Source organism: Electrophorus electricus, chromosome 14 (genome assembly GCF_041902795.1).
Source record: "Electrophorus electricus isolate QZ-2024a chromosome 14, ASM4190279v1, whole genome shotgun sequence".
Lineage (NCBI taxonomy): Eukaryota > Metazoa > Chordata > Actinopteri > Gymnotiformes > Gymnotidae > Electrophorus > Electrophorus electricus.
Genome location: NC_137510.1, coordinates 17,140,179 through 17,284,357, shown reverse-complemented (window position 1 = coordinate 17,284,357; position 144,179 = coordinate 17,140,179). Strand labels below are relative to the sequence as shown.

The window sequence follows — 144,179 nt, the reverse complement described above, 5'->3', positions numbered from 1 at the left end:
GGTGTTTTATGTTTACTTTGTAAATTTAAGTTTTGCTTTACAACTAGATTTTGGTATGACCATTTTGGTGAGACCTTGTTTATCTCATACCAAAATTGCCTCTCTTATTATTTGTATATCACCATTGATTTTGAGGGCAATAACACTTGAAGTAGAGGATACTGATATAGGGTGATATGCATATAGGATAGCATGCCAGTTCATCCCCTCTTGGTATCTCCAAATACTGCCCAATAACACCAGCCTGCTTTCTTTAGCACTGCATTTATAGATCATAATTTAATTTCATATTTGGAAAATCATGTATCATAAAGAACACTGCATAATAGGATAAAAGGTAAAGACAACAGGTAAATATTTATGCAGTGTATTTTCAACAGCAGGGGTCAGTATTGCTTTCTCAGGCAGGGCTCAGGCAGGATTCTTTTAATACCACAACTCATACAGAGTGGGCAAAGACATCCTAACAGGTCTACCATGGAAAAAAAAAACAGATTACAATAAACGTCAGAATGGCCACTCTGAGTCAACACACTGAGTTAAAGATGGCATTACTGCAATTAGACATCCTTTTATGAGAAACCAGAAAATTACCTATGATCACTTACACCGAAACAAACAGTTCCCAAATCCCCCTGACTGAGGCAGTGCAAACTTACTACAAGTCACTCTTCTCATGTAATTGTGTCTTCAGAGCGTCCTTCCCTTCAGTGTTGTTCAAGGGCACTGTGTTAGTAATTGGACAATGACAAAGTTTCAGTTGCTTTGGTTATGTACATTTGATTCAAAATGGAACAACGAATGTGGGTTTGTAGTGCAATATGTCAGATATAAGTTTAGGGTATTGAAATTAACAGTATATAAACTGAATCATATAGCTATAGAATTTATTTTTGCTTTACTCGCAGACCCTCATTTCAGACCATGAGAACAGTTGTTTCTTGGCCATCTGCATATGAGTGCATTGTTAGTTCACAAGAGAGCATACCAGAGCATACCAGAACCATATGTTTACTGTTGATCTTAGATGTAGAATTTGCATCTACTGATGCTGTTATCTCTTGACATGAGGACCAACAGAGTGCCATTGTGACATAACTGAACATTAAGAATAAATAACTCAGGAATAACCAGCTCTTTGTAGCATTGTTTAAAAACATTTGCAGTCAGGAAAAAACAGCTGTTTGCAGCATTGTTTAGAAACACTCTGGTGTGATTTGCAAAAGCAGTAGCAAACAACTTGGCCATAGAAGAGAGGATTACTGATGTGGAGACATGGAAAAGATCCCTTGTTGAACAATCTGATGACACTCTTGGAAGTAGGCATAGATGTGTCAAAGATTATCATAAAGCAAAGAATATACTAGTAACCTCAGAGGATTTTGCAAACCACTGGAAAACCTCATAATCAAAAAGGCCAGGTTACAAAGTCTAATGAACAGATGAGCTGAAGATTAACCTGCATCTGAGTGATAGAACAAGGAAGGTGTGAAGACAAAAGAAAGACATATTGCATTCTGCCTCCTCTGTGATGCACCATGTGCTTGCTTGCCTTTACTGATGATGTCACTACTATTGAAGGTGAGCTCATAAATTGAATAGCATCTTAACTTCTCAGCTCATAATCTCGAACTTCGATGGACAGTACTTATTTGTGCAACAGGCCAATGACCTGAAGCATGTGACCTAAAGCAGTTTTGTAGTTGTTCAGGGCAGAAAAGAGTTCTTGTTCTTGATTGTCTCAGTCAGTCACCTGACCTAAACACCACTGCACAGAGCTGGGCCCTGGCAGAGTGTCACCAGAAAATACATTCAGTGCCTGGGGACGTCTGTGGGACGCAGATGTCAAGTAGCCATTGACTGCAGTGTACTTGTAAGTCCTAAATCTTATTACAAGTCTTCTGAAATGGAAGCATGTGTGTAAAAGGGCTACATTTCCTGTATTGTTTGTTTATAATTTAGGCTAGAACTTTGAACTTAAACTTTATATGCAAAATTTGATTTCACATCCAGCATACTGGAGTACAGAACCAAAGCAAGAGATACTTCGTTACTTTCCATTACTTACTGGACTATGACTCTTTCAGTGCAGCTGAAACAGATTTAGTCATGCAGAGAATTGAAGGCTGTATTAGTGCTGTCTCCTCTAGGGCATGGGAGATCCCTGCCTGCTTGTGCTGTTAGAACTGTTGAAAGAGCACCATGGATCTCAGTGCACTCTCCCTTTTGTCACTGTTCTCTGCAAAGCACTCTGCCTCATAGACCTGCCCTAGCCAGCCAGATCTCTATTACTGGCAAGAGACAAGTACATGTGTGTGTGTGTGTGTGTGTGTGTGTGTGTGTGTGTGTGTGTGAGTGATTGTGTGTGTGTGTGTGTGTGTGTTTATTTCATCTGCATGTTGTCTTACAAGTTACTATGGCATAGTATGGAAAGAGTCTTTTTTTTCCCCCAACCAATGTACTAATTCTTTTAGGCAATGTACCCTATTCAGAAATGCAAATTGAATCAATCTGAGGCTGACTTTTAAGACTTTTCAAGTGGGATTTAATTAGAAGCTAGAGCCTGCAGTTTTTAATGAGAGAGGGGGTGGAGAGAGCACAGGGATGGGGGTGAAGGGGGGCATAGTTTTGATCTGGGGTCCTGCTAGAGAGGCACACCACACACACACACACACACACACACACACCAAATTACTTTGCACAACTGTGCTTGTGAAGACACTGACCTAAATATAATGTAGCTAGTCTAATCCTAAATCTTAAACACAGTTGTAGACCTAGAGTGACACCAAGCCCAAAGCATTGTTACACTGACCCTAACCCTAATGGTAACAACCCACTCCATAGCTGAACACAAGTGAATTGAACTAATACACAATTAGTGTTTTGTCTCCTAGAGTTTGCCCTACCAAGAATATTCCTAACTTCACACTCACACATATCTCACAAGCATTTTATTTCCACATTTGTAAGGTCACACACACACACACACACACACACACACACACACACACACACACACACACACACACACACACACACACAGTTTGCTAGGTGTATTTTGGTGTATTGATCAGTGTTTGTCTTGTTTCGTGGGTTTACATAATCTTGATTACATGTGAGTTTTGTATGAGCTGGTTTATGTCTTATTTTATCTAACATTTTCTCTCTCTCTCCCACTCTCTGTTTTGCTTTATCTATATAATTGTCTGTCTTGTTTTATATACATATAATTTTTGTCATACCAAAAAAATACTACTGCCTTAACTGCATATAAAGCAATACTTGAAATAAAATACATTGCTTCTTCTTAAAAGATTCTGTACATCCATGAGAATGGGATGTGTGTGTGTGTGTGTGTGTGTGTGAGAGAGAGAGAGAGAGAGAGAGAGAGAGAGAGAGAGAGAGAGAGAGAAAGTAGTCCAGTCTATCACTGTTATTAATAACACTGTTGGACCTAGCAGCCAATAAGTATGTCCAGCATGCCTTCAAACAGCTAGCATCTTCATGCCCTGTACTGTCCCTCTCTCAGGCTAGCCAGTTCATCCAGTGCCTCATAAAGCTTCTGAAATATAAAGGACTGGGGGGCAGGAGAGAGACAGACAGACAGAGAGAGTGAGAGAGAGAGAGAGAGAGAGAGAGAGAGAGAGAGAGAGAGAGAGAGAGAGAGTTGAGAGAGACAGACAGACATAGTCAAAACAGTCCCATCAGCCTGGATCCACAAACACTGCACAGTCATTTCATGATCGCACTCTTTTTCTCACGTCCTCTATTTTTCTTTCTTTCTGTTTTATAGCAAATCTGTCACTCAGTGACACTTCGCTGGCTCATTTCAATACTGTACATCCTTGTTATCTTAATTCAGTAATACCCCGCAAAAGAATAGTGCTTAATGAAAATAAATAAATAAACAAAATAATAAATAAATAAACAAATGGAGGAGATAAAAGGAATGGCAAAAAATTTGTGACAGTGAAGTGGCAAAGAAAATCATTTATATGACTCGTCATAGTTTTGCAGTGTTACTACAATTAATAGGGAGGAAGAGAGATCGGCCATACACATTTTGTGTTTTGTGTTGGATGGTGCTGGCTTATCTCTAGATAATCAAATAAAATTGTTATGAAACTTTGGCCAGCTATTAAAAAAGTAGATTGTAAAGCACTTCTCATTAATTTTGTTGGCTTATTATTGAGTCATATTTGGGTATGGCAAATTATTCACCATTTATTACATCACCAGACCAGAGATGCTGGGAATAGTTTTCACGTGGTTCTCTTGATAATATTTTTTAAGAGAAAGTGATTTGTATGAAGGTTTGTCAATATGTATTATATACCCATGTATTATATACCCAACAAAATGGTCTCTTATTCAATGGAATTTCAAGATGCTTTGTAAAAGATCAATATGACCATTTATCAACATCTGAATAATGATGTCGAGCTGTATGCTATAAGAAAACCACTGCAGCCATTTTTCATTCAAATGTAATTACTGAAGCCCCTCATGGCCTAGAGGCATTAATAGGGTAGTGAGAGAATCGACTGTACAGTAAGAGACACATTTCTATTGATCAGGACATGCTAGCTGATCACGACAGTCAGACAGACAGTCTGACCAACATACAGACACAAGTGATATTCTCCCTTAGTCTGGTGTGTCACTTTGTCTTTAAATATAAAGTCTCTCATTACCTGCAACCTGATTGGTTGGAAATAGAGGAGGGCAATGAGAGATGGGAGGGAGTGGTGAGGGAATGTACTGGTGGGAAGTGTATGATAAAATGGACACATACACAAGACAGTAGAACTAAGATGTAGACCCATGTGGTGAAGCACTGATGTGCATTCCATGAATAATATGCAGATATTTGTGTGTGTGTGTGTGTTGTGTGTGTGTGTGTGTGTGTGTGTGTGTGTGTGTGTGTGTGTGTGTGTGTGTGTGTGTGTGTGTGTGTATGCGTACGCAGTGGTAACGCCTGTAGTGAGTCTCCTTAACATCAAACAGCTGGAAGTAATAAAATATTTAGGATGCACTGGGAGTTTGTGAATACTAATCCCCCCCACCACCTAGTTGCTTGACCTCCACTCTCCCTATGCCCTTGTTCATGGAGGGGACATTACAGACTGCTAATCAGGGCCAAAGCCCTGGCAGGCTTATCTCACCGCAGGCGGGAGAGATGGTAGAGGCCACAGTGGCAGACCTGTATCAGCCAGCAGCTCTGCCCCCAGCCACGGCTGAGGACACAACATGCTGCTCATGCTCCAATGACCCTACACACGCCTGCACGCATGCACGCATGCACACTCACAAGAAGGTATGAAAACATCTCCCATCATTCCTGTCACCCGTGCAGGCAGCACGAGGGGCAAAGAGGAAACTACTTAAGATTCAAGGAAAAAGACAGAAAGAGAGAGAGAGTAAGAGAGAGTAAGATAGAGAGGGAGCGAGCAAGAGAGAGCGAGAGTACATAGCAGAACGAGAGGAGCCATTCAGTTTGTGAAATAAACATAACACGGGGGAGAAAACAGGCTGATGATTTATTAATCCTCCCCACTGCCTTTGATAATTCATTCCAGGAGACAGGATCCAATTTGAGCTAAGCAAAAAGCACCCTCCTAACCATCATCAAATAATAGGTAGAGCTGTCAGGTGTCAGCTCTGATGCCTGGCTGGCTGGGCTAAAGAAAAGCAAGCTTCTCCTCTCCTTCAGCTGCATCCAACCTGGCTAATTCATCATTTTGTTCAGACCTTTGAACAGCAGTTATTGCGAGCAGGAGCTCAGACAGCATATCATTAAAGCCAGTGCAGATGTTTATCTTCAAAGGAACATCCCCTCATGAAAAACTAGCAACAAGGAGATGATATTAGTGAAGCCGTTAGATTTGTCACGCATCGATTAAAATGAGGAGTCAGAGAGTAGGTTTTCTCCCTTCTCAGAAATGGAAGTGTGAATGCAATATTTTTATTCATTCTATAATAGTTTGTCACAATCAATAATGCCTAGCTGCATTTGGGCAAGGACTAACCTGATTGATATGTGCCTGATCTTACAACATATAGATCTTGAGCCATAGACTTAAGTGTACAAGGCATGTGGATGGACTGCAGGCTTATTTGATGACTAATTGCTCACAAGACTGATGTCACTATCGTGTCAAATCTGCAATTCTGACTCTCCCTCTGAACGTCAAGTTGGAAGGGCTTATGTAAGTTAAATGTGGGGTTGAAAGCAAGATTGACAAAAAGAGGTGGAGTGAGCAGGAGCAAGAAAAGGAGAGAGAGGGAGGGAGAGAGAGACAGACAGAGTGAGGGAGAGGGAAAGAGAGTGAAGGAGAGTGAAAGAGAGTGAGGGATAGAGACAGAAAGAGCAAGGGAGAAAGAAAGAAAGAGAGTGAGGGAGAGAGACAGGAAGAGTGCGAGAGATGGGGGGGAGGGGGGGACTGTGCAGCAGTGACGGATTTATGAGCAGGGTTGTGGGTTTGCTTAGCCCTGTCTCATTGTGGTCCATGCCTCTATAATCCACCATTCTCCCTGGGCTCCCATGTGTCTGGAGAGGCCTTTCCTCGCCTCTTCTCTTTCCCTTCCACTCTCCTTCCCTCCTTCCTTCTTTCCAGTCCCCCAGGAATCCAGACAGTGTGCAATTAAACATCCAGGGCACTGGAAAACCAACCCAGTTTCCTCTAACTGCCTACACCCCCAAATGCACATGTACACACACACACACACACATACACACACACACACATACACACACACACACACACACACACACACACTCTCCAAACGTTTGTTACATCTCGTACATTAGCATACATTTTCACAAACTGAAGCACATCAAGTCACTAGCCCCAGGTGCTTTCTACCTGATTGTGCTCCTGGTCTCAGACTGCCAGTGTCAGGATATGGTCATTTGGTATACAAGGATATACCAGTGTGAATACATATGACTCTGTAGTGATGATCAGGGTTATGCCCAACACTGTCATTTCATAACACTAAGTTTAAACTAGGTGATGCTGGCAAATGATATGACATCACAAAAACAAAAAAGATGTTTTCTCAGAGTTGTTTTCTGCAACAGTCAGCCATGTTTAAAAGACAAATGCATGAGTACACTCAGCTGGTCTCCAATATAGTAATAATAATTAGAATAAAAATATTTTCCAATATTTTTTTCCAATCTAATTATTGGGAATTGAGTCTTTCAATGCAATTATTCTGCCAATATTAATTTATTAAAATAACCTTATTTTTATGAAATTTATTCAAATTGGAGACCAAAATGAGTATTGCAGGATGATGAAGGACCCTTCTCACACTGGGCCCTGAATAGTTCTACAAGGGAAGGTTTCAATAGGTGAATACAATATTAGGACCTTAAAAGTCACTGTGAGAAAGGACATGCCAGCATTTCATTCAGAAAATGACTGCCTCCCCAATAACCTCCTGTGCTCCCCTCAACTTGAGAGCCAGAATGTAAAAAAGACAGTGACATACAAACAATACAGTACACAGACAGAAAGCAAGCCAGCCAATTCTGAGGTAAATGGAGAGACTAGTTGGTAATGGTTTGTGATGAAGTGAGAGATTGAACCTGTCTGTATAGCCACGGGGGCTGAACTGAGGGTGACACACAGAGAGTTCCAAAATGCCTCCTTGCGCTGTGCTGGAAAGGACAGGAGGCGGGGAAAGGAGGAGAGGAGAGGCAAAAGGAGAGCACCAGCCAAGGCTGGAGCCGGCAGGTCGGACTACGCTTTTGAGCTCTTCAGACCAGACGCTGTGAGCCTCGGCTCCTCAGACGAAACGCCCCTTCAAAACACTACACCCCACCCCCCCAACCCATCACAGCCTTCAGTCCTCTTAGGCAAGCAGGACAGCACAGAGAAGCAGGATGAGAGAGAGGAATGACAAACATGAGTGGAGGAGAGCCTTCACACTTCCTGACACTTACAAAGAGCATGGCAAAAAAGGTGTCACCACCATGGGGTCTGACAACTTTTTAAAAGAATTTGGCCACCACTTCCAAGCAGGCTGAGTCAGGGGGCAGACAGACAGAGAAAGAAAGAGGCAGAGAAAGGGGGGAGAGAGAGAGGGGAGTGTGCTTAAACAGTTCAAATGATACTTCCAACACTGAAGAATGTCTGACTGACTTCATCATTCTTAACAGCTCTTAACATTCTAACATTCTTAACATTCTTAATGTGCTGTATTGTATTACACACACTTACATACAGCTTCACCCCAACTCCCCCACCCCAGAGAAGAGCCCAGAGCACTTCTGGAACGCCTTACGTGTCCCTATTAAAAGTCTGGCATTAGGACAAGCTTTTCTCACTGTACTGTTTTGGGTTTTTTTTTGTACTGTTTTGTTGTTGCATTTCAGAGTTGGCAAAAGGAATCTTGAGTGCACAGGGGCCATGTGTCTGCCAGGTTATGACAGTAATGTCTCTCAATAACATTACTGAGGTATTTGTGGTCAGAAGAAAACAGGCACGCATGCAAGCAAGCACTCGGTGCTCAGACGTTAGTGAGGGTGTACAGCTCATTTACAGCAGCACATTTCTGATTCAGTGTCTGCAAGGATAGGGAACCAAGTGAGATAGACACAGGGAGCGAGAAAGTGAGAGACAGACAAAAAGAGAGAGAGACAGGAGAGACAAACACCAGAACCTAAAGAAATCATGGTGTGGGTGTTATTTTTTACTTTCACCCAGCCATTACTCTAAGGCCCGCCACCTCAGTGTTTGTGTATGTTGTGTGAGCAGACCGCGCCGGCTGGACCGAGGTGTGAGTATGTGCATGAGTGTGTGTGTGAAAAGGAGAACACATGAGTGAGACCAGCATGCCAGAGTCAGGCTGCCCTGCAGAGTGGTATAAAGCCCACATGTAAAATAATCCCAAGCCTGTAAAAGCAACCACTGCTGCATGTGTGGAGATAATTAGAAGAAACCCCCACCCTAATGCACACCCTAACCCACACCCACTTTATGCAGCTCCCCCCCCCACCCCACCCAAAGTCTCTCTCACTATGAGTCTCTTTTTCTCATTCAATCTATCTCTCTCTTGGTTGAGCTCTCTCTTTGTTCTCACTTTTTCAGTCAGTCTCTCTCTCTCTTCTCTCTCTGTCAATCACTCTCTCTCATGATGGGCAGAGGGCTTGGGTAAGGGCAGCTTTGGGCAAGTGCATGGCAGGAAGGGGAGAGACAGGGGGAGAAGTCTGAAGGGTGAGAAGTGATGGCAGTGAATGTGGTGAGACTGCGTGCTTATGATATGATGCAGGGATGTGGGTGGAGAGATGGACCCACTTCCACTGGAGGAGAGGAGAGGAGAGGCTAAAAAAAGTGTAGATACACAGTTCTGATTAGCAGGATATATAATTTTCAACACACACACAGCAGATGCATATACATTCTCTCTCTCTCTCTCTCTCTCTCTCTCTCTCTCTCTCTCTCTCTCTCTCTCTCTCTCTCTCACACACACACACACACACACACACGCGCCCATCCCCCTCAGCCTCTCATCACTGAGGCTTGGCAGCATCAGAGCAGAGTCAGCCCTGGGGACTGGCGAGAGTGCCAGCTGTGTGCCAAGTGTGCCTGTACCCTGCCCTCCTGCCTGATTTTAAGAGAACTGTGTCCCTATGACACACACACACAGGCCCAGGGCTGGAGTTAGTTGTGCATTAAACTGCTTATAGTAGCAAATGTCTTACAAGCATAATACACACATGGAGACATATGTGCATAGAGCATAGTTTACATATTTCAAAAGCATCTCTCTCTTAATCTCTCCCAGTTTCTTCCTGTCCAAACACACACACACACACACACACACACACACACACACACACACACACACTTGACATTCTCTTTGTCTAGCTGACTCCTTGACCACTATGTCATTTCTCTTAATATGCATCTTGGCGTCACAAGCCCCTTCTCAGGGAGCTGACGCTAATTGTAGTGTTCTCCTCTCCACCCAGGTTGGCATGCTTGCTGACCGTCGTCACTATCTGTGTTGCAGCAGCCACTGGGGCTGTTACGCCATCACTGGCCCCCAGCAACCTGTTCTGCACTGCAGATTTTGCACAATGAGATGCGCCACTTACCCACAGTGAGCAGCCACCACACGGGGCAGAATGAGTCATCAGCTCAGCTGACATGCAACTCCACAGGTCTGTGTTCAGGTTCATGCATGCACACTCTCTGCAGGCAGATTCGTATCCTGTTGCCACGCGTGTGCAAAGGGAAAAATGAGAATGTGCCACGTTAACGGCACACGTGACAGAAGACATGCCAGGACCTCGGCCCAGAGCTGGTGGTGGGAAATGAGGGGAAGCATACAGTGGGGCAAGGATGCTGGTCTCACGTGAGATGCAGCCTGCCTTCATGCCAGTGTGCCGCCCCCTCTGCATTTTTAATGGGAGCGATTGACTGTGTGATGCTGAAGCGCTAAATCTGCCTACTGGAGCGTGTAATGGTTGTGGCAGGGGGACATGCAAGAGCAGGAGGCTGGAAGGAGGAGGCATGGGATGCCAGGCCGCCCGTCTCCTCCCACAGGCGGGTCACACAGTAGCCACCAGGCTCCCCTGCCCTGGGGCTGGCTGGCTGAATGACTGGCTTGGTGACTGACTGGCGGGCTGGCTGGCTGGCTGGCTTTGTGTCAGTACTCTCTCCATCTCTATCTGAATCTTTGTCTCACTCTCGACTGTCTGTATGTCTGTTAACCTGTTTCTCTCTATCTCTCCTTCTTCCTCTCTTTCTCTTTTCCCCTTTGCCTTTATTTGGCTCTCTTTTCTACCTAAGCCTCTGCCTCCATCTTGTTCTTCATTTCTGAGAAGGTTCTGAACAGTTACTGACACCTAACTGTACAGAGAATGTTTCATGCTATACCGAGAGACTATTTTAAACAGAACCAGCAAATAAATAAATAAATAAATAAAATGGGAAAGTGGCAGCACTGATATTTTAAAGGAGAAAGTAGGGAATTCTTATCAGATCTTTAAGCAAAACAACTTGAAGTTTAGAAAGGAAAGACATTCAATTAAATGTCTCAGTCATTTATTTGATTCATTTACAAGCAATACTGTCCAACACACCAACCACTGATGCCTACTGTCATACACCATACACACACCATACACTCCCCACCTGCCAAAATGTGAAAGATAGATAAAATATCTATAGTAACCACATATGTGGAAATGAGCCTATATGAATAGACTGATTTTCTTTATATTAAATGATTTATGAACTTGTTTATATATTTTTGTCTACTTTTTTGTAAGTGCTTCTCTGAAGGGTTAGAAGTGCCTGACAGCACACCACTGAGTTTCACATAATGATTACCCTGACCTCTACTGCGTATCACTCACCAATCTTGTTGGTGTTGCACAGAACTACTTGACACTAAAGTAACTCCATAATGATGGTGCAGAAGGCATTGTTTGAGTTCACCATGGGGACTGAGGTTTAGTCATGTTCAGCATGTTAGGGCCAGAGCTGGAGGTACCAGAAACAGAGGAGGAGCATTCCAATAAAGTAGGTGCTTGAGTGTTTAATCTCCCCATTGGCTCTGGGTTTTATGTCAGGGACTGTCCATTGAAGTGACTCACCTCGACTCTCCTCTCCTCTCTGCTCAAAAGACACTGTTTTGCTGATCCACATCCCAAACTTAGTGCCGACTCACTAAGCGTATTCATGTAGTTTTCACTATGTTTGAAAATCATTTTATGTCTTTTACCAATGAATAGTTTAAATCACTCTATCTGCATCCAAAATGACCAACCATGACAAGGCTTTTTAAATAATTTTTTATAATAATAAAAAAAATTTTTTTATAGACACTGTGCCTGTATTTGGAGCCTAGAGCCCGTAGACTGGGCTTCAGGGAATTACCAGGCGCTGGGCTGTCTCTACTAATGCAGTTGTTGGCAGCACTAGTGAAAGCAAGGGCGACTCAGCCATGGAGTTGTAATCCAGACTAAATAAAAACTGGGCCTGTCCCTCAGCCCAGCTGCAGACCAATACTGTGTTCGCCCTGCCATTATTAACTCCAAACATCACTGCAGCACCCTATTAAATGTGCTGAGGGCTACAGGTGGGAATGCTAGTAATGTCTGGCCAACAATCCATTCCATATGCTTCCTGGCCCAGTCTGGGTGGCCACTGAACGTCTACCGTGCTAGAGAGTGTGTGCACGTGTCCGTGAGAGTGTGTGGGAGGTGAGACATCTGGGTGTAAGACAGGTGTACGTTGAAGCAATGCAGATACTATGGTTTCTCACCAGTCCAATGGCCTTCTACATGTTGTACATCTCTCCTTTCCTCTCCTCTCCTTTTCTACCACCTCCTCTTCACTTTTCTCCTCTCCGACCAGCTCCTCTCTTCCACTCTCCTCATCTCTCCTCTCCTCTCCTGTACTCTCCTCTCCTTCATGCGCTCTCCCTCCCATTACTGCAGATTCTCCAGATGCTCTGTGTGCTTCTAGCAAAGCTTAAAGGATCCGCCCCCCCCCCCCCCCACACACACACAGACATACACACACACGCACACAGATTCACACAAATGCATGTATACACACACAAACACACGTTATATATTTAATTGACATGACCTTGGAAGTTAAGTAGAATCACAGAATTAACCCAGCTTTAATAAGTATTTTCAGTGGAATAAATTGGCTGGTTTTTCAGGTAGTGTCTATGTAGTCTAGCTTAATGTTCATATTGTCTGGTCTAATGTCCATGTAGTCTGGTCTTAAGCCAAAATGAACATTTCCTGCTGGATGCACATCATTTTGCTGGCTGCACAGTTTCATTCATAATATCACACTGACTCATTCATCATATCATATTTGCCACCTCTTGTAGTCCTAGAAATTACTTTCCTAAAGTCTTCATTCTGATACATTGTACTGCTCTACACTTTGCTGCTTTTAAATGAATGTTAATAAATGTTTCTAACATATTGTGGTAATTGAGGCCGATTATCCCAAAAAGGAACAAAACTGACTAAATCAATATGTCATTTTCACCACTCCTTGCTACATTTACTTGAAGAGGGGCTATGTGTGTGTGTGTGGGGGGGGGGGGGGTGAGGGTGGTTGGGGGTAAGTGAGATGGGACGAGAGCTCTTTCTTTGAAATATGGGATGGGTCGTCTTCCTCTTCACACATTCCAGACAGGGACATATTGAGCTGATTAACAGCATTAACTACAATGGCAAGTTCCTGGTTTCTCTCTCTCTCTCTCTCTCTCTCTCTCTCTCTCTCTCTGTCTGCCAAATGAGCCTAAAGTGGAAAGCGGAGAAAATATTTGTTAAAGAAATCTGGGGACCTTGTTGTTTTTTGAAGAAAGAATGCAAAACAAGTCTGCTATCTTCTTGAATATAGCAGCAGTTTACTTTGTTCAACATCAAAACATTTTTAAAAACACACCTGAAGTTTTGCCAAAAGAACACAGTGAAAGAATTCCCTATTATAAAACCATTCCAGGTGTCCCTATTCAGATTTGGGTGTACATTCCTAACATAAATAAATACTGGTGTAGTGATCCTTCTCCCTTCTCTGTCTGGAGCTCCATCTATGACCAGACAGCACTGGTGGGAGGGTACAGCTAGCAGCAGTTGCTTTAGCACTGCAGTGAAAGGTTAAAGAGCCCATCTTTCATCTCCATGCATCATCCCCATATCTGCATAATTCATGGGCCTTTTACTGTAATCAAAAATTCTTATTTATTTGGGAGGCTGTGGAGAAGCCTGCTCTCCCCAGACTAACACTCTCTGGTGGCTGGCTTTCATTTTGCTGCACTGCAATATGGTTGTGCGTGTGGTTCAGAGGGGAAAAAGGCCTAAACACACACACACACACACACACACACACACACACACACACACACACCGCACATGCATACACTGCCGTCAAACACTCACACACACACACATACACACACACACACACACACACACACACACACACACACACACACACACACACACATAATTACCATTGCTCTCTTTCTCCCAGATATGTGGTCTGTCTCCCGTAGACCCCTCTCTTCACACTTTAGGCTGTGTGTGTCTGTCCTATAGAGGGAAGGGTCACACAAGGGCTTGCATGAGTGTGTCTGCTCTGGAAGCAGCTGTGTGGGCGTCCCAGCAATGGACTCCGCCTTCCACGAGTCTCAGTGGGGAACTGACACCTCCAGGCAGTCTGTCAGAGCTGTGCATGGATAGAGAGAGAGAGAGAGAGAGAGAGAGAGAGAGAGAGAGAGAGAGAGAGAGAGAGAGTGAGTGAGAAGTAATATAAACATAGAACAAATTACAGAGGCAATAGAATAAATGAGGACTCAAGATGAATTGGCCACATGCATCAAGAATTACAGAACAGTACATACTGTAATATGATGCAGACAAGATATAATCCAGAGAAGTAAGATGTTAGAGAGGGACCTCCAGGGGGAGATCATTAGAGGACTCATGGAGATAATGAAGTTAGAAGCAGAATTTAACAGAATGAAAGAGTTTATAGGGGGATTAGAGTGAAAAAGGAAGAGATGAGCGAGACCAATTAGTCAGTAACAGTAATTCATAATCACTGATCTGCACCTGCCAAACCAAAAGGGCTCTGGCACTACTCTCACTCAATCTCTTCTATCTCTCTCTTTCTCTCTCTCTCTCTCTCTCTCTCTCTCTCTCTCTCTCTCTCTCTCTCTTTATCTCTGTTTTTCTCTCTCACCTTCTCTTACACACAAATACAAGGGCACACACAAATATACACACATTCACATTTTAAAAAAGCACACACACACACACACACACACACACACACACACACACACACACACACACATACATACAGGCTGTCTTGTTGTGTTTATTTCTCTTGCCACTCTCTCTAATCTTAAGAGGCGGTGCCATTTGCATGCAAATCAACCATTACATAGGGGCATGGAGACACTGTGGCACTGCAATCAAGGACAAGGCAAATAAAGAAGACAAGAAAGAAAGAAAGAAAGAAAGAAAGAAAGAAAGAAAGAAAGAAAGAAAGAAAGAAAGAAAGAAAGAAAGAAAGAGAAAGAAAATGCATGGTAGAAAATGCAGATAGACTGTCTGCAAGGAATAAGCTTTTGTAAGGAAAAAAACTTTTGTTTAAATAATCTACTCACTCTTAGTCTGATATTCTCTGCTTCCTTCTCTCACCCAGCAGTCACCTTGCCAGCAACATCATTCACTTACTCCGCTTTTAATTTACTCACAAACTCACTTCATTACATTCATTAAGTGACTTAAGCTAAAGAAGCATATGGTAGTTCAAGCCCAGAATGTATATCCTACATTTCCCATTATGGTTAAATTGTTAAAAGGTTAAGCCAATGTACGTATCCATAATTTAGTATTTTAAGATGGTAAGAAGTCATATGTGTGCTGCAGCTATTAGATAGTATATGAATAAACAAAATGTTAAGAAATGAGAGTTGAAAATTGGCATGGGACAATGGGGGAGTGATCATCAGCACCGGTGTGCCTGGAAACATGCTATCAAAGCAGTCCAGAATCAGGGCAGTCTTGTCAGAACAGTCCAGTCAAGGCAGTCCAGAGTCAGATCAGTCTATAGTAAGAGCAGTCCAGAGTCAGGGAAGTCCAGAGACAGGGCAATCTAGTCTGAGGGCAGTCTAGAGACAGGGCAGTCTGAGTTTAGGACATCCCACTGAAGCCCCTCTTGCTCTGATTGAATGGAGGTGTTGAATTGGGAACGCAGCAGTGCTTATCAGCGGCCCATTTTTTATAATGTAGCTTGTTTCCTTTCTGCCTCCTCTCTGATTCCTGTTTGTTTGAAGTTTCAGTTCAGTTCTACAAGTTCTCCATTGCGCTCTCTCTCTCTCTCTCTCTCGCTCTCTCTCTCTCTCTCTCTCTCTCTCTCTCTCTCTCTCTCTCTCTCTCTCCCACTCTCTCTCTCTCATTTGTTTGAAGATTTGGAGGAGCTAGGTAGGTTATTTTCACTCAATGCTGAGAAACATGGAGGGAGCTCTCTGTAAGTCTGTTGATTGTGAGCTGTTTGAAGTCCTAAACGCGCCACGCTAAGATTCGCTCTCTGCTGCCGCTGTGAGAGCCTTTTGAAGCTGTGCTTGAGCGACACACACATTTTATACGTTACACTTCTCCAAAATGGGCAATTATTTTTCCCCCCTTCTATTTAGTGTGGCTGAGAATGTACTGAACGCTCCACCTCCAATGAAGGGGAAGCTAACTGCACCCGCACACTGCCTTTTGTAGGGTATCTGTGTGTGTGTATGTGTGTGTGTGTGTCTGTGTGTCTGTGCTGTGAGCCTCTGCACTGCACTTCATATGCTATGAAAAATGAAAGATCTGATCTGTGTGTTGCTCTTCGATTCACCTGCTGCTCATGCCCTTAATGAAAAACAGAAGCATACCCCAAAACCATCACCTTTGATTAATCCAAAATTACAATGACACCTGGAGTTTCAGAGATGTAATGTTTCCTTGGTGCTCATGACCTTCATGCCCCTCTTACTAGATTTGCCAGATTCCCCTGCACTGCATGACCAAATTTCATTTGGCTAGCTAAGTCTTTTTGTTTGCTAGAGTATTATGGTTATCTATTAAATATCATGCTTGTTATTATTTGGAGATATTTGTAGGATAGTTGGATCAGGTAATTAAACTGAAAGTGTGTCGTATAACCAAGAATATTTTCTCTATATTAATGAAAGTTCGTGACCATATCATGTGCATTATCTAATTGCAGGTCATTTTTGCACAATATTATCAGCACATTAGCCTTGATTTCTAAACTGCAATATCGCTTGCAAAGTAGTAGAATAAGATAATGGGACTTTATTTCAAATACATGCCAGTCTTTTCCCTTTCACACAGTCATGTTATGGCAATATTTTCTGTCTTCTTCTGTCTCTTGTTATATACAGCCAGTCAACTGACTCCCCCAAAATCAAATCTACATTCATCCTATCAAACCCTTATGCAGTTTTGTGGCTGGGACCCATCACTGTTAATGTGAGTGATCCTGTGCACTGTGGTGGTACAGGAGCAGCACCAGCCCTATGTGATCATTTGGAAGTAGACCATTTGGGAAATCCTGACTGTAAACAGTGAACAGCAGTATCCCGAGATTCAAGGTGACATAGCTGGATGCTACCTTCACAATATTTCTCTGCCACTCTTTTACAAACAGCAAGTATTCATCCATTTCTACATCACACAGTCAGCTGTTCTTTTGGAAGCACAGCCTCTCCTGCCTCCTGGCCAGAGGGCTGAGACTGGCTTCTGTTCTGTTGATACTAGCATAGACTGGGAGCACTCTTCCCCCAGCAGGAATGACTGAGACAGCAGATGGATAACAGAAGAGGGTGAGAGTGAAAAGTAGTCCATGGTTGTTGATTTGAAGAAACTGGGAAAAAGGCTCCAATTACCCCCAAGAGTGACATGAAACACACTGAAGTGGGTGGGATGGAGGAAGGGGTCTGTTGGGTGTAGGGTAGACTGAGAGAAAGTAAGGAAAAAAGTGAGTGCAGGAGGATGTGTGTACGATCAGTTTTAGAGATTGCCTGTCTACTCTTTGTGAGGTGTAATCATAAGTTACAACACACCGTCTTCACAGAATAGAATGATAGACTCTAGGCTCCTCTAGAGTCTTCCTGCTTTCTAGTTGCTATACCCCCTCTCTGTACACTCATGCAAAGTGCAATCTCACCTTTGGCAGGCCACTTATGGCCCTTATTTGTGTGAATAACAGAAGTAATAACTGGATGTAATTTAATGTTTTTCAATGGTATTATGCCATCCACATTCGCATGAAAAACCTAAAATTTGAGACCTGATTTTTAAATTCATAAAAAACTACAGTGTCTGTGATTGCGCACTGGAACATGGCTTAGGGAGTTTGCTATAGAGTGGGGCAGGGAGTGGAGAGTGAGCTATGGAGTGGGTTATAGAGTGGGCTAGATAGTGAGATAGGGAGTGGGCTAGGGGATGGAGAGTGGACTAGAGCATGGACTAGGGAGTGGGCTAAGGAGTGGAGTATGTGCTAGATTGTGGTCTAGAGAGTGGGGAGCAGTGTAGGAAGTGAGCTAGGGTATGGGGAGCAGGTTAGGAAGAGAAGTCTTTATATGCTCTCTGCCACTGGAGCCGACTGCTATCCTGGTCAATATGAAAATCAAAAAGCACAGTTATTAGTGTGCTCTTGCTTTGTCTCTGTCTTTCTCTCTCTCACCAATACAGACATATATGTCACTGCAAGAATAGTGCTCATTTTTATATCCCCTGCTTTATGGTTTATTTAAAAAGTAACAGTCCTTTTATAGCCCATTAAAAGGGACATAAAAGGCTGCACTGTAGCCTCATGCGGAATGTTTGAGAGTAGATGTCAGCCAGGCCAGTCTGGGCAGGATATGCTGGGTGAAGGGTTGTGACCTTACACACACACACACACACTCATCCATATTTGAATTGATATCTTACCATTAAAACATTCTGCTCCCTAGCGACTGCACGGTGAGGCGCTTTCTGCGTGACTGTGCATGTACTTTCTGCTGCACTCTGCAGCTCTTGTACTGGAGATCTACTGCCCTGCAGAGGTTAGTCCCAATGCACCCAGATCCTGTATTCAGGTGCTAGTGAAGACCTTGATTAACTGGATCAAGAGGGTTAGAGTAGGGCTGGAACTGAGCATGTAACTAATGCTGGTAGAGTTCCATGACCACAGATAGGTACCCCTGCTGTACTGATACTGAGAAGAACAGGCTGATTGTTGCTGAAATATATTTTGCAATCTATAAATGGATTTGAGATGTATATGTGTGCATCATGTGCATAGTTTGGATGCTGAATATCATTTACTTATGGTGACTTTACAAATGGTGACAGTCTACAGAGAGACAGAGACTGAGAGAAAGAGATCAAGGGAGACAGAAAGCGAAAGAGAGATGTCATTCCTGCGTTGGCATAGTATATAGAACTGGAGCATAATTGCATGCTTTAGTGTACTGAATAAGAGCTTATCTTCTGTAACATTAGCATGTCTTAGTGCTAAATATAGAGTGTATGTGAAGTGCTTTGAATGAGTGTGTGTGTGTTGGTTGAGTGTGTATGTAGATGGGGGTGTGCCAAGCAGAAGGTTGCAGGGAGCAGGAACAAGGCCCCTCACAGTCTTATTAGCATTAATGAGGGAGTTTGACTCGGCCAATTTACAGCAGTAATCTGATATTAGCTCCAGCCACGGGGGCCGAGTAGAGACCGCTGGCCTCCTGCACACACCACCCACTAACACACTCCTACATACACTACTCCTAGTAACACATGCCACTGCCACTAACACACTCTTACACACACTACACCTATTAACACATTCCTCGCACACCACTGGCAGTAGCACAGTTCTACAGATACTACTCCTACTGTCATACACCACCGCCAATAATGCACTCCTACACACACTAACTACATCTCCTAACACACTCATGTGGACACCACTGCCACTAACACACTCCTATACACACACTACTCTTACTAGCATACTCACACACATGCCACCCACTAATAATCATCCACACACACACACACACACACACACACACACCAGAAACCTGCATATTCCATCCCACACTAACAAACTACTGTGCACACTACCCACCAACACACTATGGCACACACCATCCTCACTAGCATAATCCTGCACAAACCACCCACTCACCCACTACTGCATCCCCCACACCCCACTAACAGACTCCTTCATAAACTTGAAGGATGCACTGGACCAAAGAATGGAGGCTAAGCAAAATTATGTCAAGTTTGCCCTACACAGAGTGTAAAGTATGTGTTTCTATTCTGGTTGTCAAATGTTTAGCTGGAGTAAAACATCAGCAAAAATCTTTCATTGTTCTGGCTGTTGAAATGTTAAGCCAAAGCTATTTCTAGCTTGCATTGTCATTGGTTAGTGTGTATCTAATTAGGAAAGAGGAACAAGTACAAGCTACATGTGTGTCTGTGTTTGTGTTTGTGTGAGTCTTTGTAAGTTTGCGCATCCTATCTCCCTGTCAGTGGCCAGAATATGCTTTTCTGCTTCTTGAGCAGACTGACTTACATAATGTAAGTTTGTGGTGAACACAGACACACACACATTCACAAACATGCTGCAGTCTCCACCTCATTGAGCCAGCCTCATTAAAAAACCCAAATACTCCGAACTGTGAGCCTCAGTTTTATTTCACTATTTTACTGCTGCTATGGGTCAAATACAATATACAATATGTGTGTGTGTGTGTGTGTGTGTGTGTGTGAGAGAGAGAGAGAGAGAGAGAGAGAGAGAGAGAGAGAGAGAGAGAGAGAGAGAGAGAAAGATACAGAAAGAGTCCTGTCTCTGTTATCAGATCTCTCACCTTCATGAAGGTCATGGTGTTCAGCTGCAACAAGACTGCTTTGAAAGAGCCAATGTTTTTTAAACTTCATACTTTTTAAAGTATTATAATAAAAAAAGTAAAATAAAACCCGAATGAATATGATTCATGTTATTAGCATCACAAAAATCTATTTCCTTTCAATGTATACCATATAGGAATGTGCTGAAGGCATTTTGTACAGCAGGATGATCAGTAAAAGCATCTTCTGTACACTTAAGGGGGTGTCTGTGGAGAGTGTGTGCGTGCGTGTGTGTGTGTGTGTGTGTGTGTGTGTGTGTGTGTGTGTGTGTGTAAAGGAGAAAGAGAGAGAATGTGCATGTGTGTGTGTATGTGTGTGTGTGTGTGTGTTTGCCAGTTCTTCTCCTTAAGGGTCCCTGAGAGGTAGCCCAGCTTCTTCTGCGAAGAGCTGTGAGTATTAACCTTTTCGCTCAAAGCTGTTAACTCTGGCTGCTTCACTCTCTACAGCCATCATCTACAATCAACTCATATTCAGCTAGCATGCCGCCATGCTCCAAATCTCCCGGGATTTACATTCTATCTAATACTACAGCCTAATAGGACCTGACTATAGGTCACTTATACTAATTGTGGATCAAGAACATAGCAGTTAATAAAATGACATGGTTGATGAAATAGCTTTCATTTAATTTGCATCAATTACACATGATCTGGCGCTCAAAGTAGAACAGAGTAGACATATACGTAATTACCATTTTTTGGTGAAGCACTAGTATTGTTTGTTGGCTAGTTCTAATCTCATTAAATTTACATTTAAAATGTGAATAAACTTATAAAGATTCCTTTGTTAATGATAATCTAAAGCAATACACAAGCCTTGTTGTTTTATTTCATTTATTTTATCATTTATTATTAGGTATGTACAGATTACTGCAGATTTATCTCTATCCATGTTTATTCTCACATCTAATTCGCCTCCACTGCCTCTTTCACTTTTTTTCTGTTTTGTGTGTCTGTGCATTTGTGTGTGTGTGTGTGTGTGCATTTGTGTCTGCGTGTATGTTTGTGTGTGTGCATGTGTGTTTGTGTGTCTCATTCTGTTCCTGTTTCCCCTCAGGATCTCATGTATAATGTATGTCCTCCCTCATGAATATGTTAATTTTGTAACATGGATAGAGAGGTGAGAGGGCTTCCCCTGTTCTATTCTTACATCGGCCCGATGAGAGAGGGAAAGAGAAAGGGAGAGGGGGAGTGCGGGTGAGAGCATTATGAAGAGAGGCTGAATAGGAAAGTGGAGAGTGTGAAGTGGTGAGAAGAAGAGAGATAGGTGTGTGAAAGGGTACAGGACTTTTTGATAGGAATAAATTGGAGAACACTGGTTGAGAGACAGCACAGAAACAAAAAAAAAGAATAAATATAAGAACTAAAAGAAAAAAAGAAATAGGCCCTAAATAAAATAATAGGATGGAATGCCTTGGTCCTGTCTGTGAAATGATAAATAAATGGTGAGGTTTGTGCCAGTCAGGAAGAGAAGACAAGAAGACAGAGGCAGAGATGAGTAAGGAGAGTGAGAGATTGCTTTGCTACTTACACACACACACACACACACACACACACGGGCAAACAAACACATATAAGTATATGGTTGCTAATTATTCATGTTAACTCAGAATGAGTGTACTGTAGTGCTGAACTATACAGTCTAGTGCATACCGCCAACAGTTATTGGAGAGGTAAGGTGAGATAACTGCTTCAGACATGACTCATATTTTCCATCCAGGTGATACAACACTGGTGGATACTACATGGAGTTATTTCAAAGCTTTATGGTGCCATAGATACACATGTTCTCAAATTGCTTCCAAATATTCCCAGATATTCTACTACCTGTCAGGCTGAAGAGAACTTATCACAGGGATAAATGTCTAAACACTGAAATAATAGCCAATCACATCCATTAGTATTTTAACATAAAATCCATAAAGGGAAGCATATGTACAGAATCCAAAGGACCCAAAATGTAAGGGGCTGAAGAATTTCTGAGCAAAATTAACTTGCTTCTCAAACCAGCCCATAGATAAATAATGACCGTGAGTCTGTTCAGATTGAAGATGGCACTGCATCTGCTATGGATCCATTATTAGAAACACGAAAAACATTATGCTTCAGACAACTTCACCCTAATTAAAACTTAATTTAAAAAGCAACTTAAAAAAACCAAATGATTCCAAAAAAAAACAAAACAAAACAAAACAAAACAAAAAATCCCCACAAACAAACACACCCATATTGCACAAGTAGTAGTAAATACAATTCCAAGTAGAGCCTGTCTGTGTGGAAAAGTTTAGTGTGTCATCACAAACAGAAACCCAAATGCAAGTTTAAGGTAGGGGGTGGCGTGAGGTTCTGGGGGGGAAAAAAAACAACAAAAAAACACGAACACGTGTAATAAATGTGTACACAGTCCATTCAAAACAGACAGTCATGTCTGACATGGTGGATGCTGCTCAAAGACCACGCATATGCGACACAGGGCGAGGGCCATAAGAAAATCATCCTGATGAGGCCTTTAAGGGAGAGTAAAAAAACAGTTTGGACAGTTCCAGAAAAATGGATCATACAGAGTAAAAAGTTACTGAATTGCTGAACATTCTTTCCCATATTAGATTTTAAATTCTCAAGCGTTACCTGTTGTTGCATGTCATCCACTACAATGGACATCTAACTCATGGCAGTTTATTACAAATTATGTTATATTTGCATATTACAAACAGAATCCACCCATAGGTCTGACCCTTGGCCACAGTGTAATAAGATGAATATCTTAATATTTTAAGATCAAAGTCTTTGATGCCCTTGAGTGTGTCATTGAGAGATTCAACGTGGAGGTACAAAATGATGCAGTCATTCATTTAATGTTAAAAACCTACTCAAACTGGGATGGGTATAGAACTTCTGATGTAAAGTCAAATCTTACCAATAGTTAATAAAAGAAAAAATTGCAAAATGAGTACACGTTTTATGCAGAGGCCCTTAAACAATATTTGTACATTAATATATCAAGAAAAACCAAGAAATATGAGTTCAGTATCAGGAGACAATAATAATAAAAACATGACCTCTGGGAAGAACCTTAATTTTTATCCTAAACATTTTTGTAATGCAGCTGTAAATCATTATTTATATTAAAATAAATTAAATGTGCTTTGTGAGGGTAGAAAAATGTAATTTTGTTATGCGGCAAATAATACACTACACGAAATTTGCTTAAATTTCCCCCAAATATTTAGTTTGGCTTTTTGAAGTTCCTGAAAATTATTTTTCATATCAATGATATGAACGTTTATTGCTTTGAATATTTCTTTTTACAAATATATATGTAAGGAAAAAAATATATATAAAAAGTGCACATATTTGTAATCTACAGTAACATGCATTGTTTTTCACTGTTACATATATATCACATTTCTGCATTCTAATCTGAACTAATCCAATTTTCAAGAAATTAGGTTTTTTACTCTTAAAAGGAGCCATCAATTTCTTTAATATAGTACTGTTCTTTATAAGCTGTATATTATTTTCAGGGTTAAAGGAAAAAAGAACATATTCTTCCTTTTTTATACTGTTAATGCATGATGTCCACTGCAGTGGGTAGGGAAGTATCTACATAAAAAAGAGCTACTGAAAAAAAAAACGTTTCAGTATAAAATTTAAGGAAACGCTCCTTAAAAATAAATGTGCTCTATTTTTATAATTCATACATGAAGTCAAGTTAACCATGTTTCAAAATATTATTTCTTAGAACACAGTTTACAACTTTTTGCAGTGGAAATCTTATCTTTATAATATGTAAGGACAAACATCACTTTCCATAGTGATAAATTCTAACTAATGAGTAACTATGAGTGTGGCCTGATACATTTCTACTTTTTTAATTCTACCCAGGTGGGCTTTGGAAGAATACATCTACCGGAGGCATTATTTCTTTGAAGTAACACTTACACATGGTTTTGGGCTACGCTCCTGTACCTAGAAATGTACTTAACCAACCCTGTACAGGCATGATTTCCACAGCAGCATGCCACACTCAGCACTGATTCAGTTCCAGGCTGACTTACAGTAAGGAGATTGCTGCATAATATGCATGTGCAATAATATGCATATGTAATAGCCTTAACTATGCTGGTGCATTTTGCCTTTTCTAAATTCCTATCAAGTATTATTTTGCATAATGTCTAGCAGGGAAAATAAGAGGTTTTGTGGATGAAAACATGTGGAATCAGTAATCGGCAGAGATAGGATTAGGGCAGTATTTGTGATACTCAAGCCCAAAACTGTTTGTAGGGAGCATATGGTCTTTAAAAAAAAAGAAAAAACATTGTGAAAGTTATTTTAAAATTGCTGAAATACTTTTACTTTTATTGTCACTTCACATACATGCTCATATTTGAAACATTTTTGGCTTTATCTTCAATATCTTTTCATCTGAACTGACATGACAATTTAGTTAGTAATTCTTAGTTGCAAGATACTTGGCTAGCAAAGTAGTTAGACATGCTGCATATTACACAAAATTTTAAACCCTCCAGGATGAGTGCCATCATATATGATAGTGCAGCCTTTTCTTTGTAAGAGTAAAAGTCCCTTTGCAGCCAGTGATCTTTGATGCCAAGTTCACATTTCTTTGTTGTGTTGTTCTGTCAGTAGGTGAGGTGCTATTCTACCACACACCTGTACAATAGGTTAAGGTTCTCTTAATCATGCAATGACAGGAGATCACTAAAATCTATTTTGACATTTCCTGTTGCAACAAATACTTCAGAAAGTGAAGGTGTTAGTGTGCTGTTGTGAAGATCATGTTTGTGTTCTTGAACTAGCCTCTCCAAACACAGACAAATAGAACACCTGCTCACATCATCTCCCTCTCTCTCTGTATCTCTTCTACACACAAACAATAAAATCTACACACAGTAGCCATCAAAAACCCTCTTAACAAAGAATAGAGAGAGAGAGAGAGAGAGAGAGAGAGAGAGAGAGAGAGAAAGAAATTAAAACCAGTGATCTTAACCAACTTCAAAAGCCCAATTGGATAATATAAAAATAATCTTTTCACTACATCAGAAATGGATGGAACTCCATATTTCTCTCTCTTCTTTCTTCTTTTTCCTTCCCACTGTCCATCATTGTTCACTTGTATTAGAGTTTGTGCATTGAGTGTATTGACGGTGTGTAGACACAGCAGATCTTTCCTCCCCCATCTTCATAGTTCAATCTGAAACGGCGTGTGTGAGTGTGGCGTAATTATTCGTCTCCTGGCACCCTCTGGGTGGTGCGAGAGCCAGGGGGTGGCTGATGAGTCAGCATCTGTCTCCTTGGTTGTGCAACACTGCAGAGAGCGAAGACGATTGAGAATTATACCTACAGAAAGAGAGAGAGAAAAAGAGACTCAAAGAGAAGTACAAAAGGCAGAGGAACATTAAGTGAAAAGAAAAGGTTTAAAGTTACAAAGCGATACAGTGAGAGGAGGTAAACGGGAGAAGAGTAGATTAAGGACAGTACATTAGCATACAGAGAAGAAGAGAACAAGAAAGCAAATGAAGAAAAACAAAATATATGCACATGCATACTTCTACAATCTCTCTCTGTTTCTCTCTCTCTCCCACTCACACACATAGCCCTCAGGCGAACATACACTACTCTAGGGCTATGTGTAGCTGAGGCAGCAGTTGAAGGTTGCCACTGGCCAGAGGGAATGAGAGTGTCCTGCAACACAGTCACAGAGATGCTAAAGCTCTAAAGACAAGCCATGACGGAGCACAAGGGACCATGTGTGTGTGTGTGTTGGGGGGCGGAGAGTGGGGGCTGTGACCTTCACCAGGAAACAGCTAGAAGGAATGATACCTTCAGGCAGACATGTGAGACTTGACAAAGTCACTCCCAGACAATTTACATCTAAGAGCATGCATGTAGCGATGTATACCGACGCAAACACACAAACACACAGACACAGACACACACACACACACACACACACACAAAGTACCTCATCCTTGCAGGTACATTTAATCTCCAGTTTTATATTTTTATATGGGTGTTAAATGTCTGTTTGCTCTTGACTACACCTATAACTAATGGTTACATAGTTGTCTATATACATGCTTCTCCAAATATTTAGAATTCAGTCTATGATATTACATACTTTGTGCTTTACAGTTAGGGAGACCTGTGGTATAATAGGATTGAATTGATGTTGGTATACTATGCTTTTATCACACTTCCAGGTTCATAATAGCTCATCAAAATCTACCTTTACTGAGGTGTTTCAGTATGCTTACTGTTATAAAGCTCAGATCTCAAGGCAGTCGCACGTCAGCGCTGAATGCAGTTGTTGTAAGTAAATATTTTTATCAGCTTTGAACTGAATATGAATATTGATATATTATTATGTGTGTTTTGTATTATATGAAGTATTGAATGTGTTAGGTCTTTTTGTCGAAGAGCTTGAGAGTGTCTAGTGGGACAGTACCCAAGAAAGCCCCTAATCATTGTGCTGTTAATTTGGTGTTGGAGAGAAGAGGCAGAGGTATAAGGGAGAGCAAGAGAGAGAGAGTGAGATAGAATAAGAGAGATAGTGAGAGAGAGATAAAGAGTGAGAAAGAGATGGAAAGAGAAAGAAAGAGAGATGTCGCTTGTCTTTACTGATTCCTGTGTAGAGAGGGATTTGCATACATTTTTAATCAAAGCAAATTAGATTATAAGCAAATTAAATTAAACTTCCTGCAACCCCCTGCCTGTGCCGTCACCAGCCCCCACTATTAAATGAGAGTCGCCAATAAGAAAAAAAATAAATAAATACTAAATATACTAATGAAATGCTAGCCTGTTGACTCCTAGAATGGGATTTATTCACAAGGGGATGTTCATTATTAGATAACAAAAATATATACTGGTGATCCTTGTAAAAACATTATGACTAAGTAGTGCCCAAACAGATAACCAGTGTCCAACCGCCTGTTTGTAGTAAGAATTTGAGATTGGCGATACGAACTATGCTATACTTGTTTTCCCCAGAGTAGCTTCTAATCACTGTCTTCTCCTAAAACTGGGCATCTTGAGCGGTTCCACAGTCATCTCTCACATCAGATTATTGTTTCTCTTTCTTTTGAATCTGTTTTCTGGGCTTGTGCAGGTGACAGGTGGAGAAACGCATGGGAGTGTGAGATAGTGTCCCATTTTTATGTGCAAAATGTCCTTCAGAAAATCCCTTACAAGCTTTGCAAATGTGAACAAGGTCTAAAAGTGCTTTGATGTGTGCTACAAAATGATGGGTGAGGGAAATTCGTGTACTCTAAGTCTCGCATCCAGCACTCTAGTACTGCATCCAGCCAAAGGTCACTGGCAGAATTCACATAAGCCTCTGATTGTAGAAATGCAAACATACCCAAGTATATTTAATACAGTAAACATTACTTTATCAAACATCAGTGGCATAATCATTCACCATTGTTCTATGGTGATTGAAATGCATTATTGAAGTGCTACTTGCCAAAATATTATTAATATATACACATATGTGTGTGTGTGTTTCAGTTTGCGTGCATCTCTGAAATATGAGATATTCATTTATGTATATGGATCTCTAGTCCCATATAGGGACCGCACAACACAAAGATCTTAGAGATCCATATACATAAATGAATATGTGCTCATATTTCAGAGATGCATGCAAACTGAAGCATATACACATCTCCTCCTATATGCCATACCACACCAACCTGATGGTGTAACACACACCCCTCCCCCATATGCACACTTAGGTGTAACACACACATTCCCACACAATAAAACACAGTAGGAATGCTTGACACAGCATGGTATTAACAGAACATATTTACACACCCAGCCCCTGACAACAATAAACTTCATCATAGCATATATAGTGGGCATGCATGATTTATTGTACATGAATACACTCAATGCAGGGAAGGTTACAGACACACACTTTCATGTGCAGACGCCGTGTCTGAACTGCCAGATCATATATTCTCAATTACACACACACACACACACACACACACACACACACACACACACACACACACACACACACACACACACACACACACACACACACACACACACACACAAAGGCACCTCCAGGCTTATTTGAGATGCAGCCTCTTGTGTAAGAGTAAATGATATTAAAAGTCAAATCTTAAATAAAGCAGGAGGCAGAATCTTCTTCTCTCCAATGTGACACTTCTGCAAGGCCACAAAATGCAGTTACATGCATATTACTTTCCACCTTTTTGTACCATTCCAAGAACACACACACATTTATCCATAAATGTTGATTGCATAACAAGCACAGAGCCAATTTCTTTAAAATGTTGTTAGGACACTGGGAGAATCCTGTCTGAGCTGCTGTATGTTCATTACAAAGAGGGTGTTGGCACTACGGTACCTGCCAGTGGGTACAGCCATGCCACCTGCAGGTTAAATCTGCCCACGGGCAACGCATCAATTATTCACTTAGCTCACAGACTCACACTAGTCTACCTCTGCCTCAGTCAAGATGGAGAGAGGGAGAAAGACATTTTTTTGGTGTCTATACATTTTCTGCAAATGGCGTCTTGCTTTCATTCACTTCTTTAATGAATGCTCTCTTGTATTCTCATAGTCCTTTCATGAGAGGACATGGCAATACAGCTGAGGAAGTACAAACTGTTAGGAGTCACTCTGTCCTCAGATTATGACACCAGGGATATGGGTCTAAATGCACAATTGTCAAACATTTTTTTGGTTATTTAGTGTCCAGCAATTGTGTACTTTACCTGAATTTTGTACAAGTTCATATGTAAATTTGTTGTGCATCTCTCATGTTGTGTCACATGTCAAAGATTGGTGACACTAGGAAGGTTGAGTCCACTCCATTGACAATATTTATCCTAATAATGATGCCACCACCTGAAACTGAGGCTTCATATGGGCTCCTTAGTAATGACACTCATATCCACAAAGAGCAAAAAATATTTGGTGAACATACACATGCTATAGAAGTCAACATAATGGTTCATCTGCATTTTAATGCTGGTTTAATGCAAGAATAATGCTAATCTTTTCCTTTAATTTTATTATAAAAGTCTCTAAAGTAAAAGGAGACAAAATACATTTTGAAAAGGAACTAATATTCCAGTGCCCACAACAGAAGTGGGCCACTTACGCAAAATGAAATCAGTAACATGTAAAGGACAGTAAACACTGCCTCTTTCACACGACGAGCTCATATTAGCGGATGACCTCACTGCATAATATAGGTAGACATTTTAACACAATGGTTTAAAAAATCATAATAGCCATGATTCTAATAACAAAATTAATTGGAAACAAAAGTTCTTTCACCAGTCCAAAGTAAAACTGTTATTTTCCCCAACGATGACATTTGGAAATGACCTGTAAGTAAGCTATTTGAAGAAAAGGAAAAGTGGCACAATAAACACAAAAGGTTCTGTTACAAATAGCTATATTATTAATTATTGAAAATTAACACGATAAAGGGATTAGCAGTTTAATTCATTTCTGAATAATCAGTTTGAATCTAATATCTGATATTTGATAATGTGATGAAATCCTCCTATTTCCTAAAAATTCTTCCTGGATTACAGTGCATAAGTTAGGGCTGTAAACGGAGGAATTATCTGATGAGTTTTGTTTTTTAGCCTTTTATGTCTAAGAATGTTTCTTTTGTCAAATGATGTTTTCAGGCCACATTGCCATCACCTTAATAATTTAGCAGGACAGTGAGCTTCTTCTTCATCCACCAGGAAGCGAAGCGAGTAGCCCTGACTGGGCTCACCTGCTGGCTGTTTAGATGGCGGCACTGGATCAGAAAAGGCAGGAAATTGGGGAGGTTCGCTCAGTGGTACAGACTCTCGACCAGTACATCAACCGCCTGACTGTGAGTCCCGAACAATGAACGACTTCCCCTGTTAACCCGCTGGTACCTGAAGGGATGAAGGGCTTGACTGCCTCTCCCGAGGCGTATGGAGGACTTGATTAAACCTATTTTGTGTTTATTTAGAATACGTTAGAAAATAAAGAACATATCTGTTCAACCTCTGTGCCGCCTATGTCACAAAAAGACTGATGTTTCTGTGCTTCAAAAAGACTGAATCAACATCTACTGGCATGTCCATTTATTGCACATAGTCTACTTACCCCTATACAGTACTTTGAAAATAACAATACATAATTTAATGTCTTTAGTGTCATGTGTTCTTAGCCAAAATTATGTAATTGTGAATTGGTTTGTCATTTCTCAACAGAATGACAGATCAAAACTTGAACCATCACCAAAGCCTAAATCTTTAGCCAGTGACACTGAAAGAAATTTCTTTTAATAAACAAGATATTGGTAAAGTAGTAAAAAAGTAGTAAAGAATCTGAATTCTTTGTTATGATTCCTATCTTTTGGTGGTCACCTTTAAATATCTAATTGAACATTCCATCCTGTTAAAAGGTTACATATATAGCATTTATTTCTTAGCAACAGCTTAGCAGATTTTGTGGTGTATTTCATCACCTATCTCTGGTAACTGTAGTTTTTCTTGTTTATCTTATTAAGTCATGTTAGTTAAACTCTAATTAAACGTAGTAAGCGTGTCTTCTTAGATGTCCTCAAATCATTTAATACTAATCACAAATCCACCTCACCTGCTTAATGGGCTTGGTATAACAATCTCTTCCTTTCTGTTTGACATTTCTTTTTCTCTGTCTTACAACTTCTGCTTTTGACATATGAACACATGACATGAACACACATACACATGCACACAAATACACTGTTCCTGACATACACACAAACACATGCGTGGCTTGTGCGAGTGAAGGCAGTGTGTCATGCAGTGGGGCAGGTGAGTGCCACAGCTGGACCTGCAGCCTGACTGAGTCACTAAAGCAGGTTGAGTCAAGGAGTGAAAGATCGAGAGGAAGAGAGAATGCTATAGTCACATAGAGAGGAAGAAAGAGAAGAGAGAGATAAAGAAAGAGAGAAAGAACTGCCTTGCAACCTCTGGCTTCATCTATATTTCATAGTACTCTCAATTAGTGTCAGTGTTTGGCTTGGCTGGGGTGGAGCTTAAGCCGTTTGCTGAGGGTCTGCCTTCAGTACCCCACCAGACACAACACAAGTAACACCAACACACATACACATGCAACACCAACACAACTACCACTCCAGGCTAAATAACACTCATGTAGTCTGATTAAAAAAACCCAAAACAACAAAAACAAAGGAAAACAGAGAGATTTGTCTGTTATATGGTTTATTAGTAAAACAAACCTATAAAAATCATATGGAGGAAAGTAAATAATTGTTTATAAGTTTAAATGACATATTCTAGCCCTATTTGTTCACATTTGAATACTGGTTGAAAAATGTCATCCAAAAACTGGAAACTGTTGGGCAGGAACAAGCATTTCTGGATGACATTTATAAACTAATTGTTCAGTCCTTACCAACATATATTAAAAACTTCACACTTTTTATAAATCCCTGGGTGCCTGAAAGAACAAAGGCTACCTGCCAACTCCCTGCTTTTTTCAATGGACATTAAAAGTTTAGAATCAGTCATCTATAATGAAGGTGGTTTAAAAGCTTTAAAACATTTTCTTGATGCACGACCCGAGAAGAACCCTCCCACAGATATTCTCTTAAGATTGTCGGAACTTGTGTTAACTCTGCTTCACCTTTGACTTCAAGTAGTACTCACAAATAAGTGGAGTTAGTTTCTCAATAAATCCAACAAAGAGGTTTGGATAAAAGGGCCCCATTTTAGTACCGATACTAATTCCTCTTACGTAGGTAAAGAGTGAACAACTGGACTTAATATTATGATTTAAGCATCTACTTTTAGTAATGCAAATGGGTTCCTCCTACTAGAAATTAAGAAGCTGTTTGCTTCCACAACTGATTAAGGACCTCTATCCGAAACATCCTTGGAAACCTTGTGTACTTTACTACAGTTTTGATTATCTTTACATCTTTTACTACAGTACAGTAGTTGCTTATCTGGAATCTGATTACCATTATGTGTATGTATATGTATACATAACTGTTTACCAATATCAGTAATATCCTCATATGTATAGACAATTATTAATTGCTGAATAAAATCTATGCTATTAAGGTACTCCTGCTACATTTTTTTATTATATACAGGGAGATTAGGGTAAAGATATAAAATAGGAAGAAAATAAAAGTGTTTAATTTGTAAACTACCAACTAACTTATGCCTTTTGTCACGGAACGCTTGCCTCCCGCGAGTCACGTGGTTTGGCCTGCCATGGCCAAAGGATCCTGGGAGGATCCTGTTTCGTAGCCACACCTGCACACACCTGCACACACCTGTATTGTGCTATTCTTTTTGTGTATTTAAATTCTTGGCATTGTATGCAACGTTGTTGGTTATTGTTGAATGTTACCGTGTGGCGTTTGTTGGTTGTAAATCATGTGAGTGCCGTTGTCTTTATGTTTCAATTAAATGTTCGTCCTTGTTGAAAAAGTCTGTGCGTCCTGCTCCACGCCCTTCGGTACAGAATAACGGACTGCTACAGGACGCTAGCTCCTGCGGCAAAAAACGCCCCGCGGAATGCTGCCTGGATCCTAGGAGATTGGGTAGAGGACCGCGACCGCTCTCCGTGTCTTCACCGGAGGTGGAGGGGAACACCCCCAGGAATTTCTTCGGGGGCCTGACGCTGTGGAGCCTGGGCTGAGGAGGACCGAGGGGCACAACAATGACCAGAAAGAGGGCGGTCCGGTGGAGGCAGTGGGATATCCTGAGTCCCTTCCCTTCAGCGGACTCGCCAGCGAGACTGGTGTTTGTGTGTGGGTGCCATTGTGTGTTTGTGTTTGTGCCTTGTGTTTTTATAGGCGCAACATCGTGGAAAGCCTACCGGACTGCCCTGAGAGAGGCAGGGAAGCTGCCTTTCTTCCTCTCGCTGCAAGGTATCCCTTGCTGGCGGCACCAGGCCCACCTGGTGGTGGGTGGGCACCCGGCTTGGCAGTGCTGTGTTTTGTATTTACATGTACAAGGTGCCAGGAGGTTCACATTCACTGGACGGACGCGTCAGGAGCCACATCCCTTGGGATGGGGTTCTGTCTCGGAATGATCGCCTCCCGCGAGTGACCGCCACGTGCAGTAGGAGGGTCTTGTTTGTTTAATGGTAAACACACCTGCACCTGCTTAGTGTTTTGTTTGTGTATTTAAATCCCTGTCAAAGTATGCAGGCTGTCGGTTATTGTCGTCGTTTACGTGTTTGTTCACATTGACAACCGTATGTATCTTCATGTTCACCTCTTGGAGTGTTATCCAAGATCACTGTTTATGTTGAGTGCCATTGTTTTTCGTTTTGTGTTAAACGTATGTCCACGTCACGGGAGTCTGTGCATCCTGCTACTCGCCCTGCGGCACTCGGGCACCATTACACCTATCTTTAATAAATGAAATCTGGGACATTACATTGAATGGAGGCTTCACTGGGATCAGGTTTCCTAGCCTTATTCTGAAATGTAGGTGTAATTAAGATGAAATATTTACCCAATAACATGATGGCAGAGAAGGTAAAATATTCAAGGGAAGCTATTTATAACTAAAAACTATTTTATTTAAACTAAAATCAAACAGTAACTTGGAGTAAAATGAAACCTTCAATTTATGTAGAACTTAAAGAGGAGCTCAAATTGTTGTTGTGAAGAAGCCTTGAAAGGAAGCCATGCCTTGTTGGTGGTAGGTGTCAGAAGACTGTCAAGTGCTTGGGGCACATCAATGTAAGAGGCAAGACTTTTTTCTTTATTGAAAAAGCTAACAGTTCTATGTTGGTGTAGGGAAAAAGTAAACCCTTCCAATATTCTTGCTGAAGTTTCATCTCTTTATGGGACATTTATGTTGATCTTTGTTGATGAACATACTGGGATGGTAAATGATATCCCCAGTAAGCTGGACTACTACAAGCTGAAAGAGAGATATACAAGCCCTCCTTAGTACATCCCAGCCATATAATGATTCCCCAGTTGTGCAGTAGGAAAGCTACTGAATAAGACAATGAAATGAAGCCCACCTCTAAGAGTAGTGGATAGCATTGACTATAAACATTTTAAGGTGTTTTGTCAACACCTGTGGGAGAAGAACCTTTGGACAGGCTTCACTCAGGGTGGAGGAGACCAATACTGGAAAATTTCAAAGGACTAGCTTTAGAAGTTGAGAGCTGTGCACCCACTGATTCAGAGGTCATGAGAAGTGCCTTGAAGCCCTTTTGGAAGGTGATAACATATTTTGCTCTACACTTAATGTGGCAACAAAAGGTGAAAAACTGGCAAAGGGTGGAGCAAGCATTAGTAAAGGTTGTTTGGTGGGGTGGCATTTCTATAGAAAATATGGATCACGTGCAGCTGGAGCAACTACTCAGAGGTACTTTTGCTTCTGGCCTGATGTTGAATCAGCTCCAACTGTGGGAGCGTAAATCCAAACCTCCAAATTTTTAAAAGTTGCTAAGTGAGATTATGAATATGAAGCTTCACAAGCTAGGCTAAGAATATCTGTACACTGAATTCAAGCCAGTTTGATCTTTAGTTGGTACCACCATAAGGGCATACTGAAAATAGTAGAAAGGCCACAAAGAATGACAAAGTCACTTTCATTAATACTGGCCATCATCAGGAAGTAGGTTGCAACAGAAATTAACAGCCAAGAAAGTTGCTGAAATTGATACCCTGTCAATGTGTCTGCTGTAGAGGCTGTTGTGCTGTTTGCTTTGTGGAACTGACACAATCCTTGAATAAGGAGATTCTAATAGCAGCTGTTGGTAATGCCAGGCCATGCTGTGAATGTCAACAAATTTCACTGTTATAGTCCAGAATGAGTCTCTCAAATATATTGCAATATCTGCAGGAACAGTAATAGACCACCTCTGTAACTCTGACCTAATCACTGACCTCATCATCTCTAGGAGTCTGTCAAGTCAGAACATAGTTGATCCATTATCTATTAGTTTCAGAGACTGACCAGTCCCCCAAGAGTTTCAGGCAAGACTGCATAAAAAGTTGTCAGAAAGTTGTCAAATTTTCTTTTTTTTCACTTCATGAGTAGGACTTGCAAGGGGAGTGGTTTGTCTCTCAGATCATTGGCCTATTTGTGAGTACTCAAGTCACCTTGTCAGGAAGCACCTCCAATTTCTCCTGGCAGATGGTATTTTTAAACAGTATTGCAGCTCTTATGCCTCTGCAGTAATAATTGCAAGAAAGCAGAAAGGAATGGTGTAGATGTGTATTGACTATTGCATATTGAACAGCAGACCATTCCCGATCTGTATACCATCCCACGCATTGATGATACTCCCACTTAGTGCCTTTATGGGACTAAGTGGTTCTCAGTGCTTGACTTGAGGAATATTACCAAATAGCCATGACAGAAGCCGATAGAGAAAACAGTTTTTATCTGTCCTGTGGTCTTTTATTAATTTGAAAGGATGCCTTGGGGCTTAACAGGAGTCTGCATGACTTTCCAAAGGCTTAAGGAAAAATCAGTCAGATACATGAATCTTCTTCAAGTTCTTGTCTACCTTGATGACCTAATAATCTTTGGATGGGCACTGGAGGAAAATGTGAAAAGCCATCTAAATATCCTGAATAGGGTAGATGAGGCCAGGCTGGAACCCTGTTTAGTTAAGTGTCATTTCTGCTAGCCAAAGGAAGTATGTGTGACACATTGTCTCAGCAGAGGGTGTTCCTACTGATCTGTTAAACAGTTATCACCTGACCTCTACCCATAAACCTTAAAAGATCGTTTTTAGGATTTTGTGGCTACAAAATAACAACCCACTTATGTATGTGCTGATGTCTGCTAAGATGAATGCTATAGGTCATCAGTGGCTTACAGCTTTCAGATAGTATTGCACAACATTCAGTATTGTTCTGGTAAGCATAATATCAATGCTGACTTATTGTCTTGGAATATAACCCCTGAAAGGTAAATTGGCGAGTGGTAGAGCATTCTCTCATCCGGTGTATGGTCCCTATACCAACAGGTCCTTGTCCAAGAAACTTGAGTGTATATCCAGATATGCAGATCAGTTGGGTGCACCGCCTCAACATATTTTGGATGTGTATGGTTTCACCACACATCTAGAATTGAGTCTTCTGGAGCAGCTGACCAAAGCTGATTTGATAAAGGCCTAAAAGGAAGATCCATTTATTGGAACAGCATGAAAAATGGCTAGAAGTTAATTCAAGGGGATTCAAAGGCTGAGGTTTTCCTTCCGAATCAAGTAGTCTAATACGTAAAGGGCTTCCCCACAGAGTTACAAAGAAACAATCCGAGTCTCATATTCGCCAGTTGGTATAATTTGCCCAGTACAGGGATCCTGTGCTGAATTCCATGCATGGTTGCTTAGGCCATCTGGGTGTAGAAGGGTCCACTAATGTTTTACATGAAAGGTTTTACTGGTCTAAAATGTCAGATGAGTACATAAAGAACTGCATAGTCTTTTTTGGTTGTGGAGCAAGTTATTGAAATTTCTTAGTGTCCCTAAAATAAATTGTTGGATTTTATTCCTTGAATTATTATATAATAATTATTATAAATCTTAGAAACAGGCTGGTTCCATCAGATGTCCTTCATCAGCTGTGTAAGCAACCAGTTTAAACTGGGTCCTCTTCCAACAAATTCAGAGGTACAGGACTACCTGTCCAAAACATCCTATCTAAAATATCCTGGAAACCTTGTACTTCACTAAAATGTTTAGGGGAAATCTGGAACGTTTTACACACACACACACACAAAAAAACAAAAAAACAAAAAACCTGTTGTAACATTGTAACAGTTTGTACACAGGCCACTGGAACTCAGACATGCCAGACAGTGTAGGTGCCCCATGACACTGCCACGTGCCCACCCCATGTATCTGAGGAGAAGAGGAGTACAACTAGAAGGCACAGCTAGCTGGGTGATGGTTCTTCTCAGGGACTCGTTAACTTGTGAGGAGGGACTGTGTTTTCATGTTACTGGAAGCCTCACACACGTCCTGCTGGCCCACCCTTGGCTTAAAGACTGGAGGGCAGTGAGTAATCTATCAGATCTTTGCCAACCTGCAAACCTGCTGAGAAGGTAAACCATTTTAACAGATCTGGAACAATAATCTCTGCTGTTAAGTCAGGTAGTGCCAAAGGTCAAGGCAGGAGCACACCTCTTCTTCTAGCTCTGCTATTCTCCACCTATGTACACACCTGGCTCCACCAGGTCATCTTCAAAATGGAAAGGTGAGTGCACACTCCCCTTATTCCTGTTTTCTCACTGAGCAAGTATAACTGGAGGAGAAGCACAAGGGCTCTGGGGCCAGGGCTGGTGGGAGTGTGTGTGTGTGTGCAGGGTCTGACTTTTGCACCTGTACTGTGACATGTCTTTCCAAACAGCCCCTGTTATCCCTACAGGCCTGGTCACAGATCAGAGAGGTAGCTGAATGGAGGCTGAGCAGAGCAGAGGTGACCTCTCGACCAGGAAGCGGGTTTTACAGGGGTAGGCAGGGCAGTGAGAGGCCTAAAGCAGAGGCCAGTTTGATAGGAGGGGGACTGAGCACTTGCTCCAGCACTGAGAGAAATTCATTATGATGATGGAATTGGTGATGGAGGAATGGAATTGTTCTACCTCTGGGAGCCACCCCCCACCCCCCACTATTGCTATTATCATCATCTTGGTCTCTCCATCCAACTCTGAGTTTCACCCCCTCCCATCTCATTCTTTTGCCTTCCTTTGCTCACTCTCACTCTGTCTTGTCTGGGCCACTTCTTGTTGCTGGTGCTGTGTGAGGGCCTAATGAGATGTCTCTCGCCTGAGTCTCGACCGTTTCTCCTGGCTTCGGCCAGTCGCGGCAGAGGAGTGCGCTGACACTCCGGGAATTACAAAGAACCCCAGCTGAAGCATAGGCTAGTATGTGTTTGTATGTGTATGTCATGGATATTCTGTAGGAGTGTGTGTATGTGCATGCTTGTGACAGGGGAATGTGTGAAAGTGTGTGAATACAGCATTTAAGAACACACACTGTCATGATGGATGGGTAGTTGCCTCCCAAAGGCCTGATATTTCATCTCATCCCATTCTATCTCTCTCTCTCTTTCTCTCTCTCTCTCTCTCTAGATCTCTCTCACTCATTCTCTCCCTCCCCATCCATCCCTGGTGAACATCAAACAGGACATTTCAACGTCTCTCCATTGGCAAAGTAAAAACAGCTATGCTTTCCCTCAGCCTACTTCTACTTTGCTCATATGTGGCTTTTTTCTATAATGTCTGGTATCTGTGGAGCAATTAAGCCATAGAATGCGTACGTGACAAGGGAAACTGGTCTGCTGGCTGTTGACAAGCCTGGTGTCTCTCTGTTAAGGTATAGTTCATTAACTACGGAGTGCTGCTTCGCTGGATATCTCCCGCTTTTAATCAGTAGCTGTCTTCTGAGGCTTCTTTAGTGTTAATCTGCTTTTCTGAGTATGTGTATGTACTCTGAAGTGATTAAGGTGGCAAGCTAGTCTGTGGAAAAAGACGAGAGAGAGAGAGAGAGCGAGAGAGAGAGAGAGAGAGCAAGCTTGTTAGCAAATACTGTGAAGCACTGGTGAAGTTACAGGGCTGAATGAGAGGGACTGCTTTCCCTCTCTCTGCGTGTCTCTAGAGGGCCATTGGTTCCAGGTGACAGACTTGCTGAGGGTCAGGGTAGACTGCACACTGGATAATGGACCTCAGTCACACACACACTGCCGGTACACACACATGCACACACACATGCTTACCACTCCAGGCCTCATTAACCACACCACCAGTGCCCCGAGTTCAGATACACACAAATATTCTCTTCGCTCTTTTTCTCTCCCTCCCTCCCGACCATGCACACACACACCCCCAAACACACTCAATCTCTCTTGGTCCCTAAACCTCACACCCTTCAGCTGTTTTGCTTTGCCCTCCTCCTTCCTTCTTTTTTTTTTCCACTCCTGCATGGTTTGTGGTATATTCCGAACCCAGACTGAATCCTAACCGGAGCTCCATTATCCTGCTTGTGGAAGCCAGTACCTTCTCTGTGCTGGCCTTCCACAGGCTTCAATCTAAAGGCAGGAGGAAGAGTGTTCTCTTTGATCCACACAGAGCAGATTAAGATCTCAGAGCCTGTGCCATCCCCACCCTCCCTCCAGCCATCCCTGGAGTCTGTTGCCACAACGCTATCTCCCATGATCCAGAACGTTCTTGTGCTTCTGCCATTAGCCCTGCTAACTAATTACTCTTTACTATCTGTCAGTAATTAAGAGTGCCAGTCAGAGTGCTTCAATTTAACAAGCCTGCATGTGTGTATGTTAGCTACAGAGATTTGCGGCCTGACGTGTTATCTTGAGATTAAAGACTGAAGCAAAGGAGGAGAGAGGGAGAGATTAAGGGGGAGGGGGTTGTGAACATGGGAACAACACCAAACAGCATTAACAACATATTCTCACCTTGTCTCACCACACAACAGCGATTTGTAGATGGGACTCACAGTGATGTGAGACCCATTCAATCATATCAGTAACCATTTAACAAGGGGAGAAAACATTCCATTGTACTTAAAGCTAACCATAAAAAATCTAATTAAAAATCAAATTGCAGTAAACCAGACAAGCAGCATACTTCAGCCAGTGAGGTGGTGGGAAGGGAGACAGAATAAGCCCTAAGCTCATGACCTGTGAAGGGGCTGGATCATCAAATTTGAAGGAGCTGGATAATCACATATGAAGGAGCTGGATTATCTCATGTGGAGGAATTGGGTCATCACATGAAAAGAAGTTGGGTCATCTGTGAAGGGGATGGACAATTACTTTTGAAAGGGTTATATCACCACAAGCTAAGGGGTTGGATCATCACCTGTAATGGGAGTTAGATCATCACCTGTGAAGAAGTTGGAGCTTCACCTTTAAAGGATCATCAGCTATGAAGGGGATGACTGAAGCCTTTTGTCCCATATTTGTATCTCAGTGCACTGCACCTAGTGATGCACACAGAACTATAACAATAGGGGCACATGAAATCTCATTCAGACTCCAGCTCTTGCAGTCTAATGAGGAACCTGGCCTAAATCTGCAGGACGACGAGCTGAGATTGTCTACTTTCCCCTACCTTTTTTTTATTCTTTACTGCACTTATGAGTCTGTGTTCAGTCTGTATTCCTCTCCACACTTTTGTTCTCTCTCTCTCTCTCTCTCTCTCTCTCTCTCTCTCTCTCTCTCTCTCTCTCTCTCTCTCTCAGCACTGGCAGAGTTGAGTCAATTAAAAGCATGCATCTCAGCCAGAGTGGGAGGAGGAGGCTCCCTAGGGGGCAGACAGTATGGCTGTGCAGAGAGGCACTCTCCCTCTGTGAAAACGCCTCAGATGGGACTATGACAGCTGTGACCAACCTACAGCTTCAGAGGCGATAACAAGCCTTATTAGACACTCACCACCCCACCCCCAAACTCTGTTTCTCTCTCACAAACACACTGCACCCCCCATGCCCACACACACACACACACACACACACACACACACACACACACACACACACACACACACACACACACACACACACACACACACACACACACACACTACCTGCACTGCATACACAGACCTAATTTCCAACAGACAGTCTGTCATACATCAGTGAAAAAGCTTAGAGCTACACATGGCTCCTAGGCTTAGCTGCATTCAATACTGTTATACAAAATACATGAACAACTATTAACCTTGCTTTATAATGCAGCAATCATGTTCATCTACTGCTCAAAATGCATACACATATACACACAGGCACATATGTAAATTAAAATACGAAAATAAATCACATCTCAGGTCTGTACAGTGTTAGCATTTTCTTTTCATTTATTTATCAGTCACCAAATGATGAGATACATTCTCTTAAAAAAGAAAGAAACAACAAAAGTGATATTCTTTTTTTCCAGTTTAAAAACTATAATACAATATTCTCAATATATAGATTTTTGTACAAAATAAAAACATAATGGAACTGTAAAGAAAAAGTGATCCCAGAAACACACGATAGGAAGGAGAGCATCAGGACACGCAGAGTTGGTCCTCACTTCCATACAATAACATAAGTCTGTTGTTATATATTAAATATTTAATATTACAGCTTACTATTTTGATATCAGCTTTGACATGTCTTGTTTTAAGCAGTGCATCTAATGAGTCAGTCAGAATGGCAGGGACTACAATGAGGAAACTGCCAAAGGATTGTAGTTAACAGGCAAAGCAGGGGACGCAGTGTGTGGCCTGACACATCAGATGACGAGGGCAAATATTAAATAATGACATCGAAAATTGTATGAAGGATCTCCCACTGCGTCAGATTAGCATCACAAAACCATCACAAAACCATGCGGGCAGTGGTGCGCTTATCTGAGCGCAAGGTTTGATGGAGTGAGCTATCCTTGACCTTCTGCCATAATGACGTGCCCCATTTCCCTCCCGCCTGTTTTATGGAGCAGAGCCATGCTTTAGGGGGAGTGGAGCATGGAGCTGTAGCTATAGAGACCACATGTGCACGCATGTGCACATACACGTGCACACACATGTGCAGGTGTACGCATGCACACACACACACACACACACACACACACACACACACAGATTTAGAGAATGATAAAGAAATGAGAGGACACATGGAAGAGGAAAGAGTCCTTTCACTGATCTAGCCACTACCATGAGCTGTTTAAGCCCCTGTTCAAGCCTTTTCCCCTTTTCTATATTTTCAGCTAGAGGAAGAAATTCAGACCAAAAAACAGGACCAGATATTAATACAATATTGGCTGACTGGTTTCTTTTTATCTTCCTCATTTGACTGACTTGCAGAGTCACAATAATCCAAAAAACCCACACAAGGTCAAATGTCTACCTGAAAGACAGATCTGCAAAAGGAAATGACATGGCGATACAATACAACACTTTCCACTTCAGTCACACACAAGAGAGACCACACTGCTCTTGCAAGAAACAGATCAGTTTTAGATTAAAAAGAATGGAAAGCTGAAAGCTTACTCTTTTTGTCACGTCACATTTTCTGTGTGCGTGTACGTGTTCTATTCTGGACAGACGGACAATGCTACTAACTCCCTGAGTGCGGGATGTCTATGTGTTAATCATTCCCATCACTCAACACTTGATGTGAGAGAGGGAGGAGATGCCTAGTTGTGTGTGTGTTGGGGGGGGGGATGTATTCAATCTGCAATAATGATGCATCACTGCAGCATCACTTTGGAGATTAAAAACAAGACACTGAATTTCAATCAAGCCACCGTTATAGGCCAATGAAGGATGATGGGCCGGTCTGGGCTGGCAGGGAGCTGCAGCTATCAGCGAGCAGAGGAGACAAACACACACACACATGCACAAAAAAAAGAGAGAGACAGAGAGAGAGAGAGAGAGAGAGAGAGACAGAGAGAGACAGAGAGAGAGAGAGAGAGACAGAGGCAAAGTATGAGAAAGAAAGAAAGAGAGACTGAAAAAGTGAGAGAAAGAATACCCATAGTAAATATGCCCATTAATGAAAACGTGACTACAAATTAAACTACCACAGGGTTCAAAGAAATATAACTAAATAATAAATTAATTTACTGAGAAACAAACATAGATTCTTTAAAGAATAAATGGTTAGTAAGTACAATAAGTTAAAGAAAACCAAACAGGGAAACTTCTAACTCTTAAAGAATTGCCTAATGAAAATAAAAGTTGTGGATGCTACTCAATCAGCTCATTAAGCAAGCTGAACAACCAACACACCCCTCCCTGAACAGAAAAATTTGTTCCTTTTTTTTCTGCTGGCACGCAGGCCCCCTGTGGGTGTGAGATTTCCCCATTTGTGCAGCAAACAACACGCCAGCCATAGCTCCTGCCGCCCGGGAGCCCGCTCCCCACAGAGAGAGTGAGATATGGATTTGTTTTACGCAGTTAAAGTGCTCGAGAGTTTCGTTTTGACTGGAGAAGAAGGCAATGTTGGGCAACACAGTCGAGATTGTCATCACGGTTCAGTCGGCAAGAGCAAAGGGGGATGACATTAAGCAGAGTTTTAAAAAGGTGTATGGGGGGCATACACATTTCAGAACAGCACACAGAGAGATGAACAGGCAGAGCAGTACAGAATGTGAAAAGGGAAACTAGGCATTTTGTCCTGGATTTTTGTCCTTAGTTGAGGAATGTGTGAATCAAGCACAGTGCATATCCCCCTGTAAGGAAGTGGCATGCCCCTGCTGGGAGCAGGCCCATAGGTAGTTTGGTCCCCGAGAAGGCTCACTGGAGGCCTGATGGTGCTTCAGCCTGGTACCCAGCTCTGGTTGCTGTGGCTCTGCTGTGGGCCTGTGATCCCCATGGTCACACCCACACCCATGCCCACGCCCACTCCGATGCCCATGCCCTGTGCTAGGGAGCAGTCAAAATTAAAGTCCATTTCCTCTCCTGAGTCCATGATGTCATGGAGGAGGATGGACTCTACATCACAGTCCAGGCTGCCATGGAAGATGTCCAGATCCAGGTCAGCCGGCAGCCGCTCATGGGGGTAGGGGTGATGGGGGTGGTTGTATCCTTGGTAGCTGCCCCCTCCTCCCCCCATGCCCTGAGCTTGATGGTATGGTCCATCAGCCATGGCCTGCTGGTGTGGGCCTGGATATGCGTTATGGCGTGGATGTGGGTGTGGGGCAGTGGCTAGGTGGCAGGAGTCCTGAGGGATACCCTGCAAGCCAGCAGGGTTCGGGGGCAGTGTGGTGGAGGCAGGAAGATGCGCGTGCACCGGGGGACTGTACAGGTACGGAGCTTTATGGCTATAAGGCTGCATGTGTCCAACACTGGGCTGAGCATGGACAGCTGGCCCATGAGGCTGAAGGCTCTGGCCAAGGTTGTGCCCCATACTGTGGTTGTGAGCGGGGTTGCTGGCCGTGTTCGGAGCAGAGATGTGGCTGTGTTGCTGGCTGTGACTGTGGGTGCCATTGTGGCTGTGAGCAGAGTTATGGTCGTGTGTGCCACTGTGGCCATGCCCAGAGTTGTGGCCGTGATGGTGGCCACGGGAGCCCACCCCGCCACTGGGCGGAACCATCAAGGCCTCGTGCTCTTGACCAAGCATCATGTCCTTGGCACAGTACTGGGGGCCACTGGTCAGCAGGGTCTGCAAGGCGTTTGTGCTCGAGTAGGTCTGCATGTTGCTGGAGAAGCTGGAGGTCTTGTCCTCCTGGATGGTCTGCAGGGGTGACTGGTGGTGCATCAAACCCACCCCCGGCTGGCCATACACCGGGCTGCAGTAGGAGCCCTGGGCCTTTGTCCCACTGCTGTAGTGGTAAGCCTGGCGCTTATGCCGTGGTGGCTGGTGAAGGTGATGGTGGTGATGGTAGCCTTCATCCAGGCTGATGGCTCCGGTGAGGTCTGTTAATTGTGGCAACTCGACAGGCGGGCAGTGTGTGGCAGGGGAGCGCGCGCTAGAAGGGCTGGGGTAGAGGCGTGGTGATGTGGAGCAGGACAACCTCCCCTCCTCTGGGTTCTCCGGCTCCCCTTCCGCCATAATAGGTGACAGGCGACCGCTCAGCGTCGAAGCTGCGGAACTGGCACGGGAGTGCATCTCGGCCCATGCCTCAAACTCCTCGCCGACGACTGAGGCTCCTGCCATGGACTTTCCTGTCGGGCTAGCCTGCTCTGGGGAGCCATGGAAACCCACCCGCGCTGCCGCACCCATCCCTGCTCTGCCAACAAGCTTCTTGCGGTTCACTCTGCCTTTGCTCTTCAGGTACTTGGTGCTATTGTCCATAGAGACGGCACGGCGCCGTGGAGCCTTCCCCACCTTGCCTCCTTCGGGGTTCAGCATCCACCAGGAGCTCTTTCCTGTGCCCTCGTTCTGCACGCGGATGAAGCGGGTATGGAGAGACAGGTTGTGACGGATAGAGTTCTGTAGATGAACAGAGGGAAAAAAAGAATACACACGGTCATATCTTTTGGGTCGTTTCAGGTTCTTCATTCATACTTCCCACATCAACTTTCAAAGAAGCAGTCATCCTGCACAAGTTTCAGCTCTAGGGTTCTTTCTAATGCAGCTGATAATGTAGGCCAAAAAATGGTATTGGTACAAATAAAAAATATTTGTAAAAGAATGCGTCATGTCTTCCAAACACTTGACATCAAAGGCTACAAAAATGTGCATCTCATAAATGTGTGGAGGGTAATCACTTCTGTGATTTAATAATCTGATGTATTCTGACTGATGAGACACTCTGCTCTGGTGTGTGATTTTTCAGAGGATGGGGGATCCCTCTCTTGGCCTGGTGTGGATTCTGGCTAATCCCTGGTTCAGTGCACTTGGCTTTGGCTGTGCTTGAAGCCTGTGCCAATCTGGCCCCTTGCCAGCCTCTTCTCTCAGTCTGAGAGAGGAAACGTATTGAGTGATTGAATCAGGAGTGAATGCCGATAATGGAGTCAGATGATTCTGCCTCCCACTTGATCCTGCCACATATTCCTTGTTTCCCCCTCTCTACCCTTGTGACCTGCATTCACCCCAAGAACCTTTCTTCATTCTCATTATTATGTCTTTACTACTTTATATCCACCACTGCTGTATCCAGTACCAAATTAAAATTAAAACATGCTAACATTGTTGCTTATATTATGTGAGACACATTGCCTATGTCTAGCTATTCATTTTCAAAGAACAACACACAATCCATAATTTCTTTAATTCAGGCATTATGAATTTCATTCAGTTTGCTCACATTTGTATATTACACAATTAATAACATTGTGAATTATTTTTTATTTCCTAAAACAAAAAAATCTTACAAATAATTTAAGACAATATGTTGTCACTGAAAGTCACCGCCCTATCTATCAGCATATATATGATCTACTAAGATGATGTTGACAAGCCCAAAAAAAAAAAGCATCTTCAGTCAGGTGATGGTAGAATGGCTCCTCAAGGTAGCACCTCCAATGTGAGGAGGGTAACCATAGCAACAGGATAAACGTGAAGACAAAATAAAGCAGGAATCTGATGTGGGGTTTGCATGGGAGGAGGGAAGAGAGCTGGAGGAGGGGGAGAGCTGCTTTTTGAAGCTGTAGCTGAACTCCCTACTGCCTTTCATCAAGCCACTGGGCCTGTGGTACGGCTTGCAGGGGATGCTCAGAACATCGGCCTCGAGAGGCTCAATAAAACATGGCACTTCCTAAATCACTATAGATCACAGCCTAAGACTTCATCTATTTTGTGCCAATAACGTTCGCATAAGTGTGCGTCCTGTTCTGTGGACCAATGTTCCATTTCATTGAAAGCACTGCTGTTACCCTTTTTTCCCCCATTTAAATTCTTAAATTCTTGACACAGACAGAGATCAGGACTCTTGATCTGGCCCTGTCACCTTTCTCATGTCCATCAGGCATGCTCTAAAATGTCTTGCTGCTTGTCTGAAAGGTCTTGAATTGGAGGATGAGTCAGGGGTATCTGGGCTGTGCATGGCCTTCACACCTCCAGAAACTGGCAATCATTACTAATCCCTGCTCCATTTCACATAATCACCCACAATCCGAGACTAATCCTAGCTGATTCATGGGCACTCCCAGCTGGGTGGATCCCACTGTAAGGGCAGAGATAGAGTTAATACATGCACAGAATCTTGTGGGGAAATGTCTGTAGTGTATAGAATGAATGATCTGGTGTTACTCTCATCTGGTTCGGAAAACAATATCGGAAGGAAACCACTGGGTGCCTAATTCATTTAAGTCTACTAAATGGTTTAATATATCTTATTCATCAGTTTTAATTGGTGTAGCAGGAGCTGAATTAGAAATAGCACTCAGTGTCTGTCCAAGGGCCTCCACAATCACTCCCCCCCCCCCCATCACCTTCGGAGCAGCTGTAGACCAAGCAGCTAACTATCAACGATGTTGCCTGCTCATATTAAACAGAATACAGAGTCTGTCTCAAAGGCCATAAAATCAGATCCCCCACCTCCTTTCCCACCATTAAACACTTCCAGACAATTTTAATTAACTACATGCACACACACAAACACACAAGCATGTGCACACACACACACACACACACACACACACACACACACACACACACACACACACACACACACACACACACACAAAACACAGCTCTGCTTACCCCAGAGGCTGACAATACAATCAAGTAAGCAGAAAACAAAGAATACAGCTCTTGCTCAACGGAAGAGAGTCTAACAGTTTTCCAGCAGTGGCCCATGTTTGAGCTCAGCTTTCGTTAGCATATGCAGGCCTAATAGTTCTTTTATTGTCCAATTTCCACCTCCACATCTCCTCACCCATCTTTATTGTCCCAAGATTAAGATCTTAAGACCTATGACCCTTCCACCTTACCTCCCAAGTCTGACAAATTTGCGCTTTTTTTCGTACACAGATGGCCTTCGCACTCTTTTCCAAGAGCATATATATATATATATATATATATATATATATATATATATATATATATATATATATATATATATAATTAAGAGTTTTGTAGCTGCCCATTATCAGAGAAGAGAATTTTCCTCTCCCAGTCCTTCTCTTATCCCTATTTTGTGCCCCCTATTCAAATCGATTCCCGCTTGATAGTACACTCCCATCCAGGTTCAAATTCAGAGAGGGAAAAACAATGCTGAGAATTGATTCAACCAATTTGACAAAGAATAGCAGTTTGTGGGGAACTCAAGGTCAGCGTGATAGTCCTTCAGAGAGCAGATTACACCATGACAATAAGAATGAGGACTGCTGTGTGAAAGGAAATCCAGGCTTCACTCAACCTACCTACATCCAACCAGAGCTGATGTAGCTCCTGCTGAGATGGGCCCCATCTACTCTGATGGACAGGATGAAGCTCCATGTCAGCTCTGTGATGGTGTCTGCTTCACAAGCCTGGTTGGGTGCCAGCTGCCCTTCTGCCACCCTTCCTGGATGGGAGTATGGTGGTTGGCTCTTGGGATAGGTGTAGTGACCCAAGAGCCATGGCTGAGTTGTGGTTCTGCAGACTGGCACGGGGCAGCTGTGTGGGGGAAGGGATGGGAATGTGGGGGCACATTTTGGGGCCCACTGTGAGAACCATCTGAGCAACACAATAGAGTTCCCTTCCACGAAGACCCACCCCCTTCAACTACCCCGCCGCCACAAACTCAAGAGGCTGCTCACAAGAGGGCCGAGGAAACAGGTCAAACTATTTAGGCCCAACTTGCTGGGTGCATAATCACAACGAAAAGAATTGCTTGACGAGAGTGAGACGGAACCGCGGAACAAAAGGAAGAAACCACTCAGCCAATTCAAATAACTTTACTACACAAAGGGTAGATGCTATACCCTGCCACACAGAGGAGCATCTGCCAGACAAGACCAGCATTCTTCAACCAGTCATTATTAAGCCATTTCAGGCAGGCAGCAGCCATTATATATATCGTCAATGGCTATCTCTTTATAAACTGCATTAATTTGATAAACACTGAATGTGTGTGTGTGTGTGTGTGTGTGTGTGTGTGTGTGTGTGTGCGCGTGTGTGTGCGTGTGTGTGTGCGTGTATTAGGGGGTGAGGGTAGCGTTAACTGAATTTATTGTGAAACGTTTTCTTTTAACGGCCAGAGGTGGGGAGTGGGGGGCGACTTAAAGCAAGAGGTTTTGTTCAGCACGGGAATGAGTTTTGTAAGCTAAGCCTGTCTCCAGGCTATTGATGGAAATTAGCGGCGGATAAATATTCGCATCCTGTGATTGATGTCACGGCTGGGCTTGTCCCTTTGAAGGGAAATAAAGAATGCGGAGGCGTGCAGATTAATGGAAATGGGGGGGGGGGGTGTTCACACAGTTCTCACAGGGAGGGGGATTCTGGCAAGAGGATCTGCTTAAAGCATAGAAATATAGAATCCAGCCCATGTAGTTAGCACAGTAACAGCAGACAAGAATTCTCTCCTAGGCTTACCTATAACATAACAAATAGGCAGAACAACAATGTAAAGCATGGTCTTAATGATAACTAAAGCATTTAATCACAGTTTTTTTTTTTAATAGACCAAATGTCGTCTGCCTATTAACTCACCATGACTGCACAGACAAGGGGGACAGAACTGAAAGTATGTATTAATGCTACATACAAACTCATCATTAGCCATTATCATGCAACTCGTAACATTTCTAGTGAGAGTGAAGTGCTGTTGCATTAACAGCAGAAAACAACGTGAAGATGCACAGGTCTGCCCCACATCTCTGTGGACAGAAGCAGAGTGAGCCACTCTACTGGGAGGGTAATGGGGCTGGTGGGTGATTCCTGCCTGGCTGTGTGCTAATTGCAGAGCCCAGGCTGTGCTTTCTACAGGCTGGGTGGATGACGGGTGGCTGGGTGTGGATGCTGGCCTTTGTGGGCTGGGAGTATAAAAATAGCAGCGCCAGATTAGGCGAGCATCTGAGGGCCAGACAGGGGATCGGAAAATCCGCAGCCCGGCACAAGAGTGGCCGTGCCTTACTGGTGGAAAGGGCCAGGAAACAGCCTGGGATCCTCACCTCTTCAAGCCCACTCCAAAGCTGATGGGAGCACGTCACGAGCACGGCACAGGGACAGCTTTTCCGACGCTGGCCTGCCAGATCACTGCAGACCTTTTCTCCACCCCCAGGGAGGATTCACACAACAGGTGCAGGAGTAGTGCACCTGTGGGAGCTTCTGATTGCTCCAACCAAACACACACACACACACACACACACACACACACACACACACACCTTCTCTGCAAACTCGACTCACATTTTCCACAGAGCTTGCCATATACTCTGTTAAGTCAGGCACGTTTCTGAACATGCTTTAACTGTTGGATTTTACAAGGTGGGGCTGTAAGCATTCATCTGTGCACAGGTCTGTGTGTGTGAGAGAGTAAAGTTGATCTATTTTAATAGCCCAAAGGCAGCATGCAGTGGATTTGATTATATTGCAACCTCCATCTGCCATATACAAAAAGACAGACAAGTAACAATGAGACAAATGCAGGCAGCGTTTTTTTTTTTCTTCTTTCTCATCATAATCTCATTCATAGTAATAAGAATCTCATTTCCCACATTCTAAAGGTCAGCGCACAACTCTGATCAGACTTTAATACAGATCATTCTCAGGGTTTAATTTAATTTCACCAGAGCAGGAAACTCATTCACAAGGCATGTGCTCAGCATGCAAAATTTATACAATCATCACTTTAATTGTTTCAGTTTCAGAGCTTGAGGAAACACTGTTGCAGCCAGGCACATGGACCTGCTTCACTGATGCACTGCAGTCATTCTCACAGACCCTTTCTAATATGTGCATCCAATTTATATTGATGATATTGTGATGGTGCCCTGGCTATTATCAGAATCAGCTGCCAATAAGTAAACAAATTTTGAATGTTCCGGAGCAGCACACAGGCATGCCCACACATGTATGCCATGACCAAGTCAAGTGAAGGTGAGCAGCAACCTCTTGCACCACACTCTAACACACATGAACACATGCGCCCGACACACTGAGTCCTCTTAGAACAGCACTACCAAGCGACCAGTTGCTAAGGAGACCCATGGGAAAGGGAGGGCTCTTGTTGCCATGGCAGCCAGTTTTCTCCCAGCCAACTATCCCTCCCCAAGGGAGTGACATGGGGGAGTTTACTGAAGTAAGGGGGGGGGGGGGGATGAGAGAGGTAGAAGAGAAAGAGAGAGAAAGGAGTAGGAAGGGGGGAGGAGCGAGAGGAAGAGAGAAGAGGTGTATAGAATAGAAGGATTGAGAGAACACAAGAAAGAGAGAGAGTAAGATAGAAAGTGAGAGAAGGAGAAAGAGAATCCTCTGGGGGGCAATGTAGCAAAAAATATTACGATACTGGAGAGATTTTCATGATACATGATGAACATTGTGATATTTAACATTGCTGGGGTTTAATAAGTTGTAAGCTGGAACAGACAACAATACTGCAGCCAAACAGCAGTGTCACATTAGTCTTTGGAATACTGTTTTCTACTATTTTATTAATTTTCTTTTTACAAAAGACTATTTAGATTTAAGGTGGAAATATCAAACTGTTGGTAAATCTGGTAAATTTTACTGCTATGCATCTTTAATTTGTAATGATGACATCATTTATAGAAAGCCCATAATCAATTTGGTGTTGATCACAGGTTCTCTACAACTGGTCTAAATTTCTTTTTTAATGAAATATTGGCTTGGTAAGTGTTCTGTACATAATGATATCTATGACATGCTCAGAAAGGTGCATTGTGATCTAATGTTACAATATTGATAGCAAATTTTCACATTGCCCACCCTAGGATCCTATTATCAGGGACTAGTTTTATTCAGAAACTTGTATCAAACACAGAAGTTTTCAGTGGAACACACACACACACAAACATACACACACACACGTCCCGGTACGTGTTCACCTCAGTCTACACACTGATCCCACTGATAAGCAGCCTGAGCTGATCTGCTCTCTGCAGTGTTCACAGAATTACTCTTGCTCTCCTTGTCTGTGGTTCTCATGGCTTAAGACTGTTGAACTGAAATGTAATGTGATACATTTTAGGAGAAGCAGTCTTATGGGGCTTGTACACTGATCACATGAAAACTGCCATTTCTCTCCTTCTCATTTTGACATTAATGGCTCTTTATCTCACACATTCCAATACTCCATAACCAGGGCCAAATCAGCTTGTAATGATAATGCCAGACCTTGCTGTTAAATCAAGGCACTTTGATCAAATCTCAGATTTTAAACAGTTAGTTTCAGAGTTAACTGAGGGTGCCAGGCAGATATGCAGGTGCAGACAGACATCGAAAGGGGAAGAGAGAGGGATTACCTTTATACAATCAGAAGGGAATTGGGAAAAAGAAGATGCCCAACCTCTCTTTTCCCAAAACAAAACAACTGAGTTAGAGTCTAGTGGAGGGAGTACACAAGAGAGAGAGAGGAAAGAGAAAGAGGGGGCAAAAGAGTGTGGGAGCAGTAAAATGGGGGCTGTCCGAGACAGAAGAGATGGAAGATGGGAAAGGAGAGAGGATGGATGCACCACACTCCAAAAGGGGCAACTGCCTTTCAGCTCCTCGATGGGAGCTAATAAAATATTAATGGGCACTGTGGCCACAGACTGCTGAGTCCAATGGCTTAAGTAAAACTCGGCCACTAATGAGAGGGAGCATGCATGGCTAATGGCCCCGTAGGAGCACCTGATGGGGAGGTAAAGGAAATTTGGATGGTGCTCTAAGAGGGTGTGAGATGAATGTTGGGGTATGCTCTGCCCTTTTACAATCTCTTGAAAACTTAATAACAGCAGCCCAAGTTCTTGCGGCAATCACACACTAGCCTGACCCTCGTTCTCCCGCCTCAGGGACTGTAGACATGAAGCCTCAATATGAAATAGGAGCATTGTTCCTGAGTCACCTCTGATTGCTTATCTCACAGTGACAATGACATTAGCTCTCTTGCACATTTCATGAAAGTTGATCTTGACGTTACATCAGTACAGAGATAAGAAAGTTTATGAAACTTTGGATGCTCTGTGCTTTAATGCCTAGGAAAGAACATAAAAGCATGTTAAAAGTACTTGCTTTTGGAAGCTCTGTAGCATATGACAGTAGGAGCAAACAATAAAGTTATGCAGACACTATGTAGAGCTAACAAACTGTCCTTGAAACATATCTTTAATTATGGAAAAGGCAACAGTGAGTTCAGTGAACACAATTGCTAAAAATAGTCTTAATTTCTTCACCTGGCAGTAAGATTTATCTGAGTCTGAATGCAGATACTAATTGGCTCACTTATCATAGGTGCACAATTTCATTTTAGGTGTTATTTAGGTGGTTTCTTGGGAATCAAGAAGGCTCTGTATCTAATTATTATTATTATTATTGTTATTATTATTTATAATCCATCCTGGCCAAAATATGTAGGTTTCACAGTACTTCATGGATTTCAATTAATCAATAAATGGTAGTTAATTAATAAATTGGTTAAAAATACATCCTACTAGACAATTCATTTAAAGGCTTTTGCATGTAATTTAGACTCTTGGGTAAATTTCTCTATTTTGAAAGAGGTGTTGTGGTACAAAATATGGTATTTATTATATGCATCATTCATGTGGCCCTGTCTAAATAAACACAGTTTTCTTTAGAGCCTGAAATGTGGTCCATATATTTAAAATAGAATACTTTATAAATATTGTGTATTTTTGACTTTAGCTAAGAACTTCAGATAATCTACCTGTCATCCACCTAAATGACACTGATGTAGGCTACTTGTGAATGAGATACAAAGGAGATACAAGATACGAGATACAAACGAATCACTTGTTGCTTGCTAGCTAATGCCAGCTATATTGAAATGTAACTAATGTTAGCTAGCTACTTATTTTAAACTTCTTATAAAGAGTTCACATAGTGCAATCACGATATTGTAGAACCTTATGAGCTATTCTAATCATATTTTATAGAGTGGCCTGTCACCTCTACACCTAATGTCTCTGGCTAAGCGCAGAGCACACATTTGTGGAGGTAAATGACATAACAGTTAAGATAAATGGATTCGTACCACAGTAAATCCTCAAACCCCTTAATTTATGTTATTGCAGTATTTTAAACAAGGACACACGTCCACAGCTTTAGCTATCCTACCACTTACCTCTGCAACTATCCAAGAATGATGTGAAAGTGGTCCAGTTTGCAAAGAAATGCAGGAGATACACATGCACTTCTCAATGTTGTTCATGGCTTGTTTGTAGAAGTGATCTAAGGCAGGTTACAGGAGGCCCAGAAGACTTTTAACACTGGGCCAGGTGATGTGGATGGACTGCTCTGGATCGTAGGCAGAAGCAGAGGAATGTGAGCTGTTCCATCTTCATGATGGCTCCCCATTAGCATACAGGCAGAGGGAGGATTAGGACATTGTGACGTATGACTGCAGGGCCCCCTGTGTCACCTTCCCAAACATACACTCACACACACACACACACACACAAACACACAAACGCGCACAAACACATACACAAACACATACACAAACACATACACAAATACAAACACCCTGTCTCTTTGGAGGAGTGGGCTGCCGTGACTTAAACCCCAACCTTCTGCCCTCCCCCGCAACCAACTGTTAGTGTAGGGGAGCAAGTCCAGTAGGGTAACTGGGCCCGAGCATGGGCAGAGAGGAAACAGGTGGGCCTGTGATCTCAACTACATCTTGGCTAAAACTGTACACTGCATGTTGAATGATCTCATCAAGTCTGCTGGGATACATGGAACACAGAAAGCCACAAAATATTGCACAAATGGGTCAAGGTGTATGCATATCTTAGAATTTTGACAGTGTGCTTGTTGTGAAATTGATGTCTAACGGTACAGGGTGTGCGTGCAATTGCGTGTGTGATGTCTCCTGGGTACGGGCTGCAATGTTTCCGCCTGAGTGATACTGTCAGTGGACATCACTCAGCCTGGCTATGTGACAGGGTGCGAGGATCATTAGTGCAGATGGACAGAGAGCAGAGAGGGAGCGAGACAGGGAGTGAGAGAGAGAGACAGAAAAAGAAAGAGGAGCAGGTTTGGAAAGGAAGCCAACTCTTCTTAATATCCGTCTTGAGAGCATTATACACACAGCAGTGCACTTTCCTCTCAGTCATGCAATCATCGCTCTCTCTCCTACTTCCATTATTTTCTTACCTCCACATCTCTCTCTTCATCTCCCCTCTCTTCATCCCTTTATCCTTTCATATATTGCCATCTCCAGCCTGTGCCAAAACACAACTTCCTGCAACTCTCCTCTTCTTTCTGTGTCTTGTGTTTTTTGAGGTTTCCATTTATCTGTCTCTCTCTGTCTTCTCTTCTTTGCCATAATTTGTCTTCTATCTCTCACTCCTCCATCAACCTTCTATGGTGCAGATATACACACCCAGTACCCCAAGCCCACCTCTTCATTTGCTCTTCTGCTATTTCTTCAGTGGCCTCTGTGATCCATTATTCTCTTGTGGTTTGTGTGTAGCATATCTGACATTTACAAACAAAACAGCAAACACTGTCTTATGTCAGCAGACTGGCAAGTGAATATGGAGGATCCCCATGTGGCCACTTCATAGGCATCAAATCCATTCAAAGCAAGAGCCTGTTTTCAGACACAGTTCAGGGCTTTTCCAAGACTTTTGTCTGGGGACGCAGTGAACAAGGTATTCTACATGTTCCAATGAAAGAACATAGAAAACTATTTTGCCAAGATTTTTAAAACAGATCTCTATGAACTTGCTTGATCCTTTCGAATGTAAAAGCCTGACATACGCATGGTCAGATAACAAGTGATCATAAAAGAGGTTTAAAGTGAACTAAATACTGCAGACGGGCGAGCATACTGTGTTTCAGTCTCGCCAGGATCATGTGACTTACCAGGTGCAACAGCAACACAAGGACAAGCAAGGGTGTGCCCCCCCCCCCCCCCCACATATCCACACTCAGACAAACTCTCTCACACACACACACACACACACACACACGCACTCACTAATACATACGTAAACATATATTCTCACTCAAACAAACTGAGACACGCACACACCACTTTTGGCGGACACTGTCAATTGTCTATGTCTCAGCTGTATTGTTCCTGGCTCATCAACACTCAGGAGATGAAGAGCCCACCTCCATCACCACTCACATGCTCCCTCTTATAGCTGTCCACCAATGATGTGTCAGATCCCACCCACCCAGCATCAGCCCTAACCTATTTCCTGCCCCCCATGCCAAGCTCCCTTGTACCGTATGCCATCTCATTTTCTCATTTCTCCTGCCAGCTCACTACAGGGTATGCCCTTCTCTCATAAACACTTAGGCGAACACACAAAGCACCCAAATAAATGAATGAGTTTACTATCTCAAGCCCATTCCAAATTTACACACCACTCCCCAAAACTCTCCATTGTGAATGATATTTTATCATCTCTTCCATGGTTGTCTGTCTAAATAACTCAGAAGGGCAGGAGAATTACTTCACTCCTTTCCACAGCCCTAAAACATTGCCCCAGCCACCTGTCTTTTGCTTAAATGAGAGGCCTTTTTTCAGAAAGTGTTATTGCATTCATCTAATTATTAATTTAGTCCGGAAGCGGAGCAATCTGGATGTCTAGTGAAAACGCATGCATCAGTCAGTGAGTGAACACTTAAGGGAAGGTTGCATGTAAGTTTGCAGTTGTAACTCTTTGCATGTGTGTGTGTGTGTGTGTGGGGGGGGGGGGGGTTAGGGTGTGGTGGGGGTGAGGTTGAGGGGAGGGGGAAGGTGCTCTAATGGACATACACTTGAGTTGAAGTGTGCCGAGTAGCTGAAGTGCAACTGAACTCTCTTTCCCTCCTCCCCCTTCCCTCACCCTCTGTCTCTCGCCACATCTCTCTTCCTTTCTTTCTCCTTGTTCAAAAAAACTCAAAAAACCCAGCATGGTGGGATCATTATGGCAGCTGCGGCCAGCACCCTGTTCTCCAGCCACATTCCCCTCCATGCAGAGTGGAGATCCAGGCCATGCAGCAGCATGGAGAGCAGGCCAGATGTTCTGACCTTTGTCAGGTGCTGGAAGCCAGAGAACAGCTGCAGGCTGTGGCCAGCCTCGGCCAGTCTGTGGACGGCCTCCACCAGCCACCACCATCCTATTGCTGGTCTTCATCAGCCTGCAGCACAGTCCTGCTCCAGCCCTCTGGACACTGCATGCTGCTCAACCCGGTCCACCAACATCCCAGATCAAGACATCAGCCACGGTGAGTCTCAGGGGCTGGGGGAGAGGGAGGGAGATGAAGGGGGAGAGGGAGAGAAAGTGCTGGAAATGTTGTGCTCCCTGTCAGGAGCTGTAAATGTGCCTGACTGAGAGCCGCTGTCCGTAAGCATCACTCCTGGGGAAAGGTGTTCACACAGCCAGACAGGAGCAGCGCTATGAGGGGCAGGGCTCAGAAGGTTCAACGCACTATACGGCACACAAAAGTGTGATAGAGACAGCATCTGAATTAGAAAGTGAAAGAAAGACAGAAAGAGAGTGTATGAGGGAGAGCAGGAGCAAGAGAGATGGATGCATGAGTCAGGGATTTATAGATTCTCAGAGTTTGCAGAGGATACGAATACTGAAAGAGACAGGGCAAAAAAGAGAGAAAAGAAGTCTGGGAAAAGTGTGAGGAAAGAAGACGAGGAGAGTAGAAGTAGAGGGAGGAGAAAAAGAATAAGTAGGGGAAGATGAACAGAGGGAGAGGCAGACCACACGAGTTCATGTGGGGCTATCTGCCGGCTCAGAATTCAGCGCTCACACGGATGGAATACTAAATACACAAGCTCTAGTCCTGACCTACTTTCATCAAACTGACACACAAATCCACTTAGGACTGCACTTCTCCACCACCAGAGTCATAGTCATCTCCCCCAAAAACCCAGGCATACTGACCTACTGCCGAGGCAACACACTCCTACCAAATAGTTACCCATTAAAACCTTAAGGAGCCGAACCTGTAAAATAAAGAAAGCTTCCATAGCGTTATCTCTCCTAAAGCCAAAAGCCATCCCACTCTCAAAGCCTCACACTGACTCCTATTATGTTCATAGGGTGCCCGTACCAAATACTGACCACATGCTACAGCCACAAACCACTAGTCCAGCTAAATATTCCTGCCCTAAAGCTATGTGTCCACTGTCAGCAACAGCAACACCAGGCCAGTTTCAGTGTGGAGGCTGACTGGACATTTCTCCCAGAAAAGTGGGTGTGCTGTTATTTGAGCAGAAAGTTTCAAATGTTGGTTGCACTGAAATCCATACACATAAAATATCATGTGGAAATTAATTATTTATAAAATCTAATAATAACAACTGGTTAGTAATTACTTTTATTTTAGTTAATATAGGGAGGTGATATTTATGTAGCTCTGACTGAAATTCATTTCCACTTAATGTGCTAAAATTTTAAAGGAAATGCTTACAATATAAATGTCACAGCAAGGCCCCCTCCTCCTAGACTCCTCCCTATGTTTGTGTGATGTTTGTTTGTGTGTGTGTGTGTGTGTGTGTGTGTGTGTGTCTGTGTGTTTGTGGCCGCACCACTCTCGTGCATCACACCTGTTCCTGGTTTTCCATTGTTAATGTATGCATTTAAGGTTCTGTGTTGTCAATAGCCTTTGTCAGTGTTTGACCAATGTGTGCTGGGCTGCAGCTCACCATAGTCATCGTTTGAGCCTGTTGTGTGCCTGCTTTGTTTCGTGTCGCTCATGTTCAGTGTTTTTCTTCTCGCGTTTTGGTTTTGTCTTGTGTTAATAAACATTTCGGTATCCTTAACGGCTCGTCTCCGTATCCTGCCTCGCCTCCCATCACAATAAATAGGGTCAAGAACTTTTACACATTTTCAGCATGAAATGGAGTAAGATTACTACAATTTTATCACATAGATGGAAGATGAAATAAGGAATGATAAAGCAGAACTAATGAATTGTCACCTAATGGACAAAAAAGCACCTGCTCTCTTTTATTAATACAGTACCTAGCAACCATTAGCAAGCATTCATGGTCCATCACTGCCTGAATTCTGTCACCTTCCAGTAATTCACTGTGCATTCTTTTCCTCAGCTCCACTGACAATAAATGGCAATTTGTCTCATGCAAAAAAACAAAGTGCCAGCCCCAGACAATAGGCTATGGGAAAATTACATTTGAGGCTTAGTGACTTCATGGGTAAGAAAAGTTTCAGCGGCACCAGAGATACCAGAAAAAGAGAGCGTTGGAATGTTATAAGGTGAAACAATTCTCATATGAAACACAGTCAACATGTGCTCCCTCAACTTCCCTTCTACTGCAGACACTGCCATTGGGATGTCACACATCATATACTTCTACCACTCCTGCACCTGCAGCTCAGGGGCTGAGATGCACTGGTTCTGGGTCAGTTATGCTCCTTAGCACTTAGTGACTGAGGCCAGACCAGAGTGAATCAATCCTGGCCTGAGATCAGCCCTTCTGGGATTTTCAACGAATGCAGGCCTAGAGTAGCTCCTCTTTTAACCCTCGGAGAGCCTGCCTGGCCTTATCTCATTTATTTGAGGCATCACGAGAGAATGAAGAGGTGCAATGCACTCCAAGGTTTATCACCACCTCAGGCCCTGTGGGAAAGTTGCATGACCAGCTATCAGTCAGCACTGGCCTGCAGCCCAAGAGCCAAAGCGGTGCAGTTGACCCAGAATCAATCCTCACACGTGGCAGTGCACTCACAGAAGTGTGCCGGCCAGCTGCTACACTCCACTCACACATTCTCATATTTCCTCACTAACTCTACTCTGGATTTCATAGAAGTATGGTGATAATTAACCAGACCCTAAATGGAGACATGCGCTGAGAAGTGCAATAAAATCACACAAAATGCATAAGAAAAATATGAGTTTTGGCAGAACTGCACTCATCGAGACTGAACTTGGAATGCCCTAAGGTTTAGTGGTGGCACTCAGAGGCAGCTTGCACAACAGTAGAGGCAGAGGAATGCAGTGGAGGAAGAAGATTATGGATTTCCATGGCACATAATTGCACAACTACATGAGTAGCTGGACTGATTAGCTTCTTGTGGGAGCCTGAGAATAGAAGAATGGAGTCGTTTCATCATTTCGTCTCTGTGAGGAGACAAGTCCAGAAACAAGCTGTGATTACTTTAAATAATCTAACTGAAATGCCAACTTGTGACAGGTACACAGAAATATACTGCACGCTACATGTGTGGGCTTGAGCTGAGAGACAGCCGGCACATGCTGGAGGGAGCAGTCATCTTAGGCAGCATATTCTTTATGGAGCAAAGGCAGTTTCATTATATAGTTACCATACAGACTACGTTGTATACATGTAGAAGTACAGGTCAAGGATTAACATTCAGTTCAGTCTATCAGTGACAGCTTTTGTGCTTTGGGCTCTGTACTACAGCACATTAAATTTTAAATAAAACAATGACTAAGCAGAATATCAGCTTTAACTGGAATATATTTATCTATGATAGAACCATTTTTGAAATCACAGGTTTTTTTTTTAAACATAGTTCTACTATTTTAGGGCACCAAGAGTAGTTGAACAGTTGGCTGCTCAGGTGTTTCTTGACCAGTTGCGTCATTGCATCACTGCTTCATGCACAATAGAGCTAGCAAAAGGTCTGGAGGTGACTGCAAATGTAGCATTCAGAAACCCATGTTTCAGTTTGCTACAAATAGTGCCAGAAAACATTTTTATGAATTGAAAGGACAACAATTAACTGGTACCACATTGATGGAATGAGGAAGGAAGGAGGTTTAATTGCTCATTACTTAAAACCTACCACCTTATCTGTAAAATATGGTGACAAGGATAAGTGTAGCCAAGGAAACCTGCTTGGTTGTCCTTATTGATCATGTGACTGCTGATGGAAACAGCATGTTGACTTCTGAAGTACACAGAAGCATCTTAACTGGTTCCAAAGCCTTAGTGGATGGTACTTCACCTTGTACCACAACATACTACTAAAGTGACCATGAAGGGGCAAAAAGTAGAATGTTCTTCATTGGCCAAATGAATCAAATCATTGGAGCTGCACTGAGAATGCAGGTATCATTAACTACATAGCACTAGATTAACTACATAGCACTAAGTGATATATATATATATATATATATATATATATATATATATATATATATATATATATATATATATATATATATATATATATATAATAAAAGATTATACAATTATGTACACTTACCTAGAACTGACAGATTACAAATCAAAAATGTTTCTTATATACTTCACATAACAGAAATATTTTCTCCAATTTTACCTCATTGTTATTGTTCAATGTTCAGAAACAAAATTACAGAAATGTGTGTGTGTTTATGTTTATATATATATATATATATATATATATATATATATATATATATATATATATATATATATATATATATATATTTATTTATTTTTTCATATGCGTGTGTTGCAGACAGAGAGAGAGAGAGAGAAAAGAGAGGGAGAGAGAAAAGGGGAGCACAGCGTGACTACAGACTGCCTGAGTGGAGCAGGCTGCCTGCAATTAAGGTGAAATCAGGGAGAAATCTGCACTGCCTTGATAATGAGCCTCGTCTGAATTATTAATGAGAGTTATTCCCCCAGGACCCAGTCTCCCACTGAGCCCATCACACACATGCACGCACACACATATACACATACAGGCACACGGTGTCTCACACACAGGCATGGACACTAACACACACATGCACACACGCAGGCGTGCACACACACACACACACACACACACACACACACACGCACGCAAACACACACACACACAGGCATGCTCACAGTCTTTTTCCCACACACAGACATGTACACTTGCACTATGGACTCGAAAATGCAGAAACACACACAAAACCTTCATGATCTACAGAGTGCCCATATACACAAAAAAAAATGAAACCCTAAGAGCCACTGAACAGAAGGGCAGAGATATAATAGACCCATTTTTGGTCAGTATGTTTACAAAAAGAATCTGATTAAACACTTTTCAGTAGTTCAGAGATTCCTACAATTAGCTCAATTTCCCATACCATCACAGTGTTTTGTAGTGCAACCTTATCAATAAAATCATATAAAAATATGCTATAACAAGAAAACACTATGGTGTAAAAACAAATATACAGTACAATGTAAACATTACCAATACTTCCTTTAGACCCACAAAAAAGACACACTTGTGTAGTGAATAATGCCCTCTTTGTCTTGCACATGCTATTTTCATGGATCTTTAGAAAAAACCCTTTGCCTTAATTTTTTGTAGATTCATGCACACGTATTTCATAAAAATGTGGTGACTCACAATGTTTAAAAGTAGCACCAGCAGACTGAAAATATTCTGAGGAGCACATAAAGCCTTTATTGAGTCCAGCATAATTTCGTAGACCTTCAGCGGCAGAACAGCCTGTCCTTGGTTCAGGTCCAGTTGAATACATTTCCTGAGCTCCATTAGGATGCCTGCTCTTGGAGGGTTTTTAAAAGATGGCCTTAGGCAGGCCCAGCTTGCCAGTGGTCAGAAGAGGAAGATCTATTCTGAGGACATGGCTGTTCCCTATGAAATGCCATTTGGAATCTCCATACTCTTGATTGATGGTCTGGATAACTGTGCAGATCTCCCCAAACCAAACCACTCCCAACCACCATGGAATTTCCTCTCTGTCCTCTTGATGCTGGCGCATCCCGCACCAGCACTCGATGTAAACTGAGCATGCCTGTGTGTGTGTGTGTGTGTGTGTGTGTGTGTGTGTGTGTGTGTGTGTGTGTGTGTGTGTGTGTGTGTGTATGTGTGTGTGTGTGTGTGTGTATGGGGGGGGAACACAACTTTAGAAAATATCGTTAAGTGCCGAGAGGCAAGCAGCACCCGAGGCCTACACTTATGGCTCTGTGGGCCTATCACAACTCAGGGGTCTGCTTACCACCATCTGGCTGGCCCCCGCATTCTTCTATTTGTGAGTCTCTTGGAATTTGCACACAATAGAGACACGCTTTAACACGGCATACACTGAAATTGGGCAGAAACAACAATGAACTGCTGGAACACTCATTCCACTATAAGCAGCCTCTCAGAGTGCTGGGTCAATGTGTGCTGCCTGCCTGCTCCATTTCACAGCCTGGCCCCTCTGCCTGGCACAGAGAGTCTGCTACCCCTCCTAGTATGTGCTCATAAAGTCCTGGCACACCAAGTCCCATCCAAAGAGCCAGAAAAAGAGCACCAGCACAGAGGGCAAACACCAAAAACACCACAACACACCCCTGCCTGCAGCCAATATGTGAGTCAAGCTTCAGAACAGTGACAGAAATCCCTAGCAAAAGTCTGGTCTCTGAGAAAATGACAGAGAGGGATGACACAGATGTAGAACTGGCTGTTCTCCCAAAGGTAGGGCAGAATTCGGGGGGACAAGGTGAGACTCTGGCATGTGCATGGTGGGGAGTTTCTTTTTTTTTTAGGGGGGCATTCTAGGGGGAGCAAGGCACGGCATCCAGGGAATCTGAGTATACTAACAGGAAAAGGCTATACATGTGGTGTGGGATCTGTCCAAACGACAGCAAAAACGCAGCAACGAAGGCGTAAGCAGCAGTACATCCCAAAAAACATCAAAACTGATGTGCACAAATCCATGAGGCACTACACCAGCAGCCAGGGACCAAAACTGCTCTCTCCTGCATTCTGAGGGAATCTGTGAACTTCGGATTTATTTTCCGAAGTATTCTACAGAACTGCCTAATCCTCTGATATCACATTCAGTCAACAGCCAATAGGCACAAAAACTTGGGACCTAGAGGATACAACTGTGAAGTCTGTGAAAACTGTATAAATACACTCTGTGGTCATCTAGCCCAGTATTCCCAATTCCAGGCCCTTGGATACCACAGCAAATGAAATTTCAGGGGCTTGTTAATTGGGTGATGAGTCGTGCAGTGGAGAGGTACTCAAGGATCAGGAATGGGAAACATTAATCTAGTCAAATATGCATAAATACCCATAAAATATGCATGAGTAAGTCAAATATTGATGCAAGCCTTTTGACCAGCAAACAGGGATTTGTGTCCGAGTTCATTGTGAATACGGATTTCACCTCTGGCTGTAGTAGAGCTACAATAATCACAGCTCTGTGACATCCTGTGTAATCTGTGGAGCACGAATGGCTTTGAAGACTAGGGAGGAGAACGCACCACGAAACCAAGCAGCATGTGACTACTGGCTCAGATGAGTCCAGTCCGGTCAGCACCGCTGCCCCATTGTGTGAGGTACTTAACCTCATCCGTTTTCCCCAAAGTCCCAGATGAGCGGGATTAGGTGGACAGCCTGCTGTGGAAAGCAGAGAAGGACCACCCTGGGTAAGCGAGCAGGCCAGAAGAAAGGCAGGAGGACACAGGGTGGAACTCAGTCATGATCCAGTGGGTGATGCGGCCTGTGTAATCACACTCGCCAGGAAACCTCTCTGTGTTTCTCCCTGCACTGCCTTACTTCCAGCACTCCTTAGCTGTGTTCGCTAGTGACTGTATAATATGAATCAGACAAGGCCTCAGATGACTTTCAATCTTCTGCCCTTAAAAATAGAGTTCTTACTAGTGCTCATAGATTCACTCGTACAGTTTAGAGTGCTAAATAACCCTATTCAAAAGGAATGCTCCACCTTGAAAGCATGGACTACACAAAAGGCCTTACAAAAATGGCAAAAGCACATTCTAATAGCTACAACAACAATAGTGGAGTTCCTGTATGCTGAATCGTGAAGATTCAAGTTCTTTTATGTTTTTCCCAGCACCTCTTTCTCCTTGTCTTTCATTCTTCCTGGCACACACACCCTCATCATGGCATGTGCACTGTGGAAGGCTGCTGACCCTGCTGGCCTAGGCTTTTACCTACAGACACATTATAAATAATGCTCTTGTCACTTAAGATTAGAGCATCTGACTGACTGCCTGGCACCCGATCTGACCTGCCTTGCATCCCCCTAGCATCAGGGTGCCAGGAGTCAGACATTCACATACTCTCTCCCTCTCTATTTACATTAATTTACTTCCCTTTAAGATGTACACGAAGAAGACAGTCTCTAACATAATTAAATAAATTCAGATATTTTCAAAAAAAAGTTAAATGCTGTGTATTGCATAAAAATAAATAAATAAAAATCATGATCTGAGTGCATTCTTTCAAATATTAAAAAAATGACTAAAAATTCGTTTTTAGATGTTTTCCTTTACATTTTCATATACACACAAAAGAAATTAACAAAGTCCTTTGAGCAGCAAATAATTTGCTGCCATGGCATGCTGTCACACTGATCAAAGGTTCCCCTTACACACACATCTAGACAATTCAACATCACCACCTTAGCATTGTCAGTCAGACATAACACACACACACTCAACACAAATTCACTAATACAAATAAAAGACTTACATGCACCTGACCTCTCTAACCAGAGATCACAAACAAGAGCAGAACTGTGGTGGCCTTTGTGAAGGCAATTAAGACTAAGACAAGGTTCTTAGAAATAAACAGGTATTAATAGTTACTTGCTGTTTACAGGAAACAGTAATCTTTATTGGTATAGCACTTTTTATTTTGAGCCCTAAACCCCATTGATTTACACAGGAAATATTAAACAAAGTTCAGTCATAATCTTATTTATGCATTCTGTAATGTTCTTCTTGGAATATATGCCAAATTAAACCAAATGATTTCCCTTTACACCTTATTTCAGCATTTCATTGTATCATTTAAACACCAGAGGAGTTAGTTTGTGGTCCCTTATAATGTGGCCATACATAACTTGCAAGAGAGGGACTCCAAAGGCTAATTTGCTGGTGAGTAAGTAAGACAGAAGATCCCTCATGAATCACCAATGAGGAATTCAGCACAACAAGCTTAGTTAAGGGAGTTTGTTGGCCAAGACCACTGACACGTCCTAAGACCTCACCCTGCTGAGAGACCTTACCCAACAGAAAAGCCACATTCAAATAACTTGCAGCACAACCTCTTTAGGACTGTCTGTTTCCATGACACTTAAACTCTAGCCTATAGGACTGAGTTCAGGGTATGTCCTTGAGCTAGCAGTGTGAGTGTTTATATTTTGACTGCCGGAAACGGGGTCAGAGCTATAAGGGGATATGAGCATGCCTTTAACATCATGCTTAATCACCTTCATTACCTGGGCTTAGGCTGTGTCTGGACAGGCTCTGAAAATAACTGCTGCACTGGTAGACAAGCAGTGATCGTGTCAAACCCCTCAATTTGCCCTTACGTAAGTCCATGCTGGGACAGTCCTGCTAAAGATACAGGGGCATTCTGTGGTTGAGTAGCACAATATCTTGTCACAGTGAAGGGATAATGGAGCTCAGACACCTGTAGACACACCTCAGCACAGCCTGCACAAATAAAACACACAACAGGCCCAAGTGACTAGGCCTGAGGAAACTAAGCGTGCATTGAGCACTTGTAGACTTGTTTTTATGCCCTTTTCCCCACAACCCACAAAGTGGTGAGCCACAGCACTGTGGTCATAGTGGGGTCTTCAGTGTGCATTTGTCTCCCATCAGTGGACATTTTCAGAATGGCCTAACCAATAGTACTGACACTGAGTGAAAAGAGACTGGATAGAAGTCTGGCCCATCACTGTCACTTCACTTAGGTAGCAATGGAATAGCTAAATATTCCTACACATAACTGAGTAACAAAAACATGCCCCTCATGCTTTGCACCAAATAAATGTTCATTGGCAGAGCATGTAAGCACTGAATAGGCAGGACCTTGTCAGCAGGACTGAGTTGCAAGGCAGTGCAGGTTCACATGCAGAATCAGTAGTAGTAGTAGTACTAACACTAACAATTATCACAATTAATATTTTGAGGCATGTTTTATTTATTTTTAAATACTATTTAAAAAAATGTAAATACTAATATTTTTAGAAAATGGAAACTCATGCAGGACATATGAATCCAGAAATGTAATTACTTGCTCTCTGCTGAGAGTGTGAGCTTTAGAAGAAGATGAATAGTGATCTAGTCCTACAACACGAGGATAATCTGTTTAAACATTTTGAAAAGTTAGATGAGTTTTGATAGTGGAGTATGAGCTGTGGACAGAAGTGGGCAGGTGATGTACACTAAATTCTGTATGCCATGGTAGTAGCACTACACCCTTCAAAGAGCATCACTGTTGATTTTGCCCTCAGTTTAAGGTCACCCTGACCAATCTAAAGAGCACTGAGAATTTACTTTTCAGTCCTTTTCCTAAACATTCTCATTTCATATCATTACAAAACACATTAACAATTTCGGTTGTATGTAGATGATTTAATTTTTTTTTTCTTTCAGATGTTTTGCTTTTTGTTCAATTTGGAATTATTATTTTGTCTTCTGTGCATGTCATCGAAATAACACCATTGCCATCTATTAATGGAAGCAAGAAATATTATTAAACCCCGCACTACCATCTGTAATTAACTTTGGGAAACTCCAACAGCAAATCTTTAAAAAGCAGCATGTTTAAATGGAAGAATGTTTAAATGCAAAACCACATCAGGTGCTTATTAGCAGCCTAGTCTCGGACTAAATTCAAAGACATACACGTGTTTATTACCTTCCATCCAGCCGAGCTGTTACTGTCTCCTTTATCCTTGAAATAAGGTACATATCGGACCATCCAGTCGTATATCTGTGACAAGGTGAGTCTTTTTTCAGGAGTGCTTTCGATAGCACGAGTGATGAGGTCCGCGTAAGACAGGTTTCCCCATGCGTTTCGCCGAGATGACTTTGCTTTGCGTAGCTGACCGGCGACGTCGAGCGCAGCCCCTGCCAAACAAGGGAGCGCCGGTGCGGTGGGCGCTGGTGCTCCGGTTGGATGCTTCAACTCTGTCGGCGCGACACTCTTTCTTCCCGCTTTACAAGATGTGACGCTGTCCGGTTCCACCTTTACGAGGGAAAGACCTCCATTAACCTCTTCTGCCTCTGGAAAGTCATCCGGACAAGGCATTGGCCAGGTACACGAACGAGGCCGGCTTTGTGGCTCGAAATCTGGGTCGATATCAACCTGATGCGCATCCAGTTCGTCGTCCTCCATCATCATCATCTAAGCTAAAGAGCGTACTTGGTAAATTTGATGAAGGCGTAATTCCGTGAGGTGAGATGGCTTTTTCAAAGCGCACTACCTGACAGTCGATCTGTCTGTTTAAATAGAAGAATAGCGAATATCGTAGGGTACCCGAGGAGCATAGAAACACATAATTTTGAATGTAAAGCTCGCAAGCTCAGTATCCAACGTGTAAGAATCGTTGCACCAAATGAAACATTTTTAGGCATTTTTATTAGACTAAATTTACATCACCAACCATCAAATAAATCTTCCAAGCATCCTTTTCCAGTCAGTCCAAATCAAGAGCAGTCAGTGATGAGGGGGCTTGTCAACGTGTAGATGATCGTGCTTTTAATTAAGCCGGGTGCAACAGATGATATCTAAAGCATCCAAGATGCAATGTATTGTAAGTGCTCGGAAAAGTTCCATCTTACTGCTGTGAAAGACGTCAAAAGTAAATAACTCTCCAATTAAGCATGTTATCTCCACGAAACAGCGATAAATCCTTGAAAACAAATTCTTCAGTGTGAACTGAACAATGTAATGTACACAGTCATACGTTCATTCTTAGCCTATTGATATGGTGACACGTCATAGTTCAAATAAAGGAAATCCGTCCAAAATATTCCAGACACCTTTTCATTTTATGTTCAGAATTTCACGCATCGTCGCCTGCAGCATGTTTTCCTCGCGACTATATTCCGCTCGTTGAAATCCTTTTCATACACTGATATGCTCAGCCCTCTTACCGGTTGTAAAATGATGACGCGCCTGCGATGTAGAGTTCAATAAATGTAGCTTGCAGATAATTGGTCAGAGTGAAGACGGGATTCACTCTCCGCGTGCAGGCTGAATGAGAGCGTCTCTTTATTTTGTATATTTATACGTTGGAGATCAATTCAGACACTTTTCCGTATGTACAAATGCCTTAAGATGTTTCGACTAGCGATATGCATCTTTGCCAAATAAATCACAACCGTACAGTGAACACTGAATAACAAAAGTTTTAAGAGACCTCACCCACGAGCTTTGTGTTCACATGAGAGACGCGTTATTCTGTATGACAGAAGAGTACCCGACTCTTGTGTAATTACAATCAAATCTTTTAAGTGTCGTCTGATGCATGTTGTGTTGTAACGTCCAGTCACCCCAAGGGGCTATTCATATCAGTTATTTTCGCAGTGGAGCTCTAGAAACTCTTCTCATTTGTGTGCGTAACAAAGGATTTCACCAGTTCCCAGTTCGCCAGTTTTTATTTTGTTTTGGTTTTATTTATTTAGATTGTATGTCCCGCCACTACTTCGTTGATTTATAAAGATGAGTTATCTCTTTGTCTAATAACGTAAATTGATTGCCAACCTAAAATATTAATTACTCCAGTCTGAGTTTGAAAACGTTCAGAGAATAACATTTAATGATATATCACTAATGAAACAGAAATCTTACAAAACGACAGTCACTACTACCATAAACTAAATATATGTACTAACAACCGAGCATGGTTCTTTTGTGGACTATTACTCCACAAATCATAGTACTTTGCAGTGGACAATCAGCCTGCGTTTTGCGCTGTGTCGCCGCCTATTGATCAATTTCGCTGCCACAGCTGCACAGCAGTGAGGGGGACAAACTTAGGGTGATACACTAACGTTTTTTAGACTTCTCTTGCGTTCTTAAGAGTGAACTTGACCGATTCAGCACACTACCAGAGTTCAAGAACAGATGTTTAAATATAGTTATGATTTTATTCTTGACGATGACACCTTGATCCATCTAAAACGTCCACGACCAAAGTCTTGTGTGAAACTTTCCACTGTAGGCTTTTAATTGCGACTTAATATCACTTTAAGTCCTATCAACAGCTCCATTTTATGTAGGTTTTTAATAAACCACACTATTGTATTAACTTCACAGAAGGTGTGCTTGGCTATTTGGGCAGTAAAGAAAATAGATTTATTTAAAAATACACCCCTTATTTACAAAGTTAATTACTAAAGTTTTTGAAAGGTTTTTTGTTGTTGTTGTTTTACACAATTTCTTTAACTGACATCAAATAAAACATTCGACTTTGGAGGATAAGGCTGACAAAAGATGAGTGCCCTCAGACATTCCACAAGTGACATAAGTTACCACAATCCAAATCCACAAAACATGTTCATATACAAGCAGGAATTCTTCCGTCTCCACCCAGCACTCCCACTATTTGGGCACACTCAAATGTTACACAATAGACCCACAGAATCTGCAACATGTAGTGCCATTTACTATAGAATTACAATTGTGCTATGGCATATAAAAACATAGAGCATATGTGAGGTGTTCTGATGAGTAGTGTGCAACCATGTATTTCACAAACAGTGCCCCAGTGTTCGGGTATAAACTATTTGGTTCTGCACACAACTTTTACATGGCACACCCAGTGACAGGACTTACAATACAAAGGCCAGGGGACAGATTTTAATTGCTGCAGTTCAAAAAAGGGACTTATACCACATGGTGTAATGACATTACAATTACAGACTGTAGACCATATCATCTCAGGATGCACAGTTCATCAGCCACCTTCTGTCACATTCATCACTGCTGACCAGATATTTGGGTAGTGGGCCAACACATTAACACTGACATAGAAGAGACATAGTTGTGGGTGTTAAGCTGGTATAAGGTTATCAGGCACAGCAATATAGGTGGGGTTGTTACACATCAGTGTCACTACTTGGATGAGTTATCTGCCACCCAAAAATATCCAGCCAACAGAAGCTGTGTCAGAAAATGACCACTGATAACATTCTGAAGGATGACTAACATAAGCTGTACATGGCAAAACCTATAGACTTTTACTGTACATGTAGAAAGTTTGGGTTTTTTAATTAAATGTGCATGTCCAACCCATTGAATGAATTGAGATACAACATAAAGAAGAAGAATGGTACATATAAAACAAATACACAGACTCATAGAAGGTGGAAGATAAAGCAGTAATGGGTCTGCTCGTGTTAGCATCAGAACATGTTCAACCAGGCTGCTTTTTACACTCCATACCAGTAAATCATTGCAGCCATTAGGTCTATCTGAAACATGAGAGGGGAGCAATGCTACTTTGTGTTCAAAAAGGCAAAAACACGGATCTAATTTTAAAGACTTTTTCCACAGTGGGTGGGTGGATGGATGGACGGACCTACAACACCTCTCTACATTTGATGTTACATAATCCTATATTCCTCAGTTCAACTATCTGGACAGACCTGGGAAAACAATATGAATCTATACATCTTCCAAAAAATGTATAAATGAAGTCCATCTCAAGTGAACATTAATGACAAAGAAAGAGTTTGCAATCTTCTACAAAACAGGTAAGAGTGGATTTCACCCTTCCATGGCACTGGCCCAGATTTGCCTGCTTATAATACTTTCTGCCTCTGGCAACAGTCGGCTTATCATGACAGAGATCTTGGCACTGATCCTTCTCTAAAATGCAGAGAATGTTCAGAGATGCAGGACTGTCAAAAGATAGGCCTAAGGGCCTCAGTTAAGACAGGGCTAGTGCTTTAAAAATAACCAAGAGTGCAGGTAACGTCTCTTTCACACACGGGAGACGCTGATAGAGTTTCAGCTAATATGATCTGACACACATATCTAATCCCATTCACAAATAAGTAACTAGCACAATAAATCTCCTAAGGGAGGAAGCAATTTGGATTGGCACTGCTTTCCACACCTAGAATGCAGTGCCCAGTGGTACAAGACAATCAACAGTCCTACTGCAATGTTATTTCTTGTCAGATGGCATTAACATAATGTGCATAAGTCAAACAAACAACAAATAAATATGCTCTCATGAGGAATCCATGTAACCTAGGTTAAGCTCCTGAACTCTAAAAAGCCATTCAAGATGAGGTAAGAAACATTTAATGGGCAGCAGATTTCATTTTAAAGTGATAAAATGACAAAAGGCTATAGAGGGAAAGCAGACAAGGCCAATCGCTATCAAGGAATTTTTGTTCATGCTTAGGTCACATTTCCTATGAACATCAGACAAAGGCCTATAATGAGCATATTATAAGAGGATTCAGTGTTATCAAAACATTCCAACACCAACATTCTGCATCCAATGTAGATAAGCCAAAAAAGGAAACTGCCATTTCAAGGATTAGGAAATGGTACAATGAATTGCATCTATGTGATGTGTTAAAAATACGTAAATATATTTTATTCTGTTGCTCATGATATATTCCTAGAATCCATTCATCGTTTATGGTTATAACATCCATGTCTTTGGTTATAAACATTAATGCACCCCCCCCCCCCCCAAAAAAATTCCCCCCAAAGATTTTAGAAAAAAAGATAACAAAGGCAGTACATCACCAGCTTTGTGTGCCAGTCTCCCATTTCTCAAACTAGTTATAGCAATGAGGTGGTATAAAACTGACTTAGATATCGGTGCAAGGAAATGGAATTTAGCAATTCCATAAATACCTCTCAAACCAAAATGCAACCACTTCATCAAAGGCAAATTTGACCAGGCCAATAATTTGTCTCCATTCAAATGATTGTGTAAAGCCTAAAAAAAGAAATTAATGGTAAATTTGCTCATACATTTTAAAGAGTGGGACCCCAGTTGGAGCCCTCGAAGAGTAATGGCCTCATCTCTAGCTGCCATCTCTGGTGTCAGCTCTCATGAGTTAATAGTGGAGATGAGAGTGGATAGGAAAGAAATATCTGCACTTTTCTGACAGGGAAGAAAAGAGTGCTTTCACACGTCCATGTATCATTAAGCAATTGAGGAAGCTAATTAGAAATGGTGGTGGAGGTGGGGGGGATAGATCTTGCACCTAATAATTGCCATAGCAACTGCATCTCTCACATGCTAGATTTAAAAGACATGCCACTCAGTGCTGGGCCAGCAAAAACTTATACTGGAGTAAGAGAGCCACCTAGTGCAAAAAAGTGAAAATATACAAATGTTTATAATGCTAACAAAGATCAGATAGCTCCATCTAGACACCTAATTCCACTGAATACAAGAACCAAAACATTGCCTGCCAATGCAAAAGTAACAGAGAAATGATGCATTTTGAAAATAAGCAAATATTCTTAAATATTTTTGTCCTCTTATAATCCAACTATTGTCTAGACTAAACAGCATTTTTATACAGTTTCTAAATTTAAAAAGTCAAGATTGTTCACAAAAACAGTATCCAGTTTGGGATGCAGGGCATTTCATTGAATGAAATGTGTAGACTTATTACCACTTCAAATAATGCTCACAGTTTAACTCATTCCACTATTACAGCACATTATTTATTGAACAAGATCTAATTTCTTGACTTCAAATTATTTAGTTGCTGGGTAGAGCTGATGCATTTGTTATTTAGCGACAAAGACATACAAACTTTTAATTTTTGAAAAATTAGAAACAGTCAGATACTGTGTTGTCTTAATCTAATTTTTGGAATGGTTTAGATCTGTTCTTATAATAGAATTTACATGAGTCTTTTAGGATCAATCTTTTCCAGGTGCACCAGTGGCTTGAGCTGCTCTGCAAAGCTGCGCATATCCTCAGATACTGTGTCTTGTCCAGCTGGTGCCAACACACTAAGTTCCACTAGATAGGATAGTGACAATGGTTCAGTGTTGTCTGTGTTGCCAGGCACAAGCACACGAGATAACTTGCTCACCACCACTTTGAGTGCACCTTTCCGAAAAATATGCCCTTTGGCCACAAACTCATGGTCCATTCGGAAGCCCATCTCGTTAAGGAAGTCCGGCAGGCTGTGGGAGGCTGCAACATCCACACAGTTCCGTACCAGGGCATGACGACTCTTGTCTCCCACCTCTGGCTGGCCAAGGTAACGTAGGTGCCAGGGAGCAGTGGGGTGAGCAAGAGAGCGCCTGGCTCGCAGGATGAAAGGGTTTCCCTGCTGACCTTTGAGAAGGTAGACTAGCTCGTGGTCAGCAAAGCTTTCAGGTTCCATGTTGTCACACAGACCTCTTAGACGATGGAGCAAACTGTCCAAGGACTGGTCCAGTACACTGCCTATGCCAAAACGGTTCTAAAATTAATTTGTGCACAAAGTACATATTACAATAGGTATTCTATGCAGCTTGAAAACAAATTCATTTACCTTGCAGTAAATACTCCATCATGTTAATCGTGCCCCCTGTAACTGGCATTACGGTGACTGGTGGAGCTTCCATCGCTCAATTATCAAAAATAAGGCGACACAAAGTAAACAGACTAGCGTTAACCTAGCTAGCTAGTTAGCTATTTGTTATCCTCGATTCCAGACCGACTAGAAAGACAAGCTAAAATCCAAGTTAGCTGGTTAGCTAGTTAGCTAGCTACGTTGCTTAAGAAAGTAAAGTTAACTGCGGATATATTATGAAGTAGGGAACAAAAGTGCAATTACTTCTAAACAATTTTTTATATATGCAGTGCACTTACAAGAGTCGTTAGCTACTGGCTACGTCTGAATCTATCAATCTGCACGACGGGAAAAAACGACCATTTGGGGTTCGTCATGGCAGCATAATGACGTCCCACACCGCCAAACGTTGGAAGGAAGTCAAGGCCGCGTCAACTGACAAAGTAAGAAGTAATACGTGTCGACTACCAGGTACCTAACAGTTACCACTCCCTACTGTAGGCAATACATATAACGGTGATATGTAAATATTCTTCTCATTTACTTATTTAAATATTGTCTGCCTCAGTAACCTCTAATTAGGTAAGCTGGCTGTTTATTTTAGAGGCTTTGGTGTCGCGCATGCTCCTTTGGCATCACTTTCGCTCTTTCATGTACTAAAAACTTTCTTCAAAATAACAGTTTGAATGCACACTCTTTAAAACGATAAATATCATTTAACAATTCTAATTAAATTGATTTCACGTTAGCGCTTTTGTTAGCGTTGTGTTTTGTTATTTGTTTTCCACCTAACAAGTAATTTTGTCATTGGCTTATAATTAGTAACATACCATACAAATATATCTGAATATACTGTTGCTTTATGACACAGACAAGTTTATTGCTCTGCTCAAATATTTTTTAAATTCACACCTTATGGAGAAAAAGGAAAAAACTATGCTGTGCCATGTTTTATAAAATGCATTATTGTGCTTGTGCTGTTGATGGGCAACACCACATTACTGAACATTAGAAAAACCATAGGTCATGTAGGAATAAGTATTAAAGGTTAAACCTTTTTTTCTCTATCCCAATGAGTTTTGGAGTTTATTCTGTATTTAATATATCTAAAAATAAATTTAAAATGTACTTTATTTCAAGTCAAATACTCAATAAAACCACTGAGCTATATTGCTACTTACTATTGGGGTGGGTAGGAATGTTATGAGAAAAATAATGCAGAGTATTTATCATTCTGGTTAATAGTTTGCATCAAAAGGAGATCCAAAGTTTCAATAGACCATGAAAATTCAGCCTACCACTAAATAGATGGCACTTGAGAATTTGTGTTGTGTCAAAGAAAAATGTTGTCAGGCATGTCTGAAGTTTCCTTTCCATACCTCAGCGAGTGACTAATGCATGGTTAGAGTAGCAAAACCACAGAATGCAAAGTGGCTTCAGTGTCTCACATGTCTTCAAAGAGATCTAAATCACTCCTTGGTTCACAAACATTTGAAAAGCAGTAAATGATGTGGATTGGAAATTACCCGAATCACCTAAAATAACTATATATATATAAGATTAAATAGACAAAGGGGTTTTTGCTTTTGGTTGTTGCTCTCTGTGCACAGAACAGTTTTAAGATGCAATGCCAAGTACACGGTGTGGGATGTGTGAATAATATCAAAATATTATATGTAGAGTGCGTGAGACATTTCACAAGTTAATAATTCTGAATGTGGTATTATACCCACATTTGTAGATATATCATATGGTACAAAATATACAAGCTTATCAGCCACATTATTGGTTATGACTGCTCTATATCTCTACCTAGTAGGCTGCAAGAAACCTTTTTTTTTTTCATTTTAAAAGTCAATCATAAATTGGATAACCTGGTTTTCACCAAAGAACCGGTATTAGCTGCTTTTAATGTCAAAAACTGTAAAAATATATTTGTACATGTAATGTAAATATACAAAATAAGTTAAATATAGTTTTCATATATACACATATTCAAATATAGCCAAAACCTTGGACGTTATTAAACGTTATTAAACCTAGCACGTTATTAAATATGCAGAAGATCACAACAGTCAAAGTTAACACCAGACACAGACACAACAGTCAAAAGAAATACAGAAGTTTGCATCAAGTCATTTACATCAAGGTGTTTTATTCAAGCTGGTGTTAACTTGAATTATACTGCTATCAAAACTGAGAATGAGAACATGACATGACAAAACAGTGGCAATAAGACACACTGACATGGCTGGAGGGTGGGATTTACAAAACACACATAAAGTACAACTGATACTCTACATGCATTAAAATTGTTTTTGTAGTAATTACTACAGTGATGTCCATAAAAGGTCAAAGCCCCACACATCAAATGAATGCATCCCTTTGTTTAATCACATTTTACTGGCTAACAGCTGCTATAAGAAAAAAAGGATTAACAAATCAGGATATGCATATTTTTCCTGTTTCTGTTCAAAAGCTATAGCCAGCTAGCTTAACTAGTAATGGATGTTTGGTCACATAAATGTAAAAAAAAAAATAAATTCAACAACTTTATTAGTTTAGTTCTGAAAGTCAATAGCAATGAAAATATTTTATACAAAACAATGGAAGTATTTTATGTCCTATGCCTATTCATGTTTTTAATGTGGCAAGTTAAATGGTAGCTCATGCCTTTGAAAATGAAATGACAAACAGTGAAATGACAAATTTTTAAAGTTTTCTCCTGCTTCTAGAGGTGTCAAGTACTACATTGCACTTGTCATGTTAATTTTAAAAGGCAATATCATTTAGCATTTTTCCTAATCTTCCCTGAAATTAATTCCTGATGACAACACTGGTAAGACAAAGCTAAGAATTGTTTTTTGGTTGCAATACATTTCATAAATGCCAACTCAATGCACAATAAACACATAACATTTAATTAATCAATTATGTTTGCTCAAAATACAGTAATAGTGTCATTTTTCATAAGCTTTAATTTGACTGTACACACACTCATTTTCAGGTGTTATGACATTCTGATAGCTACGAATTTCCAGAGTAGAATAAATCACCTGAGACTCATTTTCATCCTTTAGTGAGAGGAACAAACAAAATAATAACAGTGTTTTAGTGTTAAAGGTAAAGAAAGTTATCAGACCTGTAATTGTTTTCATACATTTGGATACAGAAAATACTGCAAAAGCAATATGATACAGACAAAATAGTGCAACATAATTACCTCTGAACACCTGGTTGTTTGTTGAAAATGTCTGTCAGAGCTCTTGTCTGCAAAATAACAACAACAAAAAAACTATTACACACATACAAACCTACATGCACGGTTTGAATAATATTCTTCTCACCTGTATTTGCTCTTTGTAAAACCCATAAACATATGATAACTATAATGATGAGGATGAAAAAAACAGCTGTTAACATGCTTATGAATACAGCTCTTCGTGATGGGGTGATGGATGCATCATTCACTGTAATGCCTGAAGTGATATCTGAAATTGAATCAAATGTACAGTTCAATGAATAAATCTTACACATCTTGACCAAAATCCTTTAGATAAAAAAAGATCTCACTGAGATGATCCATGTCAGGGTACTCCCAACATTAGGTGATTTAATTAAAAAGCATTAACTAATCCTAATTACCATGAGTAGTTACCTGATTGTGTGGTAGCATGGTCCATCTCAGAACTGGGTCTGTTCATCTTCACACTGCTACGATGAAGGCTGCAGCTCACAGAACTCTTTGAATTGTTTACTCTACTTGCAATAGAGATGTTCCATTTATCTGTCACATAAACAATTGCGCTTTCCTTTTCTGCCTCAATGTCCATGTCACAGTAAAGGGTACAAATCTGGGGTGAATCACTCATCTTCATATCTGCAACTGTGAAAAATAAATATGATACAATTTTATGTCTCACAGAGACACTGTAAGGTCACATTGATTTTTATTTTACTAATCACACTGATGAAAACACAGGGAGGCATGTTTTCTGTGATGCAAAGAACATGGACAGACTTGCAGAATTGAGGCATAAAATAGACTTCAAATATAAAGATGGAAATGCACAGAATTTGACATTTTAATGATTTTCATACTCCTTCAGTTTTAATGTTAAAACCACTAAATTTGTCATACTGAACTACTGTTCCCAATCACCAAACTGGCCTAACAACACTCTACCTACCGCTTCTATGCTTTCATTCATCCCTCCATACTCCTATAGAAACTCATTGATTTTGATGCTACTTGAATATTCATCACACTTCATAGAATTATTCAACAGCAGACTTTCTAAGTAAAAAGCATACCAAGTTAATAATTTCATGTCTACCTATTGAGCCATTCAATGAAACTATCTGAAATTATCAAAACTAATAATAGCCTAGGATAATTGATGGCAGAATAATTTAACCTAATTTTGTACATAAAAAGTGGCACAAATTATTTTTTATTAACAAAATACTTTAATTAGTTTTGCTACTCCATTGTATTAACAGCTGTGTTCATTTGAAAATCATTGACTTCAGTTTGAAACCATTGACTTCAGTTTGATCTATGTTTGCAGAAATGTGCTAAATTAAGAATAAATCTTAGGACCTAAGTTTCACATTATATAGGGACATATCTGAAAGGACCAAGTCATATCGAATTTTAAACAACACATTTTTTTAGCAAATCAATAAAGTAGAGCATTTGTAGAATGAAATTAGGGGTTGGTCCCATGTAAAAAAAAAAAAAAAAAGATGTTAAATATTTTGAGAACAATAAATGATAAAACTCTTAGCAAACATAGAAAAATTAAAGACAAGTAAAATATTGAACATGTTTAGATTTAAATAATGAAAACTATGAAATCTGAACCATATCGTATAATAAATGAGTAAAAACCTGCCTGAGCTGGTTAGGCAACTGAAATGTACTAAATCAGTTGATGAAAAGTGTACTGTTGTTTTTGTTGTTAATAATGGTCTTAACAAATCATGAGATTATACTATATAAAAGTAAATTATTATTCTACAAAAAATTTTGTTGTTTACATAATAAAATTGCCTGATTTCTTAATATTCTAGACAAAAATCACTGACATTTTCTATTTAACACTGACTGAATTAATAGATTAGAATATTTGGTAATGTGTAAGGAGATAAGGACTTCATAAAGCCAAAGATTACTGCTTGGATGATGCTTACCTGTAAGTACACACAGAGCCACAGTGCAAACTATATGCTTTAGCCCAGTTGATATCTCTCTCCAGCAGTTGTACTCTCCTGCATCAGATGGCTGAACATCCAAAATTAACAAAAAACCTTTATCTCTCAGTTTACGTTTTACAGGAGTTGCAGTGTTTTGGACATGTGTGTCAAACTTCCAGCCTAATTTCAGATCCAACCGATGGGGACAACTATAACTGAAACTATCACCTTGAATGATAAATTGTCTTTTCACTGATGGACAAAATGTGCCTGTAAATGGAAAAAGATGGTGAGTGTCCTCTAAAGCATTATTTTAAACTGGTCTTAAAGAACACTTTTAGAATATCTTTCAAGATTGACTTCTACTTACCATACTGAGCTATCAAAGATATTTGTTTACTGTCATTACATTTCTGTGTGCAAACTTGACAATAATATGTCCCTTCATTGAGGTCTGAGAAGTGACTGATTTGTAAAGAGAAGTTGTTGAGAATCTTTGGCCCATTCTTCATTGTTTTGTAAAAAGTGAAGCCATTAGCTTCATTTACAAGAATTTCAAATGTATTGTTTCTTTTGTACATCCATTTGGCAGTTTTGTGACCAGCATAACCCTCACAGGGCATTGTAATTGTGCTTCCAAGAGGCACAAGTTTGACAGAGGCTACAGATAATAAAGAAAAAAAAAAGGTATAGGTATTTTAAAAAGGTATAAAAAGATGCCTGTTTTAAGGTTTTGAAAATTAAAGTCAATGTTGAAGACAGTAAAAGGAAACCATGGTAAGAGTCAGTAGCCAATGAAGAAATAATAATATACTTGTTCTTCAAATTTGAACTTTTGAAATTGGAAAAATGATTATGCATTTGTGATATGTAACCTATAATACAATTGATTAATTGGTTGAGATAAGTAGGATTACCCCAAGACACAATTTTGAAAGAAACAAACATTAAAATGTAGCTACAAATTTTAAAATTTCATATTGGATTTTGAATTTGGATCGGCTTTTAGTAGTGGAATCTAATTTCAGTTATTTGATCTGATGCAGTTGGCAAACTGTAATTAGAAAACCGTAAATAAAGAATTAGAAGATAATTATTCTAGGCAAACTAAGATTCAATAAACCAAAACATCTGCAGAATAAAACAAATACAGTACATGCAAAACCTGTCCTGTGCAAAAAAAATTAAATCATTATACAATTCATATTTTAAGGCACTAGGCCAGTAAGTACATTTGTTACTACTACATATTACCCTACATAAGCATTTAATTGGAAATGGAAGACAAGACAATTAAATCTAGTAACGTGATTTCAAATCATTTAAGAATTAGGTCACAATGGTAAATGGTAAAATTTTGTTCTCTAATATTATGATAGGGTAAAGTGAGTATCATTTAAGAACTTTAACTAGTAAACTAGTAACTCTTCAAAATTAAGACTTTGTTCTTTGTAGTCTCCATATGTATTTCTAATCTAACCTAGTCAAAAGCTAGATTTATATAAAGGTATTTTTTAAATGTGCAAATATTAGTTTTGTTGATTATTTACTAAAAATGACCTTATTTTAAGGCACTAGGCCTTAGTTGGAAAGCTGATTTCATGCTCACAGAAAGGAATCCATTGTGAGATTGTTTGTGCTTAGTGATTCCTTATTAAATCCATAGCCTGACTGAGGAGAGTTGGTTTTAAATTAAACTCTAGACTTTGCAGTGGCTTAATTCCTCTGAAAAAAAGTATGTTAAAATCTGAATGAAATAGTATGAAGTAAGCCAAAGAAATTGAACATTTGAATTATAATGTAAAAGTACTGAAATTGGATAACATATTATATAATGATATTATATAATAGTAATTATAAAAGTTTTAATAATAGTAATCTGTATTAATGATTATATATTTATTATTAGCTATTATTATGGAAATTGTGAAAGTATCAATATATTCATGTTGAGCAATATAATGGAGAAATGTACAATGTGTAATTGGTTAATTTTTCATTATCTTAATTTCAATTCAATATAAAGTGTCAGTACTTTGTTTATGATATGATTTGAAGTATAATTAATGATAAGTTCTCAGATGGGCTGTAATTGGTAAAGTGGTTCTTACCTTTCACTGAATCAGGTGAATATGTTCTGATAGTGTGTAAGAACAAGATAAAGCACAAGATTCTTCTCATATTTAAAGCAGTCTGTTTAACATGTAGACACAATGCAAAAATAACACACTATAGCTGGGGCTCTGAATGCTTTCTGAGGTGTCTTACTCAAAAGGTCAGTGTTGCACAAAAAAGCAAGGTTATGTTTTCCACTCCAACCCCCCTGGTGTGACTGTTTATATGGACAGAGTCAACAACCACAGAATGAGAATGTGCTCACATTTACAACTGCATTCACAGTTTGTGTGGCTTAACCAACTTCAAGGGTAGTATAAAAAAAACATGATGCAAAGAGGAAAATATCCTCATATGATTGAAGCGAGTGTATGCATTATTCCACCATTTATGCTTTTTTCACTGCAGTGTGAAACACCAATAATGATGTTCAACTACTTATGTTCTTATGGCTGTTGCATTATAAAGATGAAAAATCAGACAAAAAATGTGCAGAGCAATCATCAGTGTAAAAGTTGACGAGTTGTTGCATTCATCACCATAAGCATCATGCTAGTATATTCTAACTTTAGTTCCACATAGATAATGAGCTTGCTAAATAGTTGGTCAAATGAACAGATTTACCATCAGCATATTGTCAACTACTTTCATTTGTGTAAATGCAGAAGTTGACTTGTGAAACAGAAAAGGTTATGATAAAAATGTTAAATAATTTTGTTATTTGACTCAATGTTATATGACTGAACACCTGGAACTTCCAGCAGATTAAACTTTTAACTAAACAACACATAATGTAATTCATGTCTGGTAATAAAACAAGTTCTCAAATAGAGAACTATATATTTGACAAAGAGTTAATTTCCCACAAAGATAATTACTTTTACCATTTTTTTGTCTAACTAAAAGTCAAAATGACAATGACAATTAATATGGAATACCAAACAAATCCATGCCACCAAATTCTAAAGTTCACAATGTTAATTTGCTTGTTTTTATTAATACAACAAATACTAAGTTTGGTCCAAAATTTGGCCACCATTATGAAATCATTGAGAGTCAAAGGTAACTGCTCATTTCAAAAGACTTGTTCCTTTTCATTCAGTGTAAGGTATTGTACATGCTCTTTTGCCTCCAGTGTTTATTTTCCACATCTTTACATTATGTACCTGCTTATGCAATGGGTCTAAGGTTTGTGATAGGTGGTGCTAAAATTATTTTTTTTGTTGCATAGAACAATCCATAGACTATAAAACTGTCTTTTTGCACAGTCTCATGCATTATGTAGTATTATTATTTTTTTTTTACTGTAGTCTGTTTGCACTGCCGATGCTAGACTGATGTACACACATTACACTCATGCCACAAAATCTTACATTTTCTAAACCATTAGAAGGTTTTCATGGATAACCATTTAAAAATATGGTCCATTTGTGCCTCATAAAGGTTTGCTACTGCAGTATTAATGTTTATATGATCATGAGTTTGCAAGCTTCACAGGAGGCTTGTCTGTGTCAGGAGACTACCACAAATCTGTCATGCTGATGTGAAACTTCAGTTTTCAGCACATCACCTAGCATGACTGAAGTAAGCACTAGATCAGACATTGTGCTCCAATAAGATATTTTTCAGTCACACAGTGGTTGTTATTTTGATTTAAATTATAAAGCCAAAAGAAAAGGTTAAAGATCATATACTTCAAAAGTATAGAAATATGGAACCAAATATTAAACCAGAAGAACCAAATTTTAATCTCTAATTGCTTTATTACATCAAGAATATTATTGTATATATTTCCTCATAAAGGGGATGATCTTTAAGAACATTTATCTATACTTAGCTGAAACAAAATTTGAGTTAAATGTTAAATTAAATTAACATACTATGAAACCTGGTCAACCTTTAGACATCATGAATTATTAACTTTAAAACTCATCAAGCACTGAACACAGCTAAATTCTGGAAATGTTCTGCTTTAGTTATCTTATAGGTTAAGGTTATTCATTCAAGATTTAGCCATCACTTTAAATTTAGATCCACATTATTATTTGATTTTCTTAGTAAAAGAAAAAAGATTATGGGGACATTCAGTTGTGCCTGCAGGTCTATATTATCTTCATTATTTGATATATTTGATTTAATTATTTGGGAGAATGGGTAATGTTACAGAAACAGAAAGTGACTGAGTGCATCTGTTTTTAATGCTTTCAAACACCACAGAACATCAGTTTCCTTTGGGGGTGAGATGGAAGGTTGGTTAAAATAATTTCCTCAGCCCACTGTATAACATAAGTGCTAGTGCGTGTCAGCTCTTATGTAATACATTTAGAGCAAAATGAAAGCATGAGCACTTTTGCACTGGCAGTCAAGCCTTGCAACACGTTCTTATCTATCAGTCATGACTTCTCACGTTTTAACTAATTGTGAGTCATCTCACGTGTAATGCAGACACGACTACGGATTTTTGTTATAGGTTTTACCTAAGTATGTCACCTGGAAATTAACACTGTGGCTGGTAAACAGTTGAAAACTGATGGAGCGTTAAGAATGTCAGGGATGTTAACAAATAGCTCATTCTTGCATATTTCTGTGACGCGTGGCCCGGGTGCCGAAGGACGCACAGGCTCCAGCGAGGTGGATGAACATTTATTAACATATAAACACAACGGAACTCACGACTTACAAACAAGGAACATGAAACGCTTAACAACAGACACGATAAACAGGAATACATGTAATACGACAATGCTAACATTTAATATTAATACGCTACATCAGCAATAACCAACAATCCTGCACAGTATGACGAGGGTTTAAATACATAAAGACAACACAGGTGTGTGCACAGGTGTCCACATACGAGGATCCTCCCACTGCACGTGGCGGGCCAAACCACATGACACGCGGGAGGCGAGGGTTCCGTGACAATTTCATAGTAGTTCAGATAGAAATATGCACCTACACATTATTTACATTCCTCTGCACCAGGGGGGGTTGCTGTAACTGATTGGCTATGACCAAATTAAAAAAGTGTTTATGGATTAACAGCTATAGTTTTTCACTTTTGCCTGATATAACAAAACTAAATGATAGAAACAGTTTGTTGGAGTCGGTCTTCAGTCGGTCACCTGGAGGAACAGAATTCAGGTGCTGATAGTATTTCTGATGAGACAAGACTGCAAAAGGCAAAGTATGCCATTTGATTTTTAGTATGCATTTTAGTAATTTTTTATTGTTCTATGAAAAAAACATGATTCTGACCAGTCTTACTTGTAAAAAAAAAAGGTGTTTTATATAACTTGTATAACTTCTGACCAAGACACTGCTATGGGTACACTGAATCTAATGAGATCTGCATGAAAACAACAACCTGACTTTTAGCCTCCTGATGAATGCACTTCCTCTGTTCTTCTAAAGAGTAATTTAAGGAGTTCCAGTGTAACACGTATAATAAGTGATTTTGAGGACCTTTTGCCATTTGTAAGCTCTGTGTTTAGATTTGTTTAATATTTGATCACTTAGCTGCAATAGTTCTCTGATAACTATTGGTTCTACAATAACTGCTTACCATCAACTCAGTGTTATAAGAGAGACCAGAAATATTAGTCTACTTCTGCAGCATATGTGGGGATGGGGATCAGTATCTTATTCTGTGAAGGAATCAGTTTTAATATGTGACCCAAGGGAGTAAAGGACAGTTCCCTCCAAGTCAGTTCAGTTCTATTAGTTTATAAATTAAAAAACATATATGTTCATTTTCACAAAATTGTTAATTTTATTTAAACAGTGAGCCTTTAAATGAATTGTACTGCTTACTTCCAATCAGCATGAATATTTAAAAAAAAAAAAGTATTTCTGCATATGCTTAATATAAAAATGGTTAAAACCATTTACTAATATAGCCTCCCTTCTAGCGGTGGATTATGAAATGTGTTCCAAATGTTTTATGGAAAATAAAAATAGTGGCCACTGTACACACATACACCACAAAAAACAACAAAAAAAAAACCAACAACAAAAAACATTGCAACCACAGCATACAAACCCAGTGCAAACAAAAAGAGACCTAGATTATAGCCACCCACTGCAGGACCACAACCCACTCGTCCTAGCTAGACCTAAAAGAAAGAGACACCAAATTAGTAAACTATTTGATTTATTACATTAACTTTACACACAAGTCACACTATACTTCATTGCAATCAGCAGCAAGCACCCCAAACCTACCTCCAACACAAAAGCAAAGCCTACACAAATATCAGGGAGCTCACCAAACTGCTACACAACTAAGAACAGACACCCAACCTCATGAAATAACCAATCCCCTTTTAACTAAAATTACAAATATAAAGCCTCTAAATTAAGGAGACTTTGTATAACTAACAGGTAAAAATTCAGAGAGAACTGAACTGCTGTCCTAGCAGGCTACAAACTGAAATTAAAGCAAACTTTTTCACCTATTAACCTCCAGCAACAAATTACTAAGGGAAAGCTACAGTGTGCCAGAAGGGATACTCCCCCTGGCATCATAGGGGAGCACTCATCCCTGATGCAATCAGTTGCCTATTTGCAAAAATAATTGTAAAATGTAACATTGTGTTGTGTTGAATTATTATTGCCTCACTTTGTATTCCTACCAAATAGGAACATTCAGGGATGGTATATCTTGTGTAATTTATGGTCTGTCAATGATTTTGTACCATTGCAAATGTAACAGGTACTACCTTATGCCTTTTTAAAAAGCAACAGCATCATTGCCAGGGCAAACTACAGGTTTATTAATATAATTTAAAAACAATAAAATTATATATAATTTATATATGTAGCCTTATTCTGAATGTCAATAGTAAGTACTTCACCAACACTTAACGTAGTCACCAACACACGTGCATAAATCCTTTCATCAATTTAATACATGATAAACTTGAAAATGTTCCACACCACACCTAATAAAACCTCTGCCATAAAATTCTATGTCACAGAAGCTCTTAGAATCAAAAAATAAAAATGTGACTCAACACAACAAAATGTTTACTGGATTTGCGGTTACCCACCAAAAATACTTTTTTTAGTTTTCCCACTGTTAATTCTTGACTGAAAGTTAGGATAGCAACTCATAAAATACAATGTAGACACGCCACTACCTGATATAAAAGTTGTCTAGATGACACTTCTTACGAATAGTAACTAAGTGTACATCAAAAGTATGACATTGAAACATATACATTAAAATGCATCAAAATGTTTCTGGAATTGCGCTTACCCACTTAAAATGCTTTTATTTTTTCCCACTGTTCTCTCATATTCAGAATACAACCTGCTCCGCTGCAATAGTGCTATTTTCCCGCATCAATTAGCACCAAAGAAAACATTTGCCAAAAGTTGCAGAGCGTTCTATTAAATTGTTCACATGTCCTTGTGGACCATTTCCTTGTAGATGGTAGGCTGTGGGACGATTCCTTTTGATGCCATACCCCAGACAACATTTGAACTTCTTCTGCTTTGAAGCAACGTCTTTGATCCGAATGGAGCCGATCTGAAACACCATACTTGAGGAACGATTCTCTGTTCAACACTCAAGCTACAGTCCCCACAGTTTGATCTCTCATCACCACTGCCAGAGTAAACTGCCACAATAAACTGCCACAGCAAAACATCAGTCATTACCATCACATTCTCTCTCCCATCCTGTAAAGGTTCAAGTATGGTGAAATCCACTTGAAGCAGCTGCAAAGGTTCCACAGCTTGAAGACTTCCCATGGGGATCTTAGGTTTAATGTGCACATCCTTTGTAAGGCAACACCTTTCACATGTTTGACACCAATGTTCCACATCTTTTACATATTCAGCCAGCAGCAGTGGGCTCTCACTAGCTTAAAAGTTCACTCTACTTCCCTTACTGCCTAGACAAAGCATTGGCATTCCCATTTTGTTTCCCAGGGCAATAATCAATATCAAAATAAAACATTCCCAGATGTGCCACCCATCTTTGCTCCATAGCTCCCAGCTTTGCTATTTTAAGATAGCTCAAGAAATTATTATCAATGAATTTCTGCCCCAACAAATAATCCCTGAATTTATCCAACACAGCCCACTTTAACTCCAATTTCATTGCATTATAATTGTCCATATTTCTTTCAGCCACCCACAATCCAAAACTTTCTCTTTATCTAATTGAATGCAGCATCATCAATTTATCATCTCAAAAGTTTGAAAAGGTTGACTGATTACCTGTTGGTCACTTCTTTCCCTTCTTTACACTACCTTGGGACACTACTAGGTAGAGGGAGCCTGCAATTTGTGCAACACTTTCCACAAACCTGTGATAGTTGCTTACAAACTTCATTATCTCATTTCTGTCACATTACTAGGCTTCTTCCATGCTGTCACTGCTTCCAACTTCCCTCAATCATTTGCCACCCCCTGCTTAAATATGACTTTGCCCCAGCTAGTTCACCTCTTGGGGAAAAAAAATACATTGGAAAGATTAATTTTAGTCCAAAAGATTTGAACAGTTTAAGGACCTCTATAAGTGTTCCTCAACAGTTTCTGCAAAAAATAACCACATCATTGTAACATTGTAAGCATGTACAGAGACAGAGTTGCTCGCATTAAGACAAATGCAGCTTTATTAGAGAACACACTGAGTCCACAATCAGAAAGTATATAAACCAAGGTCATAATACAGAAAAGCAGTCCACAAAGACAAACAGGGAACAGGCAAAGAGAGTAATCCAAAACACTCTTGGAGAGTCAACAAACCAGAAGCATCAAACAATAACAAACGGCTCAGAAACATAAAATAGGTTGACAAGACTGCAAAGACTGAATGCACACACTGGATTTAAATACAGAAACTAATAAGGGCTAGCAATACAGGTGATTGCAATAACTGTTAGGTAATAAAACAAACTAGTGGGTGGAACCAAAAGAAACCAAAACAAGGAAACATGAGGAAACCAAAACCAGGAAGTAAATAAACATGGTGGCGTTGCCGTTGGAACCGTGACGCTGGAGAGGGGCGAACATGACAATCATACATGTACAATAACAATAACTAAAATCTCTGATCACGCAATATCCTCCATCAACTACTGGAAGGTTCCAGAACTACTGGAAAAACCAAACGGCATACAGTTCCACTCATATAGGTCAAAAGGTGTACAAAAAGCAGTCCATGCTTTATACTTCTCTGCCACTACCACTTGATTGTAGCCACTTTAAAAATCAATGGTCATAAACCACTAGGCTCTTCCAAAAACATCTAAGGATTATTTGATCTGCGCAATGGCCTCAACCACACGTCCCTCTCTCCCACATTAATAACCAGGACCAGCAATTTCCCATCCCTAACTGTATTCAAAAATTCCTTTTACACTACAAAAGGTGACAGCAATCATCTGTACTGAAATTGCAGGCACTTTCGCTGCATCAGTATCAACTTTTACCATTCCCCTAGGTCTTTTCTCCTTGGCACACATTTCTTCAAATATTTGTCTCCACCCAGATTCCACTGGCTCTGGTTGGAAATGTGCACATGTAACTTGCAATTAACTTAATACTTGATAGCAATAATATTAATTCCTGTCAACCCTGGCACTGTTTGTTTTCTTGCCTGGAAGTGTGGGTCTGTCATATCCTTAGCCACCAGAAATCCCATCCTTTTTAACCTATTTCCCTTAAGTGTAACATCAAGCTCTTAATAGCTCAAATATGCTAGATCTAATCCATTTGCTACCTTAATCACCAGCCATCTACAGTCGCACAGTAGCTCAACTTCTTTCTGCTCAAAATGCTGTTTTAAGTAACTTTCTTTGATTGTGGTCACCATAGACACTGTATCCAATAAACACTTTATCTCAACAACATCCATATTTACCCTCATCGCTGGACTTTGTCCCACCAACTGCTCATACTTCCGAGGTCTGCTGTTTGACTCCCCACAGCATGGGGAGTTAGTTTCCCACCTGCTCTACTGCTTGTGTGTCTACCACCTGTGGGCCACCCCCTGTAACTACTTGTAGCTGCTGATGACTCGTTATTTGGGTGAGGCAATTTTGGGCAATGAGAACATGTGGGCCTACCTTGGGAGTCATATACAGCACAAGTCTCCTTCCACTTCTAAACCTAGGGCTGTGCCTGTTGCCTGTTGCCTGTGTAACTCCCACAATTGTTGAGAAATCTGCTTCTGTATTACACTCTGTTAACTGAGAATTATTTTATTTAACTCCCATCAAAGGTTTGAATGTCAAACTACCTCAGTTAATTGGTCCTTCAAAGAGATTCCCCAAGCTTACCCACAGTTTTTTGCCGTTTTTGGTTTCAATTTCTATTTGGTGTTTTTATGTCCACGTCGATGGCCTCTTCCCCTCCTTTGTAGTGGATGATGGTTTGTCCTTCATAGATTAGAGAGAAGACGCAGGCGCACTTTCCTACTTTGAAGCCCCTTCTCTGTCATGTCATTTGGTGTCGTGTTATATTATGTCCCGGGACATCGTGAGGTAAGTATGTTTTCTTTTCTTTGTTTCGTGTTAGGGTGAGATGCAGGTGATGACGACTTGATCAAGGTCGTCATCGCAATTGACGTTATTAAATCGAAAATAAACATATACAAAACAATTTAAATCTGGGGTTGCCAGTTTGAGATGTATATCCTGCACATCCTTTGGCCTTCAGAATCTATTTGGCTTGTCTGTTTGCTTTCATGGTTTACATTGTTTTTTTCGCATCAGATCTACTGTTTTTAACCACAAGATAAACTCACTGATTCTAGAAACTCCAGCCTCCACAATCACATATCTTATATGACCTCATGGAAAGTACAATTTTTGGAAAGTGGGGTCCGCATCAAATAAATCTATCATAGATGTTATATGTGTTATGAAATGTGTGCTTCTGTAGTTGTTAGCCGAACCCAAGCTGTAGCTGAACCTAAGGTCATGGGTTCGATTTTCAAGTTACACACATACTATCTTACTGAAATAAATATAGGCTATGTATGTCACTATGGATACGAGCGTCTGACCAATGCTGTAATGTAAATGAATGCGATTTGTTTTCCTTCAAAACAGGGATGTTGCATCTATGAATTTGCAGCGCGTTTATGAAAATGCAGAACATGTTATTTTGATTTAAATATTTGTGAAGATACCCTGAATTTAACATATGTATTTGTAAAATGTTGTGTTGGATATATTTTGTAGCACGTATTTAATTTGTAGCGTGTATGGTTTTCACTAGAAACAAGCAAGTGGTTCTAAACTACGGTAAGTTTCAAACAAATACTATATATACCACATAAACGGTTACTTTCCCGGTTCTACGATACTGTATGTATTATCCTCGTACAATTTAGTCTACACACACACAAACACACAAACAAAAACAACAACAACAACAAAAACGTTCAAATTGCTATCCAGTGAAAACGAAAATCGTTGCTGAATTAAACATTCAACCTAACCCCTACAGCTTGATAAACTGCACAGTAACAGAAAACTGGCTTCACTATTACAGCCATGTAAGAATTCGACACAACACTCGTGGTCCTCTTTATAGTCTGCTTGCTGCCGACAGCCCTTCCCACTTTTTTCCATAATGAAAATCTCGTCATTATACATTTCTCTGACTCACAGTTCGAGTCAGCAACTCGACTTAAGAACCACGAACTATGGAGGTCTATCAATATTTTAGCAGCACATCGAAGTTTTACTTCCAATCATTTCGCTTATATCATGTGTTGTTATTCGTATGTATCATCTACTTTTCAGTGGTACTATATAACTTGGTAATAACAAGAAAGAAGCGGATGCGTGTATTTGAGCAGTTCCCAGGGCCACCTGGCAACTGGCTGTTGGGACACGTAAAACAGGTAGGAATAAACGCTGGTTTTAATTCAGATCAAACTAGCATGCACGCATAATTATGTTCAGCGGACTGGTAAAATAAAAACTTGCATGCGCAAAAGAAACAGTACATCTAGTAATGTGATATTAAAGCGTTGGGCAACTCACACTTAAGTTCAAAACCAGCTATAAAACAGGGCAACTCCGCATCGCGATCTAAACATAACAGAACAAAACACAATTGCCGTGTCAACCCTATTTCACTCAGATAAACTTTTTTTTTTTTTTTTTTTACTGGGAACGCTTTTTAACCTTTTGTCTAGTCAGTGTTTAACCTAGATAAGAACCACCTGACTGATACGAAAAGATGACATATTAGCCAATCGGTTTAACTTAGTGTAGTTGCAATAGTTGGACTTCGGTTTGGCTAACAGCTATGTCTTCTTATTGATTATTTGTAATAGTGGGCAAAGGTTTCACTTTCATGACCTAGGGGATTTTTTTTTTAATGCGTAAATAGCCGCCAAGCACTAGCAATGCAGCAAGGCGGTTAAACCCAAAACTGCTTCCAGACTAAAATGCTTTAATTTACTCCTATAGAAGTTTTCAACTCCCCTCATAGCTGCCTAATATTCAAATATATGTCCGTAAATTAGGTTTGAGTGAACACTGGCAGAGCACCAGGGATGCTATGTAGATGTGGGGCTTCAAATCAATGACACTATTTGTACTTGTTTATTGAGTTAAGGTTAGCATTTAAACGACTAGGCTATAACAGAAACACATTGTAAGGGATAATAGTGAATATCTGTCTATGGCATTCTTGATTTACATGGTATAGCCTTCAAGAATGCACTAGGGATTTACAGAGGTATTATTCTGCATACTTGTGGTTAAAATGACTTTCCGTTTTGTATCACAGTTTCGGGAAGATGGAACAGATTTGGAGATGATAACCAAATGGGGAGAACAGTATCCCTATGCCTTTCCATTGTGGTTTGGCCCTACGAGTATTTATTTATTTATCCACCATTCATCATATTTGAAGACCGTTCTTTCATCAGCAGGTACGAATGTATTTGAACATGTGTCAAATGATTATGATTTGTCATAATCTGATGAATTTAGGATTTACACAGATTGCTTTCTTATTTCACAGAACCAAAGGATGACATTGCATATACCTTCCTCACCTCTTGGATAGGTAAAGATGACACCCAAAAGTAAAATATGGTAACATATGTTCTGTGCCTAATACAACTGTTTGCTGTTTGTCTCTGCAGGAGAAGGTTTACTTGTTTCTGTGGGACAGAAGTGGTTTCGCCACAGAAGACTTCTCACTCCTGGCTTCCATTATGATATCTTGAAGCCTTATGTAAAATTAATGGCAGATTCAGCTAACATTATGTTGGTGAGTTAATATTTCAGAGTTTTGCCATGAATGATATATAATATTTGACCTGCATTTTTCACCTAGCCCTTTTTGTAATCTTTCTCTCAAAGGACAAGTGGGAAACCTATGCAAAAACAGAGCAGTCCTTTGAACTTTTTCAGCACGTTAGCCTGATGACACTGGACAGCATAATGAAGTGTGCTTTTAGCTACAACAGCAACTGTCAGACAGAAAGGTGGGATAAAACTTGGATTTGCTTCATACATTACTTTTAAAATATAAGGCAGTACCATTGTAATCTTGCCACTCTCATTGCAGTGGAACCAACCCATACATTAAGGCAGTGTTTGAGCTGTGTTACCTGGTGAATCTCAGGTTCCGTTGCTTTCCATATCATAATGAGACTATCTTCCAGCTAAGTCCACATGGCTACAGATACAGGAAAGCATGCAAAATTGCACACAGCCATACAGGTATATATGAAAGCGTTTGCTTTTCAGTTGAGACAGTTTGACAGGACTGTTAATGACTCTTTAAGGCAGAGACTATTTTGGGATTTTCATGTATTCTTATTTTTAAATGATTTGATCTTTTAATGTTGTTTTCATAACTGTTCTCATATAAAAATGTGATCTAATAAATTCCTGATTTTAAGCAAGTCCTAAAAATGCTTAGCAATGTACTTCTTCCTTTGTGCATACTCGTGTAGTCTTATTTGTAGTTTCCTTTAATTGATGTTACTTTACCTGACTTAAGACATTGACATTCAGACTGTTAGGCAGTGGGAGCTGAATGCTATATTGTCATCAGTGTCTCTTAATGTGTCAACATTCAGTAAGATAGGATTTACAGAGCTGGTGAGAAGCACTAGACTTTAATGTTTATTTAACATTAATTATGCACAAGTGTTGTCTCACTTTCATTTTACCATGAATCTAATAAAATCAAAAAATCATCTTGTTTTTTTGCAGAGGAAGTCATAAAAAAGAGGAAAGAAGCTTTAAATGAGAAGAAGGAACAAGACATTCTTCAAAAGAAGAGAAATTTGGACTTTTTGGATATTCTTCTCTGTACTCAAGTATGTCACTCCATCACCCCCTTATTCCCCTTGTTAGATAACTGTATCCAGTTAGATTTAATTTCTTAATTTGCAAGATTAAACAGCATGCATAGTGCATCAGTTATAATTTACTATGCCAGTTCATGCATTATCAAGAGGTACTTTAAGAAATCCTGTTCTCTAGAATTTTTTAGAAGTAGACTAGTCTGTTTGAAAGTTTCTGATAATACTGATGGGATTTACCTTAAGGAGATATGAGAAAATGGTCCAAAGAAAAGCCCAGTTTACCATCTGATATCCCTTTGAACCTAAATCCTTTATGTTTCTTTTTATGTATGCAGTATTTATTAACTAAACTTATAATGGCTTCTTCTATCTGCCTTGATACTACTCAGTGACCTTAACATTCATGTTGACACACTCACCACTGAACTATTTTCTTCTCTTCAATGTTTTGGTTTAACCCAGCTGTCACGTTGGCCCCAGTGCCGCAGGGCACGGAGCAGACTCCCTTGACTATAACACACATTTATTAACATTGAACATATAAGACGATGGTGGCACTCACACAACTACACAGACAACTCACGTTAAATAGCGTGAACATAAACACAGGCTGCATTAATGTCAACTGTGGTCTTACAAATATTAACGAGAGTTACACAAACGAACAGACATCCATAAACAATGACCAATAACGTGGCACACACTAGCAGGAGTTTATATACCGATGAACATACAACACTAAACCCTGTGCAGGTGTGTGCAATCAAGGGGGCGTGGTTACAAATAACAGTTGTGAATCCCACTGCACACAGCGGGCCGTACCACATGACTAGTGGGGGGGGGGGGGAGTATTCCATGACAGTACCCTCTTGCAAGGGGTGCGACTCCCGACGCGTCCGACTCCAGGACATTGAACCCCAGGCCACCGTGTACACACACACAGACAGCACGGCCCGGTGCCCACCCAGCACAAGGCGGGCTAGGTGCCGCCAACAAGAGAGACCTCTCAGTATGAGGGAGAAAGGCAGAGCCCTTGCCTCTATCAGGTCAGTCCAGTATGCTCCAAATGACAGGATGATGTGCCTGTAGACACACAAAAGGCACAAAAATACACAAACAGAAATGCCTAAAGACACACACAAAAGGCGCTGTGATGCAGCACACGCTAGCAGCGCAGGCACTGGAAGTGTGTCCTTGGCCCTGCTGGACACCCAGGAGTGCACATCCACCCCAGCTTCGGGCGTGCTACTCCCTTTAATGGTCCTCCTGTTGCTCGCCACTCTAGGAGCACCCCAGAGGCAATCTATCTCAGGGGCTTTAGGTGGGCCCTTCCAGTCCTCCTGGTGAACAATAACCAACAACATTGCACACACTAGCAGGGGTTTATATACTGACAAACATACAACACTAAACCCTTTGAAGGTGTGTGCTATCAAGGGGGCGTAGTTACAAATAACACAGTCGTGAATCCCACTGTACGCGGTGGATTGTACATCGTGACTAGTGGGGGGGGGGAGCATTCCATGACACCAGCAAGTGGATTTTCTAACACATGATCATGGACATCACTAGATACACCGGACTTCACTAGATTCAATATCTGTTAAAAGTTGGTTTTACTGACCTCAACTGTATTGAATGTCAATCTCAGGACCCCTCACTATCAAACCTAGCAAGAAAACCACTATTTCCTTTTGAAATCTTAACTCACTTGATTCTCATTTGTTTTCTGATTGTCTTCCATCTTCATCTCTTTCTGATGTCCCTGAACTTACCCCTCTGATGTTATGGTTTCACTACAATCAGAGCATATGAGTCCTTCAAAATTCATGCTCCCTGCCTTTTATATCTCTCCTTGGTTTAAACCCTAAGTTTGGAGCTATGAAAACCTCTACAGAAAAACTGGTTTTACTACTCACCATTTATGTATTAGTAAACATATCAATAGGTACAAGGCAGCCCTAAATACTGCACGCTCTGCCTACTATTAATTTATTATAAATAGTGGCAGTTCTAGGCCCAGAACTTTATTCAGCTTCTCCGGTCTCCCACAGCTTCTACTTCTAGCTGCCCTGCTCAATGCCAAGCATTTCTGGATTACTTTCAGGATGAGATTAATTGCATCTACTGGTATTTCCCTTCAGGACACTCTCCTTCTACCCAAATGACTCTCAGGATATGGTCAATCTTTCTGCCCTGTTTCATCCATGTTGACGCATCTATCATTCTGAAATCATTTCTAAGTCTTCCTCTTCATGTCAATTTGACCATCCTTCTACTATTATTCTCAAATTCTGTCTCTCTGCCATTTCTTCTCCTATTGCTCTCTTGATTAATCAATGTCTCTCCCTAGGCTCTGTTCCAACATCTCTCAAAATAGTTGCAATTCCACCCATACTTTAAAAACCTGGTCTTGATAGTTCTTCATTTTCTAATTACAGACCCATCTCAAATCTGCCTTTCTTAGCCAAGGTTATGTAAAGATTTGTGGCCTCAAAGCTTCAAGATCATCTCACTAATAACAACCTGTATAAGCCATTCCAGTCTGGTTTCCATACAATGCATAGTACTGAGTCCACTCTGATAAAAAGTAGTTGATAACCTTCTTTCCATTAATACTGGTTTCCTGAATCCCCTCATCCTCCTTAATCTCACTCACTTTTGACCCAGTAAATCATAATATACTCATTCCCAGTTTAGCATTCATAGGTATTTCTAGTCTAGCCCTTAATTGGTTTCAATCCTGTCTCTGATAGGGAACAGCTAATTTCTACTGGCACTCATAAGTCATCCATTTCCTCAATTACACAGGGAGTACCTGAAAGTTCTGTGATTGGACCTATTCTTTACAGTTTGTAAAAATTTTGTAAATCTTGCACCTAGGGCAGATTATTAAAAATCATAGACTTAGGTATCACTGTTATGCAGATGATATCCAGAACTACATTGGCTCTGCATCCTCCATGGTTTCATCTATCTCTCTAAGCATATGTCTTACATTAGCTTGATAGCAACTTTCTGAAACTGAACACTGATAAAACATAGGGCCTGTTAATTAGCCCTCAGTCACTGGTTTCAAAATTCTTCACTATATGTAAATGAAATACAGGTTCCTTCTGTTAACCTATATGGCCCTTCATGGTCCTCCTTACCTTACTGAGTTCCTTCACCCTTACTGTCATTCCCACTCCCTTAGATCTTCTGACACTGGACTTCTTGCTATTGCACGTATAGGACTGTCAAAAGTAGGTGGCAGGTCTTTCAATGCCGCTGCTCAAAAACTCTCTCCATCAACCACTTTGTGACTCTTCTACTTTTTCTTCCTTCAAAGCTCTCCTCAAAACTTTTGTTTTCTTTGCACATTTCTCTTCTTGTAATGTTTTCCCTTGGTGTCCTTGGGTTTATGAAAGGCTCTCTCTCTCTCTCTCTCTCTCTCTCTCTCTCTCTCTCTCTCTCTCTCTCTCTCTCTCTCTCTATATATATATATATATATATATATATATATATATATATATATATATATATATATATATATATAAGTTTCAGATGTCATGCATAACCATCCCACAGGTGGTATTTGGTATTTGTCATCTGTTATAATCTATTGTACTTTTTGTTGTTGTTATCTGTTGCTGCTTTTATCAACTCAGGATTATTTCTAAAATGAAGTCTTTTTTATTACCAGCTCTTGGAACTCTTAATGGTAAAACTCTTAATGACTTTCTCCACACTTCTGTGGCCCCCAGGGCTTTGTGGTCTTTGAATCAGTTACATTTGACCATTCTGCTGTCTCATCTTAAACCCAAAGCTGATTGTGCCTTTGCAGTTGATGTGCTGACATTATGGAACTGACTACCACTGAATATTTAATGTGCTTCCTCAATTACCTTCAAGTCAAGACAGACTTTTATACATTAGGATTTGAAAATATTTTTAGGTATGTAAAGTGCGTGGTCATTGCATCTGATTCCTTTGGGTCTGCATGTTGTTTTCATACATATAGCTTCAACTAAACTGTTGGCTTTGTACAGCACTTTGGCCAACAACTCTTGTTTTAAATGGGTTTAATAATAACATCTCTTTACTTGCTTCCTTAAGCTATTTGACCTTGATTCCTAAAGTTGGCTTTGGGAAGAGACACGGTTTTATAATCTACAGGATGAGCAGCAGCAGGGCTTGTCGGACGAAGCTATCCGGGCAGAGGTGGACACATTTATGTTTGAGGGACATGACACCACAGCCAGCGGCATCTCTTGGATCTTGTACAACATGGCCTGTTACCCTGAGCACCAGCAGAAGTGCAGAGAAGAGATCCAGCAGGCCCTGAAGGGAAAGGACAGTATGGAGTGGTACTGTCATTATTCACATCACCATAACTGGAGGAATTATTAACACATTATTACATACACTATTGTACTAGAAGCTAAAGGCTTATAATAGCTAGAACACAAATAGCTAGAACAGTGGTTCCTACCTCACTCCCACGTGGTATGCATTTATGTTTCTCTGGCGTATGTCTACCTCAAAATAGTGAGTTGGGAATGAGAGCTTTAAAATCTTTTAAAAGTCTGAAAATTGGTTTTCCTATTTTCCTGTCTGTGTTTTAGGGAGGACCTGAGTAAAATACCATACACTACAATGTGCATTAAGGAATCCTTGCGTTTATACCCTCCTGTGCCAGGATTTGGACGGAAGCTGACCAAACCCATGACCTTTTTTGATGGAAGAACAGTCCCTGAGGGTAGCGCTGTGCACATCAGTGTCTCTATATGCCTCAGTAGAGCTAAACTAGTTCTAAAAAAATGATCATGATTTCAAGGAATTGAATTCCTGTAACTACTGTAGTCTTACGGCCATCTATCAAATGGTTTTCTGCAACATTTGTATAAGGATGTTATCTCAGGGTTTCTGTTTGCTTGTAATGCCTAGAACCAATACATGAAAAAATTGAGTGTTTTGGTAAAATTAAATGATTTTCATACTAAAGTAGTATATACACATAAATAGTATCTATACATAAACTAGTATCTAATTACTTAATATGTATTTCCTTGTGCTGTATCATAGTTTGTCTTGTTAGTGTGTTGCTCCTTGATAAAACTATTGTCCCTGTTAACCAATCACTAAGTAATTTCTAAATGCATATAGAGGCCTTAAAGCAATATTGCATCACAAGAAAACTCCTTTTTATAGGTGAAATGAGCCCATGAGACATACGACTCTGCTTTATGATCCTTATTCAAGAGGAGATTTGTTGAAATATTAGCCAATTTGTTTGGTTTTCTGCATGCATCATCGAACTATTGTAAAACTGCTTTGCTCTGACATTTTCACAGGTTCTCTCATTGGCATCAGTGTTTATGGAGTCCACCGGAATGCCACAGTTTGGGAGAACCCCCATGTATGAATTCACTGCTTACAATATAGTCATCTTTATTAGAAATTTGAGTGAGATCCTGTCAGAGCAGCCTGCCTTTACTAAAGTACACTGCCTGAAACTGCAGGCTTGCCATCTCTTGATTTAGTCATGGATAAGCCTTACAGATAAACTAACACTGTGTACCACTATAACAATAGTTATATTTCCATAGGTGTTTGATCCATTACGATTTCTGCCAGAGAACACTGCTAAGAGGTCACCCCATGCCTTTGTGCCTTTCTCAGCTGGACCAAGGTTTGTATCTACATTAAATGCACAACAAATGCAATGATAGGTGCTATTCTATAATACTATGCACTCTGGAGCTATTAAATCATATCCAGAGAATTTACCTGAGTGGACTTTGGAACCTTTATGTATTTGACCTATCCCTAATACCAAAGCCCTTTAAAGGAATGCAACCTTGCACCAAGTTCAAATGTCTGAACTTGAATGACACTAGAGAATATTTTTCCATTTAACATTCAGGTGAAAGACACAAGATATAATGAATAACCTGTAGGGAAATGTGCATCTAAAACAGCATATGTGAGATTTAGGATTAATGTAATACAGCCATTATATTATACTGATAATCACTAAGAGCCAGTTTCCCAGACCCAAATTAAGAATAAACCTACACTAAAAATAATTTCTTATGGTAGTTTCACGTTAACACTAATTAAGTCCAAAACTGAAGTTTAATCCAAGTCCAGAAAACTAGCAATAAAAAAGGTTTGTTCCTATTAATATGAAATGCTGTTATTCATTTTAAGGTGATTTACCAAATACCTACTGTTGTTAGGACAAAAAACTGTTGCTTATTCTTTAGTAGTCCTAATTCAAATGACCACCTGCATTTAACATAGGAACTGCATTGGGCAGAACTTTGCTATGAACGAGATGAAAGTGGTGGTAGCAATGACACTGAAGAAGTATGTTCTCATCAAGGACCCAGAGCATACTCCAAAGATGGTCCCTCAAATAATCCTCAGATCCCTCAATGGAATATACATCAAGATCAGATTTGTGAAGAATGAGCCTTGAGCTGGTGTCTTAAAGCCCCAATTAGTATTTTCCCAAACATGCCGTGGCATTAGCATAACATTTATTAAAAGAGAGCATGGTAAATAGTGGTGCAGCTTGTTGGACTTCCTTTGTGATTGCAATAATGAAAACTGGCACTGACTTCTGATTGGAGCTTTAAGTTCTTATATAACCTTTAATACATGGTGTGGCTAATTTTTACAATGTAGGAAAAAGTACATTAATTACACCAAACAGCATACTGACAACATTTTTTAATTCATGAATTGAATTTTGTTAATTATTGACGTAATCTATCCAAGGTATATCCGTATCTTAATTCTTCAGATAGTCAACAATATTAATCAACTTTTAACTGATCTTCTCTAATCACATGCATTTCACCACTCACAGTTTTTTTCCTTTGATTAACTCATATTTAATGTCTATTTTATTCACTGTTTCATCTTAGGTAATCACAATGTAATTTATAAAGTACTTCACATACTATTGTGTATTTAGCATTTGACATAAGTTAAAGGACATGTGTGATATGTAATTGATCAATTATTGATAGAGGGAAACATATTGTGAGATGGATTAAGGTATTTAATACATGGTTGTAAAGATTGAATATGTGCCAAATGACAACACAAAAGGCAGCAAACTAGATAAAAATGTCATTTAAAGTTTATTGTCAGTGCATTTTGTGATACAATATCAGTCTGGATACAACAAAAGGTATTTCTGCAAAGTTCATATTAAAACATTTTTTGACATGTTCTACAGGAAAGGATACTAACATTATTAAGAATTATGATGTACTGCCTCGCATGCACTTGCTGCCATCTAGTGGCTGACATCATGCATGATTAAAAGTTGAATGATAATTTCAGATCAGATACTCTATACCTGCTTTTTCATGGAAAAATGCATGTGTAGTAAACTCTTAATATGTTTCTTTGCTTGGGTGCACCTACCATAAACCAAATTAGGCAAATAAAATGTGAATATTTAACCATAACATTTACCCTGAACCTTACAGTAATTCTTATGTTTTAAGGAATATGTTTTAAGCCACATATGTACAGGAAAAGTATATGTGTAAAAAAAAAAAAAACACCAAACATAATCTGTCCATGAAGTTCATTAATTAGTCTTACACTCAAAAGAGCCAGTTATTATCCAGATTCATTGGCCGCTAGAGAAGTAAAGACGGTGTGGGCTTTTTGCCAGGCCATGCCTCTTTGGCATACTTCTTGCGAGGCTCACTGAGGCTCTCAGGGGCATAGGGACCTAATACAGGGGTAGGGTTATGGGTCACAGGTAGCTGAGGAGGCTCCGGGGCCAATTCCATCTCTGGGGCAGGGTTCAGTAGTGGCAGTCCTCCCAGGATGGTGGCTCTAACTGGGGCACCTGTGGGACAAGCATCATGGCTACTGCATGGGAGGTATCCATACAGGGAGGTCCACATAGAAGTCCACTCACACCTGTTACATGCGCAACAGTAAATGGTCTATTTTGAATTACATTACTTCAACTTCACTAAAATATTAAATACTAAAATATTAAAATATATGTACATAAAATGAGCTGTAGCTATAAGTAATGTATTGCTAGCTACTACTAAACCCCTAGCTAGCTAGTGATAGATAAGCTGTGTTTTGTATTATGAAAACCATTTTTCTGTAATAATTTTAGGTTTGGATATCTTTTGTATCTGTAAATGGTGAATGGAACAATTATATTTTAGAGCAAACATGACACCCAGATTTAATATAAGTTAGCAAGTTGTTGCTATTTCTTTTCATTTTAAGTAAAAGTAACTTTAGTTAACGTTAATGTTTAGGAGTGGAGACATTTGGGATAAAACATCACTTTCTATTGACAATATTGTTATCAAAAATTGTAGTGGAAGTTCCATGGGTTCTTATTCCTAGTCTTTGTGGCACAATATACAACAAAGTTCCCTTCCGAAAAGGCTAATTGCAAGTGTGTGCACAGCAGACATTATCAAGACAGCATGTGACATGTCACTGTGTGTAATTGCTGCTAGAGAGAGCATCCAGCCTTTTATCATATGGACATGTTGCTTCCACAGCACATCCTATGCATTGAATGAGCCAATGTCCTTTATGTGGTTTCTCTTAAAGAATACACAGATGAGAACTTTTTTTATGAAATGGCTCTGCAGATAGGACCCTCCAATTTAAGTCTAGCTTCTTGGACCTCTCTCAACATGAGACCCATGTGTCCAAGGAGGTTGTAGACCTCTGTAGGGGCAATAGTACTGAGGTTCTGTGCCAGTCAGTGCACACCTCACACATCATGCAGCCACTAGACGTGGCAATGTTTGTTCTGCTGAAGACGGCTTTTACCACCATGGTGACAAGGATGGGCCTGGTGGTGATGTGGTTGTTAGGAAGTGCCAGTTCTCCACCTTCCTAAAGCATGCATGCTAGCAGGTGGCAATATCAAAGGTCATCAAGCAGAGCGTTAGTAAGTTTGGCCACTTCCCTCTTAGCAGGGTTACAAATAAAAAAAGACAAACAATAATAGTGTTTCAGTGTTATCACTGAGAATGGTAATGTTACCTACATCATCCAAACATTCAAGGTGTCTTGCAGTTACCAGTGAGCCCACACAACCTGTGGCACCACCAACAGCTTCTCCACCTGCTGCCACCTCTAGCTCTAGCTGTGTCTCTCCATGTTCTGCTCATCACTGCATCTCAAACTTGTTCAGAGTGGGAACATGCCAGAGAACCAAGTGACTATACTAGTCCTCCCACGATCGAGAGGAGTAATAAGGCAAGGTGGAACAACCCACTCCCAGCCAGGGTAATAAGTGATGAATACGCCATCCTTCTTAAGACAAACTGAACACACAGGGCTTATATACAGAGAGTAATGAGGACAAACAAGATACAGGTGATAGCAATAACAGGTGGAGCTACTAACCATACGATGGAACAGACAGAAACCAAAACAAGGAAGCACAAGGAAACAAAACCAGGATGTAGCTAAACAGGTGTTACCTTCGGAACCATGATTCCAACGAGGGGCGAACGTAACAAAAAGATAGGAGGTTGTTTATTGTTAGTTAAAAATCATTGGAAAAACCTGATAAAAATGTCATATTTGAGCTGTATTATAATAATAATAATTATAAGTTTACTTTATATAGCGCCTTTCACACTCAAGGTCGTTTTACAATGACAAAGATGGAGAGAAAGTAAGACATTAATTGACACAATAAACACATTAATTAACAAATACAAATAGAAAGAGAGGTTATGAGAAATGATACATTTATATTTCATTTAAATTAAGGAGTGGGCACGTCTGTTTTTGGGGACTCTTGACTGTCAGGTGTGCTTCTTAATGTTTCAGGTTTGGATGTAACGATTAATTTTACTGAGCCAGTTTACTGCTAGCTCTACAGAGCCATTTTGGAGTATAGTCATGCTGTGTGGAACAGTTGCTAGCAGATTGGGAAAAAGGAGCAAGAGCAACTCCTGGACGTGTTCTCCAGAAGAAGGTATCGAAAACTATTCATATTTTTTACGTGTATAAGAAAAGAAGACGTAATGCATGCTTATGAAAATAATTAGCGAATTAAGTGGGCTGTAATATCTCCTTGAGAGTACATTGAAAGTCTTGATTCTATGAGACATTTGCATTCATTTATTAAGAAAGGTGACTTTGAAATGTTTTTAAACCTTTGAATGCAATTTGAGTGTTTACTTACAAATTATAAGATGACTGATGAAAAGGAATATGGAAGTATTAAGGATACCATGGATTGTGGAGGGTCACAATAAAAGAGTAAGTATTAGAAGAGATATTGCAAAGATGCATCATATTGAGGACGCAAAAATTAAGAGGTCTGACAAATAAAATGAACAAAGTAGCAACAGTGATGAGTAATGCACAAAACTTAAAGTGTGAAAATCTCATTTGCACTGAATTATCTGAATGCGTTTATACATTTTAACTATGAAGTTGCATGTCTCTTGTATGAAAATGAAATTATTGAACCAAGAGAACTGGTTTGAACACAAAATGGCATACATTAGAAATTTTATGAAAATGACCCAAAGGGTCAACGATGTTGCACGTGCTCATCTGTGTGGATCTCAAGTAAGTTGCTCGACAGCAGTATCATGAGTTTCGTCAACCCAGGTTAGACAAGAGGCAGAGCATGCAGCCCTGCTTGGACATGCTGGTTCAACAGCACACTGCTGATTTTCCAGAGCACAATTACAAAAAAGAAGAGATGTCTTAAGAAAACAAGCAGTTTGTGCAGTCTGTGCAAAAAACAACAGTTTTTAAGAATGGACATTAGAGCATTGGATTGCCACTCAAGAATAAGAAGCTTCAAATGCCTAATAACCACCACTTGGCGGAACAGCGCATAGTTAGTTTGCTCAGAAAGTTCAAGAAGAATCCTGGGTTCTTTGAAGATTACAAGAGCTTCATGGATACTATTATTATGCTATGTTCCAACACACTACTTGAACCATGATGACATACCACACCATGTGGTATTTCACTCAGAAAAAGAAAGGTTGCGAGTAGTCTTTGACTGTACAGCCATATTTCAGGGCTGATCTCTGAACACTGAATTATTACAAGGGCTCGACCTGTCCAACATGTTAGTTTGTGTCCTTTTAAGATTTTGAGAGGAGCCAATAGCTGAATGCAGACATTGAGTTTTATCAGGTGAAGTTGCCAGAAGATAATGCAGATCTCCTTCTTTTTCTTTGGTGGCCCAATGACAATTTGAACAAACTTGTGGAGGAATTTACATTTTACATTTACATTTTTATGGCATTTAGCTGATGCTATTATTCAAAGCGACTTACAATTATGACTGAGTACAACTTGAGCAATTGAGGGTTAAGGGCCTTGCTCAGGGGCAACCTTCCAATTACAAGTCAAGTACCTTAACCATTGAGCTACCACAGCCCTACCAATGTAGAAAAAAGTACATTAATTACACCAAACAGCATACTGACAACATTTTTTAATTCATGAATTGAATTTTGTTAATTATTGATGTAATCTATCCAAGGTATATCCATATCTTAATTCTTCAGATAGTCAACAATATTAATCAACTTTTAACTGATCTTCTCTAATCACATGCATTTCACCACTCACAGTTTTTTTCCTTTGATTAACTCATATTTAATGTCTATTTTATTCACTGTTTCAGCTTAGGTAATCACAATGTAATTTATAAAGTACTTCACATACTATTGTGTATTTAGCATTTGACATAAGTTAAAGGACATGTGTGATATGTAATTGATCAATTATTGATAGAGGGAAACATATTGTGAGATGGATTAAGGTATTTAATACATGGTTGTAAAGATTTATAAAATAATTTAGAAAAAATTATAAATAATTTAGAATTATTGTACACCTCTTTGGGGTCATTTCATCAACGAGTGTTGCCTTATATGCATTGCAAGGAATGGCTGAAGATCACAAGTCTGTTGCTTCACCTGAAGCTGTCCAGACAATATTTTGCAGCTTCTACATAAACAACTGTTTGAGGATCGTAGCTACAGAAGATGCAGTAAGCTGGGTTAGTGATCTTTGCATTTTGTGTGCCCATGGATGTTTCACTTTTAAAAAGTGGATGAGCCATAGCAGGAAAGTAATACTATCTATCCCAGAAGTACAGCGATACAGTGAGTTGAAAGACCTGGATCTACGTTATGATACCCTAGCCATCAAGAGGGTTCTAGGTGTACAGTGTAATACTGATTCTTGTATGACCCATTTGGATTCCTCACACCAGTCATCTTGTCCACTAACCTCCTGTTGTGAGATCTTTGATAGGAGAAATGTGGTTGGGGTGAAAACATTGGTAAAAGTCATGCAGAAGATTGGAAATAATGGATGGAAGATCTTACTCACCTCTCTGACTTTCATTTTAGTACGTGTTTGAAACCTTCAGACTTTGGGTGCACTGCTGTAGCGTTCTTCATACCTCAGAGTACGAATATGGCACTGTGACGTATTTACTGCTGGAAAATAAGCAACACAAGAAACATTGTTCTTTCCTCATGGAGAAGTCAAGAATGGCCCTACTGAAACAGGTCACAATCTCCAGACTTGAGTTGACAGCAGCAGTCTCTGACGTGAAGATAGACAAGCTGTTACATCAAAGTCGAAGTCAAATGTACATATATATAACGATTTTTACAACAGCCATTGTCACAAAGCAGCTTTACACATGTCTGAGTCCAAGCCCCCAGTGGGCAAGCAAAGGGTGACACTGGCAAGGAAAAACTCCCTAGAGCATGAGAAAGAAACCTTGAGAAAAACCAAGACTCAAATGGGAGGGCCCATCCTCCACTGGCAGACCATGGACCACGGTTTTCTATAAGTCCTAGTCTGGTTTCGACGGTGGACATTTGTCTGAAACCCACCTTGCATGAGAACTTCTGTCAAGGGCAATTGGCTGAGGTGGAAATGTGGTGGGCTACAGCAGGGGGGTATCTGGGGTGGTAGGAGGAGCCATGGTATCTGAAGTGGGTTGAGGCTCAGTAACAACATGACAGGAGTAGGTGTACCTATGCAGAAAGAGAGAACAGATTCTTAGGCATGTCCAGGTATGAAGGTGTGTATATTAGAAAACTATAACGTGCAAAAATGGACTCCGGCAGATCTAGCTATGGCAGCACAGCTAAAAGTACAGAGCCAGAAGGAAACAAGGGCATGAGGGCTGCCTGGAACATAAGCACTCCTCTGTTTTCAGTCAACAAACTTGAGTGGCAAAAGAGAGGTAAAGTGGCAGCATCATAACATTCCAGTCTACACCTGGGAAGTATTTAATAAAATGTCTGACTGTACATATTAAATATTGAGACTGTCTGAGTTTTGAACATTTAATGGAAGGTTATTCCATAGTATGGGAGCTTTATAGGAAAAAGTTCTGCCCCCTGTGGTAGATTTTCTTATTCTTATTACTAGTAAAGAGCCTGCACCTTTTGATCTAAGCAGACGTGATGGGTTGTAATGCACCAAGAGTTCAGAAAGGTACTATGGGCCAGACCATTCGGTGCTTTGTAGGTCATTAGAAGCATTTTATAAACATGAAATTTTACTGGGAGCCAATGTAATGTAGCCAGTATAGGTGTACTGTGATCACATTTTGTAGTTCTAGTAAGAACTCTGGCTGCTGCATTTTGAACTAGCTGGAGCTTGTTTAGGCACTTACTGGTACAGCCAGTTAGTAAGGCATTACAGTAGTCCAATCCTGAAGTGATAAATGCATGACCTAGCTTTTCTGCATTTTCTGCATTCGTAATGTTCCTGAGGTGGAGAAAGGCAGTCCTAGAAATATTATTTACATGAGCGTCAAACGAGAGACTGGGATGCATAATTGCATTAACTGTTAAAGATGTGATTACGAGACCATTGAGGTTCATTAAGTAATTAGAGAGCAGGGTCCTAGTTGTTTGTGGACCTAATAGAAGCACTTCTGTTTTGTCAGGATCAGGTGAGAGAAAGTTTCTCAACATCCAGTGTCTGATGCCCTTTATGCATTCCTCAGTAATACTAAGCTGATATTTGTCTTCTGGTTTGGCTGAGACATATAGATGAGTATCATCAGTGTAGCAGTGGAAATAGCACAGTGTTCTAGAGTCTTTTTTTTTGATTGGTTGCTCTGATCTCTAAGTAGCTGCCCGATGTCACGTTTATACTCTGAATGTTATCTTTAATTTGCTTAATTTTCTCACTGAATTCATGAGACTCATGAACTCATTACTACTATTATTTTTGTTATTTTCTGTTTGGGACGATAGATCGTTAATAAGTTCTTTTCTATACTTGAGAAGGCTCTCCTTCCATGCGAGCTGAAAGTCAACAAATTTAGTGTGCTGGCATTTATGTATCTTTCAAGTGTTCTGTTTTAAATTGTGAATGTGATTACAACATGGTACTCATTTTTGCCCCTCATTTTTTTAAATTCTTAAATGGAGCAACATCATTGAGTATACAGCGAAATACTGATTCTAACTGTTTAGACATTTGATCAAATTCCATGGAGTTTGAGGGTATCCCAATCACAAATGATTATTCTCTGAGATTTGCAATAAATTTAGGTGTAGTGGTTAACGTGATCATACATCTGGTGTCAAAGCGAGGCAAGGTTACTATATTGTTGCTCATATGTTGTTCAAATGAAATAAAAGAATGATCTGAGATGGCATCAGACTGGGGTCATCTGACTATAACTATGTTCTCTATATCTACACCATATGTCAGTACTAAATCAAGCCTATAACCACCAGATTGTGTGGGTTCTCTTATACATTGAGTGAAACAAATCTAATGTAGAACCAAAGGCCGATCTCAAAAGTTCAACAGTCAAAGTGACTGTTGAAATCACCAACATTAATAGCTATTAGAATGACTAGATTAGAGAGGAAATCTGCAAATGCATTAATAAATCTTGAATAGGGTCCTGGTGACCTGTAGATACCAGTTAGTGGAAGAGGCTAGGTGGGCTTCTTATTGCCGGCTACATTTTTTATGTTAGTAAAAAGAATTTCAAAGAATGCAAAATCATAGTCAGCTTTCTAGTTTACACCTCATGTGTCATTATAAATAACTGCAATGCCAACTCCAGGGCCAGTTAGACGAGGGTAGTGTGCATAGCTGTAGCCAGAAGGACATGCTTCATTTAAAGCTATGTACTCATTTGGTTTGATCCAAGTTTCTGTTAGAGCACATTCAATCTATGATCTGTGATGATTTAATTTAGAAATAGCACTTTAGATGTTAGGTGTAACATTGGGGAAGTGAGGCAGGATGCAGAAACAAGCCTTATCAGGCACATACACAGACGTTTATTATTATACATAACAAAACCAAAACACCCATAGAGACACTACGTGAACACAAAACAAAATACAGGAAGTGCTCAACATGAATCAAAACACAATAAAGTGGCTAACAACATCTTATATGAGGTCAAACACCGACAGTGACTAACAATTAAACAGGACCTTAAATACATGATATGATAACAGGGGACAAGTGTGACACATGGGAGGGGTGTGGCAATGAAGACACACACATACAAGACATCAAACAAACATAGGGAGGAGTCGGGGGGGCGGGGGTATGCTGTGACATTAGGGATCTAACATTTAATAATCCTAGCTTTAGATCAAAGTGATGGCAGTGTTCTGTGAGTCAATTACTCTAATACCAATTAGGATATTAAGACATGTTTTTCTTGGTTTTCTGTATTTCTGCTTAGCTTGTGGAACAGACACAGTGTCAATATGGTGAACCTTGGGTGACGTATCAAAGCAATCAGCAGACGGTTGGTTTAGCCTCTTTGTCTGCTGCTGGACTCTGCCCTGGATTGTCATAGATTAATTAAATCTGTCATAAGACTGTGGCTTATGATACAAGAAAGGAGAGCAGTGCCCGCACTAGTAGGACGGATACCACCCCACCCTAAAAGCCCAGGCTTGCCCTTGAATGTGGTCCAATTATCTATAAATCCCACATTGCTTTGTGAGCACCACTTGGATATCCAGCAGTTCAGCAAAGATAACCAGCTGTACGTTATATTGCTGTGCCACACTGGGATGGCACCAGAGCATCCTTCAGAATTGAACTTCACCTTTGCTAATTGACACACCTCTGCAATATTATTCTTAGTAATCTCTGACTGACGATGGCCTATACCATTAGTTTCTATATGAGTAACTATCTTCAAGAATCTATGCTTGCCTAAGACGTACTTGGAATGTCTGGCACCCTGGCCCCTAGTATACAGCTAACTACTCCTGCTGGTGTCCCTAAAGGCCTAGCTAATTTCACGTGTTGAAAAATAGTCCCCTATAACAAGAGTTTTTTCAACAGGTTTCTCAGCAGGTGCCTCGCTGAGTGGGTCAAACCTGTTGGACATGTGAATGGGAGGGGTGTGGTGCTGTAGTGGGTGAGCCGAAGCTCATCTATTTTGCCTTAACGTCACCCATTTGACCCGCTGAAATGACTATACTGCCTGAGCTGAAGGCTCGTTAACTTGGCCTAAGGCATCTAGAGCTTGTGCTTCTAATTCCTCAATATCTCTAAAACTTTCTAAAGTCTGGATGCACACCTCCAGCACTAGAATCTTCTCCATCAGACTAGCAAGTAATCTATACTTCTCACAGATAAAACTATCGCTAATGAAGGATAAAGAATAGCTAAATATGATGCACTCTTCACACTGAAGATGAATGGAAGTGGCCATGATCAAAAATTTAATATTTTTAAAGTTGCTTATGTTTTTAGATAGTTTATATCTTCAGGTTCCACTGCAACAGTCTGTCTTCTGGACAGACAGCACAACAGTGCTTAGATACATTGATAATGAAATGTTCCGTTTCCTTAAACCTCTGTAGCAAATAGAATCACTCTGATCTGAGAGGCCATCAAGCCATGTCAATGGAAATATGTTGGAACCTGCAAATCAATCCAGTAAAGGCCAATAAGTTGGTTAAAAGGGGAACATGGATCAATGGACCAAACTACTCAGTGAACAATGAACTAGATTGACCAAAACAACCTATGCAAAGAAGAGAGAGACTTCAAGATGATGTGGAAGTTAAGAGCACAATTACAGTCAACATGATCAAGGTTGAAGATAAGGCACATCCAATGAATGAACAAACTTGTTAACTATTACTCAGATTGGCATAAACTAAAATGGATTCTAAAACTAAACTAAAACTAAAACTAAGGAAAACCTTACAACAACTAAAGAAAGAAACAAAGGAGATATCAAGAATAATCATCCTAAATGAAAAAAAAACCCAGAAAGGCAAAAGTCAAAGTTAGAACAGCATATGAAAAGATTCAGAGAAGCAGCAGAAAAGAGATCACTTATCTTGGATGGTCTGATTGCTGCAAAAGTAGAATCAGCCAAAGACAATTGAGAAGAACTCAAAGATCTGCAAAAGGACCAAACAAGTTAGTAGCAAGAGTTAATTGCTCAAACTAGATCAAATTCTTCAAGATGGCACTTTTAGAGTTGGTGGAAGACTCAGCAATTAAGTCATGCCAGAGAATGTCAAACGCCCAGCAATTCTTTCTAAGCATAGTACAGTTTCCACACTACTCTTGAGAGACATACATGAAAGGACAGGATACTGTGGATGCAGGTAAGTGTGCCACAGGATCAGTGGAAAGGTTGGAGAGCACAAAAATTGAAGACCTGCCTGAAGATTACCTCGTGCCCGACAAACCGCTTTTCCCAAATATCGGAGTTAATTATTTCGGGGCCATTTGCTGTAAAGTGGGGCTGGAGCACAGTCAAAAGGTACGGCACGTTATTCATTTGTCTCAACCTTAGAGTGCACATGGAGGTTGCAGACAGTCAGTCTTCTGCCTAACCAGTTAGGGGCCGTGTAATGTAAGAACCAATTAATAACGAGATCATTTACTGTTAGTCAAAAACAATTGGAAATTGATAATTTCATATTTGATTTGTATTATACATTTATATTTCATTTATATTGAATTGAATGTGGAGGTTGATCACATTTGAGCAATGGAACATTTGTGTTTTTGGGCACACTTGACTGTCAGGTGTGATGTCACTGCATTATTGTTTCTGATTGGTTTAACTTGATTAGATTTACTGAGTCAGGTTTTTACTGTGCGCTAGGCAATTTAATTTAATTTTTATTTTTATTTTTCTGTCAACATTTCTAAAAGGAAATAATTTTATGTCTTGCTCGTGTTTCAAAGATGTGTTTGTTTGACTGACTCCAACGTGGTGGTACAACTACAGTGAATGATATGGACTGCCACTACAACTGCTGCGGGTAGGCTGACTCTAATGAGGTCTGCATGAATAAAAAACCTGACTTTTAGCCTCCTGATGAATACACTTCCTCTGTCCCTCCAAAGAGTAATTTGAGGAGTTCCACTGTAACAAGTAATGCTGAGGACCCTATGTTTGTAATTTGTAAGCTGTAATATTTAGATTTGTTCACTTAACTACACTATAGCATTTCTCCTTGGCTTTCAATCAGCTCAGTGTTACGATAGAGACCAGAAATATTAGTCTATTCTGTAGTATATGTGGGGATGGGGATCTTATTTTGTGTAGGAATAATTTAAGTATGTGACTCAAGGTAACAGATAGTTATTTGTTATTTTAGTTTTTTTTAAAAAAATTAATGTGCCTTTAAATAGAATTTGTAATTTGTTCAAAACATTTTAAGCATTTAAGTAAATTGTGTTGCTTACTTCCACTCAGCATGAATAAAAAAAAGTACAAACAAAAGAGGCCCAGATTCTAGCCACCAACTGCTGGACCACATCTGGCCTAGATAGAACTAAAAGAGATCCATCAATCAGAATATTCAGGGTATTCCATTTAAGTAGGTTTTACACCAAAATCACACTACACCTCATTTCAATCAGCAGCAAAGACCCCAAACCTACCTCCACTTGAGAGCAAATTCCACACCGTCACGGAACGCTCCCCTTCCCAGTGTTCACGTGGTATGGCCCGCCGTGTGCAGTGGGAGTTAATCACCTTGTTTGTAACCACACTGTCCTTGTTAGAACACACCTGCGCCAGGTTATTCATATAATGTCTTTGCGTATTTAAACTGCTGTGGGAGTGTGCATCTTTGTTCTTGTTCCCGTTTATGGGCACATTATGTTAGTAAGCTGTTGCCTGTGAGTGCCAATGTGTTAGCTATTCGTGTGTGTTTAATAAACGTCTGTTTTCGTCGCGAGATCCTGTGTGTCCTACTCCTCACCCTACGGTACTCGGGCCATTACAAATGTGAGGGAGACCACAAAACTGCCACACAACTGAGAACAGACGTGCACCCTCATGAAATCAGCAACCCACTTTTAAATAAAATTCCAAATATAAACTTAAGGACTCTTTGCCAAACCAAGAAATGCAGAGAGACCAAACTGCTCTCCTGGGCTACAAAGATTAAAACAAAGGTTAATTGGTATTGCCAGTTAATCAAGAGAAACCATTTACTAAGGGAGAGCTACAGTGTGCCAGAAGGGATACTCCCCCTGGTGTCATAGGGGAACACTCCTCCCTGCTACAATCAGTTTCCTATTTTCAAAAATAATTGTAAAATGTAACATTGTGTTGTGTTGGATTATTATTGCCTCAATTTGTGTTCAAACCGTTTTTTAAAGAAATAGACATTAGTTAAATATGTAAACAAAAAACTAATAAATCTGGGGCTTTCAGTTTGAGATGTATATCCCGCACATCCTTTGTCCTTCATAACCCGTTTGTCTTGTCTGTTTGCTTGCATGATAGTATGCTGTTTTTCCCCCTCCGATCCACCGTTTTTAACCACAAGATAAACCGTTATTTGAACTCCGGCCTCCACGATCACACGCTGCAGACACGTGTCTTATGACTTCTTGGAAAGTACAATTTATTGAAAATGGGTTTCATCAAACTATTTGTTTACCGGTGGCCTGGACTGTCGCTTGCTAAATAATGTTACAACGTATGATGAACTAGATAGCTCAGCACAGCTTGTGAACACACACTGTATCTGCAGTCCTGTTTCACGAATCGAATCTTTCTGCCGTGACGTAGCATGTGAAAAAAAAACCTTATCCACTCACACGCATACAATAAAGCTTGAGAGTATGTGCTTATATCATCTTAGAAATTGATAAGAATAGGAAATGCGGTGCGGACACGGAAACGATAAAAATAAAAGCACTTGAAGAAGAAGTTGTTAAATCTTTAAAAATTACTGATTTATTCAGCAAGGGCGCAACAGGTCAGCCGTGTTAGTTTAGGACTGCTTTGATTGAGTTTGTAGCCTACGGCATCTTAACGTTAACTAGCTATAGATTAGCAGTTAAATATTCAAATTCGATGCTTCATTGTACAGCCCGTACAATATATATCGATGCTCTTACAAATACAGTTTTCCCGCAGCAGTTTGATTATTTAAATTTACAATTAAAATTTATTATTAAGATGTCTCAATGCATGCGATTAGCGTGAGAAAAATGTCATTTCCAGCGGCCGCACAATTGCTCATTCATGGATGTTTCAAAAGCATACGTTAGGTAGGCTATATGAAACAAGTTTCGGTCTGATTTAGATAAGCTTTTTGCAATAAATCAAACGCTTTTTTTTATCCTGGCATGATGTAAATGTTAAACCACTTAGTATACATTGTTTGGTGAAGCTATGGTGCTAGATGCACTTTTTCTTTGCAAATGTAGAGGTAGTATATTGGCTGTTGTAGAAATGAGCATAAAAATAGCATGAAACACCGGCATGTACAGGGAGAGCTCGGGGAATAATTTATATAGATTTAACGAATTTTTAAAAATTAAATAAATTAACATTCAACCTGGCTCCTATAGCTTCATAAACTGCACAGTGAGGCAGGAGTTTGACACAGCACTTGTGGTCCTCTTTATAGCCTGCATGCTGCAGACAGCCCTTCCCTCTTTTTTCCATAATGATAATCTCGTCATTATGCGTTTTTTCTGACTCACAGTTCGAGTCAACAACTCGACCTAAGGACAACGAACTATGGAAGTCTGTCAATATTTTAGCAAGACAATTAAGTTTTATTTCGAACCATTTCGCTTATATAACGTCTTGGTAGTCGTATGTATCTTCTACTTTTCAGTGGTACTATATAACTTGGTAATAACGAGAGAGAAAAAGATGCGTGCATTTGAGCAGTTTCCAGGGCCACCTGGCAACTGGTTATTTGGACACGTGAAACAGGTAGGAATAAACGCTGGTTTTAATTCAGACTAAACTGCATAGATTTTAACTTGTGAAAAATGAAAGGTGGGCTCAAACTCATATATTTATGTTCAGAGGAATGGTAAAATCCATGCATGCATGCGAAAAAGAAACATCTATTACTGTCATTTTAAAGCGTTATACAATACACAATATAGCCGATATTTCATTCAAACCAGATACGAAATAGGATAATCAAATCATAATCAGCACTTGGAGACAGAATTGTTTTCTCAGCGTTATTTCACTCAGATATGCCTCAGGTTTAAAAGTTTTGGGGTCACTTCCTAACTGAGTGCTACGACACAGACGAAATATTAGCCAAGCGGTTTACTTTGGTATGTTTGTAATAGTTGGACTTTAGTTTGGCTAACAGCTATGTCTTTGTTTTTGATTAGCGTTATAGTGGGCAAGGTTTCAAGGTTTCCAATTTCATGACCTATGGAATCTTTTCTTTTTTCTTTTTTTTTTTTAATTAAATGCGTAAATTTGCACTGCAACATTGCTGATAAACCAAAACAGCTTCATTGTAAAAATAATAATAATAATAATAATAATAATAATAATAATAATTTTAAAATAATACAAACACATTTACTCATATAGGAGTTTTCAAATCCCCTCATCCCTGCTGATACTGAATCCTAATCTGTCCTTGAGCTAGGTTTGAGTGAACACTGGCAGAGCACCAGGGATGCAATGTAATTGTGGTACTTCAGATCAATGATACTATTTGTGCTTGTTTTAATTGTGTTAAGGCTAGCATTTAAACGACTAGGCTATAACAGAAACACAGGTAAGAGTGAATATCTGTCTTTGGCATTCTTGGATTACATGGTATAACCTTTAAGAATACACTAGCAATTTATAGAAATATCATTCTGCATACTTGTGGTTAAAATGTCTTATCATTTTGTATTACAGTTACGGCAAGATGGAACAGATTTTTCGATAATAACCAAATGGGGAGAACAGTATCCCTATGCCTTTCCATTGCAGTTTGGCCCTACAAGTATTTATTTAACTATCCACCATTCTTCATATTTGAAGACCGTTCTGGCATCAGCAGGTGCAAATGTGCTTGACCATTTGTCAGTTGGTAGTTTAAATTGTGATTTGTAATAATCCGATGAAGTCAAGATTTTCACAGATTGCTTTCTTATTTCATAGAACCAAAGGATAACATTGCATATACCTTCCTCACCTCTTGGATCGGTAAAGATGACACCCAAAAATAAAATATGGTAACATATGTTCTGTGCCTAATACAACTGTTTGCTGTTTGTCTCTGCAGGAGAAGGTTTACTTGTTTCTGCGGGACAGAAGTGGTTTCGCCACAGAAGACTTCTCACTCCTGGCTTCCATTATGATATCTTGAAGCCTTATGTAAAATTAATGGCAGATTCAGCTAACATTATGTTGGTGAGTTAATATTTCAGAGTTTTGCCATGAATGATATATAATCTTTGACTTGCATTTTTCACCTAGCCCTTTTTGTAATCTTTCTCTCAAAGGACAAGTGGGAAACCTATGCAAAAACAGAGCAGTCCTTTGAACTTTTTCAGCAAGTTAGCCTGATGACACTGGACAGCATAATGAAGTGTGCTTTTAGCTACAACAGCAACTGTCAGACAGAGAGGTGGGGTAAAACTTAATATGGTAAAAAAAAAACTTAATATGGTTTTGCTTAATATGGTACTTTTAAAATATAAGGCAGTACTATTGTAATCTTGTCACTCTCACTGCAGTGGAACCAACCCTTACATAAAGGCAGTGTTTGAGCTGTGTTATCTGGTGCATCTCCGGTGGCGTTGGTTTCCATATCCCAGTGAGACTATATTTCATCTTAGTCCACATGGCTACAGATACAGGAAAGCATGCAAAATTGCACACAGCCATACAGGTATATTTGAAAGCTTTTGCTTTTAAGATGAGATAGTTTGACAGGGTTGACCTAATAACCCTTAAAGGCAGAGGCATTTTTTGCATATTCATTTAATCTTTTAATAATGTGGTGATAACTGTTCTTATATGAAAATGTGATCTAACAAATTCATGATTTTTGTTACTATTTTAGGCAAGCCATCAAAATGCTTAGGAATATACTTAATCCTTTGTGCATACATTTGCAGTGTTATTCTTATTTCCTTCTATATCATTTGATGTTACTTTAGGAGACTTAGAACATTGACTTTCAAATGGTTGGACAGCAGGATTTGAATGCTTTATTGGTATCAGAATTAATCCACTAGGCTTTAATGTTCTGTTTTGCTTAAATTATGTACAAGTGATGCCTCTGTGTCATTTTACCAAAAACCTAACAGAACCAAAAATGGTCTTTTTTTTTTTTTTTTTTTTTTTTTGCAGAGGAGGTTATAAGAAAGAGAAAAGAAGCTTTAAGTAAGGAGAAGGAACAAGACATTCTTCTGAAGAGGAGAAATTTGGACTTTTTGGATATTCTACTCTGTACTCAAGTATGTCACTCCATCACCCCCTCATTCCTCTTTGATCACCACTGAGTAAGCTACGTGCAAACCATTTCAGAAGATAGGTTGGGTAGCCACGTATCCACTTAGTTTTAATTTCTTAAATTGCAAGATTAAACAGAATGCATAATGCATCAGTTATAATTTATCGTGCCAATTCATGCATTGTCAGGTGCTACGTTAAGAAATCCTGGTCTCTAGAATTTTTAAATAGTCAGTTTGAAAGTTTCTGTTGATGTTGAAAGGATTTACCGCAAGATGATTAGAGATGATGGCTCAAAGAAAAGCCCAGTTTTACCATCCCTTTGAACCTAAATGTTTTGTGTATGTTATATTATTTAACTGAACGTTTACAATAGCTACAATAGCTTCATCTATCTGTACAGAGTCTGCTCAGCTAAATGTGGTTGATGACCTACTTTCTACTGATGCTGGTTTCCATAACCATAGTGAACCATAACATTTTCATTCACAGATTAGCATCCAAAAGTATTTCTGGTCTAGTCCTTGACAGGTTTTGATCCTGTCTCTCAGATTTCTACTGGCACTCATAAGTCATCGATTTCCTTAGTTACACAGTTACACAGGGAGTACCCCTAGGTTCTGTTCTTGGACTCTATTATTTTCATTTTGTATATCTTGCACCTAGGTCAGATTATTAAAAGTAATTAAAAATCAGGTATCACTGATATGAAGATGATATCAATATCTATATCATAGCTCTGCATCCCCCATCTCAGTCTCTAAATGCATGTCTTACTGATTTAAAACATTGGCTTGATAGCAGCTTTCTGAAATTGAACACTGATAAAACAGATTATTTTAATTGGCTATAAGTCACTGGTTTCCAAATTCTCCACTAAATGTAAATATTGATGGAATTCCTTTCACACCAGTGATGGTATTTTAAAACCTTAGTGTCATTTTCAACTCATTACTTTTATTCTAGTCACATATTAATATTTTCTCCTGTACTACTGGACTACTGTAACTCCATTTTTCAATCTCCTTCCTGTCCTTGCTAAACCAGCTTAAGTATAATCAGAATTCTGCTTCCAGGGTTCTCACTCTTTCTAAGTGCTTTTCTCACATCACCCCCCTTCTTGCCATTGCTCATAGATAGTCTTTCAGTGCCACTGCTCCAAAAGTTTGGAATTCTCTTCATTGACCAATTCATGGCTCTTCTACTTTTTCTTCATTAAAAACTCTCCTCAAAACTCTCCTTTCTCTTTTCTTTGCATATTTGTCTACTTTTTCCTTCTAAAACATGTGTCCTTGGGTTTGTGAGGCACTATATACATTTAATTTATTTGTTTATTTATTTTTAAATTATTACTATTGTAACGTTTTACGGGTTAAGGAGGATACGGGGATGAGGCACATTAAACAAAAACATACGTTTTAATATCAATGTAACATGCACGACTCAACACACACAAACACACTACGTGGGTCAAACACCGACAACTTACGATACGACACGAGACTTATATACACTCATGACAATTGCACACAAGGATCAGGTGCACAACACAAGAGGGTGTGGCAATAGGGACACACACAGACACACACACACACACACACACACACACACTTTAGGGGGGAGGGGCCGTACCGTGACAACTATTAGTAGTAGAAATTCCGCCAAGACCCATGGTACAAACCTAAAATGCTAGTTGTGTCATTTAGAAATTTCAAATATGTGATGCTGATGGCACAGAGGTAGCAAGAGGCGTGGTTGCTAGAAGGTGCTCTTTATTTTCCATAATTAAAGGCACTAACATTTAGCAACATAAATGAAACAAAAGGTAAGGTAACAAAAGGTAAGGAGGCGATAAGGTCGGGGTCCTACACCAAGGAGGCCGGCACCCAGCAGCGTTCCTCAGGCCTGTACCCCTAGTCCACCAGGTGCTGCAACCCCGAGGACCTCCTCCAAGAGTCCAGCAAGGCCCTCACCCGATAGGCCGGCTCACTCTGATCTCCGGCAGCATGGGTGGAGCTCCCGAGGGGCCCCCCTTCTCTGAGAGGGGACCCTCCACCACGGGCTTCAGGGCAGACACATGGAAGGCCCTGGAGGCCTGGCTATGTCCTGGCAGGCCCAACCTGTAGGTCACCTCATTCACCCGACTGGTTATGGTATATGGACCCTCATATTTGGCCCACAGGGCCAAGGGCCCGCCCGGCCATCCTTGGTGGTGACCCATGCTTTCTGTCCCGGCTCGAACCGGGGAGTCGCTCCCAGCTTTCGGTCTGCCTTTCTTTTGTAGGCCGCGATGGCAGAGTACAGTCTCCTGTGAGTTTCCCCCCAAACCTGTTCGCTGCATCTGCACCACTGCTCAACAGACGGCTGGTCTGATGTCGGTGGATTCCAGGGATAAAGGGGGGGCTGTTACCCTAAAACACATTAGAATGGTGTTAGCCCTGTTCCAGCACGACACAGAGAGTTTTGTGCGAATTCGGCCCATGTGAGGTATGCACTCCAGCTCTCTGGATGTCGCTGGTAGTACAGACAAAGGAATTTGCCCAATTCCTAGTTTACCCTCTCCACTTGGCCATTGGCCTGGAGATGGTAACCTAATGTCAGACTCACGGTAATATTCAGTTTCCCAAGCAGTTCCCTCCACAGTCTTGAGTTGAACTGAGCCCCCCTGTCTGAGACAATGTCCTCAGACAGCCCAAACTGCCTGAAGACATGGCAGAAGAACAAGTCCACTGTCACCAAGGCCGTGGGTAGGCCCTTTAGCGGGACGAACCTAACCATCTTGGAGAAGTGATCCACATTCACCAAAATGGTTGTGTTCCCCTCAGAGGCGGGCAGTTCCGTTACAAAATCTATCGAGATGTGGGACCAAGGCTTGGCCATTCCAAGGTCTAAAGCTGACTATACATTTGCAGTTGCTGTGCCAAGGCTGTGGAACAGCCTACTGAATATTAAATGTGCTTCCTCAATTACTTTGAGCCAAAACGTTTATACATTAGCATTTAAAAATATTTTAGGTATGTAAAGTGTCAGTCGTCAGTATATCTGTTTCCTTTGGGTCTGTATGTTGTATTTTGTTGTCATACATATTGTTAGCTTTGTACAGCACCTTGGCCAACAACACTTGTTTTTAATTTGTTTAACTAATAAAATCTCTTTACTTTCTTACTTAAGCCAATTGACCTTGAGTCCTAAAGTTGACTTTAGCAAGAGACACAGATATATTCTGTTTTACAGGATGAGCAGCAGCAGGGCTTGTCGGATGAAGCGATCCGAGCAGAGGTAGACACATTTATGTTTGAGGGACATGACACTACAGCCAGTGGCATCTCCTGGATCCTGTATAACATGGCCTGTTACCCTGAGCACCAGCAGAAATGCAGAGAAGAGATCCAGGAGGCCCTGAAGGGAAAGGACAGTATGGAGTGGTATTGTCAATTTTCACATCACCATAATTAGATGAATTATTATGACATTACATATACTATTGTACTAGAAGCTAAAGGCTTTTACTTATACATGTGTCTACCAGCAATAGCTAGAGCAGTGGTTCCTACCTCAATCCCACCTGCATTTGTGTTTGTCTCAAAGTAGTGAGTTGGAAAGTGAGAGCTTTAAAAAGCTTTAAAAAGTCTGAAAGTTGTTTTTTCTATTTTCCTGTCTATGTGTTTTAGGGAGGACCTGAGTAAAATACCATACACTACAATGTGCATTAAGGAATCCTTGCGTTTATATCTTCCTGTGCCCGGATTGGCACGAAAGTTGACAAAACCCATGACCTTTTTTGATGGAAGAACAATCCCTGAGGGTAGGGCTGTCCACATAAGTGTCTCTATATGATTATCATGATTTCAAAAGATGGGATTTCTGAAAGCACTGTAGTCTTACCTCCATCTTTCAAATGGTTTACTCCCACATTTGTGTAATGTTATTTCAGAGTTTCTGTTTGTATGTAATGCCTAGAACCAATACTTGAGAAACTTGAGTGTTGTGATAAAATATTATATTCGTGTCATGGTGCCCCAAGCAACCAGCAGGAGTGACTCACACACACACACACACACACAAGCTACACCTACCCCATTCCCAATCTCCTGTTTCTTGATCGTCACCAACACCTGTTTCTTGTTTATGCGCTTTTGTTCACTATTTACAGTCCACAGATGCCTGCCATCATCAATGCAATGCTGTGCATTGCCAGTCATCCTGCACTTCAAGCCACTGCCTGTGCCTGCTTGCAAGTGCCTTTTGTCATTGCATTACTTTAAACACCTTTTGAATTCTACTGCTGGTTTATCAGCTTCATAGTTTGAGCTCTCCCCTGTACAGCTTGTTATGGAGAATACAGATTCTCCTAACTTTTACTCACCTCTCACTTCCTCCTTGCCACCAATGTCACAGAATGCGCAGCAGATAGGGAGCGATGTGAGCAGCCCAGTTTGGGCTGACCTGTTGGCTGTTCAAATGGCAGCTATTGGACAGCAGAAGCTAGAGATCAGGGAGCTTTGGTCCATGATGGACAGCCTCACTCGCTGTGTGCAGAGCCTCTCCATTGGTCCGGATGTGAGGTCAGGTGTACTCTTGACCATTCTCAGGGGCTGCATTGCCATATTGCTACCCCGGAGGTCTCCTTCCTGCTCCACTGACTAACTCCTCAAATCGGCCCCTTCTCCAAATGTGCATGGACGCCAACATCTCCTTCCCCATCCCTACACTGTACACAGGACCTAACAGAGGTTTTCAGCCCCACCAAAGCTGCCCAGTTCCCTCCCCACTGCAGCTTCGACTGCGCCAGCAACCTGAATGACGGAGCTGTGCCTCCACAGTGGATGGTATATCCACTCTTCCAGGAGGAAGCGCAGGTCATGGAACAGTACCTCAAGGAAGCCTTGACCCAGGGTTACATCTGCCCCTCCACGTCACCTGCCTCAGTTAGTGTCTTCTTCATTAAGAAGAAAGATGGTGGGCTGAGGCTATGCATAAATTATAGGAGTCTAAATGCACTGTTGTTAAAGTACCTTTACCTTCTGCCTCTTGGTCCATCCTCTCGAGCAGCTGCGTGGGGCTCGGTACTTTACTAAGTTAGACCTTTGCAGTGCCTGCAACCTGATTCCCATCAGAGAAGTTAACAATGGAAGATGGCCTTTAGCACAGACTCAGGTAACTATAAATACCTGGTTCTTCCATCTGGCTTAGCTACAATGCCTTCAGTGTTTCAGCTATACATTAATGAGGTCCTGAGGGAGTTTCTGGGTAGACACATTGGCACTTACATTGACAACATTCTGATCTATTCACCTTCCATTGATCGACATGTGCATGACATGTAGCAATTCCTCATCACTCTCCTGTACAATCACCGGTATTGCAAGATGGAGAAGTGCAAGTTCTACCTCTGTGAGGTGAAAACCCTGGTCTACATCATCAGGGAGGCCTCCATGGACATCCAGCCTTGCATGGTGGTGATGGTGACCAGACAGCCGAAACCGGATGGCCGAAATGAATCTACAGCACTTCATTAGGTTTTCTAACTTCTATAGATGGTCCTTTAGCACCCTGGCCATGCCTCTGTTTGACCTTTTCTGTAGGTAAGCTTACCCACCTGAGTTGGATGCTGGTGGCTGATAAGGCATTCGAAAGCCTCAAAGCTGCTTTTTGCCAACACCTTGTACTGCAGCAGCCCAATCCCTCCAAGGCCTTTATTATTGAAGCCAACACAACTTGGATGTTGGACTCAGTGCCATGTTGTGGGGCAGAGGAAAATGGCAAACTAAAACCCATCACATTTTTTTTTCTGTAAATTAAGCCCTGCTGAGTACAACTACAGTGTCAGCGACCGAGAACTGGTGGAGATGAAAGCCACCTTTGCAGAGCAGAGGCGCTGGCTCGAGGGAGCACGGCACCCCTTCCTGGACCTGGAGATCCTCCAGATAGCTAAATGGCTGAATTGTGCAACATGTAGTTTCCTGTGTGGAGTGTGCTCACAGTAAAACACATTGTACTCTGCCAGCCTGTAAACTGCTGCCCCTGCCTACACCACACCACCCTTGGCCTCACCAAGCCACTGACTCTGGGACAGACCTCTCTGCCTCTGAAGGAAACAACATCATCCTCATCACCATGGATCAGTTTTTGAAGATCGTACAGTTCATCCCTCTCCCACCCTGAATTTACTCTTTCACTACGTTTTCAGACAGTTTGGGCTGCCAGATGATATCGTGTCCAATAGGGGGGTTCAGTTCACATTGTGTTTGTGGCAAAAACTCCTGGGTTATCTCAACATCACATTGAACCTCATGTCCAGTTACCATCACCTGATTGAATGGGCAGGTGGAGAGGGTAAACCAGGAGCTCTGTAAGTTTCTATATCTCTGTTGCCAGGAACATCGCGAGACATGGTGTGCTTACTTCTCCTGGGCAGAATACATCCAAAACTCTCCACATTGTAGGAAAGAGGCTCACCCCCCTTCGAGTATATCTTGAGATATCAGCCACGACTGTATACATGGAAGCCCCCACCTGACTTTGGACCAGACATGGTGTCAGCAGACTGAGTGAGTTTGGGAGGAGACCCATCAGCAGTTGCAATTGGATATCTCTGCCTTAAAGAGAAAAGTAGACTGGTGGTGAGAAGAAACCTCATGCTGGAGGCACCTTGCCTGCAGACAAAGTGTGGGTGGCCACAAAGAGCCGCCCGGTGGGGTTGACAGACAAGCTGGCCCCTGAATACACAGATCTGTATACAGTCAGCAGCTGGATCAATGAGGTAACCTACAGGGTCAGCTTGCTGGGAAGCAGCCATGCATCATCGACCTTCCGTGTATGAGGTAGCAGGACCTCTTGCTGATGGTGGCAACTCCAGGGGATTAGCACCCCGGAAGGTGGTCCTGCTTACAAGGTATCTGCCCTGTTGGACTCACGACGAAGAGGTAGCAATACCTCATGGTCTTGGAGGGGTATAGCCCAGAAATACAAAGTGCCGGCTTCCCAAATCCTGGGTCCCGATCTCAGAGCCTCCTTCCACCAGGAGTACCTGACGAAACCTGCTCCTCGCCGGCCTGGAAGACCTGACTCCAAGAGGCTGGCCACACCTACGCTGTTCCCAATCTCGCATTTATTGTTTCTCATTTACCCTCTTTTGTTCTCCTTACTATTTATAGCCCATAGGTGCCCACATTGTCCTGCGCTTCAAGCCACTCCATGTGCCTGCTTCCAAGCGCCTTTCATCATTGCGTTACTTTAAATGCCTTTTGCGCGTTACTGCTGCTTGATCAGGTTCATTAATTGAGTTCACTAGTGTCATCTTGTTATGACGAATAAAGACTCTCCTAACTTTTATTCATCTCTCACTCCCTCCTTGCTACCAATGTCACGTTTGTAGTAAAGTACTATATACATATAAGTACTACTTATACATGAAGTAATACCTAATTAATATGTATTTCCTTGTGCTGTATCATAGTTAGTCTTATAAGTCTGTTACTCTCACAATCAATTAGTAATTTATAAACTCTTTTTATACAGACCATAAAGCAATATTGCATCACAGGAAAATTTTCTTGTAGGAGAAATAAGACCCTACTTTATGATCTTTATCCTAGGGATAATCTGTTGAAATATTTACCAACTTGTTTGATGTTTGGCATGCATCGTCCAAATATTGTAGAGCCCGGTTAAGGGTGTTATCATTGAGAAGGTCCTAGATGAACAGTAAAACTGGTTTGCTCTGTCTTTTTCACAGGTTCTCTTATTGGCATCAGTGTTTATGGAGTCCACCGAAATGCCACAGTTTGGGAGAACCCCAATGTATGAATTCAATGCTTATCATATAGCTGTCTTTATTAGAAATTGGGGCAGCCTACCTCTACTAAAGATAACTGCCTGAAACTGCAGTAGGCTTGCCATCTCCTGATTTAGGTTTTGTCATGGATACGCTTTACAGAGAAACTAAATCTGTACCACTATAACAATAGTTATATTTACATAGGTGTTTGATCCACTACGATTTCTGCCAGAGAACACAGCTAAGAGGCCACCCCATGCCTTTGTGCCTTTCTCAGCTGGACCAAGGTTTGTATCTACATTAAATGCACAACAAATGAAATGATAGGTGCTGTTCTATAATAATATGCACTCTAGTACTATTAAATCTTATCCAGAGAATGTGTTACTCTTTTACCTGAATGGAATTTGGAACCTTTATGCGTTTGACCTCATTCTGTCCCTAATACCAATATCAATTCAAATGTCTAAACTTTAACGACACAAAATAATATGTTTCCATTTAACGTTCAGGTGAAAGATACAAGATATAATGAATAGTCTATGGGAAAGCATGCATCTAAAATGGCATAAGTGAGATTTAGGATTACTGTAATACAGTCATTAAATTAATTCTACTGATAATCACTAAGAGCCAGTTTCCCAGAATAAGAATAAGCCTACACTAAAAAGAATTTCTAATGATTTCACCTTTCACTAATTTAGTCCAAAACATAAATTTAATCCAAGTCCAGGAGACTAGCCCTAAAAAAAATTTGTTCATATTAATATGAAAAACACTTCTTAATTTTATGGTGATTTATCAAATGCTTACTGTTGTTAGGACAACAAACTGTTAGTCATTCTTTAGTAGTCCTAATTCAAATTACCACCTGCATTTAACATAGGAACTGCATCGGGCAGAACTTTGCTATGAACGAGATTAAAGTGGTGGTAGCAATGACACTGAAGAAGTATGTTCTCATCAAGGACCCAGAGCATACTCCAAAGATGGTCCCTCAAATAATCCTCAGATCTCTCAATGGAATATACATCAAGATCAGATTTGTGAAGAATGAGCCTTGAGATGGTGTCTTAAAGCCCCAATTAGTATTTTCCGAAATATGCCGTGGCATTAGTTTTAAGTTTAGTGACAGAGAGCATGGTAAATAGTGGTGCAGCTTGTTGGACTTCCTTTGTGATTGCAGTAATGAAAACTGGACTTCAAGTTGCACTGACATCTGACTGGGGCTTTAAGATCTTATAAAACCTTTAATAAATGGTGTGGCAAGTTTTTACAATGAAGGAAAAATGTACACTAATTACACCAAAGTGCGTACTAACAACATTTTTTTTAATTGATGGATTTTGTTAATTACTCAAATAACCTACTTCTTCAAATAAATTACTTCTTCAGATAGTGGACAATATTAATCAACTTTTAATTGATCTTCTCTATTCATATGCATTTCACCACAGGCACGTTTCTCTGATGAACTTATTTTTAACATCTCATTTATTCACTGTCTCACATATGAACAGGTACTGCTTGGTTAATCATACTGTAATTCTTAAAGTACGTCACATACAATTGTGTTTTGCATTTGGCATAAGATAAAGGACATATGTGATGGGGAAATGATCAGGTATTGATAGAAGTAAACCTATTGTATGATGGTTTAATGCATTTGGTTGTAAAAACTGAAAATGTGCTAAATGGCAGCACAAAAAGAGACAAACTAGATAAAAATGAATTTTGACCTATACTGTCAGTGCATTTTGTGATACAAATGCAAAACCTATATTAGCAGAACAAATCTGGATACAATAAAACGTTTTTCTGCAAAATTCATATAAAAACATTTTTAACATGTTGTTAACCTGTTTAACATAACAGGAGAGAAAACTAAAGTTATTAAGAATTATTATGTAGTCTCTTATGGACTTGCTGCCATCTAGTGGCTGAGGTCATGCATCATTAAAAGTTGAATAATTTCAGATTGCATACTCTGCTATATACCTGCTTTTGACAAATATGTGTAAAATGCATGTGTAGTAAACCCTTAATATGTTCTTTTGCTTGGGTGTGCCCACCATAAACCAAATTAGGCAAATAAAATGTGAAGATTTAAGCATAACATTTTACCAAGAGCCTTCTGGTAATTCTTGAAGGAACATGTTTTAAACCATAGATGTACAGAAAAAAAATGTGTGTAAAAAGGACACCACACATAATCTATCCATGAAGTTCATTAATTAGTCTTACACTCAAAAGAGCCAGTCACTGTCCAGATTCAGTGGCTGCTAGAGAAATAAAGATGATGCAGGCTTTTTGCCATTCGATGCCTCTTTGGCATACTTCTTGCGAGGGTCACTGAGGCCCTCGGGTGCATGGGGACCTAATACAGTAGGGTTGTGGGTAACAGGAACCTGAGGAGACTCTGGGGCCAATTCCACTTCTGGGGCAGGGTTAGGTAGTGGCAGTCCTCCCAGGATGTTGGCTCCACCTGGGGCCCCTGTGGGACGGTCTCCATACAGCCCACCTCTCAAAGGGAAACTATGCACATGTTGTGTGACAATGTCATCTATTCCCAAAATGTTACCACCCTCCATTTTCTGCTTTTGTCACTGGAAGTAAGAGAAGCATGTAATTACATGGACACTGTGGGCTTTTCTTATAATTCAGCACAAGTATATATGATACCACCAAAGATTACCTTCATAGGTACAACAGCAGTCTGTATCATTTCTAAGGGATAAATTATATAGTGTTAAGAAAAGGGGTTATCCTACACAAAGTGATATATTTTAAGTAAACATGACAGCAATGACAGCAATTCTGTACATTTGCAGAGACACTGTGTTTACCTGGGTTGATAATCTCCTCTTCTTCATTGAAGCTCACACTAGAGCACATCCTTTTTCTCTTTGGCCTTTGACTATCTAGATTGCCCTCTTCTATGGTCACTGGGGGATGCACTTGTGTGCAGTGACTGAAAGTTTGTTCCATAGCTAAACATTCACTTGAGCATTAATTATTTTATTATTTGTTCAGAGAGAGAGAGAGAGAGAGAGAGAGAGAGAGTACAAGCCCTATTAAAGAAGGCAGTCAGCAGCAGTTGTGGTCTGTGTCCCTCCTTCATGCAGCACAGCTGTTACCTGATAATGTTGTTAGCAAAAATTGTTGTGGAATTTCAGTTGCATGGGTTCTTATTTCTAGACTTGGTGATACATTGAATGAGCCAATGTCCTTTATGGGGTTTCTCTTAAAGAATACACAGATGAGAACTTTTTTATGAAAGCTCCAAGCTTCTTGGACCAACATGAGGCCCATGTGTCCAAGGAGGTTGTGGACCTCTGTAGGGGCAATAGTACTGAAGTTCTGTGCCCGTCAGTGCACATCTCATACATCATGCAGCCACTAGACATGGCAATGTTTATTCTCCACCATCGTAAAGTATGCCACAAGCAAGTGGTGATATCAAATATCATCAAGCAGAGCTTTAGGAAGGTTGGTCTCTTCCCTCTTAGCAGGTGTCCAAATTGTCTAAATACAAAAACAGTGTTTCATTGCATATTATCACTGAGAATAGTAATGTTACCTACACCTCCAAATGGTCAAGGTGTCTTGCAGCTACCAGTGAGCCTACACAAGCTGTGGTACCACCAGCAGCCCCTCCACCTTCTGCCACCTCTAGCTCTAGCCCTGTCTCTCCATGTTCTGATCGTCACTGCATCCCAAACACTCTTGTTCAGAGTGGGAACATTCCAGAAAACCGAGTGAATATACTGGTCCTCCCAGGTTCAACAGGAGTGATAAGGCAAGGTGGAACAATCCAATCCCTGCCGGGTTAATAAGTGATGAATCCTCCAACCTTCCTCTGGAAAAAGAAGTGGAAGAGAGGGCAAAGGAACAGCAGAAGAAGAAGAGGGAGGAGAAGAGGAGATGTAGCTTTAGCTCTCCAGATCTAGCACTGTGCACAATGCAGGTATGTCATGACACCTGGATCCACACAAGATATTTAATTTTTGTACTTTTTACTTTATTTATTTATATAGTTTTGCAAGGTAATGCAGTGAAACAGTTGACATATAACTTGATTAGTTTTACTGAGTCAGTCTACTGATAGCTCTACAGAGCTATTTTATAGTATATCTATGTTGAGTGGAAAGGTCATTAGCAGATTGGGCAAAGGAGAGCAAGATCTTACATAATTAATCAGACGCCCAAAAAAGGGTAAGCCCTGGACGTGTTCTCCAAAAGAAGGTATCGAAAAATCTTCATATTTTTTATGTGTATTAAGATGGGAATAATATGTACTTATGAAAATAAATAGGGAGTTAATTGGGCTGTAATATCTCCATGAGAGTATGTTTCAAGCCTTGATTCAGTCAATGTGGAGTTTGGTGTGTTTTGGAGACGCTTGCGTTAATTTATTAAGAAAGGTGACTTTGAAATGCAGTACTTTTAAACCTTTGATTGTACTTTGAGCATTTGCTTACAAATTATAAGATGGCTGATAAAAAGGAACAATATTGGATCAATAGAACTGGTTTAAACACAAAATGGCATCCATTATAAATTTTATGAAAATTTATGCAGCTGTGCATAAATACTCATTGCCAAAGGTGAATGCACTGCAAAATTGAGTAAGGTAATAGCCAACCCATAAGATACTACTAAATGCAATGGCAGTGTCTCTCAATTTGGAGTCACCGATGTTGTACATGCCTGTGTGTGTGGATTTCTAGTAAGCCACTCGAGAGCAGCATCATGAGTTTCATCAACATGGGTTAGACAAGATGATTCCATGATGGAAATTGAGACACTATTTGTTCTACATGCCATGCTTGAACACGCTGCAGTGCTAAACAGCTTTAGTTTGAAATGGCCCAAATCAAAGTTAAAAAGAAGAACTTCAGTTTGAAGCTGCAATAGCTGAAAGGAGAGAAAAATTAAAAGTGCTCAAAGACTAAGGAGGGTCAGAAGATGGTTTGAGTAGACATGCTCTAGTACAAAAGCTATAAGGTAGGAATGCAAAGCAGGAAAGAACCAGCATTTTACTCTGAACCCGTCATTGAGATCCTTCTCTCACAATCTCAAATGCTGCACTCCCAAGTACCACAAGTGACTTATCAAGACTTCAGTTGTGGACAGGGAACAGAAGTGAACAGACGTGATGACATACTAAATGTCATACAAAAACATAATCTAATCACAGAGTTACTTGTAAACCAGCAGAAGCAATCTCAGCTATCAGCAAAAGAAATTCCTGTGTTCCAATATAAATCCTTCATCAGAGCAGTTGAGCACTCAGTAGAACAGAAGACAGGCAATGATCAAAACAAATTGCACTTATTGGTACAAATTACTGCCAGTGTACCCCAAGAGCTAGTTTGCAGCTGTGCTCACACACAGGCTAAATTGAAGCAAAGGGACTGCTCCATAAGAACTATGGGAATGAATTACATATTGACAGTGCATACATTGATAAAGGTCTAAACCGGCCACAAATTAGGTCTGATGACGGAAAAGCATTAAGTACTCATGCAATGTTTTGTTTGGATGTCACAACTCCATAGAGGACATAGAATTTGTAGAAGAGATGGAAAACCCTACCAACTTACTGATGGTAGTGTCCAAATAACCCTACAAAATTAAGAAATGTTGTCATGCTGAATCTTACGATATCAAAAAGAATGGAGGCAGAAGAGCAAGGTTTGCTGATTAAGTGAGTTACATAGACTGATAAGCTAAAATGCAAATAGATCCCCTCTTTGGTAATATAAAAGACACTCATCCAACTACAATTGGAAAGAATGATCAAAAGGGGATTAAAAAAAACATCCTGCAAAAAGAGATTTGTGAGAGAAGTTTTGCAAACAGTGTTTCTTCCGAAAACAAAAGGCTTCAAGGAACATGATTGAAGCCAGTAAACTCAAGCGAAACAAGAAACGCCTTCAGGAAGCAATGTTTGTACTGTCAGCAATCTCACACCCTAGTGTCATGCAGCAAAATCAAAATCAGCCACTCAAAGAACACTTGGAGCTCCTGAAGTCAAAGGGCTTATATTTTGGGTGTTTAACTTCAGGCCATCTCAGTAAGTTTTGCAAAAGAAATGTGAGTGTAAAGAATGTGTATTAAAGCATCTGGACATCCTACACATCATAACATCAAAAAAAACAAGGTTCGGTTTCACCTGAATGCTGGTGCTCATGAAACTGAAATATCATGTACTCAAGTTTCTATCACACAAGAGTCCTGTAGCCCCACAGGGCCACAGAGCATGAATGGTTGCTGGCAATAATACCGGTGAAGATTAAGTCAAACAAGAGTGACAAGTATTTATAAATATATGCTTTTATGGACCTGGGAAGCACAGCAATGTTCTGCACAGAAGACCTGTGAAAGAAACTGAAGATTAATGGCAAAACAACATAATTACTTCTCAGTACCATGGGTCGAGACAAACAAGGAGAACAGAAGCTCATTAACAGTTATGTGATATCAGATTTGGAAGTGTACGAGTTGGAAGACACCAAGTATATTGAGCTGCTCAAGGTTTTCACTCACAGCAACATACCTGTCCACCCTGAGAATATACCCAAACAATCAGATGTTCAGGAGTAGGCTTATCTTATTGAAGTACACTTACCAGAATTTTAAGAAGATTTTAAGAGGAACCCAAACCAGTCCCCCAGTCATCGGCTGGGTCGAAGACTGACCAGCCTGGCGGGAAGTGTCCCTCGCCAGCCTAGATAGCGGCGACTGTCCTGGTTCTGGTACTGGTGCCGCTGCCTTTTTACCTGCACGAGGCTTCGGCGTAGGTGCATACACTCTGGAGCTCTTCGCCTCAGGTGAGGGAGTGTCCTTATCCGACAACGGTGCCTCCCTGCTAGCCACCCAGGTTAGCCTGCTCGCACCTGGGCGGCATGCCCTGGGCGGTGCCTTGGGTGCTGGAGGCTCCTTGCTCTCTGAGCTTTTGGCGTCACTGTGGGAGGGAAGATCTCTATGAGGGTACTCTTCTACCTCCATTGGAGCTTCCTCCTCACAATCGGAACCCCTATCCGACTGGAGACAGACGTCGCTGCACTCCTCTCTCTCTCTCCATAATCTGTGTCTCCCCTATGATCGTCCAGGTAGGGGTCATAGAACCCAGCAGAGTCCATCTCCGAGTACCGGTCCTCTTGGTCTGGCTGTTTTCCGTAGGACTCTGCACTGTCCGATCCCGAACCATACACAGGGCCCCCCCAAAATTTATCAGCAGGTTCCTCCCTCCCGGTAGCCCCATGAAGCAAGGCCAGGATGAGGGAAGGTCTTACCACTGGAACGTAGGGGTCCAACCACCAAACCATCTCAGTGGAAATATGTTGGAACAACAGTAAACCCTGCTTGTCTATCCAGCAAAGGCCCCAAGGCCAAGAAGTTGGTTAAAGGGGGAACTTGAATTAATGGACCAAACCTCTTACTGAACAATGAGCAAGATTGGCCAAAACAACCTGTGCATAGAAGAGAGAGCCTTCAAGATGATGTGGAGGTCAAGTGCACAGTTACATCCAATTTGATCAAGGTTAAAGATAAGGCACAACCAATTAACAAATGTTAACTATTACTCAGATTGGCATAAATTAAAAAGATCAGTGGCCTGGATTCTGACTACAGAAAACTTTGCAACATCTAAAAGAAGAAAGAAAGGAGGTATCAAAAATAATCAACAAAAACTGAAAAAGACCCAGAAAGGCAAAAGTCACAGTTAGAGCAGCATAAGAAAAGATTCAGAGCAGCAGTTGAAAAGGTCCAATCACTTACCTTGGATGAATTAAAAATAGTTCATTTTGGCCAAAGACAGTAGTTAGGAGAATAAATCAAAGATCTGCAAAAGGGCAAACAAGTTATTCACAACATTCAGTTACTGAAACTAGTTCCAATTCTTCAAGCATGCCACTTTGAGAGTCGGTGCGAGACTCAGCAAGTCAGCCATGCCAGAGAATGCCAAACACCCAGCAATTCTTTCTAAGCATAGTAAAGTTGCTACACTACTCTTGAGAAACATACACCAAAGGACAGGACAATGTTATGTCTTGGCACAGCTCAGATACAAGTACTAGATTCCACAATCTAGTTCTGCAGTCAGAATGTTAATCAGCAAATGCAGTGTGCTGCAGAATCAGTGGAAAGGTTGGAGAGCAAAAAATGGCAGACCTACCTGAAGATTGCCTCTTGCCTGACAAACCTCCTTTCTCGAATACTGGAGTTGATTATTTCAGTCCATTTGATGTAAAATGTAGTACAGCTTTGCAATTAAAGGGAATTAAGTGGATCTTTTATAGTCCAGCTGCTTCCCACCAGGGTGAGTTTTGGGAAAGACAAATTTGAACACTAAGAAAAATTCTTTCAACCCTAATGTAGGAACACAATATGAATGATGAGTCCCTGTAGATGATTCCCTGTGTGAGAGCGAGATCATAATGAATGGAAGACTGCTCACAAGTGTCCCAGATGACATGAATGACTTGGAGCCTCTGACACCCAATAATTTATTACTGCTTTTATTACTACAACTGCTGTGGGTAGGCTACATATTGATTTTAAAACAAAGATGAATTAGTATTTTACAACAAATCTTAATTGGTATCATCCATTAATCCCAAGCAACCATTTACTAACGGAAAGAAAGTAAGTCTGTTTGCTTGCATGATTGCACACTGTAGTATTTATCTGCTGTTTTTAACCACAAGATAAAGTAAATTTTTTGAAAGTGGGTTTCATTGCATGTTTGTTATTAAATATGTGTTCCTATAGCTGGTAACCCCAAAGTCATGGGCAGGCCCAGATTAGCTGTACAGATTGGAGTACCGGGAGGTTTTGCGGTGGCCTGGACTCTCGTTTGCTAAATAATGTTACAACGTATGATGAACTAAATAGGTCAGCACAGCTTGTGAACATACACTGTCTCTGCAGTCCTGTTTCACGAAACGGTTCTTTCTGCCGTGACGTAGCACACGAAAAACAAATATCATTATCCGCTCACACGCGTTCGATAAAGCTTGAGAGTTTGTGCTTATATCATCTTAGAAATTGATAAGAATAGGAAATGTGGTGAGGAGATTATACTAAATTATACTATCATTAAACCTAACTCGTACAACTTGATAAACTGCACAGTGAGACAAGAACTTTTATGATGGCAGAAATGTATCACTCAAATCAGAAATGTATCACTCAAAGCCATGTATGAGTTCGACACAACACTTTTGGTCCCCTTTATAGTCTGCATGCTGCAGACAGCCCTTCCCTCTTGTTTCCATAATGTTAATCTCGTAGTTATGTTTTCTCTGACTCATGGTTCAAGTCAACAACTCAACCTAAGAGCCACGAACTATGGAGGTCTATCAATATTTTAGTAGTACAACGAAGTTTTACTTCGAACCATTTCGGTTATATCACGTTTTGGTAGTCGTATGCATCATCTACGTATTAGTACTATATAACTTGGTAATAAGTGAGAAACGGATGCGTTCATTGGAGCAGTTTCCAGGGCCACCTGGCAACTTGCTGTTTGGACAAGTAAAACGGGTAGGAATAAGTGCTGGGTTTAATTCAGACCAAAATGGCATGCACGGATTTTAACTCGTTTACCTGTTGTAAAAAATAAATGAAAGGTGGGCTCCAATTCGCATGTTTATATTCAGACGACTGGTAGAATTAAAAAATGCATGCGAAAAAGAAACATTACATTTCGTAATGTTATATTAAACCGCTGGGCAACACACAATTTAGCCAGTATACGCTTAAGTTTATTCAAAACAGCTATGAAACAGGATAACTCCGCATCGTGATCTAAACATAATCAGCATTTGGAAGTACAGTTCCCGCCACAACCTTAATTAATTCAGTTTTAAAAGTTTTGAGGACACTTTCTAACATTTGTGTAGTGAGTGTTTAGATACGAATACCTTGGGTGCTACGACCAAGAGAAATATTAGTCATGCGGTTTACTTTAGTATATTTGTAATAGTTGGACGTTAGTTTGGCTAACAGCTGTCGCAATAGTGGGCAAAGGTTTCGATTTGAGCTAGGGAAAATGTAAAAAAATTAATTCATTAATTGGCACTGCAGCATTGCTGTTAAAACCAAAACAGCTTCCATGTAATGTTATAAATATTATATATATAAGTTTTCACCTCCCCTCATCCCTGCTGATATTGAATCCAAATCTATGACCTTGAACTAGGTTTGAGTGAACACTGACAGAGCACCAGGGATGCTATGTAAATGTGGTGCTTCAAATCAATGACGCTATTTGTACTTGTTTGTTTATTGAGTTAAGGCTAGCATTTAAACGACTAGACTATAACAGAAACACATTGTAAGGGGTAAGAGTGAATGTCTGTCTTTAGCATTCTTGGATTATATGTCATAGCCTTTAAAACTAGACTAGGAACTTCTAGAGGTATTATTCTACATATTTGTGGTTAAAGAGTCTTACCATTTGATATTACAATTTTGGCAAGATGGAACAGATTTGCTGATGATAAACAAATGGGGAGAACAGTATCTCTATGCCTTTCCATTGCAGTTTGGCCATGCCAGTATTTATTTACTTATCTACCATTCATCGTATTTGAAGACTCTTCTGGCATAACTAGGTGAAAAATGTGTTTGAACATGTGTAAAATGGTAGTTCAAATTATGATTTGTAATAATCTGATGAAGTCAGGATTTACAAAGATTGCTTTCTTAAATTCACAGAATCTAAGGATGACATTATATATACATTCCTCTCCTCTTGAATAGGTAAAGATGACACCCAAAAATAAAATAGTGTAGCATATTTTCTGTGCCTAATACAGTTGTTTGCTGCTTGGTCTCTGCAGGAGAAGGTTTTCTTATTTTTGCAGGACAGAAGTGGTTTTGCCACAGAAGACTTCTCACTCCTGGCTTCCATTATGATGTCTTGAAGCTTTATATGAAACTTATATCAGTTTCATCTAAAAGTATGTTCGTGAGTTTATACTTCAGTTTTTGCCTTGAATGATCTATAATTTTTGACATGCATATTTCACCTACCCTTGTTTTTTTGGAATCTTTCTCTCAAAGGACAAGTGGGAAACCTATGCAAAAACAGATCAGTCCTTTGAACTTTTTCAGCAAGTTAGCCTGATGACACTAAACAGCATAATGAAGTGTGTCTTTAGCTACAACATCAACTGTCAGACAGAGAGCTGGGGTAAAACTTGGTTTTGATTCATATGGTACTTTTAAAATATAAGGCATTGGCACAGAAGTTGAGCAAATCCATGACCTTTTTGATGGAAGAAGAATCCCTGAGGGTAGGGCTGTCCACATAAGTGTCTCTATATGATTATCATGATTTCAAGGGATGGGATTCTTGAAAGCACTGTAGTCTTACCATCATCTGTCAATGGTTTTCTCCAGCATCTGTGTAATGATGTTATTTCAAGGTTTATATTTGCATGTAATGCCTAGAATTAATACTTGAGAAACTTGAGTGTTATGATAAAATGTTATATTCGTGCCATGGTGCACCAAACAACTCACACACACCCACCCACACACACACACGCACACACACACACACACACACACACACACACACACACACACACACACACAAGCCACACCTACCCCATTCCCAATCTCCTGTTTATTGATTATCACCAACACCTTTTTCTCATTTACCTTTTTTGGTTCCCCTCACTATTTATAACCCAAAGGTGCCTGCCGTCAGTGCTGTGCATTGCCAGTCATCCTGTGCTTCAAGCTGCTGCTTGTGCCTGTTTCCAAATGCCTTTTGTCATTGCATTAATTTAAAAGCATTTTGAGTTTTACTGCTGCTTTTTCAGCTTCATTGTTTGAGTTCAATCGTGTACAGTTTGTTATGAAGAATATAGACTCTCCTAACTATTACATGGCTTTCGCTTCCTCCTTGCTGCCAATATCACAGAATCCACTATTTTGTAGATTTGTAGAACACTTATAGTTCCTCTTAGTTGGTACGGATGCAAGGTCAGGTGGACCCTCAACCCCTCCAAGGGGCTGTATTGTCATATTACTACCCCGGAGGTCTAGGGTGAAGACATCAACTGCTGTGAGGGGTTCATCATCCAGTGTGAATTGTACTTCACATACCAGCCATGACCATGCCAAGGTCACTTTGTAATCTCCATGCTCACAGAGAGGGCTAAGACCTAGGGAATTCTGCTGGTGTCCTGCTCTTTTCCACTGCTAGCCAACTATGTCGAGTCCATTAAAGAAGCTAACATGGTATTCCACCATCCCTGCCAGGGTAGGATTTGCGTCTACGTCAGAGTACTTGATCAGCAGCAGAGTATGCTATGGAGTTCTGGATACTAGCGGCCAGGACCTAATTGAACGAATCTGCTCTTGTGGACATCTTTATTGGAGGTTGAGTTCACAGGCAAACAGGAGTCGGCAACCCTGAATGATGTTGTCCATCACACCAACATTAGGTCTTCCCTGGCTGCACACACATGCATCTACTAAAGCAAACTGCCTGAAACTGCAGTAGGTTTGCCATCTCCTGATTTAGGTTTTGTCATGGATAAGCCTTACAGAGAAACTAACTCTGTGTACCACTATAACAATATTTATATTTCCATAGGTGTTTGATCCACTATGATTTCTGCCAGAGAACACTGCTAATAGGTCACCCCTTTGTGCCTTTGTCAGCTGGACCAAGGCTCATCACATGGATGCATACCTCGTTGGACTCAGGGCACCCCAGCTCAATGCACACTGCTCAGGTGTTAAGTGCACGGCACTGGTGGCTGGAGATGCACAAGGATTTTGTGTGACATGTAGCCTCCTGTGTGTAGTGTGCTCAAAGTAAAACACCTTGTATTTTGCCAGCTGGTAAGATGCTCCCCCTCCCTACACCACACCACCCTTGGTCTCAACTAAACATTGACTTTGTGACAGAACTCCCTGCCTCCAAGGAACAGTCATCCTCATCACTGTGGACCAATTTTTGAAGATGGTGTGGTTCATCCCTCTCCCAGCAGTGTCTGACCTCCTCTTTCATCACATTCAGACAGTTCGGAATACCAGAGGACATCATGTCCAATAGGGGGGTTCAGTTCACATTGGGGATGTGACGAGAACTTCTGGGGAACCTTAACACAACAGTGAACCTTACATCTAGTTACCATCACTTGACAAATGGGCAGGTGGAGAGAGTAAACATCTCTATTTCCAGGAACATCCGGAGTCATGGTGTGCTTACTGCCCCTGACCAGAATACATACAAAACTCGCCCTCACCCATGTCAAGTATGTCTTGGGACATCAGCCGCTACTGTATCCTCTATACTGCCCCCCACCAACCTTGGACCAGATGTGCTGTCAGCAGAGTGTATGAGTCTGGGAGGAGATCAATCAGTGGATGTAATTGACCATCTCTGCCTTCAAGAGAAAAGTAGACCAGCAGCAAGAAGAATCCCCTTGCTACAAGCCTGCAGCCAAGGTCTGGGTGGCCACAAAGAACGACCAGGTGGGACCCACAGGCTAGCCAACTCCAAAGTACACCAATCCTTACACAATCAGTTGGATCAATGAGGTATTGGCCTTCCAATAGATTGTTAGCAGGACCCCTCACTGATGGTGACAGCTCCAAGGATCACCACCGATGAACCTTGAAGGTGGTCCTGCTTACACATTGTGTGCTCTGTTGGACTCGCAACAAAGAGTTGAGCAGCTGCAGTACCTTGTGGACTGGGAGGGGTACAGCCCAGAAAAAAAGTTGGCACAGAAAAAAGTGCCAACTTCCCAAATCCTGGTTCCCGACCTCACAGCCACACCTACCCTGTTGCCGTTTAATCATTTACTGATCATCGCCAACACCTGTTTCTTCTTTTACTAGCTTTTGTTCTCCTCACTATTTATAGGACACAAGTACCTGCCATCAGTTCTGTGAATTAACAGTCATCCTGCGCTTCAAGCCACTGCCTGTGTCTGCTTCCAAGCGCCTTTCATAATTATGCTACTTTAAATGCCTCTTGAGCTTTACTGCTGCTTTGTCAGCTTCATTGTTTCAGTTCACTTGTGTCCAGGTTGTTATAGAGAATAAAGACTACCAATGTCACATTTATAGTAAAGTACTATATACATATACATACTACATATACATGAAGTAGTACCTAATTAATAGGTATTTCCTTGTGCTGTATCATATTTTTTTCTTCTTAATTCATGTCTCTGTTGCCAGGAACATTGCGAGACATGGTGTGCTTACTTCTCCTAGGCAGAATACATCCAAAACTCTCCACATTGTAGGAAAGAGGCTCACCCCCCTCGAGTGTATCTTGAGATATCAGCCGTGACTGTATACATGGAAACCCCACCTAACCTTGGACCAGACATGGTGTCAGCAGAATGAGTGAGCTTGGGAGGAGACCCATCAGCAGTTGCAATTGGATATCTCTGCCTTAAAGAGAAAAGTAGACTGGTGGTGAGAAGAAACCTCATGCTGGAGGCACCTTGCCTGCAGACAAAGTATGGGTGGCCACAAAGATCAGCTCGGTGGGGTCGACAGACAAGCTGGCCCCTGAATACACAGATCCGTATACAATCAGCAGCTGGATCAATGAGGGTAGGCTTGCTGGGAAGCAGCCATGCATCATTGACCTTCCGCGTATGAGGTAGCAGGACCTCTTGCTGATGGTGACAACTCCAGGGGATTACCACAGGGTGGACCTGGAGGGTGGTCCTGCTTACAAGGTATCTGCCCTGTTGGATTCATGATGAAGAGGCAGCAATACCTCGTGGTCTTGGAGGGGTATAGCCCAGAAAAACAAAGTGCCGGCTTCCCAAATCCTGGGTCCCGATCTCAGAGCCTCCTTCCACCATGAGTACCTGACGAAACCTGCTCCTCGCCGGCCTGGAAGACCTGACTCCAAGAGGCTGGCCACACCTATGCTGTTCCCAATCTCACATTTATTGTTTCTCATTTACCCTCTTTTGTTCTCCATACTATTTATAGCCCACAGGTGCCCACATTGTCCTACGCTTCAAGCCACTCCATGTGCCTACTTCCAAGCACCTTTCATCATTGCGTTACTTTAAATTCCTTTTGAGCTTTACTGCTGCTTTATCAGGTTCATTGTTTGAGTTCACTCGTGTCATCTTGTTATGGCGAATAAATACTCTCCTAACTTTTATTCACTTCTCACTCCCTCCTTGCTACCAATGTCATGTTTGTAGTAAAGTACTATATACATATGAGTACTACCTATACATGAAGTAATACCTAATTAATATGTATTTCCTTGTGCTGTATCATAGTGTTATTAGTCTGTTACTCTCACAATCAATTAGTAATTTATAAATGCTTTTTATACAGACCATAAAGCAATATTGCATCACAGGAAAATTTTCTTGTAGAAGAAATAAGCCCCTACTTTATGATCTTTATACCAGAGTAAATCTGTTGTAAACCAACCTGTTGGCTTTTCTGCATGCATCATCCAAATATTGTAGAAACCAGTTAAGGGTGTCATCATTGAGATGGTCCTAGCTGAACAGTAAAATTGGTTTCCTCTGTCTTTTTCACAGGTTCTCTCATTGGCATCAGTTTTTATGGAGTCCACTAAAATGCCACAGTTTGGGAGAACGCCCATGTATAAATTCAATGCTTACCATGTCTTTATTAGAAATCAGAGCAGCCTGCCTCTACTAAAGATAACTGCCTGAAACTGCAGTAGGTTTGCCATCTCCTGATTTAGGTTTTGTCATGGATAAGCCTTACAGAGAAACTAAATCTGTGTACCACTATAACAATATTTATATTTCCATAGGTGTTTGATCCACTACGATTTCTGCCAGAGAACACTGCTAATAGGTCACCCCTTTGTGCCTTTGTCAGCTGGACCAAGGTTTGTAACTACATTAAATGCACAACAAATGAAATGATAGATACTGTTTTACAAAAATAAGCACTCTGGGGCTATTAAACCTTATCCAGAGAACATGGGACTCATTTACCTGAAAGGAATTTGGAACTTTTATGTGTCTGACCTCATTCTATCCCTAATACCAAAGGCCTTTGAAAGTAATGCAACCTTGCACCAAGTTCAAATGTCTGAATTTGAATGACACTAAAGAATACTTTTCCATTTAACGTTCAGGTGAAAGATACAAGATATAATGAATAACCTGTGGGAAAATGTGCACCTAAAATGGCATAAATGAGATTTAGGATTATTGTACTACACCCATTAAAATAAATTCTACTGATAATCTATAAGAGCCAGTTTCCCAGACCCAGAATATACCTACACTAAAAAGAATTTCTGATTATTTCACCTTGCACTAATTCAGTACAAAGGTTTCATTCAAGTCCAGGAAACTAGCCCTAAAAACATGTTTGTTCCCAATAATATGAAATAGTTATTAATTTAACGATTTACCAAACATTTATTGTTGTTAGGACAAAAAACTGTTACTTATTCTTTAGTAGTCCTAATACAAATTACCACCTGCATTTAACATAGGAACTGCATTGGCCAGAACTTTGCTATGAACGAGATGAAAGTGGTGGTAGCAATGATAATAAAGAAGTATGTTCTCATTAAGGACCCAGAGCATACTCCAAAGATCATCACTCAATGGAACATACATCAAGATCAGATTTGTGAACAATGAGCCTTGAGATGGTGTCTTAAAACCCCAATTAATATTTTCTCAAACATGCTGTGGCATTAGCTTTAAGTTTAGTGAAAGAGAGCATGGTAAATAGTGGTCCAGCTTGTTGCACTTGTGATTGCAGTAATGAAAACTCTCCTTCAAGTTGCACCGATGTCTGACTGGGGCTTTAAGATCTTATAAAATCTTTAATACATGGTGTGACTAATTTTTAAACTGCATAATGACAACTTTTAATTTATACATTTTGTATGTTACTCAAATAGCCCACCCAATGTATATCCATAACTTACTTATTCGGATATTGAACAGTACTAATCAACTTTTATTTGATCTTCTCTAATCACATGCATTTTACCATATGGACTTTTCTGATGAACATATGTTTAACATCTAATTTACTCACTGTTTCAGGTATGAACATACACTGCTTAGGTAATCATACTGTAATTCTTAAAGTACTTCACATACCACTGTATTTAGCATTTGGCATAAGCCAAAAGACATGTGAGATGGTGAAACAATTAGTTACTGATAGAATGAAACCTATTGTGAGATGGTTTAATGCATTTGGTTGTAAAACTTTTAATATGTGAAATAACACAAAAGGAGGCAAACTACATAAAAATTAATTTTGAGGTTTATTGTCAGTGCATTTTGTGATACAAAAGAAAAGGCTATATCAAAAGAACAAATCTGGATACAATGAAGGGTATTTCATCAAAGTTCATATAAAAACATTTTACCATGTTCTACAGGGGAGGTAACTAAAGTTATTAAGAATTATAATGTGCTGTCTCTTATGGTCTTGCTGCCATCTAGTGGCTGAGGTCATGCTCATTAAAAGTTGAATAATTTCAGATCACACTCTGCTATATCAGCTTTTTTGTTTAGCTGCATGTTTAGCAAACCCTTAATATGATCTTTTGCTTGGGTGCATCCATCTTAAACCAAATTAGGCAAATAAAATGTGAATATTTAAGCATAACATTTTACCCAGAGCCTTATGGTAATTCTTGAAGGAACATGTTTTAAGCCACAGATTGACAGAAAGAAAAAAAAAAAAAACAACAACAAAAAAAAAAACCACCACACAATCATTTCATGACTCAAAAGATTCAGTCACTGTCCAGATTCAGTGGCCGCTAGAGAAGTAAAGACGGTGTGGGCTTTTTGCCAGGCCATGCCTCTTTGGCATATTTCTTCTTGCGAGGCTCACTGAGGCCCTCGGGTGCAAAGGGACCTAATACAGGGGTAGGGTTTAGGGTAACAGGAGGCTGAGGAGGCTCTGGGGCTAAGTCCACCTCTGGGGCAGGGTTGGGTAGTGGCAGTCCTCCCAGGATAGTGGTTCCACCTGGGGCACCTGCGGCACGAGCGTCATGGCTACTGGGTGGGAGGTCTCCATACAGCCCACCTCTCAAAGGGAAACTATGCACATGGCGCGTGACAGTGTCATCTATTCCCAAAATGTTACCACCCTCCATTTTCTTCTTCTGTCATTGGAAGAAAGAGAAGCATGTAATTACATGGACACGGTGGGCTTTTCTAATAATTCAGCACAAGCATATATGATACCACCAGACTACCTTCATAGGTACAACAGCAGTCTGTACCATGTTCCTGAAGCGTCCAACAGAGGGGTCAACATCCTCTGTAAGGGTTAAAGTATAAAGTGTTAAGAAAAATGGTACTCTCACACAATGTGAAACATTTTAAGTAAACAAATGACAGTAATTCTGTACATTGGCAGAGGCACTGTGCTCACCTGGGTTGATAATCACCTCTTCTTCATTGAAGCTCACTCTAGAGCTTTTCCTTTTTCTCTTTGGCCTTTGGATATCCAGATTGCCCTCTTCTATGGTCAGAATGGAGATGCGCTTGTTGTGTGCAGTGTTGAACTCAGTGAGATTCTTCCGTGATCCAGAAAGGTACACACCCAATTACATGACTACATTAAAGCAGTTCTTTAGCAGGAGTAACATGATCACACTGACACAACATGCTTGAATACGAACATCATGTAAAATACGTTTAAAAATGGGTTAAAGTAAGATTTGAGTATGCGCACACCTCTAGCTCAGTCTCCTCCTCAGGCAGACCCAGAAGGCCTTTGAGCTCCTCATCCTCCCCAGCTTTGTCCCCTGTGCCCACATTAGCCTGGC

General features: G+C 40.5%; 6 protein-coding genes across 10 annotated transcripts in view; 2 read left to right on the top strand and 4 right to left on the bottom strand.

The window, feature by feature from the left end:
* Positions 1-41,323: 41,323 nt before the first annotated feature.
* Positions 41,324-69,894, bottom strand: foxo6a (forkhead box O6 a). The gene is made up of 2 exons (XM_027027216.3): positions 67,608-69,894; positions 41,324-45,387 (listed from the first exon to the last, which is right to left on the bottom strand). Exons 1-2 carry the CDS (start codon positions 68,094-68,096, stop codon positions 43,771-43,773), a joined length of 2,106 nt encoding a protein of 701 aa, XP_026883017.3. The 5' UTR covers positions 68,097-69,894; the 3' UTR covers positions 41,324-43,770.
* Positions 69,895-70,541: 647 nt separating this feature from the next.
* Positions 70,542-74,869, bottom strand: med18 (mediator of RNA polymerase II transcription, subunit 18 homolog (yeast)). Of its 2 annotated transcripts, XM_027027221.3 has the most exons (3): positions 74,545-74,869; positions 74,225-74,299; positions 70,542-74,136 (listed from the first exon to the last, which is right to left on the bottom strand). In XM_027027221.3, exons 2-3 carry the CDS (start codon positions 74,295-74,297, stop codon positions 73,583-73,585), a joined length of 627 nt encoding a protein of 208 aa, XP_026883022.1. In that variant the 5' UTR covers positions 74,298-74,299; positions 74,545-74,869; the 3' UTR covers positions 70,542-73,582. The 2 variants fall into 2 exon arrangements, with proteins under 2 accessions (XP_026883022.1, XP_026883021.1); XM_027027220.3 differs by having other exon boundaries at positions 74,225-74,869.
* A 1,298-nt stretch (positions 74,870-76,167) lies between these two features.
* On the bottom strand, positions 76,168-81,730 carry LOC113588158 (uncharacterized). Its single transcript, XM_081696674.1, has 6 exons — positions 81,556-81,730; positions 79,815-80,105; positions 79,442-79,714; positions 77,904-78,131; positions 77,469-77,736; positions 76,168-77,319 (listed from the first exon to the last, which is right to left on the bottom strand). Exons 1-6 carry the CDS (start codon positions 81,623-81,625, stop codon positions 77,298-77,300), a joined length of 1,152 nt encoding a protein of 383 aa, XP_081552800.1. The 5' UTR covers positions 81,626-81,730; the 3' UTR covers positions 76,168-77,297.
* Positions 81,731-91,169: 9,439 nt separating this feature from the next.
* On the top strand, positions 91,170-103,857 carry LOC113588151 (cytochrome P450 4B1-like). Of its 3 annotated transcripts, none has more exons than XM_081696303.1 (12): positions 91,170-91,427; positions 92,324-92,468; positions 92,561-92,605; positions 92,685-92,812; positions 92,905-93,029; positions 93,113-93,267; positions 93,766-93,872; positions 98,019-98,209; positions 98,468-98,601; positions 99,197-99,261; positions 99,452-99,534; positions 103,698-103,857. In XM_081696303.1, the coding sequence occupies exons 1-12, from the start codon at positions 91,227-91,229 to the stop codon at positions 103,714-103,716; spliced, it is 1,398 nt and encodes a 465-aa protein (XP_081552429.1). In that variant the 5' UTR covers positions 91,170-91,226; the 3' UTR covers positions 103,717-103,857. The 3 variants fall into 3 exon arrangements, 2 of the variants coding, with proteins under 2 accessions (XP_081552429.1, XP_026883016.1); XM_027027215.3 differs by lacking the exon at positions 103,698-103,857 and adding an exon at positions 100,149-101,412 and having other exon boundaries at positions 91,171-91,427; XR_014116916.1 differs by lacking the exons at positions 99,197-99,261; positions 103,698-103,857 and adding an exon at positions 100,149-100,186.
* Positions 103,858-114,883: 11,026 nt separating this feature from the next.
* LOC113588145 (cytochrome P450 4B1-like) lies at positions 114,884-127,448 on the top strand. Its single transcript, XM_035530742.2, has 12 exons — positions 114,884-115,086; positions 116,032-116,176; positions 116,278-116,322; positions 116,402-116,529; positions 116,622-116,746; positions 116,856-117,010; positions 117,475-117,581; positions 120,811-121,001; positions 121,248-121,381; positions 125,315-125,379; positions 125,561-125,643; positions 126,243-127,448. Exons 1-12 carry the CDS (start codon positions 114,886-114,888, stop codon positions 126,418-126,420), a joined length of 1,557 nt encoding a protein of 518 aa, XP_035386635.2. The 5' UTR covers positions 114,884-114,885; the 3' UTR covers positions 126,421-127,448.
* Positions 127,449-142,639: 15,191 nt separating this feature from the next.
* ppp1r8b (protein phosphatase 1, regulatory subunit 8b) overlaps positions 142,640-144,179 on the bottom strand; it is a 3,803-nt gene continuing 2,263 nt past the window's right edge. For both annotated transcript variants that reach the window (XM_081696931.1, XM_081696932.1), the window contains exons 4-7: positions 144,088-144,179; positions 143,783-143,927; positions 143,604-143,668; positions 142,640-143,510 (exon numbers count right to left, since the gene is read on the bottom strand). The exon at positions 144,088-144,179 is cut by the window's right edge and continues 123 nt beyond it. In XM_081696931.1, coding sequence (XP_081553057.1) covers positions 143,163-143,510; positions 143,604-143,668; positions 143,783-143,927; positions 144,088-144,179 — 650 coding nt within the window. In that variant the 3' untranslated portion in view covers positions 142,640-143,162. The remainder of the gene's footprint in view (positions 143,511-143,603; positions 143,669-143,782; positions 143,928-144,087) is intronic.

Coding starts and splice junctions, on each gene's coding strand:
- med18 (XM_027027220.3), bottom strand. CDS start 74,297: ATGGAAGCTCCACCAGTCACCGTAATGCCAGTTACAGGGGGCACGATT. Junction 74,137..74,224: donor GATGGAGTATTTACTGCAAG/GTAAATGAATTT, acceptor GTTTTGGCATAG/GCAGTGTACTGGACCAGTCC.
- foxo6a (XM_027027216.3), bottom strand. CDS start 68,096: ATGATGATGATGGAGGACGACGAACTGGATGCGCATCAGGTTGATATC. Junction 45,388..67,607: donor ACAGCTCGGCTGGATGGAAG/GTAATAAACACG, acceptor GTTCATCTACAG/AACTCTATCCGTCACAACCT.
- LOC113588158 (XM_081696674.1), bottom strand. CDS start 81,625: ATGAGAAGAATCTTGTGCTTTATCTTGTTCTTACACACTATCAGAACA. Junction 78,132..79,441: donor GGCTCTGTGTGTACTTACAG/GTAAGCATCATC, acceptor TATTTTTCACAG/TTGCAGATATGAAGATGAGT. Junction 77,737..77,903: donor CCATGCTACCACACAATCAG/GTAACTACTCAT, acceptor ATTCAATTTCAG/ATATCACTTCAGGCATTACA.
- LOC113588145 (XM_035530742.2), top strand. CDS start 114,886: ATGGAAGTCTGTCAATATTTTAGCAAGACAATTAAGTTTTATTTCGAA. Junction 116,747..116,855: donor AGCAACTGTCAGACAGAGAG/GTGGGGTAAAAC, acceptor CTCTCACTGCAG/TGGAACCAACCCTTACATAA. Junction 125,644..126,242: donor CCTTTCTCAGCTGGACCAAG/GTTTGTATCTAC, acceptor CATTTAACATAG/GAACTGCATCGGGCAGAACT.
- LOC113588151 (XM_027027215.3), top strand. CDS start 91,227: ATGGAGGTCTATCAATATTTTAGCAGCACATCGAAGTTTTACTTCCAA. Junction 93,268..93,765: donor AATTGCACACAGCCATACAG/GTATATATGAAA, acceptor GTTTTTTTGCAG/AGGAAGTCATAAAAAAGAGG. Junction 98,210..98,467: donor GGAAAGGACAGTATGGAGTG/GTACTGTCATTA, acceptor TCTGTGTTTTAG/GGAGGACCTGAGTAAAATAC.